Source organism: Ammospiza caudacuta, chromosome Z (assembly GCF_027887145.1).
Source record: "Ammospiza caudacuta isolate bAmmCau1 chromosome Z, bAmmCau1.pri, whole genome shotgun sequence".
Lineage (NCBI taxonomy): Eukaryota > Metazoa > Chordata > Aves > Passeriformes > Passerellidae > Ammospiza > Ammospiza caudacuta.
In genome coordinates, this window is record NC_080632.1 from 23,092,651 (window position 1) to 23,236,829 (window position 144,179).

At 42.5% G+C, this 144,179-nt stretch overlaps 1 protein-coding gene across 1 annotated transcript; it reads right to left on the bottom strand.

Annotated features, from left to right (window-relative positions):
* Positions 1 to 33,780: 33,780 nt before the first annotated feature.
* TRABD2A (TraB domain containing 2A) lies at positions 33,781 to 115,219 on the bottom strand. The gene is made up of 7 exons (XM_058824191.1): positions 115,088 to 115,219; positions 106,682 to 107,242; positions 60,233 to 60,379; positions 57,895 to 58,069; positions 44,620 to 44,710; positions 37,460 to 37,711; positions 33,781 to 33,976 (listed from the first exon to the last, which is right to left on the bottom strand). Exons 1-7 carry the CDS (start codon positions 115,217 to 115,219, stop codon positions 33,796 to 33,798), a joined length of 1,539 nt encoding a protein of 512 aa, XP_058680174.1. The 3' UTR covers positions 33,781 to 33,795.
* Between the last annotated feature and the right edge of the window lie 28,960 nt (positions 115,220 to 144,179).

Genomic DNA, 144,179 nt, shown 5'->3' on the forward strand with positions numbered 1-144,179 from the left:
GTGCAGAGTGAGAAAAATATTGGGAAATGTTGTGAGAACAGGATTTAAGCTGAAACCAATGGCTCTTTAATATGCATTTGTAGTCTTAGAACATGTAGCTCGGCAAGTTTTCTTTGCATGACTGAAGAAACATGAAGTTGTATCTACAACAATTGATAAAAAAGAAATTCCTGTCACTTTGAGATGAAGCTAAATAAAATGTATAACATTAGTAACAAGTAAACTACTGTTGGCTGTAGTGGAAAATGGGATAAATATTGGCTTACTGCAAAATCAGTAAAGGAACATTAATAGTATTTTTATTTAAAAACACTTCCAAAAATCAGGATGAAAAGACACTAACAATGGAGGCATATATATCCATGCGTCCACTCCCAGTCTATGACCTTATACTTCAGATATATAGTTTATTAACTGAACTGCTTGGAAACACAGGGACTACTTTTTCTTTTTGTGTTTTCCTCCTTTGCCTTCTAATTTTATAAGTTAGCTTTAAGTAGTAAACTTGTGCAGACTTTTCTGCAGAATCACAACTAATATGATTGATGAGATGCTTCATAGTAGATAAATAAACACTGCACTGATTTCTTTTGAGATAGTAACTATATAAAATCTGCAGAAAATACTATTACAATTGTGAAACTCTCCTTAAAGAGAAAATCCTAAATACATACCACAGGCAAAATAATTGTTTTAATAACTATCTCTTCCTGTGTGCTTCAGTACCTTCAGACATACCTGGCAAACAGCATCAGGGAAAAAAAAAAAAAGAAAAGCCCCACAAATGCAAAAAAATATTTTCCTCTGCATTTTTCAGAAGATATATTTTTAAAAAAATGTAGCTGTCATTTGTGTGAATGCTGGCCATCTGTCTGCATGAAGTCCTTTTGCAGATTCATTAGCTATAAGAATTAAAAGAAAAAACAGTAACTATATATTTAAATATTCTTTCCATTGTTTTATGGTGCTGTGAAGTTAACAGATGGGCTCTAGCAACATGGAAACTGGATTTCCATTTTCTGAATGAAATAGATTTATGTGCAATAGGTTTTAGCTTTAGTCAGATGAGCATGCTGATTACATAAAAAGTGGCATTAAAATTTTGCAACATTTGAATGTGGGAAAGAAGAGATTTAGAGCAGAAAAAGATGTAAAATAAATGGCCTTGCAGAGATGGGCATAACCATGCTATAAATTAGCTGAAAGTTGACTGAGTACATCTTTTTACAATTTAATGGCCTTGTTTAGCTATTATAATATCCCATTTTGAAGCAGCAGTTACCTTTCCTAACAGGCAGAAAGGATGGCCAGGCAGCTTGATCAATAAGATGAGGGTTGCAAAGGTAAGCAAGTTCAGGAAGTATGGAGAGAGAGTATAAAATCAGAGATATCATAGAATATTCATTTCTCAGAACCTCTTCTAGGTAACCTTGCTTTGTGGGGGGCTTATGCTTTCCTAATCTAGGAGTGTTTTCTTTCTCTTTAGATTTCATATAGTAGGATCTTTTTTTTTTATTTGCTAACTAATGGCTTAATTTGATGCCCATCCTCCTCTTTTAAAGTATACTGTTATTCCCCTTCTACACTCTTTTGATCTTAACATAAAGGTCTGTTATTTCTTTTTCATTAACTTCTTTTCCAGGATGAAGGTCACTAGTCTATTTAATTGTTCCACATAAAAAAAACCTAAAAAACATATTAAAACCCCCAAAGTTTTACATCTGTGATGATGCTTAATGCTCTTTTCTAACCTTTTTTTAAAATTTTTCTTTAAATTATTATTTATGTAGCTTTTGACAGGGGACCAGAATAGCACACTGGACTCAGTGGAATAAACACGGTTTTTACAGAGGTGTAGTACAGAACTGTGCTCCTCTCCATTACTTTCCTTCCACTTTTTTGCCCTTTCCTGATTGCTGCTCTTAGGTTTTCATGGGACTGTGTGCCAAATCTCCTCAGATTGTGTTGTAGGAAGAATTAGGGTTTTTTCCCACATGCATTATTTAAAGTTTATCTATACATCTGCCACTTTATTATTCATTTTACTGCATGAGATTCTTCAGCAGCTCTTCAGTTTGCTTTTGTTTTTACTTCTGTGTATATCTTCAATAATGCCACTCCACTGATCACCCCCACTTACAGGGCAGTTGCAGTCGTAATGGACACAAGTGATCTTAGCAAGGAAGTCCATGGGTTTTTACTAATTGCTTGCACTATTATGGATGCTATCTCCTCTGGGTTTGGTTTTTGTGTTTAAACAAGTACAGGCACTCCTACTCTTTCATTGGAGACTTTGCTGAGTACTTTGAATGCCAAGAGTGCTACCAGTATGAAAACTGGTTTGCACCTTTAATTCTTTCAAGGACCTGCAACTGATCCATGGGGCCTGACTTCACTTTACAAATGGAGCTCCCTGGCTGTGTGATGCTTCCCAAGAGTACTTCTTCATCCATTCTTAGGAAAAATGGGTGATGACATTCCTGAGAATAAATTGACTCATAGAATGAATCATAGAATGAGTAGTAAATTCTATGATTCTATGATTCATAATTTTTTCAAATTTTCTCAGTCTCAACAAAGAGTCTTGTGTGGCTTCCAAGAATGTTGCTTGAATCCTTTTTAAAAATTGCAGTCACATTTGCCACAAAGTGAACTGCAGATACTGAGGCAATTTGAACTGGTCTATTTACACTTGAGTGAGTAGTACATTTTTTTTATCCTTGCAAGGGTGAGGTCAATGCTACTCTGTTCTTGTTACTTGCAACTCTCAAATATATCAGGTGTTGTATCCACATCACTTCTGCCAATACTAACATTTAAGACAGAACAAAGAGGTTCTGATTGGGAATTACTTAAAGTTCATCCACCAGAATAGAAAATGCAAACTTCAATTTATGCTTTCTGTCATAATCATTCTGTTATTTGATAATTTATTTAACTGGAGATTTCCACTTCTGGTTTCTGCTATCATTGGAAAAGATCTATTTATGATCATTTATTTTGCGACTACCTCTCTGGAATTTTAAAACATCACATGTTTTTAAAAGCAAGGGAAGATTGGAATTTATTCTGTGCTTCCTCAGAACCTACATTTCCATTCCTGAGACTTGATATACATACTTGCTTAGTACTTGTATTTACATGTACCACATTATACATGAGGACTAAAATTGCAATATGTCATGACTTGTTGGAACTTGATATTCTTAAGTACCTCCAGTGATGACAGTTCATCCCATTTCATGTAGTCATAAATAAGGTGTGTCTTGAAACATAAAGGAAGATAACTAAAGACAAATCTATCAGTGTGTAAAACCAACATCCACAAATATATTTTTAAAAAAACAACATAAATATTTTATCTGAAAGATTCTATAAGGAAATGCTTTTTTATTTTGCTTTGTATTTTCATTGGCAATATCTGGCAGCACAGGGACCAAACAGGTTTTACAAAGCAGAGAGCTTAAATGGAAATGGAAGTTCACATGAGCAGAAATACCTGAAAAACAAGCAATTGTTGCAACTTAACCCCAGCTGTTAACTAAGCACCACACACAGCCACTCAGTCACTGTCCCCTTGGTGGGTTTGGGAGAGAGAATCAGAAGGTAAAAGCTGGAAAACTTGTGGGTTAAGATAAAGACAGTCTAATAGGGGAAACAAAAGCTACACACACAAGGAAGAAAAGCATGGAATTCATTCACCACTTCCCATGGGCAGGCCAGTGTCCAGCCACCTCCCGGACAGCAGGGCCCCATCACAAGTGATGGTGACTTGGATCGACCAACACCATCACACCAAATGTCCTCCCTCGCTCTGCCCCAGCTGAGCATGAGGCTGTGGGTTTTGGGACATCCCTTTGGTTAGCTGGGATCAGCTCTCCCGGCTGTGTCCCCTCACGATTCCTTGTGCACCCCAGCTCACATACAGTGGGATGGTGTGAGAGACAAAAAAGGCCTTGGCTCTGTGTAAGGGCTACTCAGCAGCAGTGAAAACATCTCTGTTGTCAGCACTGTTTCCAACACAAACCCAAAACACAGCCCATACTTGCTACTGTGACAAAAATTAACTGTTTCCCAACCAAAACCAGCACATGTGAACAGCCTGTTCTCTTGTTAACTTTGGCTTAACGCACTAATCCAATTTTTAAATAACATGGTGTTGCAAAACTAATTAAAATGAGTAATATTTGCTAATTCCTATATGTGTGATTTGGGGGACAAAAGAAACAATTTTCTAATTGCATTTAGGAAGTCTTCTTGGAATTGGGGAGTTTGGAATTGGTTGGAGGTTCAGAAGAATGAACAAAAGCACAAAACCTACAGAAAACTTACGGGAGATAACAGTTAAGAACTGAAATTAAAGGCAGAAGATAATTATTGAAAATTGGAAAGGCAGTAATTATGTGCTGTTTGTGCAACCATATAATCGTAAAAACAGTCTTTTTTGGCATACAGTTTTATCACCATGGCTTGAATACTGACATCCCTTTCAGAATCACTGCTATCTATTAAAAAAGTAGAAGACCAGTGAAATTATAACAAAGAAATCAGAGACTATGGATATCAAAGCAAAGTGAGAGCTGTAAGAATGAGCACCTGGTGGTGGTTGAAGAGTAGATGCAGCAAAAAATGATGGCTGGCCACATGTTATGTAGACCTTTCTATGATTCAGCTCTCAGGCTTTAAAACTGGCTAAGTGTACAGTTTTCCAGTGGATTGTCATTCATTCTTTCATAAAAGAACCACATCTATGTAATGGGGTACACCTCAAAAAGCCAGAAAATATGGGAGTGTCCTGAAGGCCACTATAATGTATGTTACATTTTACATAACAGTACAGCAAATAGTGACTTTTAAATCATAGAGCATCTTTCCATTTATCCTAAACTGTAAGTGAGAATTACAAGAGCACAGTTCTGATCTGACATTAACTTTGTGAAAACATGCTTCAATGAAAATTGCATACTTGGCTGGGTTAGACATTTTACAAGCTCTTTTAGAGCAAACTCCCATGAAAAGCTGACTTGGCAGTTTACCAGAAATATTCCATTTGTTTTATTGCATCCTACATCATGATTTTCTGCAACAGAGCCTTGGCTTTATCCCAGTGAAATTTACTCCAGCCTGCAATAATGCAAACGTTTTATGAGTGTTCATAGTAAGTACAATTATGTATCACTTTTGAAATAACTGAAGCTTTGGGATTTGCATTTCTAAAACTCTGGAGCTTAACTGTTGAAATCAGGGTTTTCAGTCTAATTTTCAGACCTAAAATGGAAATGACTTAATTTTCTGAAGAGTTAAACACCACCAAATCCGTGAGCACATCATTTTGGCAGTAGCGGCCTAAAAACCAGAAATCAAGGCATCATTAGGCATTTAGTTGTTCTGTATTACTTTAGACAGAAAACACCTGCTGCTGTTCTTATAAAGGTGAAAACTACATAATATACATAAAATATATAGAAAGAGATATCTACACTTACACTATGTGGATGAAATCTCAGCTTCTACTAAGGCAGCAGTAAAATCTTGTCAATTGTTACACAGCTTCATGCATGGCAATGTAGCAACAAGTATTATGACACGATATGGATACGTTTAAAGGAGACTGGCATTTTAAAAGGACCAAGTAGAGTTCTTTTCCAAATAAGTCTAAAAATATGATTTACTAAATATTACTAAAATATTTTGATATTGACATCTGCAAAAATCTGCCTGACAGCATGTGCAACCAAACAGTGTAATCGATGCATTTCTAAACATGTCTGCTTTTTGTGAAATTGCTCAGAAGCCTCAGTTGGGTCGGGACATGTGCTCAAGACAATCACCAATGCAGCTGAGGAAGATTTGTCTTTATGCAGAGGTCAAAATCCAGCCTGAAGATTCCCTGTGAATTGTTTTCCAAGATGCGCTGTTCCAAACTCGGCAGGTGCAGAGGTGATCAGAAGAAATCATGATACAGCTCTACATGAATGCAGAAAAGATCAGCAAAACAAACTGTACCTTAGCAGTAAATCCATTTCTTCTTCAACAATACCCGACAAAATCATATGTATCCTATTTTTTCATCGTTATACAAAAAAATTCAGAATTAAAAAAAAACTACAATCATCTGGGATACTAATTTAAAAATTTATCATGTCTAGAAACAACTGCTTCAGTATATCCACAAGCAAAAGAAAGAGCTCTCTTCAATCTATTAATTCAAATAATATTACCTGTAACTGTCAATGCTTCAAGAAATTGAGGTCAGCTTCTAGAAGCTGGACCTGGTCCATGTCACAGGGAGGAACTGCAAAAGAGCAGTGTCTCCAAGTAGTCTTACAGAAGCCACTGTTCCCACTACATTCACATGTATAGACTGTAAATGGCACTGTACAGCTGTAAAAAGCCTCTAAAAAGCAGGAAGAACAGACAGAAACTAAGAAACTACCTTTAAGATCTATGTTCCTCCGTAACAGCTACAAATCTACAAGCTAGTCTGGGTCTACCTTAAACCCAGCTTGAACTGGCTCGTAGAGACCCATGCCCTCACTCTCTCAGGACTCGCATTTCATTATTCCTTTCACAGAGAAGTATTGGAGTTTGGAACAAGTAGAATTCAAAAGGAACCATAACTTTTCTGAAATAAAGAACTTTACCACAAATAATTTCTAAAACCTGATCAGTCTTGAGTCTCAGGAAGCTTTTGTCACGTTTTTATTTCTTTCTTCCTCCTGTTGTTCCATAGGAAAAGGCTCCAAATCATCATGTCCCCATTCTGGATGAACATGAACTCCAAAGAACTTTACATATGGAACTACCATTTTCTATGCCATGATTGTCTAGTCCATACCATATCAATAATCTCATATCTAGGTCATAAATATGACACAGATAAAAGAAACAGATTTTTTATGCTTCTAAGATAAAAGCCCTTGGAACTTCAAAGTGAACACATATTTTATTACATTCACTGGGAACACACTACAAGGATTAAAACAGAATCAGAAGGCACAGACTGCATAAAAATCAGTAAATAATTATTTGGGTCTTCTCTGAGCAGGGGGATCGAGCTAGGTAATCTCTTGCATCTCGTCTAACTTCAGTGAATCTACGGCAACAAATAGATCATTTTCAGACTGACAGCCATGCCCATCCTACTGCTAGAGAAAGTTTTTTGTATGTGTGGAGTTTATTACAGCATGTCTCATCAAAACAATCAAACATCTCTCATGTGCCCTCATCAACAAGCGCACAAACACTGACACGGTCTGGGTTCGGGACAAGGAACAGGTAAGTGTGGGAAGAAGGGAGAAGTACTCCACATACTCTTTTGCATTGCTTCTGTGGAGGTGGAAGAGGAGGAGTTTTGAACTGCCCCATCGAGGCATAGGAAACAGAGAAATGGGCTTTAGAAAACTACTTACAGACAGAGCTGAGCTGGTGTCTTTGAAATTGTTCAAAAATACATCCAATAACAGGAGACTGTCACTATGAAAAATTTACTTTTAAAACAATGGGTTGAAAAACACAGAAGTATCTTTCAAATATATCCAGTTTCTTTTGTTACCTAATTTAATGAAGATAGGACTACCATTCCCATCCTTTTGAATTTCTTTCTGTACACTTCATATCAGTCATGCCACATAAATCACTCAGTGTCTCCAAGCCATGGCACATCCAGTTTAACAAGGCATTGCTCTTGGGTAGAGAGAATACTCTGTGAAAATCAAATAAAGAGAATTACAAATAAAAGTTTAGGAATTGCATCACTTTCAGTAGAGAAAACTTAACCCAAGCCTGTGGCAAGGTACCAAACCAAAGTCAGAAGGCCCCTGGAGGCAGAATTCCATTCCATATCTCTAAATCCTCCTCTTCGTTGTAGGGTTTCAAGGCACAGCACAAAGCTAGACAGGACTTGGTCAGAAGCTCAGAGAGACCTCAACAAACATGGGTGCACATTGTGTGGAGAGTCTGACTAAGCTGTCGTAGGAAGAGCCTATCCAGACTATCATTCCCTTCAAAAGTCTTGGCAGTTTAACTGAGTAGTTGAAAGAAGAACAGATTAGCTTTAGATGAGCTCAGTAACTTAATTACAGCCAAATCCTGGAGTAATTCACTAGACTATCTGAAAACATTACTCTTGATTTCATGTGCTAGATCACAGTTTAAACTAAAGATGTCATAGACCCTCAGTTCTCACTAGTGACTCCCTTATTTTTTCTCTAGAAGTGGCAGTGTATTAGATGCCAAACACATAAAAGAGCACTAGGGAGGCAAGATGACAAGAAAATTAGTTTAAAATGGGGACACCTGCAAGGCAGCATAGTCTTATTTTTGTTTTGATAGTGATAAACCAGAGAGGAAAAAAGTTAAATATTAGGGAAAACAAGAGTAGAAGAACCTGGTCCCTTTAAAGAGTTCTTATGTGACCTTGAAGAAAGTTATTTAGTCAAATGCTGCTTGATACTTAGTTTAAATTCATCTACCTCACAGTAAAAACAACCTGATTTCAAAAGATGATGAATAGCAATCAGCCATGGCAAAAGATAGTAAGAGGAACTTGCAGAATTTCTGTCAGTGGTTTGCTATAATCCCTTAAGCAAATGTTTGTAGAGAGAGACCTAGGCATCTCAAACCCAACTTTGGAACAGAAGGGGATGAGCACTCTTGGTCCAGGAGCATTTTGAAAGATTTATTTAAGCATCTTAACCTTAAAAGGAAGCTTACATACATGTATACCTGCACATGTTTATATATGCTTTGAAAGAGAAAGAAATTTTATTTGTCACCTAAACTAAGACTTAATACAGAATATGCACTGGAAGTAAAGCATGAACATTTTTACAACTTCAATGACCTCTTTAGTTTCTCATAATGTAAACACAAATAGAATGAATGCTTACCTGAGGTATGGAATAAAGAAGTCTGGCCTACATTGCAGGGTAAATTCATAAAGTCCACACTAATCCCATCTTCTAGGAAATATTTTCAACTTTTTTTTCTACAAACATTCCAGTTTCAAAGTGTGGAAATTTTAGTGCAATTTAATAAGATGCTGTCTTGGGGCATTTAAAACCTAGGTAATGCAAAATGCTATTTTCTTAAGAGATATTCTAAATAAATCTACTAAAAACACTTCAGAGAAAAACTGATACACAGGGTCTGTCTCTGGTAGAGTTGCCTCCTCAAAATGCATGACAGAGTGGTGACAACTGAGTATTTCTCATAAGTGGCAGTCATTTTCTGTAACATTTCTTCTGCCTCCTTCAGTCTTGTAGTAATGTAAAAGAAATACATTTTCCCACAATATTTTGTATGTTCTCCATAACTAGGAACTGAACACTGGAGGAAACTTTCTTCTCCCAAGGCTGAAGTGGTTACAGGGACAGCTTGTCAGAGCACATTTGGTATGTAAATGTTAAGTCATGCTGAAGGAGACCTGACTCCACTTAAATTTCTCTCTCTCTCTTCTGTTCACCAAAGGCAGGAACTCAGGACAAGGGATTATTTCTATATTGGGAACTGTGCACTTCTAAAATAATGAAGTAAACTTAAAACCCAGAGGACTCTGTAGCATTTGGTGGCTTTAGAACTGCAGAAGTTGATATCAAGGAAAGGTAGTAGCTAATATTTATTCTACAGGCACTGTGCCAGCAGATCATGTAAACTGACTACCTGATCAAAAATTCTGAAGAAGAAAAAATTATGTAACATGTTCTGAAGATTTTAAAAGTAGTCTGCTGATGACCTTTACTTCAACAAAGTAACTTCTCAGCTCTGCTTTCTGGGCAGGGTAGAGGTATCTAAGCTATTTTAAGCTGCAGAGGGACAGCCTACTCAAAATGTCAATTAAATTATGCCACACCATAGAAGCTGAGGAATGTCTTTTAAGCAGAAATCTACATGGAATATGTGCAAATAGAAGTTGCTCTGCGAGAAAGGGAAATGTACCCAATTCCTTAAGGCTCCCTATTTAAAGATTCATAGAATGGCCTAGGTTGGAAGGGACCTTAAGGCCCCCCAGATCCAAGCCCCTGCCACAGCCAGGAATACCTTCTGCTACATCAGCCCATCAAAGCTACATCCAACCCGGCCTTGGGAGGGCAGCTTCCAGGTACCCACGTCTTCTTTGGGCAACCTCTGCCAGTGACTCACCACCCTCACATGAAAGAATTTCTCCCTAGTGTCTAATCTATACTTATTCTGCCTCAGTTTAAAGCCATTTCCCTTCATCCTGATACCCCACTGGAGAAGGACATCCATTTGTCAGGCATTATCCACTTAGTGAAGGCATATTGCTGACTGGTCATCAACAATTACCTAACTATTTTTCTTGTGCACTTCCATATTTTCCAGGAGTATCTGACCAATGATGGGTCCAGAAACATAGGTGAGACTTACTGGCCTGTAGTTCCCCATTCCATCCTTACATACCCTTTTTAAAATGTGGGATATATTTTCCCTTTTCCAGGCAATGGGGACATCACCAAACTGCCACAACTTCTCAAATATCCTGACAGTGACATTGTCTTAGTTACTTCCTTTGTCATTTCTTTCAGGATCCATGGGTGAATCTCATCAAGTGCTATGGATTTGTGCACCTTCAGGTTTCTTAGATGGTCTCAGAACTGATCTTCTCCTATAGCAGGTGTTTCTCCAGTCCCTTTACTTTCTGTGACTTCTGCAATTTGGGCTGTGTGGCTGAAGCACTCACAGAGGAGACTGAGTCAAAAAATTCAAGTGCCTTATTCTTCTCTATATTTCTGGTAACCAGGTCTTCTGCTCCCTTCAAGAGAGGGCCCATATTATCTCTAGTCTTCTTTTAATCACCAGCGTACCTACAGTAAATTTTCCTGTTGCTCTTGATATCCTTGGCGAGTTTTAATTCTATCAGGACTTTAGCTTTCCTAACCTTATCCCTGGTTGCTCAGACAGGATCTTTGTATTTTTCCCAGACTGCTGTCCTTTCTTCCACCTCTGTGCACTTCCTTTTCATGTTTGAATTTGTCCAGGAGCTCTTCATTCATCCACACAGGCCTCTTGATATTTTTGCCTTACTTCCTCCTTACTGGGGTGCGTCGTTCCTGAGCTAGGAGAAGGTGATCCTCGAATATCAACCAGCTTTCTACGGCCTCTCATCCCTTCAGGGAGTTATCACATGGTACTCAACTAAGCAAATCCCTGAGGAGGCCAAAGTGTGCTCCTCTGAAATCCAGAGTAGTGAACTTGCTATGTGCCTTCCTCACTGCCCCGAAGATCTCAAATTCCACCACTTTGTGGTCACTGTAGTCCAGGCTGCCCTTGGGCTTTCCATTCCCCACTGACCTCTACTTCTGGTGAAAACAAGGTCCAGGATAACACCTTTCCCTGTTGGCTTCTCGGTCACTTGGAGAAGGAAATTGTCATTGTGTTCCAGGAATCTCCCAGATTGCTTATGTCCTGCTATATTCTCCCTTGAACTGCTCTCAGGGTGATTCAAGTCCCCTCTGTGGACCTGGCTTGTGAATGTGAGGCTGCTCCTGTGTGTCTACAGAGGGACTCATCTGCTCAATGTTCCTGGTCAGGCAGCCTGTAGTGAGCCCCTGCTACAATGTCACCTGTCTCTGCCCTGCCTTTAATCCAGATCCATGAGCTCAGCTGGTCCTCATCCATCCCAGGCAGAACTCCATCCACTTCAGCAAGTCCTTGACATGGAACAGAGAGCAACACTTCCTCTGTAGAAAATAACCCCATCCTGGAGACACACAAAACCAAAAATCATTGCATCAATAATTTATTCTGATTTCTGCCCAGGAACTGCAAGCATATCTCCTGCATTTGATTGCTGCAGTAGGTCAATGATTTCTTCATTGTCCAGAATGTTTCCATGAGAATCTTTCTGAGAGTTTTGTTCTCAATGGCCCAGATTTTTGTACTTTTTTTGGCAGCATTGGTTCTCACAGTGATTTGAATCCTTTGATCTTCAAGCTCTGATGTCCACAGATGTACATCATCACTAGGGAAGATTTGTATTTCTGTTGGTTGCCCTGACACTTGTGATCCTTGTTTTCCTTTCCTTCAGTTCAAGACTTCAGAAAGTCTCATTTTACCTCAACAAAACTAAAACAGATCCTTCTTTGTTTATTCACCCCTTAAGTGTCATAAAGGGATCACCATAGAGAGTCTCACACTTCTGCTTCATCCTGGTGTTGATGCAGGGCTCAAGTTCAGCCCAATTAGAGGCTTCATTTGACAGAGCTGTCAACTCCTGACAGCCAAAAAAGCACTGCACCCACTCCTTATTAGCAATTCTACAGACAGAGCAGGAGCCGTTCTCCTAATACCTGGACGTACAAACTTCCAACACTTGCCGCAATGGGAGTGTCCGTCTCTCACACCACACTCTACCTGTGCTGCCTTCAGTACACTTCTAAGTTCAAGTTCTTGAAGACAGAACCTTGGAAAAGACATGCTTAATCTTTTCTCCATCATCTCTGCTGCTGCACAGTCTGCGGACCTTTTCCTACAGCTTCTTCAGCTGGCAGCACCATTTCTCAGCACAGGCACACTCCCTGCAGCATAGGGAGCCTCAGCCCACTGCTCCATTCCCAGCCAGAGCCTTAGGCTCTCCTGGAAGGCAGCATGCACCCACCAGAGCTGTGACAGGGTAACAGCTCCAGGGCCACAGGGACAGGAGCCCCACAGCTGTTGAGGGCTGCTCTGTGCTGAGGACACATGTGCCTTCCTCAGCCAAGCTGCTGAGCCCCATTCTGTGCTGCCTGCTCTGCAAACTGCCGCCTTTCTTGGCTGCCTCTGAGCTCTTCCTCTGTTAGCTGGCCCCTCTTACCAAAGGACCTCAACTACAGAACAGCCTGGCAAACAGCATCCTTCACATGTATATAATAAATATGCCCATTGTGCTAAAAATGACACAGCATTAACTATAAAATTAAAAAGCAGTCACAATTCCATTTAAAAAATAAAAATACACAGCATTAACTATAAAATTAAGAAGCAGTCACAATTCCATTTAGAAAAATCAGAAATACACAGCATTGAGAATCAACCATAGCAGTGGCATAGAAACAACTAACAGGCAACAATTTTCAGGGTTAAAAATTAAGAAGTGTCTTATGGACTAGAGTTTGGCATAAATGGGCTATAAAATCTTCACATAGAATGGATTTCAGAGAGTAAACCTCATGATAGAAACTGCTTTCCAGTAGATTTTAATTTTCTGAGTAAAACAGATTTAAAGGAATAAATAGGAGATTATGGCACTCAGGTATTGAAATTACCTCATCAAACATTTTAGCATGGTTGACCTAGAACTCTTTTTTATGTTTCCAGAAGAGCAGAAACTATTCTTCTGAGGACTACTTGGATAGTAAAGACAAACCATCCTGGGTAGCTGTAACAAAGTATTCTTGTAATTATGGTTTTGAAGACTCTGGGCAATACTCTACATTTTTGACCCCAACAACACTTTGGGAGGAAGCACTTTTCTGCTATACTACTACCTGTTGAAATTATTAGATTAGGATTCTCATTTATACAATGTCAGTCTTAGTTCAAAGAGGATTTCTTTCTTTTTCCTGGCTGCTGTGATACAGGGAGAGGTCACACATTAGGCAGTCAAAAGTTCTGGTCACAAAACTGTTTTCATCTCTCCCCAGGGAAGAAGGTGAAGACAAAACATCCAAGAAGAAGTTTCTTAGCTATGGTTTACAGGAAGAAACTAGAATTTTGATGTGATTTGTGTCTTCTGAATGCCACCTGCTGGGTAGGCAGGAAAGTGTGAATTCTCTGTAGCCTGTCCAATAAACAACAACAGGAAAGGGGTGTCACTGTGTACAGTTTCTCTCCAGATATGTCAGTACACTTACTGCTTCCTCCAAAGCTTTTCTTGCTTTGGCTTTCGTAGATCTGCTTTCTGTAGTTTCTCTTCCTCTGCCTCTTTGTCCTTCTTAGAAGGCATCAAGAATCTTTGTCACCTTTTTCTCTCACTGTAGTCTTGTCTGTGGGGGTTTCCATCAATAATTAAAATCAAACAGCGCTGCTATGTTATCTTAAAATTAATGTCCTTCCACCAAGATGGTTTCCAGAATCACAGTCTTAAGTTCTGCTGTTTTCTCATTTTTCCCCATCATATGTATTTTTTTTTAATAATAAAGCATTTTATGTTCAGAAACCAGGAAATATGTCTTAGATTAACAGATTTACCCCTTGAGGTTATTAGGCAGAGATAATTATCATGAGTTTCTTGTTTCACATTACCTCACAAACTGAGAACTGCTCTCTAGGAAAAGCAGTTTTCGGGGGGGTTTTTCTCCTGCTTTTTTAGACAGCATCTCTGGTCTTGTTTGTTACACAAGGAGTGATTACTGTAGTTTGTCCCCCAAAGGGCAAAGCGCTCAAAAAGCCCATGAACTTTTCATTTGGTTAAGCTATTGACAGTAGCCAATAGTTTTGAAGAATTTGGTATGTATTTTTGAAGAATTTGGACTGTTTTAGGTATGAGGCCTGCTCGGTACCCTTGAAATATTAGGCCCTGAAAAAGAATCATTGGAAAAGTAAAACATTGATTATAGTACATCATTAAGGACGAAGATGATGTTGTTATTGCTCACTTAAAGGGTGGCTTATTTTGTCTGCACCTTCTTACAAAGTATTTGACTACATTTATATAGAAAAGCACTCAGAGATATATAAAAATGTATTTGATTTTAAGGACACTCCTTTGTCTTTTTTTTCCTCTTTAATTTTTCTCTTTTTGTATTGCCATGCGAAAAGATGCATATTTGGACCTTCCTATTCCTCTTTCTCCCTCATCTAAGAACACTGTTTCTACAAGGTAAAGCAAGTTAAATTGGCTGCAACATTAAACTTCAGCCTTTCCAACTGATTAGTAATCATTCCTCTGATGATGCTAGAAAATAATTCAGTTTTGACTATGAACTTAGGTCACCTTTCTGAAATACTTATTTACCTACTGACTTTCACTACAAGCAGGCTATCAATATTTTATCCTGACCTGACATATCACTGTATTAATCAGAAATCCTACACAGTGATTTTTTCAGTTATAGAGCAAATGTTATATCCTTCTCTGTTCAAATGAAATAAAAAAAAAGATTAATAAATGGTTCTGAGTAAAATTTCTCTTTTCCTTCTTTCAAAATACGTATCTTGATTTCCATGCAAAATGCTGTCTGTATATTTCAATCTGGTATTTCCACTTCTGTTTAAGTCTGATAGTTGCCTATCTAATCCTTCCTTTTCAAATATATTATAGGATTCCACAAACTACGTCATTCAAGAACTTCTGTATTGCAATCTACAGGTAAGACTGTACATGCATTCAATTACCACTTGCAACACTGAAAATTGACAAAGTGACCACAAAAATTTGAATTAATCGCATAAATACTCACATTATAAATCCTATGGGAGACAGAGAAAAAAATTTGAAAAGCATTGCAAACTATTAAAAAGGACCAAAAAAAAAATCCATGATCTCGCCTTCAAATCCACAAAAATTCCAAACACATTCTTCACAGTTTCCATTTTATGTCTCTAAGTCATAGACTCAGAAAGTCATAGCATCTTTGATACTATGTGGGTATGGTTCATGGATCACCTTCAACATGAAAAAGTCCTGATAGAAGCCAAAGACACAAAGGCATGAGAGCTTTCAAATGTCCATAAAAGGGAATTTAGACTGCAAATAAGGAGAGATTTGGAAACACTTGAATAGAAGGATGATCACTGAAACCCTTTTCATTGTAGAGAAGACCTGAGAAGCTGACAAAAACAACTGCTTTTGATATAAAAAATCACCATGGATAACGACTTCTCGTGAAGGGATTAATATGGACAGGTAGCCTCCTATGCTGGTTTTTGGTTTAGACAAAGCAGAGCTCCTGAGAAGGATGTGCTCTGTATTGTGTATCCAAGCCAGGGACAAAAAGCTATGCAGCATCCCTAGTTAGGCTGCAATCCCAAGGCAAGCCAACCCGTGACTGTCTGTCCAGCTGCTGGAGCTCCTGGTCCCAGCACTCAGTATGGGAGCATTCCCAGTAAATTACAACTGTCTCCTTCTGGTTTAGGTTACTACAGATTATCTTCAGTGTTAGGATTTACACAGTTTGTTTGTTGCCACATCAGCCAGATCTTCATGCAGCCTATCAGTTCCAAACTCAGTGTAAATTATCTGAAGAAAATAAAACTGGAAAAACTGGAAAACTATATAAAATACTATATAAAACTGGAATAAAACTGCAAAAACTATATAAAGTAGCACAGTTCTAAAACATCTTGAAGTCTACTGGTTCACATTTTCAAAATTAGAAATGCGGCAACTCACTTATATTTATTTTTATGTAAAAACCCCTGATTCTTAAAATCCATGCTTGATTTTTCCAGTGCACTCACACCCTTATCTCAATTTTCAGTTTAGTTTTTCAGCTCATTAAAAGCTCCACCCTCTCATCGTTCAATATAGGTTACGATTGGCAATCAACTTATTCTAATTACAATTAAATTATGTTTCATGCCTCATTTTCTGTCAAATCACTCTCACAATGCAAGTGGAATATTTCAGGTATTGTTATCTCTTATCTCATAAACATATCCTTACCTACTTGCATGCCAAATTAATTCTTCCTACCTCTACAATGAGATATCTTCTGGGACTATGTAGAAAGGAATTCCTAAAAAGTCCAAAGTTTCCTCTCACTGACTTTTTGTTGAAGTCAAACAAAACACAATAAAACCTTTGCTTGTCAGAGAAGAGTGGAAGTATCTTTGTGAAAGGTGGTTGCCTCTGAAACCTCTTCTGATAAAGAGTTAAATGATCTGCTCTTTTTGATGAAGACAATCTAGCTTAAATTCCTTTTCATTCCTTAAATTCCTTTTAAGCATAATTGTTTTGATGAAATTCATTGTTTTAAAAAAATTCAGGGCTGGAGTTTAGTGTAAAACAAATGGTGTCAGTGACAGATTCCTTTCCCCTTTGTTCCTTGGAGCCGAATGATCAAAATGTTGTGTGCGATTTACCCTCCCCTGGGACCTGCAAAGAGGCAGCAGAATAATTAGTGCTCCCTGTTATTGGTATCGTACATGTATATCTGCTAACTCTTGAACTACCATGGGACCTCACTTGTCTATCCAAGAAATCTCACTCAAGGGGGAATAAATTAATTTCAGCTGTTACAATTAATATGTAAACTGTGCCTTTGAAAGCAGGCTTAAAAAAAAATTATATTTCAATGGGTTTTTTTTTTATTGCTTTTGTTAGAAAGGGCTGAATGACCTTACTCCACAAACAGGTACTAAGGAAGACATTACATATATTAGAATAAGAAAGAGCTGACAGGAAGCTAGAATGTTTTCTGACAACATTGCTGCTGGAGAAGTTGTACTGTCAAATCCTTGCCAGCCATTGCAGCTACAATTGTTATTAACAGCTCCCAAACATTAGCAGCTTGCTCTGCTGAAAAACACATCAGCTACTTCTGTGACAAACAGATCAAACTTCCACTTATCTTTTTATTTTCAGAATTTTTAGCAGGTCCTCTTAAGTATTTAGACCTCAAAAGCTGCAGTCATTACAGTGTTATATGTAGTTCAGATTATTCACAAGGGGAAACTTGCTTTTTGACAGTCAGAGACCACAGCTGGACAGAACACTCTTTTATTAATATAGTAATTTCCAGTCATTTCATAATAAGTGATGAAAATTAATTTTCCTGCTAAATGTAAAGGCACATGGAGGACCAGGATGTGATTTGTGGCAGCCAGCATGGCTTCACTGAGGACAAGTCCTTCCTGGGCAGCCTACAGTGGCCTTCTCTGACAGAGTGGCTCCACCAGCGGACCAGCTGCAATTTATCTGAACCTCTGCAAAACCTTTGACACAGTCCCCCACACTATTCCTCTCTCTAAACTGCAGGGAGATGTATTTGATGAGCAGACTGAGAAAATGGTTGGATAATTGCATCCAGAGGGTGGTTGGTTAATGGCTTAGAGTCTCGATGGACATCAGTAATAAGTGGTGTCCCCCAGGGGCCCATATTGGGACCAGTGTTACTTGATGTCTTTATTAGTGACACAGATGAAGGGATTGAGTGCACCCCTAATGAATTTGCACATGACTCCAAGGTGGGTGGTACAGCTGACACTCCTGGAGGACTGGATACCATCCAGAGGGATTGGGATGCTGCAACTAGGTCACCCTGATGCATTCTCTTCTCAAGGCTGAATAATCCCAATTTTCTTAGCCTTTCCTCACAGAAGAGATGCTCCATCCTTCACCAGAGCAGAGCAGAGGGGCAGAATCCCCTCCCTGCCCTGCTGCCCACGCTGCTCTGGATGCAGCCCAGGACACGTTTGGCTCTCTGGGTTGGGAGTGCCCATGACTGGCTCATGTCCAGCCTCTCACCCACCAGCACCCCCAAGTCCTTCTCACAGGGCTGCTCTCCATCTGCTCATGCCCAGCCTGTGCTGATGCCCTAACACTAATGCAGCACCCTGAATTTGGCCTTATTAACCCCTCATGAGATTTCTACTGGCTCACTTCTCTTTACCTGGCAAATTCTCACATTTTTTGTCTCAAAAGCGTTCACTTGAAACAAGGAACACAAGCTTCATTGTTGTTTTGTTGTTTAATTTTGTGTAACCTCTGAGGTTTTCACTATGCAATAGGATATAGTGTTAGATCAAAGGAACACCATCCTACAGATCTAGTCATGCTGCAGACATCTGGATAATACTTTCTTTCGCATCTTCATGCTGTGAAACTTAAGAGAAAAGCCTGTTGAGTCAGTAAAAAAACAACCAATCAACCCCCCTCAAAAAAACTTCAAACAAACAAACAAACAATCCCCAAAACAAAACCAAAACCAACAAAACAAAAAGCCCCCAACAAACCAACTGAAAAAAAACCACCAAAAAAGTCCATCCCACAAAATCCACTAAGCATGAAAACAGAGTGGGTACTAAAGAAAGAGTAAGTGAGGACAGATAGGAAGGAAAAAATATTTTCATGGCATTTTGTATGGACTCTCAAAGAGCAGGTAAATACTTAAATCAGGCAAGTAATTTTTAACCATCACTCTAAATCATAGATAGTCCCAAGATGACCAAACTTCTACAGTATTCTTTATATTGCCTAGTTCAAGGTCTAAATTAATCAAGGCAAGAGATTTTACTATCTCAGACATGTTAACTGTCTTCTATGATCTAACAATGACAAATAAATCACACTTCAAAAAGACATTCAACTTTCAGGAAAGTCAAAAGTGGTAAAATTTTGAAAGGAAAACAAAAAATCATTCAAATAAACCTGTAGTGCTTCTTCACTGCCACAATTTAATATTTTGCCATTAGGGTTGACAAAAGAGAAAAATTACTTGGGGCAGGAGGAATTGCCAAATTTTGAGAAGCTCCCCAATGAGCAATTTTTATTAGTTCCATAAAGGCAGTTGTTGTCTGTTGCCATTTCTTTTTAGCTGTGTTCTTTGGGTTCCTCAAAATGTCATCTTCTGTTTATTTTATATCAACATGTTTTTATGGGTAGGTAACTGCTGTTTAGATTATGGAGTGAATATACTTTGTGAGAAAAAGGATGGTTGCATTGCAGGCAAAAATATTGATAATAAAAGCCAGTTTACAGCTCAGCAGAAGAGCCTGGATTTGTTCAGTTGAACTGTCAGGGCTAAGCCTAGATGTGAATTAAATGTGCATAGGTTTTCTTTCTATCACTGCTAGTAAGTTGCCTGAATGGTAATATACTACAAATATAAGCTAAAATAAATTGTAATGCCAGACTATATGGGTGTGATTGAGCATCACATTAGAAAAAATACTGGCAATAATTTTTAAAACTTTGCCATATAAGAGGTTACAAGGGAAAAAAAACTGAACTATGAGATACCTCAATTTTGTGGTCAGCTGTAAAAGTTTAAGGACCACATTTGTTAAAAGCAAAGTCACCATGGTGCTTAATATATAATTAGAATCATGAACAATAGCATCATGAAATATTTTAGGCCAAAAGAAACCTCCAGGATCTTGTATATGAACCTTCTGCTCAAAGTGGGACTAATCAAGTTAGGTCTCCTGTCCAGTAGAGCACTTCTCTGTACTTGTCCAGTAGAGTGTAAAGTATCTCCAAGGATGGAGACTTAAAAATCTCTGTGAGCAAACTATTCCAGTATTTTCTCACCCACACAGCAAAAAAAAGGACAAGGCAAAAAAACCCCGACCCCAAACAACTTAGAAGACTCCTTAGAGTCATGTCTAGGCAAATCAACAGACAAACCCTGTTCTCTCAGACATTGTTAGTGCTCTCTAAGACATTGTTAAAATGTCAGGTGTTAACAACCCCCTCACTACCTTGGTAGCGTTCCAGTGAAACTAACTCTAGGATATCAAAATCTGCAGCAGAAAGTATTTCAAAATGTTGATATTCAAATAAAGAAATAATTAGAAAAACAATTACCTCAAATGTATTTCTTCGTCTTTTCCAATTTGGATTCAATAATCTCTTGTGTACTTGATGCTGTTTGAACAGAGCAATTTAGATACATTGGCACATAGCCTGTTTATCTTGTATTAGTTGTAGCTACAGACATCAGAAAGAAAAAGAACCCTTTAGTAACAACTATAGCGCGTTTCCAGCTACAGGTGGAGTATATCCATGAGTATAGTTGAATGCCTCCATTTTATGCCTAGTTATGGAATACTACACATGATATAATTCAAAGTAATGGAAGATATGAAACAGATACAAGTCCTTCATTCACTTTTCCAGGTCACCTTGCAACAGGCTGCTGCACTGCTCCCCTCCACTTCGAGGGACACACAGCAGCACAAACCAATGTACCCAGGATATTGGACATCAGACCAATATCACTTGGTCTGCTCAGCCTGGAGGAAACTGAGAAGAGACCTCATTGCAGTTACAAGTTCCTGCGATGTCTGCTGCTTTGGAACAATGAATTACGATATTATCCCAGAAACTTTTTTCTACCAAAACTAGGTATTGCAGGGGAAATCTGCAATCTGCGAGGTGAACTGCACTGGCATCAAACTCTGGAGCAGTGGGTTGCATCAAGCACCACAGGGAGTTTTCCTAAACTGGCAAAAATTCAATCTCAGAGCAGAGAGAAGTTCTTAAGTAAGGACTGCTGGTACTCTGACAAGAGGCAGCTCCAATCCCATGCAGGCAAAACTGGGAGTGGCAGCAGCCAGATCCCTGCATGGATCCCTCTGCATGCACCACAAGGGATGTGGGGAACCTCGACAGAGCTCCCACAGATTCATGCATCCGTCTGGATGGCAGGGTGCGGGGAGGGCCAGAGCCTGTCACCGGTATTTGATGGCACTTGTGTGAGGTGCCCCTAGCTCAGCCAGCAGACAGGATGCTCAGTCTTGTGTCAGAGCTAAGAGAGGCTGCAGAATGGCTAAGAGGCATCAGGGACAAGGATGCTCTTCTGAAGAGGAGATTGACTGGTGGAGCCATGCTCAGCCACCCCTGAGATAAGCTCCCCAGCGGGCTGCGCCGCAGGAAGGGAAGGATCCTTCACCCTCTCAACCCCTGCAGAAGGAGAGGACCTAATAGATGGGGTGAGATGTAATCAGATTGCTTCTTGGGGTGGCAGGTGAATCCACTCCTGGCCAGCATAACCAGGGCAGCAATTCTCCCCTGTACTCAGCACTGGTGAGGCCACCGCTCAAGTTCCATGAGCAGCTCTGGGCCCCTCATGGCAAGAAGGACATTGAGGTGCTGAAGTGTGTCCAGAGAACGGCAGCAGAGCTGGGGAAGGGTCTGGAGCACAAGTTTTATGAGGAACAGCTGAAGGAGCTGGCATTGTTTAGCCTGGAGAAAAGAAGGCTCAGGATGACTTAATTGCTCTCTACAAATTCTGTAAAGGAGATTGTGGCCAGGGAAGTTTTAGCCTCTTTTTCCAGAGGAAGATTACTAGGAATTAATGCATCCAGTATACCTGCTGAAATGAAGAAATACATTATAGAGCCATTTTCTGATGGAGTGTATAATACAGCTTTCTTAGGATTATCCAAGTTTCAACAGATGCAGGGATTAAGAAACATTTGTTCAGTTCATGACTAAAAAATAAAACTTACACATTTCAAATATTAGTGAAATTTCCAGAGAATACTAAAACAAAGCTGCTTTTAATTTTCATTTATTTGATTGCTTCAAAGTACAGAAAAGTAAAACCTACACATTTAAATACAGTCCTAGGAAATGTATAATCACTCTAAGAAATAGGAGAAAACCAAACAGGCTATTACTACTCAAAGCATAATTCTGTAATAACTTCCTTATTAGGAATTAAATATTACACAGAGCTATACAAGAACAGATAACCTTAAACATCTGAGCACTTTTTTCCTTTTTTTTACACACATAATTTTACTAGCACTGCCCCAGAACAGTTTGTGTATAATTACATCTCCATAGGTGTGGCCTACCTGAAATTTGCAATGGTGTTTTTGAGCAATGTTGGGCATTAGTGGCATTGAACCAAATTTCAGGTTTATTATTATCTAGCTCTTCTTGGAAGACCAACTAAAGGAGGAAAAAATTGTGAGTTTCAGTGGAGTAAATGCAACTAGAGAAAAAGTCTATTTTTTAAACATTTATGTCATAATCTTTAATGCAACACAACATTAGGTAGTTCTGATTTTCCTGAAAAACAAGGAGAAACATTTGAAGAGTTGCTGTAGACTTTTCTGTGCCAGCTGGTGGTGGGTTGATCCTGGTGGGATGCCAGATGCCCACCAAAGCTGCTCTATCACTTCCACTCCTCTATGGAACAAGGGAAAAAAATATAACCAAAAGCTTACAGGCTGAGATAAGGACAGGGAGAGATCTTCCAGCAATTACCATCATGGAGGGAACAGACTTGGGAAAATAAGTTTAATATATTAAATCGGAGTAGGGTAATGAGAAATAAATCTTAAAACACATTCACTTCACCCTCCCCTTTTTTCCAGGCTCAGCTTTACTCACAAACTCTCCAGCTCATTTGCACCTCCCCAGTGGATCAGGGGAAGAGGGAATGGGAGCTGTGGTCTGTTCATCACATGTTGCTTCTGCTGCTCCTTCCCTCGTGGGAAGAACTCCTCACACTCTTCACCTGCTTCAGTTTGGAGTGTCTCCCAAGGGAGACAGTATTCCATGAACTTCTCCAATGAGGGTCTTTCCCAAAGGCTGTAGTTCTTCAGAAACTATTCCAACATCGATCTGTTCCCTGTGGTGTAGTCCATCAGGAAAAGGCTGCTCCAGGGCGAGTGCCTCCTGGGGTCACAAATCCACCAACAAACCTGCTCCAGCATGGGTTCTTCTCTCCAGGGAGCCACAGGTCCTGCCAGGAGCCTGCTTCAGCCTGGGCTTCCCCAGGGGCCACAGACTCCTCTGGGGGTCCACTGCCCTGTGGGGGCTCTCCACAAGGTGTAGGTGGATCTCTTCCAAAAACTCTTTCCAAGGTCCCTGGGTTCCAACAGACAGATTATCCCAGGATTCCAACCCTGTGCGGGTTCTCCACAAGGTGTAGGTGGATCTCTTCCAACAACTCTTTCCAAGGTCCCTGGATTCCAACAGACGGATTGTGATGCGAAGGCAGTAGTGCAACAAAGGAGCTAATGAAAACTCTAACATAACTAACAGAAAATGCCAGAGCTTTGAGCCAGTGGCATCCAATTACCTCCTCCAGCTGTCTGAGCTGCGAACTTCCAGGTTCCTCCAGGCTGCCATGTAACCTTTTCCAACATGACAAAGACACATGTCACTGAGTTTGTATTACATATTTTGAATGTTAAGCAGTGCTATCTACAAGGTCTGCCAGCCAATAAATACAATTTACCAAGACAAAGCTACATTTTAAGAAATGTGTATTTTTTAGAATAGGATGAAGGAGCTTTTGTTCAAATGTTTCCGAAGCTAATACAGTATATTCCCATCAGAGCATACCCCATATTATGTCTTTGTCCAAGGTAATACTACTTGTGGACATTTTCATTTGAAAACAGTTCAGCTGTTTTCAAGGACATATAAAGCTACCAAGAGTCTGGTTGAAAATGAATAGGGATGTATGTCTTCATATAAGCACATCCATAGAAACATTTGACAAAACATACTGCAAACACTATTACAAGGGTCTAAAGGGAGATGGAAAAAGTTTATGGAAGCAAAATCTGTAAGATGTTACTAAGTACACATCTAGCTTACAAAAGTGCCAAAGCCAAGAACTGTTGACAGTTGAGAAAATTTCCATACCCCGGCCTGTCCTGTGCATCTGTGTATTCATTGTCCTCACCATAAAAGCAATTTTGGGACTACTTGCCTAAGTTTTCCATGTTCCTGCACCACACAGTGCTGCCAAGAGCAGAACAGTCTGTTCTCTGTTCTTTCTACTTCTTACACAGAGCTTTGATGATGTTTTCACTTCACTACCGTATACACAGGCAGATGCTTCACCTTTCTGAATAGGCTTTTCTACCCACTCCTCAACCCCTGAATATGGACCAAAAAGCTTAACTTGTCAGTGGAAAGGAACAGACCCTGAAGGGGTCTATAATATTACAGACTTGAGATACATTCAATCAGTCATAATAATTTTCACAAGAAAAATAACATGCTCAGTTATTGAACAGACCTGTACTCCGGAGAATACTGTTTAAGAAACTGAGATTTCTAGTTCTGAACACTGCAACTGTAAACAGAATCACAAAATGGTTCAGGTCAGAAGGGATCACCATGGACCACCTGGTCTGACCACCTTGCTCAAGCATGGTCATCCTAGAGCACTTGGCAAAGGATTGTGATCCGGTGGTTCTTGAATATCTGCAGTGAGGGACACCGTGCACCTTCTCTGGGCAATCTGTTCCATGCACAGTCATCTGCACAGTAGCAAAGTTCTTCTTCAGTTCAGGTGGAACTTCCCGTGAGTCAGTTTCTTCCTCTTGCCCTGTTGCTGGGCACAAAGAACATGGTCTCATCCATGCTCCTGACACCCTCCCTTGAGATATTTATAGATATTGGTGAGGTCCCCTCTCAGTTATTTTTTCTTGAGGCTGAACAAGCCCAGCTGTCTCAGCCTTTCCTCATTAGAGAAATGCCCCTTTCTAACCTATGTTAGCAAGTAGAGATAAATTCCCAGTAGGCGGCACCAGGTCATCCTCACACAGACCATGACAGAGAATATTCCTCAAGAAAGTCAGTATCACAGTTTTGAAAGAACCATTTAGACAACATTTGCCCTAAATTTTTAAGTCTACAAATGAAGCAGATTCAAAAGCAGATCTTTAAAATATTATTATATGTTTCAACATTCAAAGGGTTCCACACTTACAGCTTGCTGTCCCTTCCTTGTTCTGTCTCGTAGTTCTGTGTTATGCACAAATCTCAAGGCACTTGGGTTTGTGTGTTTGGGAAACGCACAAACCAGACTTCCTCCTGGACTGCTGTTATTATTGACAGCACTCTAAGTAGCCTCTCATTTGAATATCTGTCAAATATGCTGTTTGCTCAAACAGAAGGATTAGACATCATAGTGAGAGAGAAAGCTTAGACATTATTACTTACAAATGAAACATGTATTATCTGTTAAAGAAAAATAACAAAGTTTTAGCAACTTCAAATATAAGACTTCAAATGCATAATTTCTTCCTCCATAGCTGTATTGGGTATTGCTCAATAATGTTAATTTTCTACATAGTAGCTTGTATGGTTCTATGTTTTGGATTGGTGCTGAAAATAGAGTGATATCCATGTGTTTTAGATACTGCTGAACAGTGCTTGAACAATGCAAGTCCTGCTCTGTTTCTCATGGTGCTTGGCCAGTGAGCAAGAGGGGAGTGCACAAAAGGTTGGGAAGGGACATAGCTGGACAGGTGACCCCAACTGACCAAAACAATATTCCATATTGTATGGCATCATGCTCAGCACATAAAGCTGGGGGGCAAAAAGGGAGAAAGGGTATGGGCACTTGGAGTTATGGTATTTATCTTCCCAAGCAATCATTACATGTGATGAAACCCTGCTTTCCCAGAGACAATTGAACAACTGCCTGCTGAAGCTTTGTTTGCACACACAGTTTTTGCTTTACCTATCAAACTGTCTTTGTCTCAACCCACAAGTTTTGTCACTTTTACCCTTCCAACTCTCTCTCCACACCACTGTGGGGGACTGAGCAAGTGGCTGTCTGGTTCAGCTGCCTGCCAGGACAAACTCACTACAGTAGTTCAGACACTCCTGCTGTCTAACTTTGCAGCAATTAAATGTCAAATCTTCTATTTTCTCTCTTCAAACAGATGAAGTCTGTGCTGTAGATCTTTCTAATTCAGTCTGACTACAGATAAGTCACTCACAGACCAGTGCAGAGAAAGAAGATTACCTGATGAGATTTCTCTATAAAGTCAGAAATCCTTGACAAATGCGTCATTGAGTTTCTCTTGCTAAGGACCTCTTTCTGTGTGCAAGGTGAATCAAAGTAGTAACCAGGAGAATATGCATTTGGTAGATATGTTGATAATATTTGCATGTTAATTGCCAGACATTCAGGTCTTGACCATGTCTGACAGAGTACATGGATTTATCATCCAGACAGTATGTGTTTGAAATGTTGTGTAACATCAAGAATTAAGGTGCAGCACCTTGATTCCATTGGGAGAATAACTGATATAAAAACCAAGAGTGATATATATCCCAAGAAGAGAAGTAAAACCAAAGAAACACAGATGATACTTTTTGTCACAGCACACCAGGAAGGAAAGGATTTTCTTCAAGAAAGGCAGAAGTACTGGGAGTGGGAGTGGCTTTCTCTCACAAGTATAGAGGCAGAAATAGAGCGGAGTCTCTCCTGCAGAAGGGTGATAGATATACAGCCAGCCTGATGTTTACTTATGGTCATTGAAAGGAATTTGGGGCTCTTGTGGTTTTATTTTCTGTGAAAGAGTCATGATTAAAGCACTGAGAAGGATTTGCATATGGCAAAGTCTTCAAGGTATGCCTCAAAAGAACAAGAGCTGTGGTCTGGCTGGAGTTCAGAGGAATTGGCTGCCAGGACTGTACGTACACTGGCCATTAATTCCTCTAATTCCTCCAAATACATGGCACTCTAGAGAGCTGAATATTGTGGGATTGACTTCTCATCTTTAATATAGGCAATGGTTTTATCTCTAAGTGTACTTTTCTCCCACATAATTTTATCAGTCGCATTCCAGCACTCAGATATATATTTAAGAATGTAATACTTCTATGTGGGGAGGGAGCACCCCTAGGGCCCTTCTTACGAAAAGAGACAGCAAGGCCCAAATAGAGCAAAACTACTAATCTAAAACAGGTAAATGATGCCTGGATGAGCAGGAATCTGATCAAAGTACTCCAATTTCCCACTTTAGTGTTTTAACCACATAACTTTTTTGTTCAAGAGAGAACAAGATGACAAACAGAACAAGACAGAGTACAAAGATAGAAAACAGTGAGGATGTACTGAAGGCTTAGTAACAACTTTGCCACATCCACTTAGAGTGTGCATATTTCCACCCTGGGTAGCACTGCTTCACAGTGAAAAAACAGCCGTGTTAAAAAAAAAATACAACAAAGGAAAAAAACAAAGGAAATTTTAAGAAGGCAGGCAAGAGTTTCCTTTCAAATCACCATTCAGTCAGGACTGGCCGGATATGAACAATGGTGAGAAGAATAAGAAGAAATAACAACCACTTAAAGTGAGGCAGAAATATATTTGTACTGCTGACTGAAATAATTCTGAAATAGGAAGCCCATAGCTATGTACCTAGGCTAGTATTCCTAAAGCCTCAAGCCTGTTTCGTTTTGCATGATGAGTATCAGGTTCTGAGGTACGTGAGCAACATCTAGTGTTAGCTGAGGCATACTGCACATCCGTGAATGGTTGAACATCGGATTATGGACAATCAATGACTATGCAAGAGTTTCCTTGAAAACTCTTGGCCAGGTCAAGAGGATACGTCCTAGAGATCAGACAAGTATTACCACAAAAGGCACACATCATGTGTTTGCTTCCCTTGTCTCAATGTCTGACTGCTGTAAGTGTTCTGTTCGGTTGGTGTCCATTTTAGACTTACTAATAAACACTTTGGACCCTGAGAAAGCAGGTTAAAGGTACAGTACCAATTCAGAAGTGATGTGTTTTAGGCCAACAAGTTTCTAATCCACAGGGTATCCCTGTATTTGCTCCGGGAGTCATCCAGCAGCCATGCTTCCTGCAAGCTATAGATCATTCACAAGCCACAAGTAAGCTAAAAAAAAAAGGATGCTGTCATTTTCTTCCACTGGGCTCAGTGCAAGGTGCTGGTGGCTGCTGCTGCACCATGAGGTCAGACAAGATATTAGATTGAGATGTCATGCTAGCCCTTTTAGCTGCATAACCTACAGTTTTTCTTTCAAAGATAGCAATATAATTAGGCTTCTTGGGTTTAGCAACATAGAGCTGGTTTCAGCAAAGGAAGCTTTAATATGAGTTTGATACTCTTTTTGCCCTGGCCTGTACTATTCTCAACTCAAATCCAAGTTGCCAACAATAAAAATCTCTTGTCTTTTTGTCATCCTACTGGGAAATATCTTGTGCTATAGGCATATGAAGGTAAGAGCATCTGTCCTTGATTAAGCTTAATCAAGGACCTATTCAGTGCAAAAGGGAAAATAAATGAGAGGGGAAGTGATAAGGAAGAACACTAAAAGACAGACCGGATAAACAACAGGTAAGAGAGATGATGCCAAGGATTAAAAGTTTCTAGTTACTAATTGATGGATGATTGAAAGAAACTCCCAGGCCCAGCTTTGGAGATGGCCACCTTCATAACTAATAAGAAAAGGGGAAAAAAAGAGGATTGTGAGGATTTGAGATGTTCAAGAGGAGAGGTGTAGTGACTAAGAAAGATTTACACAAGAATGTTTAGTGAAAGGGGACAGGGGAGAAACAAGGAAAGGGAGTAGACAGGAAGAGGTACAAAACAGCCTGGTTTGCTGGTCACTACACTTGTCTGAACACACCCTGTGCCTGATCAATAAAGTTGCTCCTATCTTCTTTTTTAAATCTTTCCTTAAATACAGTGGGTGGTGGTCTTGGCAACCAGCCACCATGACAAGAACAGTGGGCATCCTGAAAAACAGCAACTGTGAGGGAGAACAAAGCAGGTGAGGGGCTCAGCTCCAGCAGCTGCACTGACACCTCAAGCCGCAGGCACAGGTGCGTGGCACCATCTGCCATGGGGCACAAGAGGGTCTGTGTCTTCTGCCAAGCCACTGAGTGCAGATGTGGGGGGCAAAGCTCGGGCTGCAGCCGTCAGCAAGCAGAAGGTGCTGGGTCCAAGCAGAGGTACCAAGCAGGCAGAGGAGCAGGGCTGGTACCTGATGGCACCTGTGACTGTATGGGACCCATGAGATGAGCGCGTGAGTTCTGGATCTGTTAACTGTACAAAATGGTGAGTAGGAGCCTTGTGAAGCATGCAAAAGGAGTCAGGGTCCAGGCGGGAGTGGTGGATAGACAGACAGACGGGTGGGCCATGCCAGTACAAGCTGATTGTGTGCAGCAAGGCAGAGGTGCTACAGAGACCTCTAACGTGCTATGGTTTACCACATACAGAACAGACATAAACACCTCCAGTTGTACAGCACACTTACTCTGCATTAAAAAAAAAAAATCAGAACTGATGCATTAAGAAATGCAGTTGGCATATTGCAAACATGAAGAACTTTTAAAAGAAATCTGAGTTTTAATGAAATTAAGGTGCAAGAAATTCCATGTAAAGGCTGAACACATTAGTAGAGAAGGCAGACTAGACAAAGCAGATAAATTCAGTAAAGCACTGGGCATTTGAAGAATATTCAGCTTCTTTTTAGCAGTGGCCACTGAAATTTTGGAAAGGTTTTTTCGTCAATTTTTAGGCTGTAAACCAATCTCTGTACTGTACTTCATCATTGACATCCCAATTTCTAGGCAATTTATTTTGTATTCATTCACAGTGGTACACCTAAACACTTCATGGATTATCAGTTTCCATTCCTGCTGACTAGGTGATGAATTGTTAAGACATTATTTGCCAGCTCTTCTGCAAACTGTTCTACTTGCCTAATTTCCTTTATAGCTAATCAGTCCTTGGGCTCAAAAAAAAAGGCTTTTTCAGAATTCTGAAACCCAACTGCTTTTCCTCAAATATGAGTCTCACCATGGAAAACAACTCCAACATTACATCTTTACCTCCCAAGCAGACAATGGACAAGTATACCCACAATAATGAATAAATAAACAATACAGATAATTCTGCTGAGTGTAGTACTTTTAGTGTGTGTAAGCTTCCACACATCCAGACAATTTAGGCATCAAGCTTGAAAAAACTTGAACAAATTTGAAGAGGCTCTTCTGTCAGCCCAAGATCTTTGGCAAAATACGACTGCAACCTAGGCAATGTTTGGTGATTTCTATTGCAAAGACTATGTATTTTCTTTTATCACTGTTAATATGAACAAACTTCACTAGAGTGACAGTGGCCCCAGGTCACCTTCTAGAGAATAAGTTCCTTTGCCAAGTAGTACTTTGATTACTATGGTCTAGTTCCACGAGTAGAAGTGCAGCCTAACAACACTGCAAAAAGCCCCAGTAGCACTGTGTGGCATTTAAGGAGCTGGCACTCGTGTTGAGGGGAAAGCAGACTGTGTATGTGCACAGGAGCCGGGGTGTGGGATGTCTGTGTAGTGATGAACTTCCCCAGCATGGCTGGGGTGTTTGCACAGCAGCAAAGTGCTTGGAAACATTAAGTCCCCCAGGCAGAGAGAGGGATGCTGTACTTGTGTTGGACATATTTTTGCCTTCCGTTCCAGGGCAGGAGACTGATATTCAAGATTGTTGTTGCTTATAGCATTTCTTCTCCAGCATTTTTAATGGCCTTTGTCCATTTTATCTACTTAAGTGTGAGTTTATATCCTTGAAGCTATACTGGCAAATAATTTTCCAGTTTGCTGCAAAAGTCCAGCACAAAATTTCATGTGCCTTCCACATGTAACTGACACCCAAACCCACCATTGGAAGGTATCAGAGAACAGTTCTGCTTGCTACCAAGCTCGGGGAAGGGCCAAGTGAGTTTATACAACATTCCACTATGTTAAAACCAGACACCTGAAATCAGGCACCAAATAGCCAGGTGGAAAATCACAATAATATAATGTGTGACTACATGCAGCTGCATATCTGCTGCAATGCAACTTGAAAAGACAGTGTCCTATTTATTTTATGTCTAATCTGAACATAATTCAAATATCTGATTATTACCATTTCTTTAGAAAAGGCCACCTCCATACAGAGGATGTCCTCCTAACCAACTTTTCAGCAGCAGTTAAGAGGCCACCAGGAGGAGCTCTGGCTCCAAATCTCCTCTAGCAGAGAGCTGAAAACATGTCTTCACCAACATTTTAGTCTCAGAGCTACCTTAGAGCAAAAAGGTTCTGCTCCATTTTTTCTTGGGACTCCAGAAGCAGTTCCTCCACTGGGTGTCCATGTGTGGAAAGCTGGACTCTGACCTCCTGCTGGTACTACCCAGCTGCAACTGGGGTGGGGGGAGGCAGAGAGGACAACCAGAGGACTGGTCTGGAAGGAAAAGTAGGGACTGGAACCACTAGTTCAGTTCACAGATATCAACCCAAGTCCATAAGACCCTCAAAAACATCTTTATTTGATTACTTTGCAGAAAGAATCCCAGGATGCAGCGTCTGTAGGCACACTATCCATCACAGTTTAAGTACATTTCTATTTCTCTGACAGTCAGGCACTTGGAAACAGGCTACAAAATGAGTTACACCACCAGGACTGAATTATCCAGTGTTACTGCAGGTCTCTGTTATTTCAAAGTATTTTCAAACCATCTTTCCTCATGCCAACCTAAGAAAAACATTGATGGCTGTTTCACTCAACCCAGTTACCCCCATAGAGATGAAGGTCAGGAGCCACTCTGAAGGAGAAAACAAAGAGTAAAGGCAGCCTGGGGCTGTTTTACACAGCAGCCTTGTAATGGAAAAAAGAAATGAAAACTCTGCTTCAACCACTTTCTCCCAGTGCTTGCAGTGCTCTTTCAACCTGTGCCACAGGAATGAGACGAACTCCTAAGGTCCTTTCCAAAACAAACCAAAGCAAACCAAACCACCCAAACCAAACCATTCTATGATCCCATGTGCCCAGTTTGTCAGGCCTGCAGTGCATTTTTGTAAGTAACCTACACTTCATACAATCTGCTCCTTTCAGATCACATTCAGGTCAAGGAAAACAAGCTCCAGGCCTGTCCAGGCGTATGACCAGTGAAAGATCAACCAGAGGGAGAGAGAAGGGAGCCTGGCTGCTATGAAAGCCAAGGAAGACAGAATGCATTCAGGCGCTCAAAGTCTTGCAGTATTACGTGTGAGAAGGAATTCACAATGATGTGGTGCTGTCTTCTACTCTAGCCCAGACACATTTAATTCCCCACAATGCTGTTGCTCACTGTGACACTTAGCCTCTCCTTTCTGTTTTCCTCAGCAAACAGAAGCTGTGTTCAGGCTCAGCCCTTCTGGAAATGGACTGAAATTTTGAGATCAAGAGATGAAAAGCCTGTTAGGAAAGCTGGAACCTTTGTTGTTCCTCCTCTGATGTTCTATAGAAAGCTATGAAAAAGATCTACTTTTTCCAATCAATGGAAAAAGCAGTGAAGTAGGTGTAAAGGCATAGGGAAAGGAAACCTGAAGGTTTTTGTCTTACTGGGACAGATGATTACTATCTTTTCCAGTTACTAAGCTCCACACAGTGGCTCTAAGTTCACCCATGGGTGAAACTTCAGAGATCTTCCCAGGCAATGAAACCCTGCTAAGAGATAGGGGTGAAATATTGCTCACAAATTAAGTGTGATCACAAGAGAATGTCCTGTACAAATTGAGAAAATTCATCACCACTTCCAAGCTTCTTTACATTCAACAGTCAACAACACATCTACTTCACACAGACAGCAAAGGACTTAATTTGGAAAGTAATGAACTTAGTAGAAAACTTGAAAGGATTTTCTAGAATTAAGTCTTAATTGTGCAAATCACCTCTTGAGAACCTATTTTGGGAGACTCCAACATTATGATTTCTGAAGTTCCCACAGAATTGTTTTTTTCTTAAATGTACATTAGTTTGCACTTATGAGACTTGCCCAGCCACTAGAGGTTCAGGGGACCCATCTTAAATAGCACCAAACAGACAGCAGACATGTTCTGTTCAGAAGTGTTCACTGTTTTATTCTACTGTAGGTGTTGCCATGAACCTTTATATGTAATCTGGAGCCCTAACAAGCAAGAATTAAAAGCATTACCAGTAGAGACATAAAATACCAACTCTCTTTCCCAGCTGTGCTCATATGATCAAAATATTCTGTTCTAATAAACTAGTCAGTGGTGTGTAAATCTTTTTACAAGGCACTGAAGGTGAAAAATATGTACTTTCGTTGGGCTCAAACAGCTAAACAACAGCTATGATATAGCGGCATTATAATCTCCCCAAAGTATTATGGGATAACATGAAATAATTCTTCTGCAAGAGAAGGATAAATAACACTTTCATTAAAATATCTTCTCCTCTATTGGGAAGGTCAAACCAGTTAACAGAGTTAATGATCTGGACTCAAGAAAAGGAGGCAGTTTAAGAACACCCCAAAGAATAGGTGTCCCACTCATAGTCTTCTATTTCTTTTTTGCATAAACTTCTTTTTTTGATTTTTAAGGCAAGAGTCTTGCAGCTTGGATCCTCCTGTGTCTCAATGAAGCATTATCTTACACAAAGTCAAAGTCAGCAGTGGAAGGCAGAGGGAATGGGGAATCTGGTGAGCGCTGCTGGCGTCTGCGCGAGCGCGGCTGGGCCGCCCGTGGCCCCGGGGCTGGGGCTCGACCGTGATGTAGCCATTGATGATGCGGATCCGCGGAGGAGAATCAGTAGCACTGCAAGGCAAGAGAAGAACATCAGTCCTGACCCAGCCCACAGCTGCCCAACAGCCACCGAGCAGGAGGTGTTCAGCCTCTGTGACCCCCTGTCAGTTTTCTGGGTCCATCCGAATGGTCTCTTGTACAAGTTACACACTGACCAAAAGTCTGTGCCTCCTAAATGGCAGAGTGCTGTTTTGTCCCTTCCTCACACATGTGGACAGCTCCCACACCAGCCCACAAGGATGAGGTGCTACCCAGCCAAACTGTGAGGTAGACATGAGGGGGAACAGTGAAGAGACTGAGGAGGGTGATGACAGCACCAAAATACTGGCCCTGTCTCAAGTCTACCCAGCCTGCTCATCGGTCCCATACAGCCAGTCAGGTGGGTAAGTTGACCATATCCCTAACCTCTGTCAGCTAAGCAGAAAATAGATAAGAACAAAATAAGTGTTGTTGCAGAGGAGTGTCACTGCTGGGGCACTTGTTGAGCACAGCTGGAGTGAGGCACCTGTTTTCTGAGTACATCTTCCTCAGCCATGCTCCATGCACCACACTTCATAGGCGACCACCTTGTTCCTGTACTGTATGATCACTTCCACAGAGAGAGATCATACAGTACAGGAATTACAAAAAGATTTACATTACATACTTCAAGCAGAGAAGAATGGCTTCCAGAAACACATCCTAGATCACCACATTTCAGAGTATCTCCCAGTGGTAGAGAGTACTCTGACATCGTGATGAACAAGAACTGAATTAGAGCATACATAAGCTGAACTCCCATAGTGGTAATACATGATGGAGGAGAGAAATATGTATGCTCCAGGCTGCTAAGGCCAACAGAATCTGATCTGGGGGAGATCACACACCACAGCAGGCCAGGAGTCAGAAGGGTCAGACACTACACAGGTTGTAGTTCTCTTTGGCAATGGACTGAAAGCAATGCTTGACACCACAGCTGTGCGACTCACATACCCCCCAGGACTGCAGGGTGCTGTGTAGAACCTGAAGATAAATCTGGACAAAACTAAAAGCAAGTCCACATGGCAAATACAAACCCAAGTAATTTCTTCTGCAGCCAATCCCCAGGTGCTGTGCACCATTCTTATTTCAGTCCACTAAGCAAAAATGCTTTGGGAAATTAAAGGCAATTACTATCCTTTTTAAAAACACTCTACTCTTCCTTACTCAAAGATCTGAACAATGGCCAGAGAGAAGCCAGCTGGCAGCACATCAAGGAAATACAGCCAGCAGCTGATGCATACAGGGGCACGAACCAAGGCCATTCTGACAAGCGCACTGCAACACTACTAAATCACTTGAGCTGCACCTTTCACATTTTCAGGCTCACAGGAGGAATCATAGAATTATGTAGGTTGGAAATAACCTTTAAGGTCATCAAGCCCATCTGTAAACCTGAAAGCTGTGAATGGCCCATTTGTAAATAAACCCAGCAACTTTACTGGTGTCTGCACACCCTGAGCAATGTTTGGAGCGAGGGCTGAGACTCCCAGGCAGACAGGCCCTGGAGCCCAGGGGTGCTGGATTTCCCTGGGAAGGGATGATCAGCCCAGCCCGGCAGCGGCACGGGCGCTGTGGCAAAGCCCAGCAGACAGCCAGGGCTTTACAGGGGCCCAGTGCACGGGTGGGGCTCCTGCCTGAGGGACAGCTGCCTTCCCTCCCTCGGCACATGGGCACAGCAATCTCCCAGGCATCCTTTGTCTTTCTCAGCATTGCCATGCAACATCTCCATCTCCAGATGTTTAAGCTCCTCTCTGCTGCTAAGGAGTCACCCCTACAAGGCGTTTGTCATCTAGCACCAGGGTAAGCTTCTAGCACAGAGGACATCTTAAATAGTAGAGGAAGAAAGGAAACATAAAAAGAAGAAAAGAAAAGCAGCTTTTCCTGCTCCCATACTTATGCAAAAGTTTCCTAGACTGCCATCATTTGTTTTGCTTTTGCCTCACTACTGCCTGGCAGTACTTCAAATCTATGCAGCCCTAACATGCCTTCAATTTGGTCACAGTAGCACATCTTCTCATTTTCCCTCTTCTTCTAAAGGCTTGATACTGCAAGGGCACAGGTGTCTTAGAGTCACTGCCCTCTGACTTCCTGAGCTTTGTGGGAGCAACTGCATGTGAAACACTGAACATGGCACTGTGGAGGCACAGTGGGAGATTAAGACAGACATTTGTTAGCATTTTGACTAAACAGACTATCAACATAAACTCCAAAAATCCATTCACAATCAGCTAGTATAAACTACATTAACAGAAAGTAAATAGTACACTAAGAGACAAAATCAAGTGTGATCAGTATAGGATTTGTTATATTGGTGAATCTTGGACTGTGTGTAGGTCTGTCAGAGGACATGTTACATGAGCATTTGTCTCCCAAATAGCTAATATTAAGGCTGAAGGAAGGAGCAAAGAAGGGAATGTGGTCTAAAAGATCTGACAATGGCTGAATGCCTCAAAGAGAACAGCTGCTGCAGCCACTTGTGGCCAGCCTGAGCCATGTATCACTCATAGCAGTGGTACAATTAGGATACAGAGACATGAAAGGAAAAGCATGGAAAGGAGAACTCTGCTATACTGAATAATGTGGGGAGCAGGAAGAAGTATTCTTCAGAGGGGAAAAATCCCCAATAATGTACAGGCTTCATTTCAAGAACTGTCAGACTTTTTCCATTACCCCCACCTGTCTGGTTGTTTATGGTATCACAAAAATTTAATGCCTTCAAGCTGAGTATGGCAGAGATACAAACACATAAAGTACAAAAGAAAGCATATTCGGGCATGTGTGTTATCTAACAGGAGGGAAACATTAAGGTATACATTCAGCCATAGGCCTTATTATAGGTAATGAGAGAAATTGGCCTTTTTTGTTTTTCTGTGGATTGCTGTAGTTCTGGTAAGTAAGCTTTTCTGGATGAAAAGTAAGGGATATGTGTGCACATCTGCCCCACAACACACTCATTTTTTATATAAATTCTGCCATGCATTAGGCTGTCATGCTTTTTCAGACTGAAATAATACAGAAACTGAAAATACTGCATGAATATTGCCCAAGTACAAGGAGAACATATGTCAGGAATGATAATTTCCTCATATGCAGCAGCTTTTGTTTAATGGTCCAAGGCTTTGATCTGTACCATCTACCACCGGACCCAGCCTTCCATGAAAGAGAGGACTGCCATTTGCTCACAATCCCTCAAGCCCAAATGGAGAATGATCTAGACAAGACTTCCACTTGTTTTATGCCTAGTTTTCCACAAATCTAGCTATGCAAAGAAAAGAAAAGAAAGCTTTTGTTTTTGCCACTAAACGCACAAGAAACATCATGCAAATGCTTCAGAAAGAATCACAGCAGTGGAGAAGGTCAGATCCTGTCCACAGGACATATCTACCCCTGCAGAAGTTTGAGGGTCTGTATGAAACCATCTAAGGTAAAGTCCAGTTTGACAAGCCATCCTCCCCCTCCCCAGCCATTAGATACCTTTCTTCAAGGCGAACCCAGAGGTCGTTAAATTGTCGCAGTTTTTGCTTCTTCTGCTGCTTTTTCTTCTTCTTTTTGTACTTCCTGTCTACTTTCATGAGCACATCAATTCTGTCAGGGAAGAGCAGGTGAGGCAGGAACTCTCCCTCCTCCTCTTCCTCCTCCTTCTGGGGGTGTAGTGGGAGCTCATGGGACATGACATAGGGACTGTGTGATGATGAAAAGGCTAACAAGGTTTTGGGAGATTTTTGGCTGGAAGAAAGAGAGAACACATATAGCATTTAAAAGGGCTTTGAGGCAAAATCCTGTATCAAGGCACATACATACAAAATAGATGTTTCTGCCTGGATGCTCATGTCTCTGCTGTGTATTCCTGCTCTCTCTTCCTTAAGCCAATATTGATTTTATCATCAAAATAGTACTCTTTAGCAAAAATAAAAAAACCTTTGGAAAAGAGGCAGTCTGTGTCAGAGGAAAGAATGCAGTCTGGATAAGGGCGGAATAACTCTTGGTAATAAGCTTGCACATCTAGAGACAAATCCCTTTTAAGTCAGAGTCAAACCACACTCCTCTAATCTGGTTTGCTGCAGAACACAGACCAGATTATTTCTTTCAACATTCCTGCCCAGAACAAACTAACTTGGGAGACAAAGGGAAGGGCAAACAACACAACTAAAGCACACCAGCTGATGAAACCAGGTCTGGATCAGCACCTCTCACTGGTGGAGAAGGTAAGAAACAAGCTAGCTCACAGACCATGACCATGGCGACAGAAACACATCTTGAAAATTACCGCCTTTGAAGGGAAAGGCTTAGCATACCATTAACGTAACATGGCTGCATGCTGGACCCAGAGAAGGCTGAGGTTCTCAATGACCACTATGTGACAGTGCTCAATGGCAAGTGTTCCAGCCAAGCTGCGCAAGTCTGGAAAGGCAAATGAAGGCCCTAAGCACAATGTAGGAGAGAATCAGGTTTGAGACCATCTAAAGAGCCTGAATGTGCACAAGTGAGTGGGGCCTGATGAGATTCATCTGTGGGTTCTAAGGAAGCTGGCAGATAAGTTGCTAAGCTACTACTAAATACTTTCTGAAAACTTGTGGCACTCAGGTAAAATTCCCAACACCTAGGAAAAGGGAAAAATAACCCTCATTTTTGAAAAGGAGAAACTAAAAGTCTCACCTCTTGTGTGAGGCCAGATCATGGAGCAGATTCTCCTGAAGACTAAAACAAACATGGAAAACAAAGAGGTGATTGGAAGCAGCCAACATGGCTTTACCAAGGGCAAACAATGCCTGTTAAGTTTGATTATCTTCTCTGATGGGGCAGCAGCACTGATGGACATGGCAGAGCAACTGCCATTGTCTGCCTGGACATAGGCAAAGTGTTTGACTGTCTGATATGATATCCTTGTCTTCAAACTAGATAGACACAGATTTGATGGATGGATTGCTTGGTGGATAAAGAACTGGCCAGAAGGCCGCACACAAACAATTGTGGTCAACAGGTCCTTGTCCACATGGAAACCAGTGATGAGGGGTCTCCCTCCGGGGTCAGTCCTGGCACCACTGCTGTTCAAGATCAGCGCATGGACAGTGGGATCAAGGGCACCCTCAGCAAGTCTGGCATCAGCACCAAGATCTATGGAGCAGCTAACACACTTGGCAGGCAGCAATGCCATCCAGAGGGGCCTGGACAGGCTGGAGAGGTGTGTCTGTGCAAACCCCATGAAGTCCAACAAGGCAAAGTGCAGGGTCCTGTCCCTGGGTTGTGGCAATCCCAGACACAGCCACATGTTGAGTGGAGATTGAAAGCAGCGCTGAGGAGAACTTGGGGGTGATGACTGAAGAAAACTTTAACATGACCCAGCCATGAGCACTCACAGCCCAGGAAGGCAATGGGACCCTGGGCTGCATCCAGAGCAGCGTGGGCAGCAGGGGAGGGAGGGGATTCTGCCCCTCTGCTCTGGTGAGACCCCACTCAGAACCCTGCATCCAGCTCTGGGGTCCTCAGCATAAGAAGGTCATGGAACTGCTGGATCAAGTCCAGAGGAGGCCACAACATTGATAAGAGGACTGGAGCACCTCCCTGTGAAGACAGACTGAAGAAGTTGGGCCTGTTCATCCTGGAGAAGAGAAGGCTGTATGGAGACCTCGCAATTTCCCAGTATCTTGAAGGGTCCTACTGGGAAGCAGGAAAGGGACTCTGTCAGGAATTGTAGTGACAGGAGTAACAGACACTTCTGTCTGTTACTGAAGAAGGGATGCATTTAGGACAGGTATTGGGAAGAAATTCTTTACTATGAGGGTGGTGAAATACTGGAAGAGGTTGCCCAGGGAGCTTGTGGTGTCCCAACCCTGGCATTTTCCAAAGCCAGATTGCATAAGATCTTGCAAGCTGGTCTAGTGGGAAGTGTCCCTGCCCATGGCAGGGGGATTAGGACTAGATGATCTTTGAAGTCCTTTCCAATCCCTTAACATTCTATGATTCTATGATTAAGGAATCCTTTGGGCCATCTAGTCTGCATCAACTGAAAGCAGATTAATTTTGGCATCACCAAGTTCACTCTCTTCTCATTTTCTTTTTGACGAAGGCAGATAGTACAAAGCAGTGGATTCACAGCCTTTACAAAAGATCACATCAGAGAACATGTCTGACACATAAGAGACCAGAGCTCAGCACACAGTTGTGATACTGGCTTCTAGGGCTGAATGCAAAAGGGTGTAATGTTGTTCTGCCACCCAGATAAAGCACACCAAGGAGCATGAAATGGTGGTCTTAGTGGGTTTTATGGACAAGTATGGAGGTCTACATAAAGAAATTGCATCTCCCTCATAAACAGAGCTGAGCTTTGCACACATTTATAGGACGTAATGATGGAGTGGGAGTCAGACCTTAACCTCCCAGCTGCCCAGATCCTGCATTAGGCTGGTAGCATTATTGGGAATTTCAAAGGAGCTCCAGTGAGATATGTACTGAGACTTTGGGCATGTACAAACTGTCCTATACAAGACAAATCTTGGAAACCCCAAGCAGAGCTCCCAGAAAAAGCTCTCAGGGCTATGACTACTCAGCTTCCTGCAAAGATGATAAATTGAAAAAAAAAAAAACAATCAGCTTCACTATGATTACTGAAGCTGTTTCTCTATTTTTAGAGCAAGCAACATCTCATCTATATTCTAAGGCAGGCAGTCTGCAGTATCCTATTCATTCATGGCTTTGCTGGGCCATATTTCTCATTGTTTGGAACAAATTTCCCTCGTTACTTGTTTATGAGCATCTTGGACAAAACCACAAACTCAAACCACTCTGTGGGTACACAGAACCTAACAGGAATATCTGACTGATCTTCATGGCTACTTCATAAAGAGAAGAAATGCAATAGTCTTTTGTAACAAAAGTGCAGACTGGCTTGGGCTGAAATTCAGGAAAGTAACAGGAAACCACAGACCACCGAGCAGAAAGCTGCCTTTAATCAATGAAACTTCCCTAGAACTGTGTTCCTTTTTCAGCTTCCAATGACATGAAAAGGAGGTGGTCTGGAAGGAGGCATATTTCAGCATGGGTACACTTTTAAAGCTAGCCCATCACTGTATGCACACTTATTTGACAGCAAATACAGGGTAGCTCCTGGAGAAGGGGAAATAAAGTTGTGGACTAGAACATTGAGAGAGTACATGGAAAACAAAGATAATTTGTCCTATTTGCTGCAAGGAAAATCAGAGTGATCACGTTTTTTGAGAGAGTCTGCCGCAGAATGGACCCTAGCTATCAATCTCATTCAAAATCATTGCAGTGTCACACATTGTCACTGCCTCTGGACTGTCATCACCCTTCAGCTCTCCTCCTTAGCTGCTTCACATCATCCACTCTTTAAACAGATTAAATCAGGTTGCTAGAGAGAGCTAATGAGAGTTCATCCACCTTGCAGAGTGATGAACTCTCGTTAGCTCTCTCCAGCAAACTGATTTAATCTGTTTCAAGATCTTCTGCCCACGAGTCCCTTTTCCACCATTTCTCTTCACTGTTTTGTTCCTTAACTAAGTCATAGAGCGGGTAGGACCCCACCCCTGTGGATTAGAATGCCATGCTGCCTGCAGCCTTTCCTTTTGAGCCCATGGCCACACCATGCTGTAGCTCAGCACTGCTACAAGTAGAAGATGACCTGCATACTGCATGGCCAGACATTTATTCTGATAGATGCAACCTCAGACACGTCCATATTCCAAACCTCCTTTCCAACACTTCCTGCAGGCAATTCTTCTAGAGACCACTGGAAAAGGAACAGATTCAAAAGCCCATCCTTCTTCCCCCCAGGCCAATTTCCCATCACAGCAGCTAAGGGAGAGTCAGCAAGAACCTTAATTATGGCTGTGACTGTGCTGAATATTTTACAATATATTATTATATTCTAAAATCAGGAACAAGAGTTAAAGACCAAAGTGAGTCAGAAGGAGCTTGACTAAACTTGTGGTACTATTTAGAAACTGTTCTTTGCAATACTGCCTGCTTGGGGCACCTCTTTTGCCTCCCCTGCCTGGGAGAGACCAGGGAGAAGGAACCTTTCTGTCTCCATCTAGGGACATCCACCCCATTTGCTCTGCAGATGGAAAGTACACCTCAGGCAGTCCTCCCTACTACAGGAAAATGAGCATGACTATCCTGCATCCTTATTGGTTCCTACACACAGATATCTACAACATATCTCACAAGGAACTTTTTGTTTAGCCAGAGCACAGGAAGCAGCAGACTGTGCTGCTACAGCGAAACATCATGTTGCAGGGAAAGCAGATGACTGCAGCCTTCGCCCTCCTTGTATTTGAGGATATCTCAACTAATATACCTACTGAGTCTGACACCAGGGCAGTCATTTAAACTCTCTGTCTCAGTTCAACCACTTGCCTTTTTACCCTGTCTCAGTGATGAAGAGTGAAATAGTCCACAGGTACTGACTGGACTGCGCGCAGCACGACACAGGACAACAGGTGGATACAGCTTTACATTTACGTGAGCAGCGCTGGGTTTACTGTCTAGGCTGCTCTGCTATTTGCCCCTAGAACAAGCCCGGGATAGCAATTAAGTGAAATCTTCCTTCCAAGCCCTAGAACTCCGACAAACTCTTGCCACAGGTCCTTTCCCTCATCTTAAATGCTCTTTTCCTTTGAACCCACATTTTTCTTAAAATGCATTTAATAGTTTTAAATCTGTTTCCAAGTCATCCAGAAATGCTAACAGTGAAGTGCCATCTTGTTACTCAGGTTTAGTATCAAGCCTCCAGGGAAGATGATCTGTCCAATAGTCCTAATAAGAGGTTTAAGATGCAACTGATGCCAAACTGAGGGCTTTCAAAGGCACAAGAGGCTGAAAAATGAACTCCCACTATGTGGTTATGGAACTGGGTGCCCAGCTATTCCAAGTAACCTTGATACCTGCCCTCCTGATAAGTGAAAACCTACCCCTCCTTTATTCAGTTGTCTGCCCTTACATCTTTACAGAGCAGTATCAGATCTTGTTTATCCTCAGGTACCTGTTAAGCTATCTTTCTTTAAGCTTTAAGAAGCTGCTGTAGCTTTTTTAGGAATACGTAATCTAAGAATGACAAAAGCAACATGAAAATATCAGTGCAGGCTGTTTTGGGTTTTTCTTTGTTTGTTTGTTAGCTTTTAATCATCCTTACAAACACTGATTTTCTAGCAAAACTCCAGTGTCACAGAATCATTGTCTTGTGCTTAAGGACAGGTGCTTCTCCTTGTCAGACCACATGCACAATGGCAGAAACAGGGTTAGGGACTGGCATTCATATAATCATGGGCTAAGTCTTGAATCAGTTTTTTTCAGTGCATGTAGAGTTAATGATGTATGTCCATATTAAGAATCATTGCAGAAACATGACCTGCCAGAATTTCAATATCATGTTTTCAGACAACAGCAAAGGCAGTATAAAGAGGAAAATGAAGCAATCAGAGTATGAGAAAAACAACTGTTACTAACTTGCACCACACCTGTAGAGTCCTTGGCACAGACCAAGACCCAACACTGTGCCCTCTGCACAAATCCTATCAAAAGGCAGTAGTCCTGCCTGAGAGTCCCACATCAGAAATGGGGGGAAGGAGGGACAGAGATGCAAACAGGGACACTATGGCCAGCACAGAGGACAAAAGGAAAACAGTATTGTAATTGGGACCAATTTCCAGTTTTCTCCTTTGTGGTTTTTAGCAGTGAAGAGCGAGTATGTCTGACAGCTACATGTTTGGTAAGAGTGTGGAGAAGGGCAAAGCAAAGATTGCAGACCCTAAGCTGGTGGCAAGAATTCCAGGAAGAGGTGAGTCAAAGCACAAGTAATTCTCAGTAGAGAGTGGAGGAGGAGATTATCTGGCATTCTCTAGTTACTGAAACCATGGAGGTGGATAAAAGCATCCAGTGCAAGATAAAAAGAAGCAGGAAGGGTATATCCCAAAGGACAGCTGCAGGATGAACCAGAACAACAAGTACCTTAGCTTAAAAATGCCGAAGAAAAGAGGGGACATGAGAGCAATCAGTCATAGAGACAGCCTGCCAAGACTCTGGGCAATCAGATTCCAGACTGGGAGAGAGTAAACAGAAATAATAAAAAATAGCAGTATAAAAGAAGGGCATTATTAAAAGGCAGGGGAGTCAAACATATAAAAGAGAGGAAAGAGAAACCTGGGAGTCTGTATGATACAAGACAGCATCAAGATCTGATGAACCAAGCATGCATATTCTGTGGCTGTTCATTTAAGATTTAAAAACTTACAAGGGTAGAAATTTTATTAACAAGAACAATAAAAAACAAACAAAAAAAATACAACCCCCCCCCAAAAAAAAACCCACAAAAAAACCTCAAACCCACAAAAAACCCACAAAAAAACCAACAACAACAAACCAACAAACCAAAGAGCACCAACCCCAACAACAAAACCCCAAAACCAAACAAAACAAACAAACAAAACAGCCTCACCAAAACAAAACCAAATAAAATCCCCTTTCCAAACTAGCTCATGGAAGAGAAAAGCAAACTGCTTGGAAGGAGAGAAAAAGCCTAGCCCCCTCTTAGTTATAATTCCAGCTACCATTCCTACTTCATAATTGTTTACAAACTCCCACCAATGGCTGCTCAGCTAGGTAAAAGCATGCATTACTTGTTGATGGCTTGTCCAGCTGGAGTGTGTTCTACTTCATACCCTTCTCTCCTCAAAACATCAATCACTGTGTTGTTGCCCATGAAATGACCTGTAGTTAAAAGAAAAATGACATCAGAACTCACCAACCACATGGAATGAGGGAGAAAACAACAAAGTCCTTCCTCATCACAGGAGGTGTGCCACACTCAAGGCAGGCAGGGCTTTATCACTCCCCATCAACATGCACCAGAAACAGAGGATCTCTAATTAGTGATTGCTGAACTTTCCCAAGGTCACTCCAATTTCTACATTCTGCCTTTCCAAAATGCAGATGTGATTGCAATTACTCTGGTCCCACAGGTTGTTGCATAATGGGCTGCCCAGGGAGGTGGTGGAGTCACCATCCCTGGAAGTGTTTAAGGAAAGAGTGAATGCGTCACTTAGAGCCATGGTCTAGTTGGCATGGTGGTGGTTGGTCAAAGGTTGGATTTTATCATCTCAGACGTCTTTTTCAACCTAACTGACTCTGTGATTATCAGGCCATTGTGGATTACTTGAGGGAATAAGAGATGAGGTTGGGACAACCCTGTTCAAGAGCAGCAGTGAGTCTACTACTGATGGTGATGCAAAGAAGGTCAGAATCCTGCCAACACTCTCCACTCTGAAAGCCAATGACTTAGACCATCAAATGGACCAACTTCTTCATTATATGCCACTGGGGCCAGAAACTTGACCTCAGCCATACTGATGAAAGGACTCAGTTTTAGAAGGACTTAGATAGTTCTGCCCTCATTCTGTGATTTACATCTCTACTCCATTTTCAGACAGCTGTCATGGCTGGTAAGATTGTATTTTGGCATCATAGTGAATAAATGACTACTCAAAGACTGCAGGAGCTTTCCTGACTGTATGCTCTGCTCACAGAATAGCTTCCACCATCACTCTAATCTGTCATCAGGCCAGGCTGCTGAGAAGCAGAAGAAAGAGAGAACAAAGACAGAACAAAGACAGAACAAAGGCCTTGCACATGCCCTCATAGATCCAGATTTCATAAAACATTTCTTCATTTAACAGCCTACATAAATTAAAATTGGCCTTTAGCAAATTACTAATTGGAGTGATTCCTTGCTTCTGTAGATGTACACAGTGCTAAAACTGATGGGTAACTCTAGAAGAACTGTTTTCTGATAATACTGTTCTTTAATTCTGATAATACTGAATTTATGAACCATCTGTTCATAAATTCATGGCAATAGAACCAACAGAATTATTCTAGTAGCCAGGGAAAGCAAGAAGTTATAAAGAGAATTCTAATAGAGCTGAGACTATCAGGTTACTAAACATAAGGGATTAATGACTTTTCATTCCAAAAGGGGTTGAATGAACTGGAGTACTAAAATACCAGTTTGTCATGCCACAACAGCAAACTGCTTTTAATGTACCAGCTGAAGGCATGAGTTGGATGGTACCATTTGAGCACAAGATGAGCTTTCCCCCAGAGCCTAAAAGCATAAACCAATCTAGCTCAAATGAAACCTTTTAACTGAACACTGCAATGCACACCCATTGGGTACCATATTTTCTCACACAGTAAATGGATTTTGCCCCACCTCCTCAGATTAAATTTTGTCTTCAGAAGGAGCAAAGCTTATGTACTATTATGTTGACCTAACCTAGTACTGATGGTATCTGTTGCTTCAGGATGGCTCAGCTCCAGGTACAGCAAAGCAAGAATTCCACCATGTCAGCAAAAAAGACCAGGTGCAGCAGCGAACAGGAATGACAGCAATGAAATATTGTAATTGAGTAAAATTAGCTACTGTAAAACAAACATTAGGTATATAAGATGCCAGACCTAGCTTCTGTCTCTCACCTTCAACACAGAGGAGAGGTATGTGCAAAGGGAAGGGGAGAGGGATTCACTCCTCCTTCCCTACCTCTACACAGCAGATGAAGGGGTGTTTCCAAAGGGTGATGCATTCCTTTCAAATGACAGGCAGGTTGGTCAACTTGGACTTGTAGAGAAGTGCCCCTCAACTGACAAGGATAGGGGCAGTGTATATTCCAAGTTCAGATGAGGCATTCACCTCATGCAGGCAACAATGCATGAGCCAAATCTCATCTTCAGAAGTGAAAAGCAGGGCCAAGTCTCTGAACTCATATTTTCCTAATCCAAATCTTTCAGAAGAAAAGGGACAAGACATAAAGATAAGCAATCTATGGGGCAATGTATGGTCTTAAAATAATTTTCCTTGAGGCAGTTTAAGAGCTTACAGTTACATGGATTTCATGTGTGAGTGAGCTACTGAATAGCTGCTCATGCCACACCATTAAACATTCTACTCCTCCATCAATCTTCAGTCATCCTTGCTCAGAGCAGTGATTTAGACTGGAATGTAGGAAATCACTGTAGCACATGGATGAATCCCATTTCAATAAGTCGACTTGCTTGAGTGATTTTCTATAGCTGGGCTCTTTATTTTAAATTTAATTTAATGCAGTGATAATAATGTATTTTTTATCACAGTTATCTGTACATACTTCCACGGAGTGCCTTTGCCCACTGTTGCCAAGGCAATGAACTGCGTCTGCATGTGAGAGAAAAATGATGAGCTAATATTGTGCAAAAGAGAACAGACCAGTTGAATAAATGTGTGTGAAAGAGATGCACACAAATACAAACAGGCATGGGATATTAGATTTTTCACAAGACATGATTAATCAGGAGCCACTTAGGATAGGAACATAAAGGGTTGGCTGATGCAGTATTCACTATCCAAAAGGTGGGCCATTCACTTTTCATGAGACAGAGCTTGTTTGTGGCCCAGAGGATCTACAGGTTCAACTGAGTGAGATGCAAGATTTGAAAAGCAGCAGAAGGGTGAGGGTTTGAGGTACAGGACTCTATCAGGAGCCTCTCTAGGGTCAGAACTTTTGACTCATTACTGGGGACCATCACAAAAAGCACTCAGTGGTGTATGAGAGATCAGATTGTCAAAAACAGCAGTAAGAAACACAAGAGTCACTCCCCAAGGTTTAAGATGAAGCAGCTATTGCTGCAAGGGAGACTTAGATGGTAAGTCATGTGACAGGGTGCAGGCTTCTTTCACCTGTTTTCTATTTTAGCCTAACACACTTGAATGCTCCCCAAAAGAAAGGCCCTGGGCTCTGTCCTATCAGAAAGCTTGCTCTTTTCTTTCTGTACGTAGCCCTGCATTATCCTCACACCACTAGGTGAAGAGATGCCTCCAAGAGGTCAATTTACTCTGGCAGGGGGTGGGGAGTCATGAATCTTTATTCTTCGGTGTTCAAGCTCAAAGAGAAACTGAGAAGCTGTTGTGTGGACCAGCTCAGCCATGCGCTCTACTGGAGAGTAAATAAGACCCAGGCCTTTAATCTGCACTTAAAGGAGGTGGCATGCAGGGACCCCAACAGGCAATATGCTCAAAGAACAATGCAGTTGGACCAATGTGCACTTGCAGACTTGACCAGGCATTGTGTGCTTCTGACCTTCCTCAACAGCCATACCCAATCCTGCAGAGCACAGGCTCCTCCTGCCCTGAAACCTGTCTCCTGCTTGCAGCTTTTACTGTCAGCGCTTGCAGAGCTGCTTCTGTAACCGTGACAGTTTGGGGGTAAGTTTTATCTAGATGACTGGGTTTCAGCAGAGATTGTTGAACCCAAATTTGAGCCATTGTGAGTCTCAAATATTTCTGTGTCTAGCAAAAGGAGTTAGGAAATACTGCAAGACAAAGTTTCTGTTTCTGTTAATAAATTTTAATTTTTCACCAAAACCAAGCCTGTAAGACTAATGAAAACTATACTACTCTCTGAATTTCAATAAAATTGACTATTCCAAGCAGACAAATAAAGTTCTTTGACCTCTTAGAGTTGTGTAAAAGGAAACCCCCACATATACACAATTCTGTGTTTTCTTTAGTAGAAAGATGGCACTTCCCATCCGCCCCAAAAGCATGTCAAGACCTCACCATTTACAAACATCCCAAGACAATGAATCACTGGACATAGATGTAAAGACACCAAACTCTTTGTTAGGAAACCTGATCTTGACTGCTGACTTCCAAGATGTTGTGGGAGCAACTAAAGCACAGAATTATAGCACTGCAATCACAAAACAGCACAAATTAGTCCAGCCACTGGGGACATCATAAAGCTGGAAGTTTATTTGGACTACAAGCACACGAATAGACTTTTGGGGCCAGAGACTCTATGCATCACTGAAACAAATACTTTCAAGAAAGTTTCAGAGGTATGGATCTTCCAATTATTTAGAAACTTCCTGGAAATGCTTATGGTAATTATCATCTGCATTAATTCTTCATAACTTTGCCTTTAACATAAACACAGACTTCTTAAGTACACACTGGGATGCAGAACTTGGGAGTAATTTCAACCCAGCTAGTACAATTATGGAAGAAAAAAGCTATACAAAGTATTTTTTATGATCCAAAGCAAAGGAAGGAAATCAGGTGATGTGATCAATTAAATTACAAATCAGTTTCCTTCATACATATGCTTTCTGCACACACTTTTCAAGAGGAAGACACTCTTTTCAAGCATGAGTATGATACACCCAGGTGTAGCAAGCTCACACTTATCACTTCTCCCAGAATCAGGAGGAGGAAATTTTGCACAGTTGCATTAGATAATCCAAGCAACATATGGAAAACAGAGCCACCAGATAAGTGGCTGGAATTCCAAATCTGTCATTTAATGTATCAAATGCAAAACATGTAATACTAAATCCAGTAAATTCTTTCTTCTCACAGTATTTCCAAGTCCCGAAAAGCCCAGGTACCAGAACAGAAACCAAAGGACAAAGAGCTTGGTATTCTCACAAATACTGCAGGGAGAAGGAAATGACAAAGATTGAAAGGGATGAGGTGGCACCAGTGATGCTGTAAGTCAACTTAAAGAATCCCTGAATTCACATTAGGTGTAGCAGTATAAGGATGTTGCATTAAAACACTTCTGCAGGCTTGCAGGTCAAATCTCATACAAACAACCCTCCCATGGCTTCCAGTGTTTTTCAGACTGCACACCTCCAAACAAAATTCTTACTTTGATTACCTACAAGATGAAATATTAATGAAATACTACTCCATAAACTTCGAACCAAGGTTTTATCCTTTTAAGGCCATGATAAGTGTTTGTCCACAAAACCATGATTTTGTGGAAATCTTTTATTACTACAAAGTCTTAGTGGACCATACTTCACTACTCTTGAACGAAACAGGAAAATCTGGTGGGTACAATTGCGGAACAGTGGTGTCTCTGGGCTCAAGAAAGTACATTCCCTAGACATGGAAGGGCTTAAATCAAGCGCCTCAAACTTAAATTCACTCAGGAGGAAAAAATATAATCTTCCATTTCTTCAAAAGTGATGTGGTTTGCTAATCAACTCACCTACGTAACTTCTCAAAGTAGTAGATGTTGTGCAAGTGGCCTTGTACAACATGGCAAATACCATGGAAAAGAAGCATGTAGAGTTACAATTTGAATGAACCAAAATGAAGGCATTTTTCTTGAGAAAGATAAGAAGATATTAATCTACCTGTTTCTGTTGAAAATTAGGCCTCTTAAATGTAAGACGTGAGTATTTTTTACCTCAGGGATTCCCATTTTTACCCTTAGGCAAGTCAAACACCCTAACAATCCCCAAAACATAGTGAGAAAAAGCTTTTTCACCAATTATGAGACTGAATTTTTGGCTAAATTAACAGAGAAGAAAAGTTTACATGCCCATATTGCTTGTTTTGTAAAAAAAAAATAGTTAAGAGAAACAGTTTATATGCAGGCAGCCTTAGCTAGTGGGTATCCATTTACTGAGAGTTTTCCTTAGGTTATGAGACAAGAAGACCCTTACAGAGGTGCTATGCTAGCAGCCAGCGCTATGTTACCAGTAAGAGAAGGAATTACCAGTGTAATACCTGAGCTACACTAGTCACACGCACCTCTGCCACTGAACCTGCTCCCATTACACACCGCTCCTTCCTTTCCTGCAAAAAAGTTATCAAGGACCTGAAATTCCCCTAGCTCAAAACACACATTACATGATGAAAGTTTTCCCACCTTAGTTGCCCAGTAAAGGCAGCAATGGGCAAACCCAGCACTGATAAGAAGATTGTCAGTATCTGAGCAGAAACAGCACAGTATTTTGGCCAGGCTGATTTTGACAGCTGTTCTAATATATTAGAACAGAGGTTACTGCCTCTAATGGAGAAATGCAAAGCTTTCTTCATTTCGGTGTCAGAGATGTCAGGCGTAGTGCCCTTCATGTGAACCCTGCGGCGCTGGATGTGGGTCCTGCCTCCACACAACATTATCTTTCCCCTTCAGGGGTTGTTGTTCTAATAAACCCTGTCATTAGCATTCTGAAGACTCAAAGAGCCTGCTAAGGAAAACAGTCTCAAAGCTGCTTGTTGTTGTATCTGGCATTCTCAGATTACAGAGGTACAGGCACACCTTCAGGCACTCAGCCTTTCCTCCCATCCAAGGAAGTTAAAATGCTGCTGCATTCCAGAGACAGAAGCATGCAGGCAATCAGCAAGCCCTTTGAGCCCCGGGAGAAGTGAGGTGGCCCCACAGGACTCATTTAATCTGTTTTTAAAATCTATTTTATCATTTCATTGTCTTCCTGCTCCTCCCACCAGCTTTATTTTACCTCTTCCAGGTTCCACAAATATTCACCCTCTTACAGACTTTTCATGAACTTACTCATTAAACATTTCAAATCTTTAACATAAGGCATAGGTAAATCTACATTCCCTGTGGAGCCCATTTCTCCAATTCCAAATATACTGATGGCAGCTTCAAATTTTCCATGGTGGATTCTGAATTTCCACCAAATTTCAAAGTGATATCTCATTTCCCTGAGCAATGTTGTATTCCCATGGGAAGTTTTTGTTTGGTTTTGTTTTATGTGTATAAACACCCATAGAAGTTGGACAGACACATCCTGGACTTTTACATCATTGACTGCTTTTTACACTCACTGTTGACAGATCCTTTCTCCCATCTTTTTTTACCCAGAGACAAAAAATCTTGGTCTTCCTGCATAATTTCACATCTAAAGATTCCAGATGGAACAGAAAATGTCAAGAAGTAAGACTGAACAGCTCTACACAGAAACAGCACCACCTAACACATCACTCAGATTCAGCACACTTGCCCCTGGAATTTTTGTTTTGTTTTGGTTTTTTTGTTGTTGTTGTGGGGGGTTTTTTTGCGTTTTGTTTTGTTGGTTTTTTTGGGGTTTTTTTGTTCTTTTTTTCTTGTTGTTGTTACTGTTTTTGTTTCTTTGTTTGTTGTTTTGTTGTTTGGTTTTTTTTTCTTTTTATGACATAAGGATTGATGGAAAAGGGTTTAGACATGCCTATGTGGCACCTAAGGCTGACACAAAACTGACCTCTCCCATCACAAGGATTGCCTCAAAACCTGGAGAAGCTGAAGGAAGCCATTTGGTGGACTACAGCAGACTGGGATAACCGTTGGTGGTAACACATTCTGTCTGGAAAAAAAACCAGTCAGTCCCTGGAGATTTGACTCCATACAGTGACTAATGCCAAATAAACACATTTGTTATTTCCTTTAGAAATTAGAAGAAATGGTAGCTGAAGATATCAATATCCTTTTTTTATTTGTGTTAATGGTGGCTTACCAACATCCAATATACTTTAAAGCCTCAGAATGATGTTTTTTTCAGGAGCAAGGAAAAATAACTCTAAGAGAAAAAGGAATTTTCCAGTGTTCTCAAGATTAAGAGGACCAGCTTCTGTGGTTGTTAAATCAGCCAGCTTCTCTCACTGAAGTCAGTAATTTCTTCCATAGGGATATAAGGAATCTTAGATCCCTCTGTACTTCTTATTCATGAACTGACACTTTGGAGTTTCTCAACCATTCAAAGAGGCAGGAGAGACTAGAGGGAATTTAAAATTGGCTCCTAGAAACCTGGCTTCAGCAGAGGTCTTGTCTGTCAAAATAAAGTCAAGATCTCAAGCCATTAAGTATGCTTCCTCCTACAAAATAAAAACCCCAACACTTTTTTTTTTCTGTCTTATTCTTCAGCTCCTCCAAGAGAAACCATAAGTAAGCTAAATGAATAAAATGGAATAAAATTACCATGCTGAAGAAAAATCCATCCAGATTTGAATCTGGTTAAAAACATCAAGGGGAACATGGAATGCCTCTACTGGCACGTCAGCAGTAAACTGTAGACTAGATAAATAAAATCTAAGCACCGAAGGGGCAGAAGACCTGATGACAAAGAATGTGGAAAAGGCCAAGTACTAAATGTCTCTGTTACTTTATTTAGTGGTCAAACCTACCTTCAGGAATTTCAGGTTCCCATGACTGGGGTGAAAGTCTAGAGCAAAGAAGGTTCACTAGGGGTGGAGAAGGATCAGGTTATGGAATATTCAAATAGACCAGCCCCTATAGGATACAAGTCCCTGTAGGATACATCCAGAGAAACTCTGTTAGCTTGCTCAATGTCACTAGAGGCCACTCTCAATTACCTTCAAAAGGTCATGGCAAGTGGGGAAGATCCCTGAGGACTCAAAGAAAGCAAGGGTAACTCTTGTCTTCAAGAAGCACAGGAAGAAGGATCTGGGGAATTAAAAACTGCTCAGCAACACCTCTGCTCCTGCAGGAGGTGGTGGGGCAGATCAGCCTGCAAATTATTTCCAAATGTGTCAGCAATAAGCACATGGTTGGGAGGGGTCAGTATGGATTTATGATGAGAGAAAACTCAGTTCATAAAGTTCAGCAAATCAAGTTCTGCACCTGGGCAGGAATAGCTTCAGGCACCATGACAGGCTGAGCACCAGCTGGCTGAAGACTAGTTTGGCAGAAAAGGATGTGGTGTCTTGGTGGTCATCAAGCAGGACTTAAGACAGCAAGGTGTCCTTGTGGCAAAGGCAGCCAATGGCCCCCTGGGCTGTGTGAGGGGAAGTGCTGCCAGCAGATGAGGAGGGTGATCCTTTCCTGCTCCTCAGCCCTGGTAACACACAGCTGGGTCCATCCAGTGTCTAGATGGATGCTTCCCAGTACAAAAGAGATGAGGACATACTGGAGAGAGTGCTGCTAAGGGCCACAAAGTTAATGAAACAATTAGAACATAATTGTGTGTAATTCTAGGAGAGACTGAGACTATTCTGTCTGGACAAGAGAAGGCTGGGGGTCCATAACTTATGCATAAATACCTCATAGGAGGTTGCAAAACAGAGCAGAACTTTTTCCAGTAGTAATGTTCCATGAAAGGACAAGAGGCAATGGACAAAAAGTGATATTCAGGAAGTCCGACTTACACGTAAGAAAAAGCATCTTCAGTGCTTAAACACTAGAAGAGATTACTCAGAGAGATTCTGGAATGTTCATCCTTACCCATACTCCAGTCCTAGGAAAACTGTATGCTCTATATGATCCTGCTCAGAGCACAGGGATGAATCAGACAATTTCCAGAGCTCTCTGCCAGTATCAACTATCCCTTAACTCTGGGAAGGTTTAGCCAGCATGCAGCACCCTTGTAAAACTTGGACAAGTGGTAAAACTCTCCACAGTACAGCAGGACAATGCAGTTCTCACGTTGTCAGTGTTCCCTTCCTAGATAAACCAGAAACCTGCGGCATTACCTGGCTGGCATTACATGGAATCACACGTGCCATCACTCACATTCGCTTAGCATCCAGAGCCTGAACATGCCGCTCCAGAATGCAGTGAAATTAGAAATGCATTGGGAAGGAAGACTGCAGGTGAAAGATTATAGCTGGCTTGCTTGAAGAATTTGCTTCACAAGTTCTACCACTGGCAAAAGGGAGTAGGCCTGGCTTGTAACCCTGGTGCTGCCATACATAAAGGCCTGTCCACAATTAAGACAAATTTTTACTGAACATAGTGGAATGCTGCTGGCATTGCCAGCTCTCTCTTCCCATGCTTTCTTCTAATTCCCTCAAAGAGACTTACTTTGGCTTGAAACTTTCCTCGTTTGCACTCTGGCCAGAAGCAAAGTGTTTTGGATCTTTTCAGCAAAATCTGCTGGTTTTTAGTTCTCCGCTTTGGTGCAAATTACTTCCAAACAAAAATAGTTCCAGAAATGAGCTCTGACTGTGAAGTATTTTTGACCAAACATAGGGAGAGTCTGCCTCATTGTTTTTTAAAAAGGCATAAAATGTAATGAATCTAATGATCAAATTGATTATGGCCCAAATTACCACACATAATTCAATAACATAACATCTATAGTCATGCAGCTATATCAAGACCTGAAAAGGGAGAAGACTTCTTTTGCACAATGTGTTACACCTCTCTAAATCCTATCAATCCAGTGAGCATATAAAATAAATCAGTATTTTCTGATTTTCCTCTGTTTAAAATAAAAATATCAAGAGTACTTTAAATAACAAGAAAAAGTATATGTAATACCACAGTCACCCACAAACCATGATCTTGCTTGCATATAATTGATGATAAAAGTTGTTTTTTCAATGGTGTTTTGTTAATTAAAAGACTGAACTTTCCTTACAAAAAGCCTAGCTGCTTTTTTCACAGGGTGAAAAAAATCTGTAAAGAAAACAACTGAAAGTCTTCTCTGCTGGCTGGGAGACCCTTAAATATCCTACTACCATTTTAATACAACCTTGTCCTGCAGGTTATAAGCAACTGCTAGGAGATACTTTCTTCATTAGTGGTCAGAAGAGGGCAAGCCACCACGCCATCATGATTTATTTCCATTCCTATAGCCTTTTTTTCTGCTTCTCTTTTCCTACTACTCATTCTAACCTGCCTTGTATGAGGACTTTCCTGGAACCTTCTCACAGTAATTAACAGCAGTACAATTCCAAACAATGCTTAAAACTGATCACAAGATATTTGTTCATCTTCACTGCTTGCTGGCATAAAAATAACTCTTCCACATAATTATCTATCACATACAGCAATCTGCATAAGCAAACGGCTGAATTAGCTTGCTGGAAAACAATGAAAGACTGCATTCATAATTGCAATATGCACTCAGGAAACCTCAGAAATCTGTAAAAATTGATCTGTTTTCTGCAATATATCCTATGATGCTAATTCTCATTTAGATGCTTATAAGAAACAAATGAAACAAATAAACAAATGAACAAAAACCCACCAAAAAACCTCATGCAGTCAAACAAGGGTGTAATCAAGAATTGTGCTGCTAAATGTGGGAGGCTGGCACTATCCTTTGAACAGAACTATTTGGAAGAGCAGATGAGAACAGAGTACAGACTGGTATCAAAGCCAGAGAGTAATTAGAGACAATTACAAAATCAGTCCAAAGTCCCCAGAGAAGACAGGGAAGCTGTCTGGGTTCAAAAGTATGATGGAAAAGCATGAGAAGAGCACACCGGGTTCTTGGAGATCAAGCCATGTACACATAGCCAGAGATCGAGGGTGTTCATTTAGGCACAAGGCTCCTGGGAGTGCTGCAGTATAGAAATATTGGCAATCAGGACACAGAAAAGGGAACTGGGAAAATAACAGGAAAAAGAAAAGCAAGATTTCAGCAAGCCTGGGAAAGGATTTTAGTACTGCATGAATGCTGAGAACAAGAAAGCTGAGAAATTAAGAAGGACAGGTATCTGTCCTGCTCCTGCAGTGCTTCTGGGCTCTGAGGCAGTGCTGTGCACACCTGTGACATTGAAGACAGTCTGTGCAGAGGGGTAGGAACAGAAAGAAATTGATGGAAGGGGAAACAAATGACACAAAACCATCTAAAGACGAGATTTGCAGCTGCTGGGATTCAGAGAGTCTGCAGGGAGGGGAAGAAGCTCTCTCCTATCAAAGGATCTTGCTCTCGGGACATGTCAGAGCAACACATATGTCTGCTTACGTGGGCTGCTCATCACTCAAGCTGTGATGCACTAACCAAAGCCCAAATATCATCAACTGGCCTCCTGGCAGAAGAGTAGCCACCTGCAACAGATGCAACTTGGACCTGGGGCTGGTGCATGCTTTTGTCAGAAACATCAGTGCAGCAGGTTCAGATGTGGTGAGAACTTCAGCAATGGAGTGCAGCAATGCCCTGGTCTTAGCCTACAGAATATACACAACCAGGGCCTGCTTCATTGCTCCTTGTCACAGAAGTTCCACAGAGCAGTGATATTGCAGGAAGACTGCAAGTTACAATCTTCACACACATCTGAACAAACATCTCAGCTCTCACACATTTGGCCCTTGTTAGGGTAAATTTGTAACCACAACTCCCTGTTGCCAACACAGAAATTCTCACAGACTCTGAATACAAATGCCTTTAGTGTTTAAGTAAGTATTCTCCTTGCCTTGTCTAGATCTTTCATCCTCACCAAAGCAATATGCACTAAGACTAGAAAACCACACATGGATGCTGACACCAGTCTCAGTTTTCCCCCTTTCCCAAAGGCCATATGGTTCATGGTGGAGGGGATGTGATACTTCTCTGGGAATTAGCACCTACCTTTTTTAACGCTGATCCTAACATCTTCCTTTCCCTGGAGCTAGAGTAAAAGATGGGAGTCATGGCAAAACAATCGTGTAGTTCACACCCTCTACCCAGCCCTAGTCTGAAGCGTGGATGCTAGCCTTATTGAGTTGGATGTGCTGCTGGATGTGCCTGTAGAGTCCTGCTGACTGCTAAGAGGCATAAAATGGAGTAGGTTCTCCCCAGCTGAGCCTACTGTGCTGCTCCAAAATAGTAGCAGACAGAACTTCCTTGTGGAAACACAGTGAAAGAGGTAAGGAGGTGCAGGAAGAAGAGAAGGGCAAAATTTTGCCTTGCTTATTCCCTTGCATTTATTGAGTCCCTTAGATTCACACAATTTGGCATATTCATCTTTTGACCATGTCCTGAAAGGTTAATTCAAGCACTGGTGCAGCCTCAGGTATGCAGCCTTTCATCTCAGCTCCCTATTGCTCCCATCCTCTTGCATTGCCTGCCCAGACAATAAACACGCGTGTATTTTGATGACCTCCTGGGCATGCACTGCAGTTGATTCAGTATCTTTGCCTCCTCATACAACAAGTATGTCTGTAATTAAGAGATATTGCAGTAAGCACATGCACTGTGAGCTCTTTGCACACTGAAGAAAAACAGTCTCCTACACTGAAAAGGTTTTCCTACTAGGGTACAACTATTGGGGGAAAGCTGAGTTCTGTGTCCGCCACAGCAAAAATACTGACCTCTCTTTAAAGTGAGGCAAGCATTTGCAAAATGCTTTTGAATTATATGGGAAGGATGAGTTCAGGTTAACTGGCACCACAGTCACATACCAGCTCCAAATGCAAAGAAGAAACTCTTGTCTGGGTGCTCTTCCAGCAGGTCCTTCACCCTCCTGCCCATTCGCTCATTTCGTTTGTAGATGAGCTCCTGCCGGAAGTAGCTGTCTATTTCTTGGGCAGTAATGCGTTCATGGGCTGGAAGTGTAGCATTAATGAAATTTGGGACCTAAGGTAGAAAAAAAAAGTCTTCATGAAACAGGAATTTACTTCAGAGGCAGCCATTATGCACAGGCATTTTTGTTCCACACAGAGTGTAGCAACTGCCTCATCCCCCAAGGCACAGCCAGTAGGACAAAACCCAAAGCAAGCTAAAAAAATACTTAATAAACTTCTAATGATGCATGGTGCTTCATTTCTCTCAATGCATCATTTCATGAGCTAGCCAGATGGATTTTTTTAATTGAAAGTCAACAAATACTATCATTTTGCCACGTTGAAGACCCTAAACCCTGATTGTTCAGTTGAAGCAAGTAAGTATTTGCCCCTAACTGCCTTTAGCTACATACCTCTTTCTTAAATTGCCACAGGTATGACATAACTATAAAAATAATTATGCTCTTCTAAGAGAATTTGACTGGTATCAGAGCCCTCAGGCTGCCAAAGAATAACCGTGCAATTTGAAGTAGCTAAAAAAAAATCTCTAAACTTTAAGAGGGTAAGATTTTGTCAAGAAGGAACGCGTTACCACCTCCACTTGCCCTGTCCTGACGGTATCTTTTAAAATGCTGGCTTCCTCCCCTGGGGCCCCCAAGGACAGCTGTGGCTGCACACTACCCTGACCTCTTGCCATTGGAGCAAAAATGTGGGTCTGCTATTGTTGCAGCAATCCTGGCTTCCTGACAAGTAGCTTTAGGCATTCAGTTATGGGGATGGTTAACTAAGGGGCCTGCAAGCAGTGATTTCTGGAGAGCAGACCCACTAATAAGCCAGGTGCTTTCCCATGCAAGGCTGCAGCAGATGCAGAGACTTTGGATTCCTCCAGAAACTATTACAGAATCTCTCCAAAGGGTAGTTAGCCCAGATGTAGTCATCTACTGGGCAACATGGAGTCAAATACAACTTATGGAGAAGTTCTACTTCAAACATAAACTGTCAGTATGGCACATTATCAGTATTCAGCTCTGCTGCCAAGGAGAATGCCCTGAGGTGGAGCCACTCACATTAAATAAAGGACAGTTTTTCCCTTGGCAACATGCTGGTCTCAGAACTGCTCTCTCCAAGGACCTAGGGGCAATGTCTGCAGTCTGTAACATCGAAACAGGATAGTGGTGCAGCATCTGCATCCTCTTAAAATGCTGGTCTCCTCTGAGAAATGCTTTGAAACCTGTGCATGGAGTGCACGGTGTAAAAGCTAGGCAGCATTGAAGACCAGGATGCCTGCACCTGCAGGAGGGTGGGTGTGCAGGATGGGGAGGCAGCAGCACACACACAAAGCTCGGCACCAGAGAAGCAGGAGTTAGTATGGCTCTGCAGCTCTGCAGTTCTGCACTGTATGCCACAGCAAAATGGTTATTCAGCACAGAAAGCTCAGGTACCAACACCTATTCAGCACCCGAAGGACAGAGCCTGTGTTTTCACTGATGTGCATGAATTGCCAGGCAATATCTCACAAACAAGAACAGAGAGGCCCGATGTCTCAGCCTGAGGTTAGTTAATCTAACAGCCCAAATAGGCCAAATTAGTCCCTGCTGGGCATTTTCTCATGGTTTAAAGATCAGTGTTACATTCCATTGTGCTGCTTAGGAAACCATCTCCATAAACCCAAGTCTGTGAAGTCTCAGAAGGTCTCTTTTCCTACACATTCAGTCTAAATCTATCTTTTCTTTGTTTCACTCCATTTCTCTCCTTTGGGCCTTGTCCACAGCACACAATCATACTAATAGGGAACATTAAAAAGCTTGTAACTCACCCAGCCTTACAAAAGTGTCCAAGCCACAAGTGCATTTCTCTGTTCTTATTCACAGAAGAGAGCCTGCTGCTGCTTTCTGTTGGCATTAGGTTTGCTCATACCTAAACTAGCTTAATACCACAGGATCCTTAAGAAAGTAAATTATTAACTCACAGAGCTTTGATGCTAAAGCGAAAACAGCACTCATCCAAAAGGGAAAGCCAGGTGCACCTTTGCTGCTTGGGTGCAAACTCAAGCAAACTTTGCTTGAGGTGGTGCAAACTCCTGGAACAGAAGGCTCAGGAAAGCAGATGTGCCAGGGAGCCAGAAACATGCCCCTGGCCCTCACCCAGAAAGGAGTGAGAGACGAGCACACGTGTTACAGGGGTTAGCACTACAGGGAGATGTGTGTAGCACAAGGGCTGCAGCGGCAAGACTCACTTGAGAAGTGTCATGGTTGAAGATGATGGAGCTGAGGTCCCCACAGTTGTAATGCTTGATAAGGTCTTCTGTCGTATAGGGGATCTGGAAACTGCCTGCTCGGAGGCTCTCCTGCTGCAAGAGAGTCTGATTCAAAGCAAAGACCACCTGAGGGAGGGGGAGAAGGGAGGAAAAGACAGAGTTCCTGGTAAGTTCTCTTTTCATCCCATGAGAAGGTCACAGACACAGCCACTGGCTGAAGGCTCTCTGAAGCTGCTCCTGCTCTGAGCCTGCCAGTCTAGACATCACCAATCCATGCCTCCTACAGCGCCACAGCTACTCACACCTTGGATCCCGGCTGCTCAGGGGGAATGGACTCGCCACGTTTAACTCAATGGGGTTTTGCCTGTGACTTGATGAATACAAATGCTACAAATGGGCAGGCAGAAGCAGGGGCAACCTTGCTCCCTTAGATGACAGCTTGCCTGATCACCACAGAGCCCCAGGGCCTGACAGGCTCCTATCCTCATATCTCCTCAGCCACCTTCCTAAACAAAGCATGGCTTCTCCTTGTTTGCCCTTCCTTCCTCATTTGCAAGAACAGTCACAGGCTGTTGTTTCCTGCTTTGTGTCTCCTCTCAGACACCACACCTATTTCAGGCAGGAATGGCTCTCTGGAGCAGGCCAGGGAAGAGTGGTGGCTGCTGGGGCACACAGGAAGCTGCTCTCCCTGCAGCGGCTCAGCACTCAGTCTCTCCCAGCTGACTGCCTCCCCAGGCAGGGTGCTGACAGCATTCCCTCCTCCTCAGCCTTCTCCTGGGAATGCAAACATTCCCATCCCCTTGGCCTCAAGGAAAACTATCTGGCTGCCCAGGGACCTCTCTGTTGCCCAAAAAGAGAGACGATCAGACAAGATCACTCTCCAGATGTGGCTGCCTCCCCACCTCCAGCACAGCAGAGCTCTCCCAAGGGCTGACCCAGACACTGGCGGCTGATCCAAGTGTCTCCTGCCATGGGCACTGCACAGCCCATGAGGGTGGCAGCCACTAAAAGGGTACAAGAGAGCACTTTGGACCAACAGGGGTCTCTGAAGCCAAACAGATGCAAAATCTCTGTACCTCCAGCCACTGCAGACAGCACCCACCAAGCTCCAGAGAGGCAGGAAGCCAAGGAAAGACTTGGGGTGGAGCTCCCCAGGCTGAACATGGGATGCCTGTGGGCATCTTCGGTGAGGCATGGAGCTGCATACTCTCCTGTGCAGGGACCAGGCCTCTGTCACCACCTGGCAAGTAAAACACTACCATCTCTTGCGAGCACATCTCTTCATGCTTACACCAGGCTACCACTGGTTTTCACACCAAAACTGGACAACTGTAACAACCTTTCTGACTACCTACTGCTCTGTTATTTTTATTTTTAAAGGAAGTAAGCTCGGATATACTGCTTTGAATTTTTTCAAAAATTACCCATGAGAGTGTTATTTTGTAAGCTCTGTAAGCTCTCTGTGTAATTAACTCCTCCTGGACATTTGCCTCAAACACCATCAAAGGCACTCGAGAACTGAATGTATTTGCCAACACTATGAAACTCACACATGAGTAAGCATACTCACTGTACTGAGACTATGTGAACCAAATTTTGGGATTACAGAGCAGATGTAGAAACAAACAGGTGCAACTTCCCCACCACAATCATCTGTCTTCTACAGAAAGGTGCAAATTCCATCAGACTTGAAATCATGCTGTCCCCACTACAGCTAGACTTACTTCTTTGGATCCAAACCACTGCGTATGTAACCCAATATGAAAGCACAAAACAGAGCATTAATTCTGGGAGGGTGAATAGCAACATTCACTCACATCTCATTTGTGTAAAAAGGGAAAGAATTCACTTTATTGGTACAAACTGCACTCAACTAAAATAATAACTCCGTGTAGATGCTTGGGTAAGTTACATATAACTAAGCAGTGCCTATCTTGCAAAGGACCTCTGTTATATTTTAAAGTAAATTGAACAAAACCAAATTGAAACCACTTTACATTTGAACAAAGGTTTGCATGCAGGCTAGAGTTTATCAGACTCCAAAGTCATTATTTTCCATTTGTTTGGCTTCAGAGAACTCTTGGTGGATGCTGATGACCAGACAACGTTCACTGAGAGACAAACCAAACCCATCCTGAAAATATGGGACTTCTACAGCCATGACTGCTAGGTCATGCCAGGAAAATGTCACATGTACAATTTGGCTGGACAAAAATAGGCCATGAGAATAGCCTATTTTTAAGCAATTGGATACCACCTGCTTGATTATTTACCATTAAAGCAGTATGCCCTTTTTCAGACTTCGAAACAATGACCAGACAGTCCCTGTCCAGACAGCAGTCAGGAAATGCAGCAGCCTCCTGAGCTGGTCAGGTAGCACTGCCTCAGTGTAGACTAAGCACATCAAAGAGGCTTTGCAATCTTTACTGTTTGATTTTCATCCAAACACAAATCAGTAGAGGGTAACTTGCTTCTGGGGAGAAAACACCAGCCTGCTGGGTGAGACATGAGAAAAAGGACAATCTTGCTCTCTCTGTTGTACCCCTGCAGCCTGTACTACTGCTGTCACTTGCTCTGCACGCTACCCTCAGGTCCAAACAGACCTCTTCCCTTCTCCCTTGCAATGTGCCTCAGGTGAAATAGATTGTCTTGCCTCTACACAGACTGGGCCTGCACTGCAGCAGCCAGGCCAAGCCATACAGGCATCTTCCTTCCTGTGAGCACACAGTAGGCTGCAAAGAGCGACATCAATCTGCTCAAAAACACAGCATAAATTTCAATGATGACCTACAGTTATGAGGATGACAAATAGTCACAGGAACAGAGGCAACTCACCCCCTCGTCCTCCATATCTCTAATGCTACTGCTGACATGACAAACAACTGCCCCAGTGAGGCAGCTCTGGCAGCTCTGTGGCCTTTGCTAAGAGTCCACCTTTCTGGTTGGGGGTGTGAGAGTTGATACTGGACATATGAAGAAATTTCAGGACGGCAGCAGCTGAAGGGCTTGCCTGCCCAAATAGAAAAGCACAAAGGACCTTTTACAATGAGATTGTTCATGTTTCATCTCAAAGAACAAAGTGTCCCAGCACACTGCTCAAGACTCCAACATCCCACCCTAACCACAACTGCCTGGGACTCCATGGCCATATTGGTGGTTTGAGCAGCAGTGCATCATCTGCTTTTCTTCTTTTGTCATGGAGGATTACAGCTATTCCCTGACAGCTCAGGCTTTCCCACAAACAACATATTTCCCCACTTAGACCACCTGCATCCTATCACTGTACATAGTACATGAGGGGAGGTTCGCACAAGAACCACCTGAAGTCCCCCACATAGAGAGTGGACCTCCACCTTGGCGCTGTGAGGGACAGGGGTTGTCTCTGCTCCTTTGAGTACAGCAGCAGTAGCTCGTGTCTTTCTGCACCAGAAGCAAGAAAATCAAGACACAACAAAGAGGCAGAAATCAAGAGAGCATCAATGTCCTTGACAATCAGCCCTCCCTAATGAGTTACAGAAATTCATGCATCAGGCTTTGCACAGCTGGAGTACAGGAAATTCTGTTGTCAAAAATACTCTCCACATCAGCTGGTCTGAACAGAACGGTGGCATCTGCTGGAGAGGGGATGATGGCACACCTACTGAACAGCTACACAGGATTACAATTTGCCATCAGTGTAAGGGTACAGCCTCTCAAAGCAATTAGATAGTTCCTCTCAATTCCTCTATCACTCCTACCTTCTTGGGGGAATTGAAAGTCCTCAGCAGAAAGAGAGGGGTAAAGGGGCAGGATCTGTTTGCGATATCAGAGGTTGCTTAAATCTCTGCCCTAGTGAGAAGGTTATCTCCAGTAAACAGTAATGGATAAACTTTGTCAGGGTCTCAAAAAAAAAGGTCAAGATTCCTGAACCTACTGTCCTTGAAGGATTTAATTTTCTGAGATGGGTCTTGCTCAGAAGTTGATAACTCATTATCTGTCATTACTTCTCAAAGAAAACATTAGACTGGGTGCAAAGTGATGCTTAAAGAAGACCACAGCCATCAAACTCTGCAAACTGGACATCAGTCTTGTTTACCAGGTGTGAAAAACTGAAGAAAGTCAACAGAGCAGAAGCAGGTACCACATCAGCAGCTGGTCTGAAATTGCTATATTTGCTAGGCACAAATATTGCTTATCTTCTAAAATCCCCATCCAATCCTGCAGTCCTTTTATTGCTAGTAATTCCAAGCAGTTAAGAAAACAGCAAATATGGAAAGGTTAAAATGAAATTTTTGTTTTTTCTTAGAAATTAAACCTAAGAATTTGGGTAGATCTGAGCTTCTCCAGTAGGTGGTACAAAAAGTATTCTTCTGTTTTGCAGACATCTCTTGCATGACACTATTTTACTATTTTCAAGATCTTTCCTGTATTGGAATGCACAGAAATCACTCTACATTCATCCTCCTTGCAAGACTATTCTTCCTCATTTCACACACCCTCTCGAGCAACTCCATCCTACTCTGTTCCATTAAGTGTATTCATACTAGCATCAAAGCATCTTCTGAAAAGATGCATTTTGAGAACAAAAGTAACAAGTTTATTAGAAAGGGATTTTTTTTATCTCCCACATCCCATTTTCACTGTGATCCCTGTTTTCCCCCAACCCTCTCCCTTTTTGTACTGTGGAAAAAATCGATTAAGCTCTCCAGTATACATATTGCTGCAAACCTCATTCTCCTCCTGGAGATTTCTTCAGCTGTCAGGAGACACTTGTCCCCTTTGCCAGCATTGTTGGAGTGGCCTGCTAGGCTAAGGGGGTGGGGAAAGGGGAGTTAGAGCCTGGCAGATGCCTTTTTTGTCAAAGACAAAAGACCCCCTGCCATCCTCTCCACTTTTCAGTACTTTCATCCACATTGGATCAAAGTGCTACTCTGCATATGAAAGGAACCTGGCATTATTCGCCTCAAATTAGCCTATCGCCATCCCGCTAGCCTCCAAGTCTTCCCAACAAAAGCACTCACATCTGTTCCATCATTTGCCTCATCTTCGGGGTTTTTTTCCTTTCTGCTCTCAGTTTTTGAGGGCCATTCAACCCCTTGAATTATAGTCTGGGGAGCATCTTCCTTGCTCTGGGATCACTCAGCCGGACAATTTGCTTTTAATTGTCTTAAGGAATCATGGGCTGCTTTTGGGTCCTTCCCAGAGACAAACTGCATCCATTACAGCTTCCATTCAGCCTCTTCAGCCAATTCTTTCCCTTTTTCTCCTCCTTCTCAAAAGCACATTTCTCTGCTTGCTCTTCACCTGGAGGAGACCATTGCTTCTCTGGGCCAATGAACACTATTGCCCCAAATCAAACCAGGCCTTAAATCAAAAGCATCATGACTAAAAAGTCAATAATCCTCCTTTGTCATGGTAATGATCCAGGAGACCAAGTGTTGAGAAGAAAGCAGGATTTCTTGCTCCAGTGTGATGCAGCTCTTTAGAAGTCTGGTGAGCTTTCAACAGAAAGTTGGGACTGGCAATGCCAGTGCCTGAAGCCTGAACCCACCTACCGTGAGGAGCTCCTGCACACACAGGCGGGAGAAGCCTGATTTTGGCATGGGCTGAAAATGGCAAAAGGAGGTTTAACCCACCATTTGCAGCCTTCAGAGACATCTCAGTCACTTTCAGAACTGTTGCTTTAGTAATGAAGAGAGAAAAATGAGGCAAATTCTCAAACTTGAATCACTTCTGTGAGAAAGATTGGATTAAAGCCATTACCAGAGAGAGGTGGTATGAGGGACCTGTCCAGCCGACAAGAGACAAACAGTAGAAGTCAATGAAATAAAAGGAAATGGAAACTACTTTAGGATACTTATGAGTTACGCATTTCCCATGGGCTTCGTATTATTCATATTTGGGTTTTTTTCTCAATGCCAGCATTGCAAATAGAGGAAGCATCTTTTCTGTAGCAGCATCGTCCAAGTCACTTAGATGACATGCAGTTTGCCTCAAGTCAGACAAAAAAATGTAGACACAGGTAAAGGCAGTGAAGAATTTGATCTGTCTCTGCTGACAATAAACTCACACTAACACATCTTTTGCCAAATTTTTGAAGTGTGTCTTACCAGGACCAAACAGAAGACACTGAAAGTTTTAAGTTGTTGTCTGGAATTTAAACAGGAATACACAAACCAACCCGTTTTCAATGAGGAGCTATAAAAAACAAGGCTTTAGAAGCAATTAATGAATTTTTCCTTCTCTTCTTATTGCAGAAGGATGGTTGATAATGTTGAATCAAAGGAACACTACTTACAGCACTGCTGGAAGAACTGCAATGCATTTACTTTAACAGACTGCACTAATACATAGCCTTTTGTCTGAGTAATTTACAGTGATTTACAGTGTAAAATGTAATTTTTATGTTTCCATGGACTGCAGCAGAAATAAATGCCCCACAATGTGCTGAATGTGGGGTAAGACCAGCAGTAGAGTAGATTGTTCCCATTTCTCAGGATGGCTTGTAATTTACCACTGGACACCTCCAAGACCTCACAAGAACTTGCTCCCATTTTCTATAGGGTTAATTATGTGACTATGAGCCTGCAGCTGCACTCCTCCTGAGAAATCTCCATCTAAGCTTATTGGGATTCCTCCCTGTTCTGCAGGAATCTCCCAAGCTTTCATTCTATAGTGCATAGGAAGTGCATTCTTAGTACAGTGTAGAAAATCCTTGAACTGGTGATCCATATTTACACATTATTGGAGAAAGATTAATCTTTTTTTTTAATGCCATCTTTGTTAAAGATTTGGTAAATATTACCAAAGTTTGTTTCTAAAATCTTCACATATCAAATCTCCATCAGATACATTTTTACTTCAAGAAACAGACTAGCCCTTTGTCTAATTTCAGATTTCTATAGTCCTGAAGCAAAGTTTAAGGCAAAAAAATCCCCTTTATTTTCAACCTACTACACTTAGAATTCCTACCTGTCTCCTACTCAGCATTTCTTCAGTTAGCAATGTCCAGCTTCAAAATAATTTGGAACAATGACCAAAATGAAAAGAAATTACTAGCTGTCTTTATTTCTCTTAGAATATACTCACCTATCAATTTACAGACCTGTCTAACCAGTACACTAGTAGCAATCATTTCTTTCTTTTGTGCAATACTTACTTCACAAGGCACTTAACAGAACCATCTCAAGATTGTATTAAAAAATAAGCAAGTTGCAAGGCAAAAAACCTGAAACTAGGGTTTCCTGGGCTGAGACTAGATATTCTTTTAAAATTCAACATCGGCAACTGATGTTTTAGTTGGCATTTTGTTTGTTTGTTTTGAATAATCTTCTGCTAAAATAGTTGCTTTGATCCACTTCCTCTGCTTTCCTTTTCACTGGATAGTCTTAAATGCAGTTGAAACAAAATAAAAATCCTGAGGTTAACAGATTTTTTTTTACACTTTTTAACATCCACACAGGAAAATTATCTTAGAAAGGAAAAAAATTTGACTTTCCAACTGTAGAAAGCATTTAAAAAATGTAGAAATTATGACACTTCACTGTGTTTTTGACTGTAAGGAGTAAACTAGTAAAATTGCTGAAGACTACCTGTCTTTCACAGCTTAAGGACAACATTTAGAAGCACTTTCTATCTTCCTGATCCACAAATACAGACACTAAACAAACTTGGTATTAATGACATGGGGTTTAGCTGCCATGTTTTTTTCACTCAGTGCTCACAGATGCTCTTTGGAATGCTGCTAGATGAAAGAAAAAAAAATACCTTCAGTATTTTTTTAATTTGTCCTCTCTACCACAGGCCATGTATAGCTTAGGACTAAACAACAAAGATTGCTTCCTTAGAAATTTAGAATACCGAACATATTCTCACCAATATTTGTACACCTTTTTTTTGGTGGAATGAAAAAATTCAGAACACATATTTTTAATTGACTGGAATGCTTCCCCATCTTTCTGCAAAACTGATGTACATTACTTGCACAATTCCTCTATGTGTGAACAAATCAAGACTGCAAGGTTGCTGGAGTCAATAACCTAACCTTGCAGTGCCACAAACAGGCCCAGACAGTTATCATATGTCTTCTGGTAACCATGCAACAAGATCTTTGGGTTTTCTTTAAGTTCTGCCAGCTAGGAAAGCATGTTCTGTATAAAACATTCAGCACCGATAAAACATTTTTCCACTCAATAGAACAATTAGGCCAGGACTTTGGCTGCTGTTCCAAACAGAACAACAGTTTTGAACTGCTCTTTATGTTGTAGGCAACTATTAAGAGAAGGTTCTGGCTTCCCAAAGGAGCACAGCAGAGCTGAGATGACCTTTCCATCGGTACAGGGGTGAAAGGAAGATTTACATGATATTTCTATGTTGTTATATAATGTTACACTTGCAACAAAAAACTTCAAACAAGAACTGCTGGAATGGTCCCTAGCTGGTTTCAAGAGGATCAAAGGCTGGAAGTTCTCAATGCAAAAGTTTTCCAAGAGGAATGACTGACAAGATTTTCAAACAGTGAGACACAGACCTAAGTCTGTGTTCTTCATAGTACCTGTGAGCTCAGCCACACAACAAAAATAGCATGTCCCAAGGTAGGATGGGAATTTACAAGCCACCAGCTGTGCAGTAAGAACCTCCTAAGGTGATACCCTTAGAATGAGTCACATGGATCCACTGCCAGACGGCACCTCCACTCACCTCCCCGGCTGTCCACATTAGGACACGACCAGTTGTCCCGGTTCAGCCAATACACCAATCTGAAATATTTAGATTTTCAGACCCAGGAAAATCCATCTGCTGCCAATGCCATGAGGAAGCTGCTGTTTGGCACTTTGGAGCAAAAGGCTAGAAAGTATCTGGGTGGTTTTGTTACATTTTTGTTTCACTCTTGGAAAGAATTGTTTCATGCCAACAAGGATCCCTCAGGAATTTTAAATGGCTGTCTAAATTCAACTGATTTGCAACACATCTCCTATAAGGTAAACTGTTACTGGCAAAATATGGAAGATTTTAACCTGTGGTCTTCTGAACCAGTTTCAATGCATCCAAGCCAGAAGAAAAGAGTCTTATTTTCCTGTGCCAGCCCTGAGCAGTACTTGCTCACTGTACTACATGCCTTTATTATTCAAATTCCTCTGCTGCCTACATTTGAAAATAAAAGTGTTATATCATCAAAATGTAACTGCAGTCCATAAGGTAAGAAAGCAGAAGGATGCTAGCTCAAATTGGACAGCAGAAGCTTTATTAAAGGTCTCCTCCATCACTACCACTTGGAATGGTCAAAAAAAAAGGTACTGCAAGATTTTGTGGGGCAAAAAGCCATGAGAATATCTTTGAACTTAAACCTTTTAGACCAACTGAACAGAAATGTCTTAAACTTTTCAGTGAACAAGGTAGACAACTTTTCCAACTGCTAACCCTGTCTCCTTTAGCACTTTTGAGCCCTAGATAGTCAAATTATCTTTTTAAAGGCCAGGACAGGTCTCGTTCCCCACAGCAGTTCCAGCAAATGGTCACACACACTTACTGTCAGGGTAAGTGTTCTGGATAAACATTTGCTCAAAGATCCCTGAGAAAAGCAGAGCTCTCTGCCAAGAGCTCAGAAGTTTTGCTAAGTCACCGTGATTATGTAAGTCTGACTGGCAAGATTAAAATGGTCCAAGATAAGCAGGCAGGCTCTGAGGTGTGATGAAATGAACAGAAACAAGAACAAAGGATGTCAGGATTTATCTTATGGGCATGTTACACTTTGGCTTCAAAGTGAATTACTGGGTAGTTTTCCTGGGCTAGGCAGGGCAATGCTTTTCAGAAATTAGTGAAAAAGCCACAGTGTAACTGGTATCAACTCAACCAGCAACTCTCTGTATGAAAAAATGCAAGAATATATTGACTTATGGCCTGTAATATTCAGCACCAAAGCAAAATCTCTGGTGCAAAAGATTGTAAAGGATTCAAAAACATCAAGAGACTCAACTCCATTTTTTGAACAAAAAACCCTCAAGAAGGCCTGTACAGCATAAGCACGAGACTTGTACTACAAAAAGTCTACCCTTAAAATTTGGATTTGAATGAGAACACAATGTGTACAAAGTCCTGGGTTAAATTTCACTACTGTTATGCACCCCAAAGATCTGCTGAAGTACGCCTCCCTCGTGCATCATTACATTGTTAGTAGCGTGCACCTTCTTAGCGTCAGGCAACACCTACTGGAGCTCCTTATGCTTCTTTCTCTTCAGTCAAAATCTGAGATGCAGGCCCACAAGCCTTGTGTCTATGCAGTGTTGTGACACTGGATTAAGGATAAAAGAGTTCAGAGATTACTCTGGTATCGATCACTGATGCTATGAATTGTGACACAGAATAAGTAACATAAAGCACATAATCAGCCCTTGCAATATTCTACATATCCCACATCATATAGCTTCTATGGGGTTTTTTAAAATATTAATACACATTAAAGGATTAAAACACTCATCACAAACTCATATGCAAGGAAAATAAAGCTGGAATTGAAAAACTTGTGTCAAAATCCATCACACAGAAGAAAGAAACTCTCATAAACATGAACTTATACAAATTCTTCATTTGAGCATAGGAAAAATGCTGCCCTGTTGGTATTTTTGACTCATCTGTAAACTTTCTAACTAACAATTTCTGACACAAAGTTGCCTCCTAAGAACTGGACATGTGGTGTCTGAGAGCCAGAGAGGCGTCACTCCCAGGTGGGGAATCTTTTACCGGAGGCATTAACTGTGAGGGCCCCGATGGACTGGGTGGTACCGTGGCTCACAGGGAGCCCTTCCCAGCACTACCCTCACAGCATGCCCCAACACACAGTGCACCCTAACGCTGCAGCTCTTACACTGCATTCTCTCACGAGTCTGTTTCCAAAGCCGTGCTTGTTTGCTCTCCAAAGCAACCTTAGCTCCAAACCTCCCCTTCCTTTCTAGCAGCTGTTTTTTTCTGAGATGCACTAGCTTGCTTTCTACTCTTGGGAGTGGTTTTGCCTCCTTACACATGAGCAGGACAGGGATTCACTGACGACAGAGAAATGTCTGTATTACTTCTTGCCTAATTTTTTCAGACACAGCAGTATTTCATCAGGGAAGAAAAGCCCACAAGAGCCCTGCTAGTGTAGGAATCTTCCTAGACATTGCCCTAAGAACACATATCCAAAACCACCCCTCCACCAAAACCAGACTTGTGTTTCTCCCAGCCACACCAGTTTGTCAGGCTCTGCACCATTCAAGATTTAATAAAACTAAACAGAAACCTTACAGGACAACAGAGGTTCCTGTTCAGAACATGCCATATTTATTGTGTTGTTCAATGCACTTGGTTCTGAAAATTAAATTCACATCAAACATCTTGTATAGATCCAGCAAACCTTATATAGAATAAGATCTGTTTGTGACAGCTCAAACATGCTGTCACATGTTTGAGCTGTCACAAACAGATGTTTGTGACAAAACTGCATTTCAAACTCTTACATAAATCCCAGAAAGCTCAGAAACATGGTCACACTTCCAGAATCTGCTGAGAGGCTTGGAATTAATGTAAAAAGGAAATGAAAGTTTTTGAAGAGATTTCAGAAGCCACTGGATACCTTGCACATCACTGTGATCTCTGTGAGTCCAAAATGCAGTGAATGCACATGCAAATTTCAAGCACAGAGAACATTAAAGCCTTTTGTCATGTGCATGCACATCACTTTCCAAAAATTCAGCTCTAACCAGCTACATGCTTCCAGCTGAACAGTGCTGAAAATTAGGTGTAATACTTGCTAGTGTCTCACTTCATTGCTTCTACTCACCTTCTTGCATTCAAAAAAGGATTTCACACTCTATGAGTGCATTGAGCTGGTTGTGATACATGGGCTGAAGCCCTTCTTCTTGCTGCACAAACCAGAGCTCTATATAAATTCTCTTCCTTTTCCATTCCAAGCCCCCTCTTCCAGGCTTACTTGTGACCTGCTGGCATCCACTTTGACTGTGTGACTATGCAAATAGGCCACTCAGCCAATGAAAGTGCCATTGGTGGCATGGGGACCTGACAAGTCCAGTCAGAGCTCACTCAATTCAGTGCTCCCAGTTTTCTGCTGCTCCAAAGGAGGGAAGAAGGGTAGGGTCTGCTCCCGATGGTCACATGTTAAGTGCTGTCACATTTGCTTTTTATAATGAGGCTCTCCATACCTCCTGGATGCAGCAGCAAAGGGTGTCAATATTTCAGTATGACATTTGAGCTGCAAGGTGATGTATCAGATTTTCCTGACACAGCAGTATTGATTCTCTGCCTGATGACAAGAAGCACTGTGGAAGGAAGTGCTTCCACATGCACCCATAAATGGTGAGAATGAGACCACAGGGAAATAACTCACTCCCTTGGTATGTCCTCTGCTCATCATCAAAGCTTAGTGCCAAACCCAGAATCCCAATCCTCTGCAGCCTCTACTGCAATCCCTCCAGTACAATTCCATCCAGGAGACCTTTCAGATGAAGTGGACAGAACTGCTACCTGAGAACAGTCCTGCTTGTTTTGTTCACATCAGAACAGTGCAAGCTCGCAAACACAAAACAGCAGCACTACTGCTCAAAAAGTGCAAACCTGAGTCATACAGCAGGATCTCAGCATGTCCAACTGCATACACATTCCTGAACAGTATCAAATCAAGTAAAACAAAACTTAAAGCCTGTACACCCTGGCAAGTAACTACTTTATTCTCTATCCTTGGCTAGGGAAACAATCTATTCCAGCAACGGAATGTGGCATTTCTCTGAAGTCCTCTTTTTGCAAGAAGGATGGTCAGCTAAATGTCAATCCAAATGATGAATGTGTTCCCAGCCTGTCTGCTAGAGATCCACAGCCTCTGCTGGGAATATATCACTCCTCTGCAGAGGCCCTCAGAAAATATTTTAGCACATTTATTTTTTATCCAGGATGGAACATAGAGACAATTTTACTCACGTTTCAATTAATCCAGGCCCATGTTTTCAGTTTACTCAGCAATCACACAACTCTGCTCCAGAGGTCCTCAAAATTTTGTCAGGACAACCTTTTATCTTAAATTACTCCATGAAGCTCAAAAGCAACTGGGCCAACCCTCAGTACATTATGTCAAAGATGTGTTTGGTGCAGCACAGTGATGATTTAAATTTTGGTCAGACAGAGGAGTCATCCAGAGACACCCGGCGATTATACATGAAATGACTGCACATTTTGAAAAACTTCATCAAAAACCAAACCTAAGCAATTATGAAATAAAAATAATACATACTTTAAGCCTTTCATAGTTTTTTCTGTACTAATGGAATTGTTGCAACAGCACTACACAGAATGGTCTGAAATCTTCTGCCAGCAGAAAGGCTTAATTCAATTTCAAATCAAAAATAGCTGAAAAACTGTTTTTGATAGAAGTGCTGACATGTTTGACCTTCATTTGAAACATTTGAAAATTGTTTTAATTCATCTTTCTGCTTAATAATTTCCAGGGACAGGGCTTTTGTCTTGTTAAAGACTGTTACTACATTTGCCTAGCTTAGTTTCCTTGGATCTCATTTGTTTTCCATGAAAGTTCAAACAGACTGCCTAGCAGTTTGTAGTACCCTGTGCTAGTTCCTTTAGAAGCCTTGGCTGCATGTGCCCACTTCTGCGGGTTTTTAAATAGTTACTTTTACCAGGTATCTTCTCACCCTCCCCTCATCAGTAAGTTTCTGATGAAACCAGTATCAGTTCTATTCTTTTCCTGATGGTCCATAATAGCACTTTTTTAAAACAAAAATATTTGCTTACTTCAGCCTTTCTGCCATGCTCAGGTAGTCCAAGGCTGTTCTTTCAAGTCCTTCTCTCCTCTCCTCTCATCTTCCTCTCCTACCTCCACAGCTTCTGCTCCCCTGCTGCAAAATGGTGCAATGAATATTTGGGCATAACAAGGGCAGACCTGCTGGTGGACAGTGCTCAAAAAACTGGCCACCAGAAAAAATATTTTGTACATTACTTGCTTATGTCCATTCAATTTTTTTATCACACTCATTAGACTTCACAGCTTTATCTACCCTATAAGAAAACTCCTAATTTAACAAGTCAAAGAAAAGTATTAAATGACCACCAACCTGTAAGTCAATTTCCCTTATTTGGAAGGGAACCTAAATAACAAAGCATCAGCTGCATAAGTAACTGTTTTGGCTAAACCCAGACAGTCCTCTGAAACTTTTATCCTACTTTTGAAGGGCAGCTACACACTGACAGGTTACTAGATGGAGTGGGAGTGGTTGTAGAAAGGGAGTCCTGTGGTCGCTTTCTATAAAAAGTTTTTTTACAGTCTTTCAAATTCTTAACTGCTGACACAAGAAAATATGTCTGCTTTTGTCATAACGTTCTTAATCCTCACCCCTATTCTTTTCAAAAACAAAGCATGGGGTGTCTTTCAAAGGTGTTGGCAAGAATTACAGCTAACATACAAAAGCCTTGCAGAAAGCACACACTCTGGAGGGGAAAAACGCCCCACAGTTAACAAACAGTCCAAGTGCTACCACCAGGTTCCCTTTTCATAGGGTGACCAGATGGTTGCACCAAGCCTGTTGAAACAGCTCACCAGGAACTACCAGAAACTTGGAGCACGGGCTCACTGCTGTCACTAAAGCTTCCAACTGCAGAAGTCCTGCTCTGCAGATGTGAAATATCACAACCTCAGACACACTGCTAAAGCTCCCAAAACATTTGCTGCTTCTCTTTCCAAGCAATGCATACCAAACATGGACTTTAGCTAGAGCACACACAGTGCCCTGTGCTACGGGGCACAGCTGTACCACAGCTTACGAGTCTGCAGGCACACATGGCTTGGGACTCGTGCAGCACTGCAAAACACACTGCACTCAGGATCACTGCACAAACTGACACGGCTGAATGAACTAAAACACCACAATCCTTCCACATTCCATTTTATTCTTCGTATGTTCTGACATTATTTAATAAGTATTTGATATCAAATAAATGCTTATGGGATTTACTACATTAATGAAATAAATGTACAGTTACAATTAATTTGTAACATTTCTGACAAATTTGGGTTTCTAGCTTGTCATATCTCTTGAGCTTCCAAATCAAATGGGCACAGAAATCAAAGAACTTTTTAGACTTAGAAACAGGCAGTATGTTTAGGCAAGCTAATTTATGAGGTCTTCCCAGGACAGGGGCTCTCACTGCAAACTGAATGAGGCTTTCTGTAATAGGCTAAGGAGCTAAAAATAACAAAATTGATTGTGAACTCCTGGGTCTCTGTCTCAGTACGTGAAGATTTATTACAACAAATTTTGGTGGGGTTTTGGTTTGTTTTGGTTTCGCTTTTTCATTTTTGGTCAGATTGTTTTAATTCCAAGGTCAAAAAGGTCACTAGAACTTCCTCTTTGCAGATAGCACAGTATTTCACAACAGTTATGGTAAAATGTAAGGATAATCTCAGGTGGATCAAATCAAAATGTGGGAAGCAAAAATCAGGATCAATACAAAAATAAACATGAGGAATTATTGAGAAGGTAGTCATACCATCACAGGATCTGTGGGTGGCAAGGCATTAGAAAATTTGTGAATCAACAACATGATGTTTTTGCCAAAGCAGTTTCCAGTAGTGTAATACATAACAACTGGGAGGTAATTAAGCTGTCCTATCCAGTCCTGTCAAGGCCTCTGCCAGTCTCTTACATTCTGTTTTGTACACTACTGAGAAAGAAACAAGTTCAGAGTCCAGAGGAGAAAACGAAGACTGTTCAGAGGTTTGCAAACATAAGCTACCGGAAAGGATGAAGATACTGACTTAACCAATTCAGGACAAAAGAAGCCTGAGGAAAGAGACAGGCATCACCACTGTTCATCCTGCCTACACAAGACAGTTAACAAACGAAAAAGTCAGTAAATTATAGTCCACAAGAAGAAGACATCAGCTTGCAACAACAAATGTGTTGGGTATGAGGTGAAGCTAATATGGGAAGGAAAGAAGAGGAATGCATTTCCCTGGGTCACTGTACAGTTTCCAGCACTGCACTTAAGACACCATTAGCTTCATTTCCATGCATCATTTTTCTTTACTTTTACCTTGGGACAAGAAAATAAATTTAATTCAGGAAGTCTTTTTAACGGTCATAAGCAAATGCTCTCATGCTATAAAGTATATGCTTCCTCAGGCATGAAGACAGCAACTCTAGGCAAATAAACTGTTAGGAAAGGCTGAGTTGCAACATCCCTGTGATAGTTCTTCAGCCTTTGACACCTAATTCATCATGTCCTTACTAGTCTTGTGAAGCTGTACTCTTAAGGAAAGGAAGCTCAAAAAAAGGGCTCATTTCAGAAAGTAGAGTAAGTAGAATACTGTATATTACCTGCATTCAGACAAAAAAAAGGCAAAAAGGAAACAAGTTCTGTTCTTACAAGCCATACTAGAATTCATGGACAAAACCAAGAAAAGCGTCTCCAATTGTCATTTCCTACAATAGCAGTATCAATTGAATTGCCCAGGTCCATCTCCATTTTGAAGTGACGTAATACTTGGGGATTTTTGCTTTCTAAAAGGTTTGTTGCCTTATTTTCCCAGTTATCTCTGAAACATTCCTCATTTTCTAGGTCAGGCTACTTTGCCCAGAACTTTCCCGTTTCACATGGTACCAAAATACCAGATCTTAACAGCCCTGAAAAAGTGATTGCTGAAATGAAACCAACAGCTCTATTGACTGATAGGTTGCTCCAGCCTCTAGTCTTTTTTGCAAATTTGTTCCTCCCTATTAAAAAGGTTTCAGCTGCTGCTGTAACACTGTGCTGGTTTTGGATGGGGTAGAGTTAACTTTCTTCACAGTGTCAAGTATGGGCCTGTGTTTTGGGTTAGTGCTGCACACATGGTTAATAACATAGGGATGCTTTTGTTATTTCTGAGCAGAGCTTACATAGAGCCAATGCCTTTCCTGCTTTTTGTACTGCCAGGCTGGTGAGGAATTTGGGGGATGGCTGGAAGCATGGGAGGGGACACAGCCAGTAAAGGTAACCCAAACTGACCAAAGGGATATTCCAGACCATGAGACTTCTTGCTCAGTGTTTCAGGATGAGGAGAAGAAGGAGGAATGGGGAACATTTGGAGTGATGGAATTTGTACTCCCAAGCCACTGTGAGGCGTGAGGGGGCCCTGCTGTCCTGGAGATGCCAAACACTTGCCCGCCCATGGGAAGCAGGGAATGGGTATGGCTTTTGCTTTTCCTTTTAAAGTGTCTTTATCTGGGCTGACTATGAGTTTTCTACCTCTTATCGTTCCACTTCTCTCCCTGATCCCATTCATGTGGGAATAACCAAGCTGCTGCCTGGGGCTTGGTTGCTGGGTTGCTGGCTGGGATTAAACCACAACAACTACAAACCTGAAACTGTGTACCAAACATTGTACACACAATAATTAAGAACCATCTAGAGCAGTGAAAAGAAATGTATGCAGAGAGAAAGTCAGCAATCAAAATAATACGTTAGTCTTCCCAAAAATTAATATCTGAGAAGACAGACTATAAAAAGCATATGCTCCCTGGCAGTTTTGTTAAACTCCACAAATGTACAAGATATGAAATATTTCTGTTTGTTACATGACAAAACAAGTCATCTTAGAGATTATTTACATAGTGATGGTTATACCTATCTTGGAATCATGAGACCTGGTGATAAAAAATTCATCTACATCATATGAGCTCAGTAGCTGTCTGCAAAACAGCTTAGTCAGGAACTTTAATAACTGCCAACTGCAGGTCCTTAAATTTCAATTTTATTAAATTAAACCAGTCAGTTTATCTTATAAACCTACTTAATATACCAAGTGTCATTGTTGAATTAGCTGTTAATTTAGTTACTGAGGAGAAATTATTCATGGATACCCACAGCGCTCAGAAGCCACCCAACTGATTCTTACAGCACAGACATACTCTCAAGATATTTCTAGTAACCAGAAAAGGTTGCTGAAAGTGAGACTACAGCCAAGAGACTGCAGTAATCTCTGCTACAGATGACTCCCTTCTACAAGTCTTTATGCCAGAAGGCAAAAAAACCCCCAAAAATCCCACTGAAATAATAAGTCTCACAAAGAGAATTCTGATTTTCCCATACTCCAATCCTTCTTGACAAATCATGTTTCTACCAAACCCTATCTCTCAACTCCATGTCTTTCTCAGATCCCCTTCACATGTGTCACCTCCCATCACACTGCTGCTTCAGCTTAACACACTCATATGCACACACACACACACACTTGAACAGGAATGTGTGTCACAGAATCACAGAAATCACAGCGTCATCTAGGCTGGAAAATACCTTTGAGATCATAAATCCAATCTATGACCAAACACCACCTTGTCAAACAGGCCACAGCACCCAGCGCCACATCTAGTCTTTTCTTAAACAGCTCCAGGGATAGTGACTCCACCAGGCTGCTCCCTGGGCAGCGTGCTCCAATGTCTGTCCAGCGTTCCTGAGAGGAAAACTTCTCCTGATTCCAACCTAACAGAATTCACAGGTAGAGAGCTCTAGTCTTTCCCTACTGCCTTACACTGCCAGAAACTTGAAAGCCCATGAGAAATCTGCATGGAACAGCTGGATCTTTTAAAGACTGCCAAGATAGCAAGAAAACAGGCACTCTTGGAAATGCTGGGCAGAAGGAAATCAAAGCTATCAGAATTTCAGAACATGCACAAGAAGTCAGCACAATGCATATCCATCCAGCTTTCTGAAAATCAGAGTGATGTTTTTCAAAATGGGCTGTCCAAAGAGAATTAACCTATGATTTAATTCCTGTGTATAAGATGTTGCATTTCAGAAGTCCTGTGACTCTTTCAGCCCAATTCAAAATCACTGGCAGTCAGTAGGACTAAATAAAATTTAACTTTTACATGCAAATATAATGAGAATTAAAGTTTAAAAATTTAGAAATACAAAAATTTCAGAGCCCTTCCATGTTTCCTGTTGTCACAAAATTAAAGTCACACTGCAATTCAAAACAGGGAGATCTTACCGAAACCTAGAAAATTGTAGTGGAAAAATAAAGCCTTTCCCACACACTTTTACTTGCACCTTTGAAAGCCAGACCTAGAAAATATGATTCCTTGCCTTCTGGCTATGAACAATCCAGTCGGGAGGGAGAATAAGCATCAGCTACCAGGGTTGTGCTGAAAGACCCTTTAAGCTACAGAACTCAAAGGACATGGCTTGTATTCCCCAAGTCAGTCTTCCTCCTGATTTATTCCCTGTGATAATAGTGCTGTATCAATGCTAATAAAAAGTGTGAGTTGTATGTGTAAAAGGTTCAAATCTCCTTTGACCTGAGTTATATCACATTTCCAAAAACGTCACCACCTGAGATCACTGAAAGATGATTGTTTGTACCTGTCTTTGTCTATCCTGCCATCTTTGCTGTAAGCATAATCCATGGAAAAGATACTCAGCAAAGGAAAGTTAGCCACAACCTCCACTCTGCTCTAGGCCAGAAATTGTGCTGATGCTTTCCCTCAGCATCTCTGTTACATAGCAACACAGTTGAGAGCATGGCCAAACCAGCAAGAAACCGTCTTCTCACCTCCAGCAATCTGAGCTGTTACATTGCACTAACAGCTGGAAAATCACTTGTTCACAGTCCTTCTGCACTGATGTTGATGATGGGACTGTCACAACACAGGCAAAGTAATAGTGGGGAGATTCAGACCTAACATCTTTTAACAAACAGTCTCACTGAAAAGAAATAGGACTCTTTAAATAGCTCTTTCAAAAATCCAGAACTATGCCGACTTTGGGTTATCCCAGGAAAGATTTTTAGAGGCAGACTGGAATATAAGAGTTCAAATAATACTGAGACTACAAAGACTTGTTCTTGTAACCACCTAACTCTTTTCAAAATCTGCTTCAGCCAATACATATTTACTTATCTTGCAATTTGCTGGCAAACATAACATCCAGGAGCAAAGGGATGCTCTTCACACTGCAAGAAGCCTACAGGAAACTGTACATCACCCCCTGCACTAAACACAACCCCCTTAAGATGACACGTAGGCTTGAACTAAAACTTGCCATGACACAGCTTAACTCATTTAACCATGAGAAGAAAAAGCACTCAAGAGACAAAACTCTCAAGAACATTATCTTAGGCTGCAAAACAGCATCTGCCAACACACCCTCTTCCCCAGTTGAAAGGCACTTACCCTCCTGCTGTTTTCTTAACAGGCCCATTGGTGACAGAAATGTGAAATACTGTTCCAGTCTCCAAAATAATTCATTTACAATCACCAGAGCCCTGAAAATAGGGAAATCAGGAAACAACAGCTATCCTCCCCTCCACAAAAGTATGTAAAGTCACTGGTGCAACACTATCCTCTGAAGCACTTTTGTTTTAGAATATAATCTTTCCAAACATGAAAATATAATTCCTGCTAGAGAAACTGAGGTCTATTAAGAGGAAAAACACAAAACACCCAGCTACTGCTGGGTCTTTGCCATACTGGGCCACTGTCAATCTTAATAAAATTCATGGTAAAATTAAACCAACATAAATAAACAAATCCACATTCACTAAATCCTTTAATAGGAAACATCATAAAGAAAAGCAGTATCACCTGAGATTAAAAGACGTATTAACAGATCAGTGGAGAAAGTAAGCAAAATAACCCCATTCTGGTATTTGCTTTTGTTCTATGTAATTATTTGTCTGTTGCTTACAGGACAGATTTTGTACCCATCCAGGAAACTGTATGTATTGTAATCTTGATGCATTCTTTCTACTTTTTTACCAAAAATACATTCTTAGCTCTTGAAATAAAATATTTGAAATCTAATTTATTACCATATCTTCACAGCATGTGAAAAACCTAGACTTCTCAGGGAACTAAATCCACCTTCATTCAAAGCAGACAGACTACCTCCCATGTCACCTCAGCTTGCTTTGCAGTAACAACCGTGTTCTACCTCCCTAAAAGGCTACTGAAATGGCTTGTTACTAATAAGGGAGCTAGATTCTCAGGCTAGGAAAGGAACAAAGAAAATGAACCTAGAGTGTGAAAGCATGTGGCCAGGCTGTATTTGTTTAGGAAAGTCAACAGCAGAAGCAGCATGCTACCATCCTCTGTTCCTGTGGACTCTTTTGCTACTGCTATTTCCAGTAGCACAGCAGTATTCACTGCAACATCTCCCTGACAGCTCCACACAGCACTGTTAATCCTGATATTATACAAGGAACAGAAGGCACAGTACAGGCAGAAATGCAAGGGCAGGTCTCAGAATTAAAGCCAGGTCTTCCTATTATAATTTCTCAGCTGGGAAACACCAGGCTCTTTTTCCATCCCATATTATCCCAATAATAATCACAGTACAGCCTTTTTCAAACTATCATCAAGATTACATTAACAGGTTCATGGTTTTTTTTCAAACTTAGGCCTCTCTGGCTTTTTCACAAAACTTTTGGTAGAAAAGAGTTTCCCCCAGATCCTCAGAGCATCTCTAGTCAAAGCCCACTGCAGAACTGGCAATCAGGAATTGCAGGGCTGCCACAGAGCTGGCCGAGGACACAGAGCATAGGTGAGACATGGAGGGCACCACATCACCTGATCACCCTGGTCAAGATACACGGGAGCTTGCAGGAACACAACAGCAACAGCACACACTTCCCCTGCAGCACACAGTACCTGTTTGCAGAAATTTGCCTCCAGCCACCACTTGCAAGTAAGACTCTCCATCTCCTCCTCCTGAACACCAAAGCCTGCTCCTACTCTACAGCTTGTCTTGCAGGCTTTGCCTGGCATTCTTGAACACATCCTTTGGGCTCAGACTTCTTTCCTTTTCACTGAATGCCAAGTCTCTGGTATGTGTCAGAGCTGATCACTGCAGAGCACGATGGAGCAGGGGACTTGCAAAACCTACTACACTGCCATGCAGGGTCCAGACCAGCCTTGCTTATGTTGTGTGAACAAATAACATGGATATTTCAACACACTGTTCCTCTGAATCTATTACAGTGAGCTAATTATGCAATAGCATTTGTTGCAATCTGATTCACTCCTTTATGGAACCACATCTTGTTCAGCTCTCCCTCCTGGCTACAGCTGAATAAGAAGCTAGCCAGGCCTTGGAGGGATGCAACGTAAAAGCTAGGAAACCATGACCTCAGAGGATAAAAAACCTGGAAAACATTTAAGGCCAGCACTTACTAATTCAGCTGTCCTGATTACCATTCTTTGACCTGTTGGAACTGTGGGAAATAGTAAAGGTAAAAATATTTCCAGAAAGCTGTAAAAGCAAGCCTTAGAAACATAAAGAACAGAAAGCTTAGAATTAGTTTCAGCTGCAAAATCTGAAAGTAGAAAAAGTTACAATAGTAAAGCAAGCAAGGACATGAAGCAATAGCTTGAGTTTTAGTCTTGGCTAAGATAGACCTTAAGACTGCAGAAAAATATGCCTAGCAAGATAGTAGAAGGTATTAAGCTTAATAATGAAGTATTGTGTATTGTTAATAGGGAGCAGACAAGCAAGCACTATGCGAAGCAAGTGTATATGTGCTTTTAGTGATTGGCTGGAACAGTTGTCTGTAAGCTTTAGCAACATGCTATTGGCTAGAAAGCTTTTAAAATGCTCTTTAACAAAGAAATCTTTGGCTGCTGCTGGCAAGATGCGAGCTATTGCCATCTTTCTATTGTTTCAACTATGTAATGAGGATGATGCTTCAATAAAAGCTAAAGGAACATATCCAAGCAGTCCCATCCTGTTCATGAAAAAAACACCAACACAGGAACAAGTAAGACTGTTTATCAGAAGGTCCAAATCAGCAGACACACAAATCACATTACAAGGTAGATAGTTGAATGGAAAGTTCTCCTGTAGATCCAGTCCCAAACTAGTTCCTTTTCCTGTGCTCCCTTCCCATTTCTAGGGAAGTTATCTACTTCCACTTTGAAAGATCAGTGGAGACAACAGATAAATAAGTCTGTTAATGTGTCTCATTCTCCTGTAGAAGATACAATAATTTTTTTCTACAGTATACCATTGCTAAGAGAATATCTGGTTCCTCCTCTCATCCTCTCTAATTTCCTTGCTTCTAAATGCAATTTTCTGCATGTATTTTCCACCATCCTGTGCTGTGTCCAGTCATCACTGGACCCTTCTCTGGTCTGCAAGCCATTAAGTATATGTCTTCTATGTTTTCTGAATAATCCAATCTCTAGATTTTGTAATGACAAGCTAGAATCATAATTCCTAGTTTTTACAGATAAGCAGTGAATGCAAAATTGACATTAATGAGTCAGGCTGTGCTGCGATGGTGGGAACTGCTATGTTCAATCTCTGTCCAGGATTTTCATGTTTCACTGCTCACCGGAAAGAATGCGAGTGAATAAAAGATGTCTTCTTGTGCAATTTTCAGTTGTAAACTCTAGCTCAGGAGAGGATAACTGATCTACAAAGCATAACTGGAGTCCTTTTAATGTCTGATTAGATGGAGCACAGAAATGCAAATTAAATTCAGTAGAGCCTTCTATGTAGCAGGCTGCACATCAGGGGCAGATTTACTAGTCATGTCAGCACAAATCAAAAGATGAAAAGGTTAGAAATACTTTTGTCAACCACACAGGAAGAGGGCTCTCTGCTATCACAGACAGCACTAATAATTACCACTAATAATTACTGATGCAGTACTAGGCAATCTTTGGTACATTTCTGCAGACAACTTGCATTACAGAATTATAAGATTGCAGTCAAACAGAAACCATAATGGGCTACAATCCAATGGGCTCCATACCTGGTTTTCCACACTCCAACCTGTCTGCTCTTCCCAACACAAGCCTTTCTTGTGAGTCTACAAAGCCCTTGCCTAGCCCTTGCCTAGCCACAAATCAGCACAGGGATTCATGGCTGGCAAAGCCATGTGGAGTCCTCACTGTTTCACCAGGACAAATTGTGAGACTCTCCACAGGTCCTCAAATGACCTGGACATCTAAAACCTGAAGTGATATATGAAAAGTGATAGAGAATATCAAGAAATTCTCTCATGAGCTGTACCCCATGTCTTTAATTCTGCAGTTAAGCATTGCTTTATGTAGCTGCTACTCCATTTGCCACCTGAAGTGATGCACAATGAGTGACTCGCCCCTACATCTCAGGGGCAGAGCCTGGTGTAAGAATAACCACCTTGAAAAACCTTAGAGCCAAATTCTGCAAGGCTACACATTGCTTGAACATCAGAAAAACAGAGTAGGAGCAGATATGCATGGAATGTAAACACTCAAGAGCCACCAGATGTCTACAGGGCATGCAAAGTGCCTGCCACTGACATAGCTTGGAGAAGCAGAGGGGAAAGCAGTGATGCCAACACTAGGAGCTGTTCCTAGTGTTGTGCCACTTATCATGCGCTGTCACTTACTCAATGACTGCAGTATCTCAGACTTATAGTCTCTGTCCTTGAGAAATTTCACTTCAGCCCTCTTCGCTCCTGTACTAACCATTTCAAAACCCATTTTCCCACAGCTGCTCATGCTGGGCAGTTTTGAAGGCTAAACTAGCAATCCCTTTGCTGTTTGACTCATGCTGGGACAGAGCTGTTTCCTACCAGGGTTCTGCCACTCTAAAATAAGATGGTATGTGACTGATAATAAAATCATCTTCTAGGTAGGAGCTGAAGCTGAGAAATGGATTGGCTTCAGTCACCATTCTCTGAGACCTAGACACTTCACCAGATTTTCATTCCTGTCAGTCTTAGCAACAAGATAGTGCCTTAATTTTCTCCTGCCACTCATATTAGAGGTCATAGCAGAGATAAGGGATGACTGCTCCTACTCAAATCACAGTACAGTTTCTGCCTTCATTAAAATTAAATGCAGTACAGCTTTCAGAAAAGTGCTTTCCCAGCTGTATTAACTCTTAGCTATGAAAGCCCATCAATAAAATCCTCTGCTGGAACTGTCTGTGGCCAGGATAAAATTCTTGCTATCAGCTAACTCACCTCTAGGGACTGAAGGGGATGGAATAACATCTTGTCCTGGACAAATGTTATTAAAACCTGAGTAAGTTATCTACAGGATGCGAGAAAACCTATTGTAATACTTACAATACCTAATGTGAATACTCATACATTGGTGAATCTCCAGGTTTCCATTTTATGACATACAGCTAGACCTTGGATGATAAATTGACTAGTTTCTAGGATTGCCAGGCTGGATTAAAACATAGTGAGAGCAGAGAGCAAAGAAGACTTCAAGCAAACCAGCAGTGCCAATGCAAACACTTGAGCTCTGACACTGTACAGACAGGCATTTGCAAGCAGAGATCCTGGGACTGAAGAAGATCATGGTCAATTTGGTATGAGATCCCAGCTTCAAAGCAGATGTTCCTCCTAATTCAGCAGTACTGCACCTCTGCATGGCATAGGTGACTGGGAAAAAAATGAGGGGACAAAGAGGGGAAAGAAAAAGGCCCTGAACAGAAGCAGTGCACTGTGCTCTGGGACAGTGTGGCAACATGAAGAACCTCTGGTTCACTGAAAGTCCTTGAGAAAGGCAGGTGAGCATATAAAACCAGGAACCTCAGCTAGGGAGAAAATAACTGAGAAAATGAAGCAGCTCTAGAGCAAATGGCTTCTTGCCAGCCTTGAAACAAGTCACGTTTTTGTTCCCTCTGCCAGGCAGAAGATGACAAATGTCTGCACAGCTCTCACCACCAGACCCCGGGAAGCTCATTAACCTTCAGTGGAATGGGACTATGTGCTCTGGGAAACCCAGAGCATTAGCACATGCTCTGGCCTCCCCTTCCCAGCTGGAGGGAAGGAAGGGCATTCCTTTTTACTTCACAAGGGGCTGTCAGTGAGTGGAAACCTAATTCTTATCCCACCCCTCCCTGCACATCTGGCTGTGCAACCTGCAGAGCATGCAGATGTGCAAATCCAGCCAGGAATGCAGTCCTGCCTGAGGCTATTTTCAAGCAGTTTGTAGCACAAAGTCTTGGCAGTCAGACTGGCAGGAATCTGGGCTTCCTTCTTGGCCATCTCCTGGCACCAGCTGGTGCATGCACACTGAGTCCAGGAGCACAGTGGGGAGACCTGCTGCCCTGAGCCCTGCACCCATCTGCCAGGACATCACACATACTGCCTGCAATGCTGAAGGAACAAACATTCAGCAGACACCAGCTTCCAGGAGGCTTGCTGCCACTACAACAGAGAGTTCAAACAGCAATGCTTTTGCAGGGCTGATGCCTGTCACCCAAGAGTCAGGAAAGTTTGCTTAATGGTTGCCTTTGTCTTCAACCATGAAGTAAAAGTGCTTGCTTGATTACAGTCAGAGCTCAGCCACTCACTCCACTAGCTTGCATCAGACCTATCCAACTGTGAATAACAGTGTGTATTCCAGGAAAAATACTTGAAAGGAAAAAACCAAACCAAACCAACAAAACTCTGGCCAGAGGTTGGTTTTAAACTGTAAAAAGGAGCCAGGCAAGAAAGTTAAAACTCAGTTCTAGATCTGTCCCTTTGTGCTTATTCTAGAAAAGAGCAGGAGCCCAGAATTTGGCAAGGGGAAGGAAAAAAGAATTCTGCTCATCCTGAAGAGGAACAGAACCGAATTTCTGATGCCTGTGGGGTTCAGAGGCAGCAAAGAAAATTACAGCAGCAGGATTATATGGAGCATCATAGTACCAGGCAAACCAGATCTGACTTGATAGTTGCTATAAAACTAGGCCCTGGATGTGGGACAAAAGGAAGAATGACCATGTGAAGCAGAAAATGGGAGTAACTCAAATCCCTATGCTTTTACCTCTCCCTTTCTTCAGCTAGACACACACGCCTCAGAGTTTGTCATTGCTGCGAATACAACCATGTGAGCACCAAGTAACATTTCATTTAACTTCTGCAATCCACAGTGACATCTGCCCTAAACCTCACTGCTGTTAAGATAGGGAGAGAAGAGGAAAACACAGCTGAAGGGAAAGTAGAACTGAACCTGAGTGTTTCTATTAACACTGTGTCCAAAGCTCTTGACAGCTCTGTTTCCATACTGCATGGCAAATGCCCCAACTTGGTGAGGTCTAGCACCATGCAGCAATTCTACTGACCTGCTTGAACCAACAGGCTCTCAAGAGATCTCCAGCATCTATATTAGGAGCAAGAACAGAAAAGCGTACAGCACATGGGACCACAACTGTGTACACTAGGGAGATACTACTGAGTCACTCCATTACTCCACTGCACTGCCTGAGAACTTGCTTGATGCCAGCATGCAGTCCTGCACTCCCTGACAAGGCACAGCCACCAGCTCTGAGTTCAGCAAAGAGCCCAGAGGGTGGCTCCTTCCAGAGAGGTATCCCACAGGTAGGAGGATACATAGAAACAACAATTATGGATGAATATACATCTCCTAAAGACAATGGTATGTGGAAACACCTGTTTCTCCTGTCTCAGTCACACAGAATCACAGAAATAACTAGGTTGGAAAAGACCTTTGAGATCATCAAGTCCAACCTATGACCTAACATCAACCTTATCAACTAAACCGGACTCTAACTCATTTAGGTTCCTGAGCTAAGGACATAATTCCTCTAAATTTTAAATGTCTGCTTAGCTGCATGTGCATCATACATGGTAAATGGAACATGAAAGCAGTGCCACGTATTTCCCCCTGCAAGCCCGTGATCTCTGGAGGTTACAAAAACATTATGCTGCAACAACAGAGGCAACACATCTTCCCTAATCCACCACAACAGGGAGCAGATTCACTCATGACAGGTCTTCAAAACACGATAATAGCCTTGAAATGCTACCTGTCAGAAAATTACCTGAGCAAGGCAATGTCTTTGGCCAGGTTTCCAACACTCACTGAGCATGAGGAGGACAGAAGAGATACCCCCACCTAACTACAATGCTATCTCTAACAGTGACAACATAATGACATTTTGGAAGCAGATTTGTAATCATGGCAATGAGCTCCAACTATTCCTTTGGTAAGCTGGAAATGTTAACTTTTATTGTTAAACTGGACAAGCCTAAAATAGCAATCAGATTTTGGCCAAAAGCAGATTACTCCCAGGGAATTCATTATAGTGCCACTGTGTATACATGCTGCAACTTCCTCAGACAGTAGGAACCTCAGCTGGGGAGGAAATACTGAGAGTATGAACAAGCAGAGTGAATGAATTCAGGTACCTACCATCACCACTGCTGCCACAATTTCCCACCTCAATGCACCACCCTGACACTGCTGCTGTCCCAGTAACCTTCACGAAGCACTACTCTGGGGACCAGCTCAAGCATCTTAACAACAGCACACAGGAAAGTGTCTGGACAGCCTTGAATTAAGGGGACCTGGAAATACAGATGCTTTTTAAATCATTCCTGATCTGTCTGGTGCTCCCTATGCTCAGTGCCACACATCAATGACAAGCTGGGGCTGTTATCAATTACCAAAATCCCAGTCCCCCACTTAACAGCACCAGGTATGGGAAGGGCTTTTGTGGATATGAGGGGACTAGTGTCAGACCACATGCTCACAGGGGACACTGCCCACCTGCCATGCATCCCTGCACCTGTCACACTCTGTGCCAGACAGAAACAGGCCCTTTACAGTGTCCTGGAACAGAGGGAAACCATTAAGGTTAAGGCAGGGCCTTAGTGAGATGAAGGCCCTGTTGAATTCCAGTGGATCATTACTGACTAACCTGAGCAGGAATGTGGCTTCCAGGCAGCATTATGGCTCTAAGGTCCCACTTCATTCCTTGCTAAGCAGCTAAACAGAGTCCAGAAGAGATGATACCTGCTCCCTAGGGACCTTTCTCTGCAGGCACTGCAGCACTGCATGCAGACCCACAAGTCTTTTGGTTCCTGTCACACACACACACACACACACACACACACACAGAGCTGATGTCTGAGGGCATTTCTAACAAGGTAGCAAGGCCTCCAGTACCTCAAGACCCCCTCCTATCAACTTTCATTTAAATGTTTCTATAAGATCACCCCATTTGCAGAGGATGTGCAGCAAAGAGCACACAGCTTAGACCTGCAGATGCCACCCCATTCTTGCCTGCTTAAGTCACATTACTTCTGCTTTAGAAAACCTTATTGTCCTATGACTCATTGTAAGAAAAACGTCTGGTTTCACATTAGCATAAAGATAGTCCCTGGCCAGATAGATCAAAATGTGCATTGATACCTTGCACAAATCAGGAGATACCTAGAAACAGTTTCTGTTTCAGAGAAATATCTAGTGGCAACTTGAAGTCTAAATAATGGTAGCTCCACTAGGTCCAAAGGAAATTTGTTTAACTGGCTAATTGCCTTCAGTAGAGACCAACTACATTGAATCTGATAGTGTGTTTCCTCAACAACATCTAGGCCACTAGACATATAGCATTTCTTATATTATCCTGCTGCCTCAAATACCCAAGCAATTTTAAGGAATAATTTGTCTGTTTCTCTGGACACAACTTGTCGGATCAAGTCCAGTTTTTTGGGGTTTTTTAACTTTCCTGTTATAAAAGCATGGTCTTCAGTTCCCATAATTGTGTAGCTCTCTACTGGCCACTACCTAGCTCTTCAATGCTCTCTGAAGTGCTGACACCAGGACTAGGCAGCATTCCTGCACTAGGATCCTCAGAACATCTCTCCCCTCCTTCTGTCACTCACATGAGGACTGCAAGTTCCCTCGAAGCTGAACTACTAAGCTTGGGAGTAGTTAACTGATATCTTCCAAGCCTGTTGCACCACCAGGATATTCCAGACAAGGCCTCCAGTCTTGCTAGCTTGACATCTGTGCCTTGCTCTAGATGTACACTGCCACACAGCACAGCTGACCTGTTGTGTGCATCCTCTCCAATCGCAGCATTCCCGCACTTGTGCCAACGCTTACGCAGCATTTGTATCACTGGCACAGCTGCTGGGTAACACAGGACCAGGAACAGACACCTTCAGTACTTCTTTACCTTATTTTTTTAGCTTCCCTACTCGCGGGTGGAGGAGACTCCCCATCTGCAACAGTTTCATAAGAATGCGTTAATATTCTCGGCTATTTACAATAAGCCACTTTGATTTTGTCTGGCGTGTACTCCCATATCAGAGTATCACCAGGAATAAGGTAAAAAGCTTCCAAAGCTATGTGTAATTACTCCACCAATTATTCCAAAAATCATACTCATATGAAGAAGTTGTCTGACAAAGCCAGTTTCCCATTCAGGGAAAATTGGCTAGTACTATACTGTCTTCTCTCAATTCTCCACCAGCTGCAGAGCTTATCAGACTTTCTGTGCTCTGACCAAACTGAACTTTGGATAGTCTGGCAGGCTAGTCCTTCATTGTCCCAGAATAATGCTCTTACAGTAGTTTTTTTTCCCACTCCCCTGAATTTTTTCAAGTGCAGTTAAAGATTCAAAGAACTCCTTGGCTTAGTCTCTAAAAATTATGGACTGTAAGTTAACCATTGTTTTGAACATTAAAAACAATGACATTTAACATTTTTGCCAATTACTGGAAGCAATTTGTCAGCAGAGCAGAAAACATTCTCTTATGACCAAGCTAGGAATACAGCCTTCTCTTTTCCAAACATCACAAAATAAATAGTGATTATTTCCACCACTGTTTTTTTAGTATGCTTTTTCACTCCTGATTAGTATGTAGCCTAGAGCACTGCTAGCATTTCAGGAATCCCTGATACATTTAAAGAATTTATTGTTCAAATGTGCTGCCCAAAAGCTCTTGCCTGGTACCCTTCAGTTTCCCCATCAATTGTCTGTCCTTGCTTGCAGATTACTTATTTGTGTTGCTTGCTCCATTTTCTTTATTCACTGTATTTTGGAGTTTTTTTAATGCTTTAATCTCCTTTGGTAACGAAACCAGCTTTCTTCAAAACCAAAAATTTTGTCTTTGCAAATGCAGAAGAGTGGTTTATTGGGGACCTAATTAGTATTCTTGAACAACTCCCAATTATCTCTCCTATTTTTATGCCTAAATTCTTCCTTCTACTTTATTTGGCCTATAATTCTTTCCTGTTTCAAAAATCTGAACTCCCCTTAGAGCACCAATCATACATATTATTGGTTGGGACTATATATTCTCTTTCCACATAAAAATAAAGTTCAGTCATTATTATTTGTACCTAAGGAAGGATCCTTTTCAGTTCAGTGATTAATTCATTTTTTATTAACCTGGACGAGGTCTGAAATTGCATTACTCCAAGACAGCACCAATACTTCCTAGACACTGTTATTCACACACGTGTTTTAGGTAAATAGCTTTCTTGGAGTGCTGAAGTACCTAAATGGGAGTATAATTTTTCTCTTGTTCTTCTCTGGTGGAGTTTCAAGGAGCTGCTCACCCAGGAACTGTGAAATACTGGTAACAAGTACTTCCATCCCCTGCATTACTGCTGATCAACTAAAACCTTGAGCTTTCCATGTCTTCTTCTTTTGACTTACCAACAGCTTCAAAGCAAATAAAAACATATTCAGTGTTACCTTCTCTTCCTTCTCCATTTCATCCTTCCTAGAAAACATGTCTAGCTACTTGGTTTGTGAACATTACAAAAACGCAGCTTATGTCATGGGACTCTAGCTGTGACACTAGCTCATTTATCTTTATAAACAGGCCTTATAAATTCACACAGGTGTTAAACTTGTGATCAAATTGCCCTAGCATAACAAGTTACTGTACACTGGCTGAGCAACAGAGACTGTACAGGATCTCAGACTTAGGCTGCACAGTGCGATTTATTTCATCAGAAGCTTCCAACCACTCCTGACATGCCTGCATTTTACAGAGTCAAGACATATATACAGGCTGCTGTGAAACTGGAAATGAAGTGGCCAACACAAGCGTGAAAGGCACATTACCTATCTATATTAGTCACTCTGGTCTCAAGGAGAGTAAGGATACACCTCATCTCAGGATATCCACAAGTACTTGAGTACAGACATCTGAGCCTTAAAAACTTCCGGAGATCATTTTGCCAAATATATCAACAGTGACAGTTTAGTTCCTCTCTCAAAGAACTACTGAGGAGTTTGGTATGTTTGCACTTTGGGGGATACTCTGAAACTCCAGGGGCAGGAATTCTCTCAGGCATACATGGAAGCTGGGAGAGTTCTTACAAGATTATAGGCATTGGCTATCACAGGTGGCCCTACAGTTAGCTCATTTGGTTAGAGCATGGTACAAATAACACCAAGGCTGTGGTTCAACCCTGCATGAACCATTCACTTAAAAGCTGGACTTGATACTCTGAATATTCTGTAATCTGCTGCACATTCCCAGCAGAATGGGCTGTTATGGCCAGGATAAGGCAGGAGCTTGAAAACTGAGCTCAGAATACTAGCAAATCTGTCTGCCTAGCAGGGGCCAAGGGCATGTCTTTCCTGCTGAGACAGCTCTGGTCTTGGCTAGCAATCACAGAGTTGCCAGAGTCTTGATTGAGATGTCTAGGGAAAGACCTGGGAAAGTTAGCTTTGTGTTGATCCTGTGCAACCATGGAAAGATAAGCTGCTTTGGTTTTCTTTACTGATGGATTCTGACATAACTAACCTATCTTTCAGAAGACAGAGAGGTAAAAATCTGGGAAGAAATCAGTGGATTTTGAGCATTTGAGTGATTTAGCCAGCTCCCCTCTGCAAAGCAAGTCCAAATCAATACCTGATTTTTACCCACGTTCTTTAGATGTATGCAGGAGCCAGGACTCAAAGATTTGCAGTTGGAGAGGCTGGAAGATGTTTAGGACAATGTCTAGATGAAATTTTCTCAGCAGTTTGGATCTTTAAGAAGTTAATCCAGCATCCAAAACAAATGTAAAGCTTTTTCCTGAGAGAACTGAAAATTTGGCCTACACTCCTGAATCAGGCAAACTGCAGTGTCAGTACTAGAGTCCTCAACAGCACTTTGTGCTGGGATACCTCCAGCAGCACACCAGAGCAGGGCTGCAGCTCTCCTGCTAGTGTAGAGCATCTGACATTATTTATACAATATGTTCCTATGAGAAACACAAACACTTCCCCTGAGCTTGGAGGAAGCTCTTCAAAATGCCAAAAGATGATGGAAGAGCAAAGCCGAGCAACTGCATGATCCCATCCTGTGCTGACTCCTCTCAAGCAGAAGTGAAAAAAAGGCTTGTGCAGGCTCCCCACTCAGCCAAGTGAAGCACACCATGAAACTCGTGTCCTTGGTGGCAGCAGGATGGCTCAGCCTGTGTGACATCCCAATGAGCCCGCTGAAAGGCAGAGGGGCTAACACTACACGGGGCACTCTCAAGACAGCAACAGGGCATTATATTCTCCCCACAAACCATGTCTCAGTGGGGTCTCTCCCTACAGCTATTAGAAGTGGCCACTGTGACCATACCTGTCCACCAGACATACCCAGCAAAGGCAGCCAGAATCTCAGCTTTTATTTTGGAGAGAATAAGATAATGCTTGCTCTCTCCATCAAGTAGCACCTGGAAGAACTAATTTTTTTTGATTGAATTCAGCCAGATTTGATGCACAGTTGCAAACCCAGTTGAGGTTTGACAACCTGATGGTCCTAAAATATGCATAAATATTTTTCACATATGGTGCTATCTGGGTAATATGGAGGGAGTGGGATACACTGATGGTCCATATAGAAATGAAGGTTTGACTGCATAAGATGCAAATCAGTCTCTAACACTATGTGTTACTAATGAACACACTCAAAAAGCAGAACGGGTCACACAAAAACACATAAAATTTGCCATTAAAAAATTGAAATTTTATTTGCTACAGCAGTCTTGTAATGCATTTACCAGACCGGACTTTGTGGAAGTCAAGTGAGTGTATCTATTTTTGTCAAAGATTAATCTGAGTTCCAGCTGAAGCTAGCTATCCTGCTAATCTTGTTAGGAACAAAGAGATTTAGAAAGGCACAAGGCCACTTGCCTAAATCTTCCCTCAAACAGTAATAGAACAGGATTGACATCATAGTTAATTTCAGACTAAACACTGTTACACATTTGGTCTTAATTGACAGGACTGTTCTCAAGATCCATGGATAAACCTTCCGAAACCTCTCCCTGGCTTCAGAATTCAGTGAACTGCTCCCCACATACACAACTGTTCACATGTGACCTCTGCATGCTCAAGAGAGGTAAGTTTTGTGAAAAGGGAGAACATGTGGGCATCTGAATGCTTCAGCAGGGACACTGCCAAACTTACTGCAGCTGACCCATTCCATATCAGCTTCCAAGCCCGTCTCAGTTCCATATTGGGAACAAACTGTCCACATCTGCTCAGGAGTGCAGAAGCCCACAACCTCCAGGACAACTCCTCCACTCACACCTGCCCTCAATTCAAGCTTTCAGGAGCTGAGAGATGTCTTGAGCCAGAGACGGCACTTGGGACATGAATGAGTTTCCCTGGTGTGACTACCCTTCATCCATCGGTCTAATCCCTTTGAAACTGCTCACACATCTCAGTATCTGAGCATCTCTCATTCAGGCATGCTGTAAATGGATGATGTCTAGTGTGCATATAGCTGCTAAGCTTGCTGGATTATAAGAATTTTGTTGAAGAATCCAATATTTTCTCTATCATCAACAAAAAATGAAGAATTGTTCCTACTCTTTCCTTTATGCCTTAGGTCAGAAAAAGAAACAGTTATCTTAAAACTTATCTTATTTTCAGCCTCATCCTCTTACAATCAATCTTTCAAATTATCTAATAAAAGCCTTCATGAAGATTATTGCAAATAATTATAGGATATAAACACTTTAAGTCAATAAGTATAATGGAAATACCATACCCTTTCCAAAAACCTTGATAGTGTTTTGCAAGTTCTCTGCAGTAAGACAACAGAATCAATGAATAGTTTTCTCAAGAGACTGTATGGCAGTAGGAATTTAGAGAAATACAAAACACTTCAAATACTGAAGACATGGGGAACAGAAACAGTACTTAGAAGACCTAAAAATACAGATGAGAAAGAATATGTAAGTTGGCTTGCACACTCACCTTGACCAGGGACAGGGACAGGACCAACAACAACAGTAACACTTTTTCTTCCCTGGGAAGCAGTGTGAGTAAAAAGGACTTTGACAGTCCCAAGCATGAGTGCTCAGAAAACTGCTGTGCCTGAAAGAACCACAGCCAAACACAGATGCATAAACAAGGAAAGATGGGGACAGTGACAATACCACTGCACCCAGCACAAAAATGACTGCCATGTCATAAGAGAGATGCTGCTAGGCCTGGGAGTAGCTGAGTCAACAGTTAACAAATAGAAAATATGCTCTTCTGGAACAGGCTCAACAAATAGGACATTAAAGGACAAACTGGTTACAACTGAAATATTCACACAAGTACAGAAGACGCTCTTCAGTGGAACACAAACCCTTACAAAATCAAACAGATGAAAACTAAAGCTGGGCTTTATTTTTCATCTGAATTTGTTGATGAAAATTAAAAATCAGTCTTCAGAACAACTGCCATGAGTCATGTCAGCTGGGATGCAGAAGTTGACATGGATCCCCATGGATCTTGCCATCCAGTCTGGGCAAGGTTTCCCCTGGGCCCCTGCATGACTAAAAAAAACCCAGCTACCTCAGCAACTCCTCATAAGGCAAGTTTCCTAGGCCCTTCACAAGCCTTATTGCCCTGCACTGGCCACATTCCAGCACCTCAATATCCTTAATTCCAAATACCAACCTTGATATTTGGTATTAGGATATTGAGGCGCTGGAGTGTGTCCAGTGGTACCAGAAGTACCATCTCACCAGTACTGGACAGGAGGGTTAGCACTGGATAGGAGTGCAGTCCAGATCTCAGGTGTGAAAGGAAGCTGTCTTCCACAACTTCCACAGGCATGTGCCTTTAAGCTGTCTGGACCAGTTGTAACCCTTTTGTCAATGGAAAACTGGCAGCCAGTCCCATGCTTTGGGTTCTCTAATGGCAATTAGTGAGCTCTCGGGATCAGGCATCTGACAGAGCCATAGCATCAGACCACTGTAATTCTATCAGAACTTGAGAACATGCAGAACAAAGCTTCATGCAGGGGCACTCAACTCCTGAACAGCTGACTAAGCCAAGGCCATATCTCTGCCCTGCTCCACACTCCTCAGTTTTGCCTGAGCTGTGCCAAAAAGCATTCTGCTCTGTGTGCTAGCTTGAGTGGCCATGATGCCTGGCAGCCCTCAGCCTGCTGACAGGGCTGTGCTCCTCTGCAGCAACAGTGTCCTCACCCAAAGCTGGAGGATCTCCAGGGACACACAGTGCACCAGCCAACCAGCCCATCAGGTTAGCACTAATTGTCAGAGGACAGCAGGACAACCAGCCTAGTGCACTTGTCAGTAGTTAGCATGATAACCCAGGCACAAGAGCTCTCAGAGCAGTGCACAGATTTCATTGCCCTGCCCTTGCTCACTGAGTGAAAAGGAAAGTGCACTGACATGCTCACACTGTAAAACTGCCAGCCAGACACTCACAAGGAACCTCCTTGGAGCAGCAAGGGCAAGATAAGAAGAAGTCATGTTTGCCACCTGACATCTTCTGTTTCTGCTGTGTAATATGCTGAGCTAAGGGCATTTTTAATGGGAAAATCCAGCTAGCTGATAGGCATATGGAGTGCAAGTGCAAGGAGCAAAGTTTACAGTCTGGGATTTCAAAGGCCTACCACAGAGTCCTGGCTGTTTGAAACAAACTCCCCACCCTTTTGAATGCAGAGGGAGCATATCACCACTGAACACCACTTTCACTGGGAGATGAGCCCTAAAATCCCCAGACAGTTAAAAAGATCTCAATTAAACTGTAATTATTTCAATACACAGGCAAAGTGTTAGTTATTTTGGTTCCCACCAGCCAGCCCATTCCCCATCCCTGATGTCTAGACATGGAGTCTGCAGGTTTGTTTACACACAAACTGAAAACAAAAACAAATCTAGGTCACAGACTCCAGAAGCTAAAGATGCACACAGGATCAATTCATTTGTTCTAGCTCCAATTCATGTGCACAAAATCCTGATGTTCCCATCACTTGAGGAAAGAAGGCTGATCCTAACAAATAAATCTTGAAGTTACACCTGTGGGGCAGCAGATGCAACCAGGTTACTGCAAGCAGTGTCCCATCCAACAGGCTTAGCAATAAAATGCTCTGCTCCTCTGTCTGCTCCTTCATCAAGAAACTGCTCTTTGCCTTGCTCTGCTCCAAATCGCGACCTAAACCACAGAATCTAATTTATTCTTTGCAGATTTTGTACTGTGTGCCCTTCCTTGCTTTTTTCTTTCTTTGAGATTCTCCATCACTATTCTTGCCAAAGATGAGCTGAACCAAGGTTTTGTGAATGGAAACACTGCCAAATCTGGCCTCATCATTCCGCAAATTAAAGACAACTATTATAACTGGCCAATCAAGTACAGCAAGTACCCCCTTTATTCAAAATGAGAAGACTAGCACAAATCTCACCAATTTAATATTGTATATTTTGTGGCTAACTTCAAGGCATCACTTCTAACTCCCTAAGAACAGGAAAAAAATCCAACCAACAAATCATGTAACGCTTGTTAACAAAGCAATGGTGTCTTTACTTCCTACTTTTCCCATAAATACAGGCTTTTCCTACATAATAACTTAATACAATGGGTTATCAAGGGTGGCCCTTTCACCCAAGTGGGTACACAGATTAAACAGCAAAAATGATGTTGCTGTCATGTCAGAAGGGCTGTATTTGCTAAGCAGCAGTCTACAGTTCTCACAGTCATGTTAGTAATCCAGAACCTGGAAATGCCAGGAAAAGCAAGAATCTCTCAGCACTCTGTTGCTTGCAAAGGCTGTTTTTTTGAGTAGAAACATAAACAAATAATGTCCTAATTATACAAAATGATCAAAGTAGAAAATTTTGCTTCCTTTTCTATCTGCAATGAGCTATATGAGAGACTGGCTGGAAGATGGAAATGACAGGACTTTTAAGCCCTCAGTGCCAGAGTTGGAGCCTGAGGAGCTCCCAAGGCCCAGCCTGGCCAGTGAGCCAGCCTTAGCCGGGATCAAACCTAGGCCATGGGAAGCAACATCCTAAGTTCAGGGACATTGTTTCAAATTAGGGAGAGTTAAAGTTTGTTCAAAGAGGATCATGAGAATTACTTTGTTAGTATGGGTTTTGTGCCAGTTGTTATTGGTCAGAATGTTGCTAGAATGTTCTATGTTAGTGTACATAAGTTGGGCTCTCCCCTTGCTTCTGGTCTTAGTGTTTGGCTGTGTTCCAGAGTGCTCCTGTTACTGTGGCAGAAGAATAAAGGACTCTCAGATTTTTCCACCTAAGACCCGTGACCTGCTTTTCTTCCGCACCGACCTGTCACAACCATTTTCTGTCCTTGCAGGCGTGGACGGAGCGACGCGACAAGAGGTGCCTGAACAGGGACCTCTCCAGTTTCATAGAAGCTGTTTGGGAAATCAGCTATCGGGTGGCAGCGCCTAGCTGATTCAGTCGGCAAGGCCCCTGGGAATTCTGGAGTGCTGCAAGAAGCAGGCACTTGGAACGGCTGGAAGAAAAAGCATCCAGATCCAACTACTCATCTGCAGCGAGAGTGCAGGTGAGCCTGTGGGGAATTACCATAGGACAAGGAATGTTTGTGGAATAGGAGGGCATATATGGATGTTTTAAGGCACTTTCAATTGAGCATGGCAAACAATTGCCAAAGAGGGAAGAGGATAATGAAGTGGATCTTCCACAGTTTTCCCGATGGTATGACTTCAGTGACCGTTGCTGTTGATTTTTGGGATTCTGTGAGCATTAAACTTTATAATCTAGCTACTAGGAGAGACCCTGAAGCACCCCATATGCTGCCTGAGTTTCACCTTATTTTGGAAACCTTTAGTTAAGTTTAATGGCTCTGGTACTTCTGTTACCCCAATCCCACCCAAGGCAGCGCAGTTCTCTCTGCTCCTTGCCCTTTGGCCCCTGTGAGTAGGTTACAAGATGGAACCCGCCAAGAGGTGTGGATGAGATGCCATCCTTGTCTCCTCCTCCTCCAGCCCAAGATGGTGGTGGCCAAAACATCTTGGACCCTCCCCTTCCCGTTGCTCCACCTCTTCCTCTCTCCTCCTCTTCTTCCAGCCAGCATTTTCCTGCATCCCCCAAGCCACCATCTTGCCCCAGGGCCCCTGCCATTACTCTGCCCTCTCCATGGGCCACACCCCCTCTGTGGAATCAGAAACCAGAACTGGAACCTTGGCTCTGGAAGCCACCATCTTGTCACACAGCCTACCACTCTCCTCCACTACGGCTAAACATCACTGCCATAGCCTTTCTAAGAATAAAGCTACTTTTATTTTAAGTTATTTTTCCTTGGAAGAAGACCTGGACCCTCCTGGATCTGAGGAACTTCCACCACATCCCCCAGGTTCTTTTCCCACCATTGGGAAAAGATACAAAAAGCTGTGATTAAAGAAAGGAATGTAGAAGTGGCAGCAGTTTATTGTGGCACTGGGACAGTATGAAGCAAATCCACAATGGGAGCCACTGACTTAAGCGGAAAAAAAGGAACTACAGAAAGCATCTAAGGACTATGGGAGGGAATCACCATTTTTTAATAACTTATTTCATGCAACCGTCACAGCTGATGTTTAACCCCTTATGATATCAAGTATTTAATGACAATGCTGGTATCACCAATACAGTATACCTTATGGGAGTGAGGACTGAAAAGGCTATTAAATCAATTGTTGGTGGACTCCCTGGGTAATCAAGCTTTGGCAGCACTGACTACAGATCATCTTGCCAGTGAAGAAGCACACAAATAACCTGAGGATCAGCCAGCAAACCTCCTGAGGCAAGCCTTAGATGACATTAAAAATGCAGCAAGAAAGGCACTTAAGCAAGTGCCCAATGGCAATATGCCTACACTAGACTTTGCAGAAATAAAGCAAGGGCCTAATGAGCCCTACATTGATCACCAAAGGCAAGCCCTAGAGAGACAAGTTACACATAAAAGGGCAAGAGATTAATTGGTAAAGAAATTGGCTGTATCTAATGCAAATTCAGTGTAAAAAAGTATCACGTGCCCTTTCACCAGAGCCTGAACAATGCAAATGGTCAAGGGTTGTAATCACCTTGGGACATCAGAGCACTCTGTAGCTCTTCATGTACAAGCTGTAGGCCAAGGGCTTGCTGAAGCGTTAACAGCAATCCGAGCCATTCCAAAAGGGCTGCAGCACAAGGTCCTGGCCCATGTCATGGGTGTGGCAAGCAAGGGAACATTAAAACAGACTGTTATAAATCTAAAGCTCTTAATATATGCTCCAGATGTAAGAGAAGTAGTCATCACCCTAGCCAATGCTAGTCAAAATATGTTGTTGACAGCAAGCCACCACCAGGAAACCTCAAGGGGAGCACAGGGTGGCCCGTGCAAAAATGCCCCAGCTGCCTATGCCCACAACCACCAGAGGCCCAGCAGCCCAGAGCTTCAGTACCTTATCTCAGAGCTAGCAGCAGCCTTGGAACCTTAGGAGCTAGAGCTCCTTGGTTCAGTTAGAATGGAGTATTGTGTAAAGTTTAATTATTCAAGCTGGAGTTTAACAAAAGATCAGTCAGCTCTGTGAGATGTTTCCCCTTACCACCCTGTCTATAATAATGAAAACCTTTGATGCAATAATGCATCACCTACACCTTCATGATCCAGCAACAGACCCCTGCAGTTGCCTCTAGGAATATTAGGAATATTTTTCATTTATGGGGATAGGGCCTGGCCTGCCCTTACGTCACACATTAAAGATGGACCATGTAGCCTGGGTGGACTTACTCTACTAACACCCAACACCACACTAAATCACAATAGAGAAACTCAAGAAAAAAGATTCATCCATAATTTGAATCAGAATGTAAAGATGAGGTTATTTATTGGAACAAAGAAAAAAAAAAAAGAGTTGCAGCATCCATATTGACATCTTGGGTTAATGCAGCAAAAGCACTAAAACAATTGGATAGTTCGGGGTGTTGGCTTAGTAAGCGAACCAATGCTACATCTCTTGCACTAAGTGGTCTGTTAACAGATATCAGTAGTGTTAGGCATGCCACTCTATTTAACAGGGTTGCTTTCTACTATAAAAGGGGACTTTCTGCTGCTGGCATAAGGGCATGGTTGCCAAGACTTTGAAGGACTATGCTGCATGAATCTGTCTGATCATAGTGAGTTGATACACTGGAACATCCATTAAAGGAAGGAGTCAAGAAACTACAAGTGGAAAATGTTATAAACTGGTTAAACAGACTGTTTAAAGGTTGTGGCTTATCAGGTTGGTTGTTATCCCTGGTTAAGACACAATTGTTAGTTCTTGCAATAGTTGTTGTGTTGATGTTATTACCACATTTAGTGAGTCGTTTACAGAAGATTTTGCAAAAATCTTTGTAAGAAATTTTTATTAAATTCCCAACAGAAAGGGGGAGATGTGGAAGTTGGACTGGCAGGGACGGACCGTGAATTTGCTTAGGCTGACTATGCAGAAGGTATCAACCTAAAAACCATGGGACACAAAGTGCTGAAGAGAGAGAATGTCTAGACACAGTATGGAAAGTTGTGTGGGTACCATCAAGATCAATACTGTTGTTGAGTTAAAGAGCCTGCCAGTTTAGGCATGACATAATATTATAGGTTGATTAAATATACAGATGAATAAGCTAAGGTAAAGCTTAGTTATTTAAGCTAACTGTGTTATTTAAGTAGCTTGTTAAGGGGGTTTGCATAGAGGATTGTGGGATTGTTATGTTAATAAAGACTATGTTATAGTTTCATATAAGGTAACATTGTTAGTGATTGGTAAGCTATGCTTCCATATAAGGTTGTAAAATTGTTGATTAGTTGGATAGGACACAGAAGAACTATAGTCAAGGGTATATATTAGCATGTCTTCTGCATTATCTTGTCTTCTGCGGTTGCCCTTCCTAAATGCAATTATGTCTGATGCTCTAATAAATGAGCTTCTAATCAACCCTCAGTCGTTCCTGCCTCTTTCATTGCTGACAACAGTTGGTGTCCCCACAGACAGGCAATGTAAAGGGTTAATTGTCATGCCACGGCCGGAACAGGGTCAGCAGGAGCCAGAATTTCATGATCAGTCAGCCCTTAGTGGCTCCCGGCTTCCTACTGCATCCCAAGTAGCTCTGAAGACTGTGTCTGAATATGCAGCAATGTAATCAGATGCTCAAGTGCTCAGATAGGAAGAATGCTGTGACAAGGTATAACCACAGCAAAGTCATGTGGGGAAACAATTCTCAAATTAAGATCAGATACAAGAATCTTCTACCAAGGGTCCCAGTATTGAAAAAGCCAAACTGGCCAGGGTCGTGGCTAGGAAGTAGTGACGGCTGAACAGTGTTTATACTCTTAACCATGGGTCCACACAAAGAGCAGACATAAGGCCAACCTCCTTGTGTTCAAGCAGGGACAAGTTTGTGAGGAATACAGCCTGGACACCACCTTAGTGTACCAAAGCAAGTGCCTGGCACAGTACAAGGGCCAACACTTGCTCCTCTTGTGAGCCAGTACTAAGCTGGTGTTTGTGACACTACTGAAGCCAACAGCAAAGCTGTTTTGGGCTGGAGCACTAATGCCTGCAATATAGGAAACATGCATAACTGTAAAGGAAGAGTTGAGAGGGACTGACTCCATGCTGAAAGTCAGCAGTGGCAGATCATACATAGCTACAAAGCCCAGACACAGCTAGGAAGGAGACCCATGCAGGGTATTGCAACAAAAGAGGCACTACCCAGCAAAGATGATGGAGTGGGAGAACAAGTCTGTAAGACAAACTAGGATGGGAACAGCATGAAAGAGGAAAAATAAACGCCATGGCCCTGGCATGGAGACAAACTAATCTTTCCATACTCCTGAACTTGCACAGAACTTGGAACAAGAGAGAGAGATTGAGAAGGCAGTAAAGTATTTCACAGATTGTGTACACATCATTGTGTACTGAACAAAAATGATACTTTTATGATTTGGCAATATGGGCAGGCAGCCTGGGCTGAGCATGAACAGAGAGATTTGGCAGGTAAAATAAGAGAGTCATAAACCAAGAGTCTTTGGAACAAAAGCCCAAAGGAAAAGAGCCCCTTGACAGGCACTCTTGGCTGTTGTATGTGGGTTTTGTTTGGGTTTTTTTTTCATTTTTATTGTTTTCTCTTCACAAGGAGAAGAGAGTTGTTAATTTGGGTTTGTCCGCACTTTGCAGTTACTGAGCATTGTGCCCAGGGAGACAAGAATAAACTGTTCCAGACCTTCACCTGCAATAACATACACAATCAAGGTGTATGTTCTATTCTTACTCAATGGAATGGATCAAAACAGCGACCTAACTAGTAATAATATATAGTTTGGAAGTGGCTTGGGAGTCTGCCTTACCACCAGAAGAATAATTTTGGATGTGAAAGAAAAAGCAAACCCTATGCAGAAACAAACTGAAAACACTGAACTTGCTTTTCTGCTAAGTAAGTAATTTCTCTGTCATTCAGCTGTAAGAAAAAAAGCATCTCCCTAGATGACATCCAGAGAGACCTGGACAAATTTTACAAGTGGGTCCATGGGAATCTCATGCAGTTTAACAAGACTAAGTGCATGGTGCTAGATCTGGGCCAGGACCATCCCCAGAAGCAGCATGGCCTGGGCATGAGCAGATGGAGAGCAGCCCTGTGAGAAGGACTTGGGGGTGCTGGTGGGTGAGAGGCTGGACATGAGCCAGCCATGGGCACTCCCAGCCCAGAGAGCCAAACGTGTCCTGGGCTGCATCCAGAGCAGCGTGGGCAGCAGGGCAGGGAGGGGATTCTGCCCCTCTGCTCTGCTCTGGGGAGAGCCCACCTGGAACCTGCATCCAGCTCTGGGCTCCCAGCACCATGGATGTGTTGGAGTAGGTCCAGAGCAGGCCACCAAGATGGATTAGAAGAAAGGAGCACCTCTCCTATAGGAAAAGGCTGAGACAATTGGAATTGTTCAGCCTGGAAAAGGGAAGGCTTTGGAGTGACCTATAATGCACCTTCCAGTATGGGAAGGAAGCCTACAAGAAAGATTTTTTTACAAGGGACAAGGGGGAATGGTTTCAGAGTAAAAGAGAGTGGGTTCAGATTAGATATTAGGAAGAAATGCTTTACTGTGAGAGTGCTAAGGCACTGGCACAGATTGCCCAGAGAAGCCGGGGATGCCCCATCCCTGGAAGTGTTTGAGACCAAGTTGGATGGGGCTCTGAGCAACCTGGTCTTAGTGAAGGATGTCCCTGCCCATAGTGGAGGGGACGGAACTAAGTGATCTTTGAGGTCCCTTCCAAGTCAGACCATTCTGTGATTCTATATTTCTTGTACAGTGTTAGACTATTCCTTGTGGGTTTTGTTCCACTTTCCCCAACAGAAATTTCTAAGTTACGTCTGTGTGTTTGCACAGAAGTGGCCCAATACTGGGGTTGTCCAAACAGCAGCACACTAAAGAAAGTATTTTCCAAAGAGCCTACTTCAAACCCTTTGTTTGGTTTCTGTTAAACACGTAATTAACTCTACTGTCTGAACAAACTGACAAGAAAGCTCTGAAATCAAAGATTTACACAGTTGCCAACCATGAAAGTTCACAAGTCAGTTTCTGAAACAGCCATGAAATTGGCTGAGAAGCAATTTCAACAATCATCTGCCTCTGGTTTTCCTTTTCCTTGAGCTGCCTGTATTGGAAATCTAGTAGTGGGCAGCAGTGGAGGTATGAATTTGCAGTGTAGTAGCTGCTCCAGACCTGCTCCCTCAAGGGATAGTGTGCTCCTTCCCTGGGAAGTGAGCAGGGAGGGAAGGAGGTGCAGCTTTCATGATGCAAATGTACACCTCCACTCACCATGGGGCAACCAAGGGGTATGATTTTCCCAACTAGAGGCTAGATTCTTCTGCAAATTTTGTCTCTCTGGCCTTCTCAGAGGGCCATTCTGGATGTTGTGTCCCTTGCCCATGCAGCTTCTTGGATCACTTGGTATTTATCCTATCTGCTAAACAACACAAAACCACCTGCTCTTTGAAGAAAGCTGTGAAGGCCTAAGAGTCAATATTTACATGAGTTTAGCAGGAATATCATTTGCAGTCAATATATCTCAGTCTCCCTACTACTTTCTTACAAGGCAGTGGATAAAAATGCCCTTGCCTCAACTTCTATCAAGATAAACTATAGAGGCAATGCCAGCAAAAGAAAAACATGGGCAATAATGCTTATAAATCCTCAGCCAGATAAGAGCTGGAAAAGGAGGGACTTCCCAGCCTATTCCCAGGTTAGCTGGAAGGAAACAGCAACAGCATAAGGATTCAAAGCACTGTGTTAAGCAAAAGATGAGATGCAAATGAGGTTGCCCAGCTCCAGACAATGGAAAAGAGAAGTGCAGAAGGCCTTCCCGCAGTTAAGGACTGCTCAAGTCAACAGCCTGGGCTGTTGTGCACCATGGTCCCCACACCAATGCTGTCTGAGGTAGCAGCTCTTCAGACATTTGTCCTGAGCTGCTGCCCCTGCCCTTGCTGTGCTGCACTCACCTTCTGCTCTTTCCCTTCCAAAACATGCATCAGTGACAGCACAGGCTTCAGGATGCAGGGGAGGAAGGTCAGGCATCAAACTCCCCAGCCCTAAAGGTCCTCCCATCTTGTGCTACTAGGGCATATTGCAAAATGCAAGTCTTGATTATTCCTAAGCAAATGCCACTCAACTCCCCAAACTAGCACCACCCTGCAGCAAAGGTACCCCACATCAGAGAGCAGTGTTATGCCTGTGATCTCATTGGGCAGAGACAACAACAGACACCACAGCTTGGTGTATTTGGTTCAGAGAGGAGCACCTCATCCAACACATGGACAACACAGAGGTCATTCTCCTGCATGAAGAGCAGTGCTGAACTCCAACAGGTTTGCAAACACAAAGGCATTTGCACCAGGGCCTATACTAGTCTGTGCTGTGCTGACCCTCACCTGGTAACAAAGGAAAGGAAAAAAACCCCAAAAAACAAAAAATACTTTTCTCATTGCAAATAATTGGCCCCTGTTTCTGAGGGCATCAAAATATTCACTGTGATGCTTTCCAACCAGCAATTACTTCTCAGCACTACTCACAGCACACCCCTGCTTTCCCCAAGTAATCACTTCTTTCTTTTAAACTTGCTATTACTAAAACAAGTTTGGAGACTGAGCCCCAGCCTGTCCTGAGCTCCTGCAGGTCAGCCCAGTCAGAGTTAGAGAGCACACATCCAAAGGTCTGGTGTCTCTGAGAGTAGAACATGGCCAAAGAAGAGAGCAGGTTGCCCAAGGAAGAGAGTAGGCCAGGCCTGGATGAATTCAGCTCTGGCCTGATCCTCCTGAGGACACAGGCAAAGGCACGGGCTGCAGGGAGCAGACACAAGTCTCTGGGTAGAAAGCACTTGCCCCGCACCCCAGCCCATGCTGTTTCTGCTGCGATATCCAGCTCAGGAGCTAGCCTGGCACCCTGCACACCACTCCACCTCACCTGGGAGAAGTTCAGCCCATTGAGTGGGTGGCACTGCTCTTCTACTTTCTCCACAGCGCCCGTTTGCTTCCTCAGCCGCTCCGCTTCCTGGGCCAGGAACAGATCCAGGACAGGCACACCTCGTGACTTGATGTCTACCTCTGTCAGGGAGTTCACCATCAGCATCACCCACACTGGCCTCTTCTGCTCCCAGTTGCCAGCAATGGCATTGAAGAGGTAGTCTGCATAGAGCCCTTTGCCCCTTTGGTCTGGTGTCATCCAGGACGGCATCATGAGCTTGACATACTCCAGGTGCCGCTTCAGCCGGTGGTAGAGGTCTCGGGGCAGCACATCTTGGAGGTTCTTCCCCTGTGGCAGGAGTTGGCAGCTGGTGAGAGCTGAGATGGTGTAGGGGTCAGTGAGATCCAGCTCAAAGTACACAATGTGGCTCTGCTGGAAGGCTTTCTTGGAGTTCTCTGGGATAAAATCCCAGACACGCGTGTATGGGACATGGATGGTGCCAAAGAAATAAGATGGGGGATCTCTCTTGATTGTCCACAGGAAGGAGTTCAGCTCATTTTGCTGGGAGAGAGGGAGACACAGCTGAGTAAGTACACAGGTTTACGCCAGGCCACTGCAGCATAGGGCTTAAGGAAAACATGGTACCAAGCCAGCAGGTCACCTGGCTCAGCAGCTGGCCAGCATGGACTTTTCCTAAAGTGACTTTGCTCACATAAAGTCCTCTTTGACCATTGTTTTTCTCAGGTCCTGAGGTAAAAATTCCATTTTCATGAAATAAAAACATAAGAATATTGGCCTGGGCTTTCTCTTCCTGAAGGGTAACACTGCGTCTTCTCAACAGTAGGATCACCTGATACATCATCTGGGTATCTACCAAAAGCAGCAGCAGAGCACAGCCCTAGCACACCATGATTCAGGCACGACACTTACCCAACTTGTGCCTTTCATCAAGTCAAAAATTAGCACCACTTGCTGTAGCAAAGCAGGATAGCAGGATTTCTATCACTTTCACCTCTCACTTCAGCACAGCAAGGCACCTTTCATCAAACAAACTGCTGTGATGATTAGTCAGAAGGTGGTGCAGCATCATGGGTGAACTTCCCATTTGACTGTGCTGGTTTTGGTTGGGGTGGAGTTCATTTTCTTCACAGTGGCTGGTATGGGGCTGAGTTTTGGATTTGTGCTGAAAACAGTGCTGATATTATAGAGATGTTTTTGTTAGTGCTGAGCAGTGCTTGCACAGAGCCAAGACCTTTTCTCCCTGTCTCATGACTGTGAGCATGCATGCTGAGAGTGCACAAGATATTGGGAGGAGATATAGCCAGGACAGCTGACCCTAACTGACCAAAGCAATATTCCATACCATATGGCATCACACTCAGCACAAAAAGCCAGGGAGGTGGGGGAAGAGGAGAGAGGACATTCAGAATGATGGGGTTTGTCTTCTCAAGTCACTGCTATGTGTGATGGAGCCTGCTTTCCTGGGGATGGCTGAACACCTGCTTGCCCGGGGAAGTGGTGCATGAATGTCTTGTTTTGCTTTGCTTGTGTGCATGACTTTTGCTTTAGCTATTAAGTTGTCATTATCTGAACCAAACAATTCACCCTTCCAGCACTCTCCTGCAACCTCTCTTGCATGGAATGGGAATTTAATGAGTGTGGTGCTTGGTTGACAGCTGGGATTATAACACAACAGCAAGACACCAAGAAAATGAGTAACACAAAACACAGCTGGCAGGCAGACCTGCTGGAACAGGCAGAAATAAAATTTTGCTTATGGCAGACAGACACCCAGTAAAGACCCCTCATGGCCCAGTACTCTTTCTTGAGTAGCAGAGAAGAGCATGAAATACCTTGGAAAATAAATGAAAAAAAAATTCTGCAGGCCAAACTCGGCCCATGATTTCCCACTTGTAAACACAGAGGGATAAAAAAACCCCATCTTTTTTAAAATTAGCTTTTAAAACCTTTTAAAACTCACAGCCATCCGGAAGTCAGAATCAGATTTAAATTTGTTCTGTTGGAAAATACACCTCACAGCATCACCTGAGATACTCAATACAGGGTTGTAGTGTTCCCATGGGACAGAAGAGCAGATGGGACAAGCATCCTGCTTGAATTTGAATCCTTTCAATGCGCTTTACACCAGCAGCAGGCACACCCTTCATCACTGGTGCCACAGTACTCACTGGAACAATGGATACAAGTGGTGTCTGTCCGCACAGACAGGAAGAGGTAGCCTTTGCATGTCTAAGTAAGAGAACAGGCTTCCAGATGCACTCAAACATCTGGTCAGTCCTGAGCCAGCAGATTACTCTAACCTCAGCACTGGGGCTAAGTGTGCATGTGTGCTGACCTAAGAAGCCTGCCTGACTGCCAAAAGCAGAACAGGCTGCTTGCAGGAATTTACTGGAAGCACATTGCCTATAAACTTCTGACACTAAAGACTCAGGGTCAGAAAGGTTAATCTTAAAGACTGCTTTGCAATGGCTCATCCCAGACAACCTTCTCCAGCAGCTCTGTACATCAGAACTGGGCCACAGATCCAGCAGCACTTCAGCAAAGTGCTACCACCAGTCCTCTTCACCTGCATGGACTATGGAATACAGAATATCCTGAGCTGAAAGGGACACACAGGGATCGTTGAAGTCCAACTCCTGGAGCTGCATGGGAGAGCCCCAAGAACTGCATCATGTGCCCAAGAACACTGTACAAACCAAATATATTCCAAAGGGCTTTTCAGACTGTTCTGCAGCATATCAAGAGTCTGAAAGATACCTCAGAACCTGGCAACCCCATCCTACAACTCCAAATCCTACAGTCCTGGAATGCACACCTGAATTACAGAGCACAAAAACTCTCCTCAAGACCATAGGAAGAAGGGTTAAGAAATAGGAACAGCCCCAGGGGGTACAAAGATACAGCACAATGGGTAAATAAAAATCTAACATAGACCAGAGAAGAATACAGAAGAATGAATATGCAAATTAAAACAAAAGGGGAAATGAGAGAGGATTCTCCCTCAGTGTTGTCAGAAGGGGAAAATGAAAGGGCATGCCACTGGTGAGAAATGAACTGGAAGTTGTGGTCAGGCAGCAAGGAGGAAGGACCAGAAGTGCTGCTTTCCATCTACTGCAAGTATAAAGACAGAGGAGGCACCTGGGACAGGCATGAGGTTAGGAGGTCAGTACTTCTTCTCTTCACACAGGCCTGATTGTGTAGGTGGGAGTGCACAAAACCAGCCACAACTGCAAGGAATCGTACAGAACAAGCAGTCACCAGCCAGCTTTTCAGCTCCTCAATAAATCCAGCAAGAAGGCTCAAGCCCAGATAACTGGAACCAGACTTTAACACAATCATTAGCACTGCTCTGGACTACTGCACACAGCCCAGCTAGAAAGGCTTTTGGCATTATACTCTTTTTTTTTTTTCTTTGCTTATCCCCACAACTTTAATAATCGGATACTGAAAGCAGGGTAATACTGCCTGGTACCAGTTGTACCTCTGAAGAAAAACAGACCATGAGGCACAGAGTACATGAAGTCTTCCTTTAAAGAGCCTGTAGCACTGGCAGAAGGAGAGCAGGTTGAGACACAGCAAAAATTTTCACACAGTTCTCAAGAACCTGACATTACAAAGCAAAGCAGCTGAGCACTCTTGCTGGCACTTGCATGTCAAAATGAGTAGTCATGAACTTGAGACATCACCCTAAGCACCACTCAGATCTCCACAGAAAGCCTGGAGCCAGCATGAGAGGACAGAAAACCTCAGTGTCCCACCACTGATGGGAAGCTCCCTGGACCCTGCAGGATCAGTTTCTGGGCACCAGCAGTTGTTGTCATCACCAAGTGATGGTACACAGTGAGCTCCCAAAGCTCACTCTCCCTCTCAAAGGTGGCACTGCAGCTGCTCCAGACATGCTAGTGCCTCACACTCCTTTGGCATCTCCTTTTCCTTCCAAAGTGGAGACTGGGATCCCAGCAGTGCTCTGCCTCTGTGCCAGACCCCTGCAAACAGCCCCCTGTTACTGCTCTGTGCGAGTGGGCAAGGGGCAAAGCCCTCGGTGTGCCTGAGCAGACCTGTCTTCTTCCCCTGCTGTACCTTCAAGCACTCCCACCTCCCTGCAGACCTCGTGGAGCTCTTGCATGTCTCAATGCACCTTCAGAGAGGGAAAAGCAAGGGTATAATCTCACCCCAGCACCACAAAAGGGCAGCTGTTGAACAGTGCTCTACGTAGCCATGAAATAGCACAGGAGCTGTGCCCAGGCTTGCTCAGCATCACACCATACACCATCACCGCAGCACCTCGCCTCCCTGAGAGCATGCAGGAGACAAAAGTGCTACAGCCCAATTTTCATTTGCAGTAAGATCCTTTAACACAGCTGTTTAAAGCAACAAAAAAAGTTGCTTTAAAACAAACAAATTACAGTCAAAGTGATGTCCTGCAGGCTTATGGCAGCTGGGCTGTGCAGCTTGAGGAATTTCAGTTTCAGCAGCGTAACAACAAAAAGGTTCTTGAGTAGCTCAAGATGCTTAGATACATAATTCTGTCTCCACTCTACAATTTACAGGTGGTAGTCAATGCATTACTTGTCACAGGAAAAACCCTGAGCAAGGGGAAAGAGCGGCAGTCTCACAAGAGAACACAGGTCTCCCAACTTGCTGCCTCACAAAGGTCCAAGGAATCATCAGATCAAGGTATTTCTGAATGCTCAGCACTACAGCATGGTGCCTTCTCCTCTGCCTTACTTCCCCAGGTCAAAAAGCATACACAGTCACAGAGAACGCACTGGGACTTGTGGGATCCACTCCCTACCACAAGACTTGGAAAGCCTCCTTCCCAACCAAGGCTGCACAGGGGACGAACTCCACTGTCCACTGAGGTGCAATGGGGACACACAGGGACAGACAACACTTCCCCAACATGACAGGACAACAGTGTCAGTCACTACAAAAATTCTGCAAATGCATGGGTAGTTCCTTGGGAGCTGAGGTTCCTTCTTTTTGATTAAAAAACCCCAAGCCTCAGATTTTATTCATTTTAACTAGCACCAACAGCTTGCTTATTTAGAGAGCCATTATAGGATGCAACCTGTAGTCTTCAAATACACAAATACTACTGCATTTGTCAGATACCACACATCACTTCAAGCGAGGCAGCAATGATTCTTCTGGAAGAGAAATGCCAACGAAAATCAGAGAAAGTGTCTTTTTTTTTTCTCCCCTCACAGAAACTGTCTCAAATTGGGCTGAATTATATACTAACAAAAGTAAAAATGGCAAATATCCAGAAAACAATCCAGAAAAACAACAGGAAGAACAAAGAATTTATCTAGTGACAGCCCTCCAAACATCTAGAAAAGCATGACAGTATAAAAAACTAAACAGAAAAGCATAGACAGAAGGCTGTCTATGCAGGGAATGAAGACTCAGAGGGAAAGGAAAACAGTCTAGAGACTGAAGAATTGGATGAGAACTCCAGACATGGACAACCTGCACTTGGTCTGCTTCCTTCTACATGAACTGCTTCCTTCCATCTTCTATCTCATCTATGTAGACAATGCATTTCAAAGCACAAAGTGTATACCTCTCTGTGCAGGTTGGTGCCCTCTGTGGCTTCACTGTCTTTCAGGACCCCTAATATTCACCACGTGACTTCACAACCACACCTTCCAAACCTCAGCCTAGAACTGGCCTGTTTCTCAATCCACAATGTTCTCGTGCTAGCTTCAGAAGCCAAAGCACATGGCATGCAGTACTTCACCCAGGCAGGCAGCCCTATAACCCTACCTATTATGGCTTTCTCCCTCTCTCTTATCTATCCTGGCATCCTATCTTGTCATGTTCCTTCATCCCTAATAGGGGCAAAGATTTTACTCACCACATTACATGCCTATGCAACTATGGTAATGCACACAAAAATGTTAGCGCATTTTTAATAGTACTGATATTGAGCTTTTGCCCACCTGCATTACTGACACTCTCAAACTCAGCTTAAGACTGAAAGTAGAACTCACTCGAGGAATAAACACTGCACTGGGTACAGCTACTAATAGAACACATCCAAAGTCCCAGGAATGAAAAATAAAGTTTTTAACTAAAAAGCCACAGGTTAAGAACAGACATATGACTTGCTCTGCTGAAGGGCATGTATGGGGAAAAGCAGCCATATAAATTAATTGGCCCTCCGTCAGGAACAACACATCATAAAATGCTAACCAACTACAACTATTCCACAATTAATCTCTGATTTCTGGCTTTGATTTTTCCAATACACTCCAATGCTAAGCAAAAATAAAGCAGTACCAGACCACATTACTTAGTATTTGGATACAACCCAAAAGGATTCCAGCACACTTTATTTTAAATTAATTGTTTTCAATGTCTTTCTTTCAATTTTTTTTTTTGAGGGGGGGGGGGAGGATGATTAGGTTTGTAGCTCTAACTGTAATTTTGAGTAATGATGAGAAAGCCTTCTGAAATACTGTAGGTTCGTTCCTTAAAATAGAAGTTATTCAGGCAACAACGCACATACTCCTCTTATGGCAGAGACTGAGGCAACCTAACAAAAAGAACAAAGTTAGACCTGTCTAAAAGAGGTGAGAAAAGGAATCCTATAAAGAGCTAAAGTAAATTAAAAACTCATCCGTGGTGATGCAGGAACAAGACAGTATATTTCCCCTAAGGAGTTCATGTAAATATTCATAAGGATAAACTCAACAGTTTTGTGATTAAGGCAGACACTGCCATTCCTAGACAGTGTGGTTATTACCACTGTCCTAAATGACCCTCGGAAACGGCCTGCCGATTCTAGAACTACAGGTGGTCTCACATTTTAATGACAGAGTAATCAGCAGATAATTACCTACCATTAACACATTTCACCTCCAGTCTTGCTAGCAACTGGCAGAAGTCCAGTCAATTGTTTCTGAAAAAAAACTTCCTGCATGTCCCACCAATCTGTGAAGTTATCCATTTCCACAAGTATGACTTCTGCTCAGGAGCTATCCTCTTTGTACTTGCTCTCACTGGCTCCTTGCAGTAGTTTCATACCGGCCCACATCTTTTACACCTCATGCCCTCAAGGAGAAGGGGGTACCACTCCAAAGGGTTGACCTGGCTTTATGGCAGTGTCACAGCCAGCCACCTACAAATCCAGCTGACAGACTGGTTCCAAGCAAATTGAAAAGATACCATCCCACAAGGTAGGGCCAGGCTCAGTTTAACTCAAGCTCAGGCAGACACCTCCAGCGAAGCACATGTAGCTTGGCATACGGCTGATTCCATAATGCCCTAAATCCCAGGAGAAGACATTCTGGGGAACCAGCATGCCCACAGAGGCAGGAAGGCCCCCAGGAACAAGGACTACATGTAGGTGCAGGACTAGGTGACAGAGGGGAGTAAAGTCACAGAGCAGACCTTCTTCAGTTGCAGATTTTCTCATGCCTACCCTGCAGTGAGCCTGCTGCGGCCTTGGCACCTCCCCAGCACAGCAGCAGGTCTGCACCTACTTCTAAGGGCTTCCAGTTTCCTTAACACCTGCCTGGGAGGGAAGGTGAAGTGGCCGTACACATATCCCACAATCACATCAGGTCCAAGGAGATGCCAACAGACAGCACAGATGGCCTGTTAACACAAAGTAAATTCAAGAAGGCTTTTCCTACAAGATTTTTGGTAATTTTGTATCAGAAGCTTCAAGCTTCAATAAGAATGATTTTTTCTGATCTTTCATGGAAATGACAGACATCGCCTGCACCAGCTTCAGAGCAGCTGTAACATCAGCCCTAACTTGCAGCAGGGATCCTCTGCTGTGCTAACTACCCACTGGAGCTAAATCAGCACATGCTGCTCGTGGCTACTGCAGTCAAGCTGCTAACTTTAGGAGACAAGCAAAACCTAACATAACGTGTGACCGCGTTTTCACGCCAAATGGCCATTTGCTGGTCCGAACCTGTTCCAGCACGCTCGGCGTTCTGAAGCGGGACTAGGCGGTAACCCTGCGCGGGATGGTGTTAGCAAGTCACTCTCGGCCAGTCTGTCTTCTGGCGAGCAGCGCAGCTCGCCCTACTCGCTGCAGGCTAAAGATCTTGCTGGGGCTCACCCCCGGCTCCTCCTCCCCCATGCTCGCTCCCAGCCCCGTGTCCCGCAGTCCCGCCAAGCCGCGGAGCCGCTGCCCAGCGCCTGCCGCCCGAGCTGGGCGCAGCGCGCCCGCCTGGCAGAGGGGGCTCAGCCGCGGCCGGGGGCCCCGCACGCCGCCCCGTCCCGTCAATGCCGCCCGCAGCCCGAGGGGAGCAGACCCGCGTCCCCCGCGCTGCCGGGGCGGGCCGGGGCCGGGGCCGGACGGACGGCAGCGCCGCCGGGCAGGAGGGCATCCCAGGGCAGGAGGGCACCGCGGGCGGCGCTTACCTTTCTGCGGAGCGGGCAGGCGGCGGCGCGGCCGTGCGGGGCTGTGGCCAGCAGGAGGAGGGAGCCCTGCAGCAGCAGCAGCAGCAGCAGCAGCAGCAGCAGCGGGCGGCACAGCCCGCCGGGGCGCACCATCCCCGCGCTGCGCGCAGCCTGCGGACCGAGTCCCCCTGCGGTTCCTGTTTTGTCCCCCCACCTTTCCGTGCTTCCACACCTCCTGTTTTATTTATTTCTTTTCTTTCTTTCTTTTCTTTTTCTTTTCTTTTCGGACGTCTTTTGCGCCCCCCCCCCCCTCCTTTTTTTTTCTTCCTCCTCCCTGATAGTTTTCGGTTTTGGCCGTCCGATTCAATCCCAGAGCTCTCGCAGGAGCAGCCCCGTCCCCCGGCCAAGCCCTCCAGCCTCTGCCCCCTCCTCTTAAAAGGTCCCTGCGGGGCGGGGGGAGGAAGGGGAGGGCGCGGGGCCCGTGGCAGCGGAGGCGGGCGGGGGGGCGGCAGCGGGGGCGTCCCGCAGCCTCCGGCCGGGCCGTGCCACGCCGGGACCTCGGCGGGCCCCGTCCCGCAGCCCCGCGGCTCTGTCCGCCCTGGGCCGGCCCGCCCGTGTCCCTGCCCTTCCCACCGCGCTCCTAAGGAGAATGTAAAATGGAATATTGTGATTCTTCACAAGCTGCTGTATTGCCCGTTGGCTTGAACTATTTTGACTCATTCTTGTTTCATGGGCGGCCATTCCAAAGTTGTGCGTCCGGTGTGCTCTGCATAAGCAGTGTTCACAGCATCACCAGAATATTCTGAATATATATATATATATATATATATATATATATATATATATATATATATATATATATGTAATATTCAGAACATTCCAATTTTTCCGTGAATGGCCCATACAGGGATCGAGCCTGTGACCTTGGTATTTTTAGTACCGTAGTCCAAGTGTGATCCTTACATGATCAAAAATGCGCTGAAGAATTTATCAGTCTCTAATAGTGAAATTCAGCTGTCCCAGCCAAGGAGGCTAGTGTTTAAATCTTCAAAAAGCACACTTTGCTGCTAATGCAGTCTTAAAAATATTGAGAAAAGCCAGAAATGCACCAGATTTTAATCCAGTGCAAATTAAAAGAATGAGCTTTCGTAGCACTCAAAATATTCAGTAGACTCCTGATAATTTTATTCCAGCATGTGTAATAATTAATATATAGCAAAACTGTTACCACTTTTAAGGCTTAAACTGGGTAAACCTTTAAAGTTAAAATCCTAACAATCTGTGGCTCACTAAGGTGTGTGGCATTATTGTATGGAGCAATCCTTCTTGCTCATTCTTACTTGTTTAATTAAATGCTTCCCAACAACAAAGCCAAAATCTATTGAAGCCTTAAATAACAAGACAATAGAGGACAAATGAAAGGTAAAAGGCATGTCAGTCTATGAAGTAGTATATTTTTGTTTAAGTAGAAGAATAAGGTATTACTTTTATGCAGCTCATTCTCTATGATGAATTTTTGTATATTTTGTCAGCATAATTATATATAATTATATTAATTATATATAATTGTAATATATATTATAGTATAATTTTATTAGTAATATAATACTAATTATATTAGTAATATATGCTATTATATTTGCAATATATATAATATTAATATATTAGTCATATATACTATCCAGTAATTTTTACAATTTCTACCTTAGTAGTGACCACTATGCTCAGTGTCCTGAGGGGCTTTCTTCTGATTTGGTTTTTTCAGTTTTTTTTTAATTGCTGGTGGTCCTGACCTACCCTTGGGCTTAGTACACAGAGTAAATAAAGATGGTCTTAAAAGACCACTATAATTTCTTTATTAATGTGGGCCCTTCCTTCCAAAGCTGTGTATGTGAAAAAACAATGCACAAAGCAACACAAGAAAGCATTTCTGGCTGTTTGTGGACTCAGATAGTCACTGTCTCTTTAGCTTTCCTGTGTTCTTACTTCTAAGCACATCTTTTTCTACCCCCGAGATCCAGATATCTGTCCCAAGGTAAAATTCTGGTTTAGAGTTGATGACAAATTTCTCATCAGCTCAAAGAAAGAAAAGGTACCATTCTTTACTTTTGTCTGTTTTTTTTGGTGCAAATTAACTGCCGCCAGAAGAAAGTAGGCAGGGCCGAAACCCTTAATTGTTTTTCCTTCTGTTCTGTGCATTGCTACATATCTGAATCTTGTGGATTTTGATGGTGCAAATTTTTCTGGAGTAATACATGAAATGCATCTTCTTTTGTTAGGTCATGCCAACCATTCAGAGCAAAGAGTATTATATGGCCAAGGATATTTTAATTATTACTTTTTGTTTTTCTTTCAGCAGGGAAAAATACAACTAGCATTTTGCCAGCCATTCAGGTACTCCTGTAACCATCAGAGCAAGAAGTGCAGGTGGTACCTCTTTCTTTATCTGCCCTCCAAAAAAGAGCCGTGATTCAGCACTGGAGCATCAAATAGTGAGTTTTCCCACCAGTCAGAGATAGTCAACCATTCATACAATACCCTGATCAATCTAGAGAGAATAATTTTTTCATGGCAGAGACATGTGCTGGCAGACCAGTTAGGTATCTTCTGTGTGACCATTTGGTTTGCTTTTTGTTTTAAAGTAGCCAAATATGTAACAGTGCTTTCTGAAATACAGCACATGGCAATTGCAGGCTATGCAGATTAACATGCTGCTTGGCCTTATTTTCGAATTATTGGGAAATGCATTCTTTGTGGTGAATTGCTAATGAAAAGTAGGGAATGAGGAAAGACAAAGGCCGTGTCTTAAAAAGACTTCCAAAGTAATTTTTACTTGCACTGTGACATTTCAGTAGAAAGCCACACCCTAGCTCTATTATCAGAAATCTAAGAGATAAACACAACATTTTTATTTAACAAATTTCTCTCTGGAGAAATTGGATTTGTTTATCCCAGTCGCCTGCAAAATTATTTCAATAGGCCTTCAAAATGTCCTTACATCTAAGCATATGCTTATGAACATTGTACAGAAAAGGTAAACAAGCATGCACTTAAATGCTTTTCTGGATCAGGGCCTTAGACCACAGAGTGTCTGTGTCCTGAGTTGTCACTAGATGGTTCTTAATTCAAGGTAATTGGAGGAGCTGTGTCTGCTACAGCAGCACAGTTTGAGCAGCTAGTTGAAGCAGCTGGCATGCAAAAGCACTTTAGGTATGCCTGCTAGGTGGGGCCAGGAGATCACCTGGGCTGTGTGTGCAAAAACAGACTGTCTTTTTTTTTTGGTTTTTTTTGGTTTTTTTGTACCTCAGCTTACCTCAGCTGATGCCTAACTTCAGTTAGTTTCCCAGGCCATAAGAGCATTTATGTGGAAATGGCTGTCAGGCTGTCAGAGGCACAAGTCTCCCCAAGCAGGTGTTACTGGTGACAGATCTGCAGAGCATCACAGTCCAAAACTCCTGCACGTGCTAACTGGGATGGCGTGCATCCATGTGTACATGTGACACACGTGCTCGGGAGACCTCCCGATTATGCATGCGCCTTTGTTACCTAACATTAACCTGCAGAGGGAAAGAAAGCCACCCCGTACAGCCAAACACAGTAAACCTTGAGTGAAAGAAGCTGCCACAAAAGAGGTTTGCACAGAGTTCAGGACAGAATTATATTCACAGTCCTTTAACAGGCAGGTCAGCTCTGATTCACCCACTGTTGAACATGAATGCAAAGCTGATTTTAAAGACCATGAAATTTAAGCATGAGTATTTCTCACCATTTAAAATTATGAAACATATCATAAAGCACATATAAAAGGAGCAAAGGAGCTTTTTTCATTGAGTTGAGAAAAAGTACTCTATCTGCATTTGAAAGGAAGTTTGCTTAGAAGGATTGATGTGGATTTCAGAGATTCATGAACACAGAATCCCAATTATGCCTCCAGATAAAAAAAGGTTAGTGAACTTTGTAGTATGTTACTGTATGAAAGTGTTAGGTCAGCTGGAAGGGAAGTATGGGGAATATATTACAAAGTGAAGTGGTTACATGTAATTATCAGGCATAGTTAGTTAAAAGCCAAAAATAAACAGGAAAGAGTAAGAGAGCAGAATTCTGCTCTCCACATGCATCTTAATAATAGTAATCTCAATTTGAATGGAGATGGAAAACTAAACAAAAATAAATCTCTTCAACATTAAAAGGAGGTGAAGAGAAAGTACATGACCATAACAGGGAGCTCTGAGTTGTGCTAGACCCAAGCAATCTTGAAATTAAGGAGAGGATCATTTGAAGCCAGGCTGGAAGATGTTAAATGACAGTTTACAAACTGCTTTCCCCAGTCTGAAAGTATTTTTATAAGAGTGTAATAAAACCCAAACTATTTAAATGTGAGAATAAAGTTCTAACAAAATAGTAAAAAGTAGTGTAAGTCAGTTAGTATTTCATAATGTTGGAAGGAAAAATGCAAAGTATTGGAAAAAATGAATGTGATTAATGCATGATATTATTAAATTCCATAAATAGGGCTTTAGTCCCTCTCTCTTTGTGGGAACTGTAGCCCCACTGCTAGCCCATGTATAGTCCTCAGCCCTCCTGGCAGAAAAACAGGAGACCTGTTAGACCTTGGAAAGGAGGGGTGCAGCAGCCCCTCTTCTCTTTGCACTCCCTTCTCAAGCCCTTCACTGAGATGGGGAAGATACAAGAGAAATCAGTCCTGAAAACTCCAGCAAACCCTAGTGCTGTCCACATAAGCATCCATCTGGGAAGCAGCTGGAAAGACTGGGACCCTCCAGAAGGCTCCAAAATTTGTAAAATCTTTAGTTCACATAGGTATATTTGTGATGTCATCTAGAAAATACCAGGACAGCTTTGCTTTGGAACAACTGAAGGAAATTTAAACCACTTAGATATCGTTGAATTCAGTTTATCCATGAAATTAGCTTTTTTTTTTTCAGGATGTCTTTTGGGGAGAAAATATATCCTTATTTTTTAGCAACTGTAATTAAGGGTTTTCTACAAAGCAGAGAGAGGTTTTTCAAGAGATAAACTTATTTTCTCTCTGTTTTTGTAACTTGCTCTAAAAATATGAGCAAGCGTGTCAGAGTTGAAGACAATATGTAAGCAACAGTAACTTGTTACAAAATGTTGTCTTAACAGTATATAAGGTGCCTTTTTTTTTTTTTTTTAACCATATAAACACACTGTGAATGCTGCTTGCATTTACTGAGGCAGTGGGAGAGCCACAGAGTGCTTAATGGGAGTGCAGCTCCAGCACAAGGGAAAACAGTTTTGGTGTTTTTCAGGATACTGACTTCAGTGGGGTGGAATTTTTCTTTGGGGTGGTGAAGGTCAGATCAGTCATTTGTGGCACCAAAGAGTTGGCATGTGTTTTCCAACCCTTTCAGACCTGCCTTCTGAGATGCACTTGAATGTGTCCTTGCTCGGCAGCGAGCCACTGCTTATCCTGCTGGGTTATTTGCTCTGCAGGCTTGCACAGCTAATGGCCATCCCCACCTCAAAGCATTTAAAGCTCAGGTCTTGTGAAGAGTTACATAGACAGTTTGCTTCACTGACTGCAAAATGTCCCAGGAAAATTAAAGAAACAGCATACTGAGAAAGTTTCATGGAATTCTGGATTAGCCTTGAGCTCTTTCATAAGACCGCATAGCTGGATATGAGCCTGTCAGTGATTATCCTTTACTTGACTGTAAAGATTCTTGTTTCTTGTCAGCCCATCAAGTGTAGCAGAGCTGAAATTAAGTTTTTATTCTAGGTCTACTTTAATGGGTAATTTTCTTTTAGTCAGCACTTGCTTTGCTTTCTGTCAGTTGGGAATTTTCTTTCTCCTCACTAAATACTGAAGAAAATGCCTTCACTTCTTCCTCAGGATTAAAGAAGATAAATTTAAAAGAGCCAATAAATGTGCTTTCTACTTATTCCAAGAAATGGCACAACTCCAGCCTGACCATTCTAAATGCTGAATTTATTTGCTGAAACAGCATTTTTGGATGGGGAGGGGACTAATGTCTGCCTTTAGCTGCAGCTGTTGCATCTCACTTTGCCAAGCAGGTGATCTTGAAGAGCTGAAACATTGTCCAAACTTTTATCAGGCACGATGAACATTTCTACTGGAAATGCTGTGTAACTTTTTTAGCCAGTCTGGATCTGATTTTCACTCTCTCCACTGACAGCTCTGTCCAGGATTTCAGTGACCACAGGATTACTCCCTAAATCCTGTGTTAAAGATGTGCTACACAAACAGGCTAAATTACCTCCTCTGCGCCCACTATGATGACTTAAAGCAAATTATTTTCATCATTGTGATGTCTTTCAAGTGAGTGAGTTGCCAGGGACATGAAAGCAGCAGGACCATGTTCATCCAAACCAGGAGGGTTCTTGGAAGCACGCTTAACTTGATGCAGATGGACAGTACCACAGCTGAACTGGATCTCCACTTGATGCTGAAATCTGGTCAAATGCTCTGTTGTGCAGAAAACAAACCCAAAGCAGAACAATCAAAGAAATGCAACCCTCCACTGGTCTGTGTGTTTAGTAATGAATACTTGTAAAAACATTTAGGAGGGCAGTTCTCTCCTAAGGATATCTCCTCACCATGTGAAGATTAAAGAGCTGGTACTGAGCCATATGTGCCAAACCATTAGCAAGACAACCCATTCTTCCCTGATTCAGGCACATGCACAGTCTGGTAGTGGACAGCACTCCTACTTACTGTGACTATCTGCAACTATTTTAAACCAAAGTCTCATTTTTTAAGCTTTAGAGGCATTTGCTAGAATTAGCTTTGACATCTCATGAGGCCTGTAGCCTTTCTTCAGACAGACAGTGGCACCTAAGCCTGAATTTTCACTGGAAGTCCTGCTTTGGATCTTGAATTTTCTAGTGAAAATGCAAGATCCAAAACAGGACTTGTGTGAATCTCTCAGGTCACTTCATCTCCACACCTGAGAAGCAGTCAAGCCAGCTGCTTGGTATGTTCTCCTGAGGCCATGGGGTTAGCTTTTATCAGTAACAGAAGCTCATAGGCTCATCTCAGCTGCTTTTTTGAATCTGCACACAAAGGACCAGGGCTGCTTTCCCAGCCCAGACTGCACAGGATTGCAGACTGCACAGGATTGCAGCCCAAGTGCACACCCATTCACAGATGGGATCTGCACCAGATACTGTGCAGACAGGGTTTTGAGAGCGCTCATCATTGACTCCAATCTTTTTTCTCTGCAGATGAAGGGATTTGGGATGTATTGTTGTTTTCTTCTCCTCTTCTGGTCCACGAAGACATTCTGACCAGAAGATGGCATTATGATTTCTATGGATTCATCCTAAAGCATAGCACAGTACATTTCCTAGGATGCTCTCTTTCCCCTTACCCATCTTCTAGAGATTCTCCTCACTGTGGAAGGTTTCAGGCCTCAATACCTGTTAGACATTTTGAACCATCTGCCTTTGGGTCCTTCTGCTCAACAGCTGCCAACATCACAGCCCAAGGGCCGGGCAATGTCTAGACTCCACACAGAGAGTGCAGACTGGATGCTGCCAAGCATCCAGTCCCATTGCAAACCAGCACTCACAGCTCTGCATAGAAGTCAAGAGGACCATATGCTCGAATAAAATCATCTAGGTTCAGCACAGGAAACAACTTTGACTAGTTCTACTACAAGAAATAAGGGAGGTCCTATTTTTTTCTGTAATCTATCTTCTTGGTCCTATTTAACATTTTTAAATCCAGTTAAAGAAAGTTAGAATGTTTCTTTCCTCTGCTGTCTTCTTGATTGTGCCTCTTTCTATTATCAAGCAGTAGGACAATAAACTAAGAAAAATCAGTGTCTAGATGTGTCAGTCTGTCTTTGCACAGATGCAGCAGTGAGATGGAGTGGCAGTCAAACAACTGAAGTGGACAGAAAATGTTTTAACATCAACAATCCAGAGACTGTGTCCTAAAGATATGAAAATCTGGGGGAGAAGTGATATCAATGACAATAGCATTTCCTGTCTAAAAATGTATTAAAGCTTTGTCAGATGAATACTAAGTCTTATAGGATATATCCTGGTCACTGTCAGGTCAGAAGAATGGATAGATGTGGAAGTTGAGGCAGGAAGATATAGTGTTGTTTCTCAAAATGTTTGACAGTGAATTAATTGTTAAAATGGAACAAAATTTTCATTACTATTATTACTAGAACAAAATTTTCATTGTCATTGTGTATTTTGGGATTAGGGCACAAGAATTTTTCTTCTTGTCACAAAACCTGTGGTGCCAGAGCTTGGCTTTGTTCACCACCTGTTTTACCCCCAGAACACTGCACACCAGCTCAGCAGCCTTTCTGCATCTACTGCTCATTCAGTCTTTGCATTGCCTTTTTATCTTTTGCATCACCCATAAGATTGCTTTCCTGGCCTTGCCTAGGAAAGGAGAAGTTTTCTGCCTTTTTGCACTTAGCACATCCTCAAGGTGCTCTGCTAGTAGGGATTTCTTTTCCCCAACCTCTTGCTCCTTCATTCTGTTTGGCACTGCTGCCAGAATAACTTCAGACTTGGCTTGTGATTTTGGGCTCAGTGTCTTGGACACAGGCAAAATAACTAGTCCCAGGCATGGGGCCTCCTGAAGTGACTATGGCGTGGTAGGGCTTAGCTGCTGATAAATGAATAAATGGCTGAATGAATGGAAGGGGATACCAGAGCATCAGTTATGATATGATGAAATATGAAAGGGATTTTCTTTACAGTAAGCTTACATCAAACCAGCCTTTCCACCTGAGATAATCACTTTAAAAAATCATCATCACTTAAAGAATAGAACTCTGTGGTAACAATTCTGTGGCTGTGCAAAATGTCATCCTGGAAGAACACTCCCTCCAGCTGCTCATCAGGACCAGCTAATATGCCTATAGTGGAGACCATGATGAGATGCAGTGTGCCAGGACACTTTCTTCCTGTGCTGGCACAGGACATGTCCCTGTCAGTTCTAAAAGTGGCCTTCAGGCTGTAACCCTAAACGGAAGGAGGAGATTGCACTTCCTCAAAAAGTATGCCTCCAGATATCCATAAATTACAGAGATACTCCCAGTAAAGACTGAAGGATGGACTATTTTTTTCCTGGAGAGCCTGGGCCAGTGTTGATTCATGACACTTGCTCAGAAGTGCTCTTTCAGCACATTTGCATGAGACAGCAGCAGTGTGGGGGCCCTTACAGACACTGAAAGCACTGCAGGACCTCTCCTAGGCAAACAAAGGTGTTAAATTCTTGTCTAGACCCCAGTGGAGGAAACCAGATCATTTACACCTGACTTCCTGGGATTCTCCCCATCACTCCTGGACACACAATGAAAACTTGTCACTCCTTGCCTGGGATTCAAATCCTTTTGGCTTTAATGCACCCTTTTTGCTCACCAGCACATACCAAGAGGTCAGTTTATTGACAGATTCCAGCAGATTTCTATGAGATTGCTCTGATTCCCTTCAAGAAAATTTGCAATGGAGGGATGGAGACCTAGTGTGCGTTTGCCCCTTGTTTTCTAATTTTAAGGCAGTGTTTGTCACCCCAGAACAGGGTCTGGCCTCCAAAACATTTTCACAATAACTTTTCCTGCCTGTCTGTTCTCACACACCTCCATAGGCAGATCTTGTTGCATATATGGAAATGCTGGGAGAATTCATATTTGCAAACTGCCTGCTGTGTCAGAAGAATCTCTCTCCTGTGCTAGAAGAGTCTAACTTTTGGGATTGGTCACCTCACTCTAACGAATAGAAGACACCCTGTGAAAGAAAAGCTTATATTTTTACAGTTTGTATTTCAGAAAATTTGAGGAATACAGTTTGACAGCCAGGTGTTCAAGCTTGCTTGGAACTATATAGGGGTCAAAGCTCCTTGATAGACAGTGGGATGAATGTCAAATAAACACATAGTGTTGTGCTGAGATAACAAAGCTAGTTCAATGGCTGGTAGGGTTGCACAATTCTGTAGGGCAGCAATATGCAGGGGCCAGGCACCTGTTATAGTGGACATGGTCCTGGACCATCCTGAGTGAGGATGAAAAGTGTCCCAAAGGGAAACATTGTAGTCAAACCTCTGGATACATCTGTGGCAGCCAGCACTATCACGGTCATTATCTACTGCTGGTGTAAGCAAAACCAAGAGTTTATATTGTTGTCATCTTATTGTATTTCATATTTCTGGAGTCCCATCTTAAAGTCCATACCTTCTTGCTGGTCCTATTATGCAGCTCCTCTCTGCAGCACAGTTCCTCATGGCTTCCACAGGGGCTCATCCTGGGCTCTCGGCCCACCCCTTTTATCCCAGTTGCCTTCACAAGCCACAGCTGCTGCCCAACTAAGGACTTTGCAGCTGTAGCTCATTTAGAATAGCTGGGACCCACTTATCCAACACATAGATCTTACAGGGACTCTCTCCACAAGTTTAGAAAATACATTTTTAATAGAAAAAAATGGCTGATTAGATAACCACAACTCTATAACTCTAATATATAGTTATATGTGATATCTATAATAAGAAAAAGTTTTCAATCTCACAAAAAACTGTGGCTGCACCTTTGCTAGTGTGAATAGCACAGGTGAGTTCAGCAGATATCAATTGCCACAGAAGCCACTGGAAAATGGGACACTCATGCTGCAGTAGTATGCTGAGCAGTAAGAGGGCTTTTCTTCAAAGTCACCACACCAATCCATGAGCACATTTGCTTGTCTTCTAGCCATAAAACCTCTGCTAACTCTGAACACAGTTATATTAAAGGTACTCTGTAAGTAAGAACCAGTAAGAACATAGGTCCCAGTGTGTTATTATGCCACTGATTATGCACAGGCTAGGTTGATCCTGGCACCAGAATTCCAAACTAACTCTGCCATAATATCAGAAGGGCAAAGCCCCCTGCAAAATGGCATTGATATCTCACATAGCTGGTGCTCTGAGACAAAAAAAAACTTTTGTATCAGCTTCAGAAGCTTCATGTTTTAAATGCTTAACTATGTTTTTTCCCAGTGCTTGTGTTCTTCCTCAAGAGAAGATTATTGCTGTGGCAAAGATCCCAAAAATTCTCAGAGTCAAGGCTGATTTCTACAGACAGCAAACTATCTCAGCAGTAATGTTGCTCTTCTGCATTTCCAGTGCTGCATGCTCAGAACCATGGTTTAGGTCTTAAACCAGGCAGTCACTGGAAAATTTTCAATATATCTACCAGTACCTTCAGAGAATACATCACTCAACATTAGGGCTGATTTTGGTTCTTGTCTCTGAAAATTGCCCCAAAAGAAGCACAGTAAGAGGCATCTCTAAGGTCTGGATTACAGCATTCCATTTATTATTTCTACCTAGCCAGTCTGTGAACATTTTGTCACTATTTTTTCTTAAGATCAGTTAGAGGCATAATTTAAAAATCCATCGAGTCCATGACACTGCTGCTTGTTACCAATGGACTGCAAGCATCTTGAGCATATTTCCCCCACACAGTGGAAGAGAAATGTTCTTGCTGGCTTTTATTTAATTTATACCACAGAATTACTTAGTTCTGAAACAAAACTGACCAAATCTTTGCCTGTGTTTCAAGTTTAGTGGATTGTAAAATGTTTTGCGTCTGCTGATTATTCAGAGAAACTTCCAGTTCTGTTCCTCTTCTACTCTTATGTGGTTTATTAGATCTGAGCAGGGCACACTTGCTGCAAACTCACTTTTGTCAGTTACCAGTTAAATTGCCCCCATTGAGCATAATGGACAGAAGCAAAAGGAAATGTCACAGAGTTTTTGTAGGAGAAAAAGCTGGAATGCATTGCTTCTTTTATTCCCTAGGACAACATTGTGTAACCACCTCACACACTAACTGGTGTTGCCTAGTGCATTGGCCTCTGGATCTCTCTTACACCGAAACAACCCCGTATCAACTTTCCAGAGCCTCATTTTCCCATGGTTGTGAAATGTGGGTCCTTGTTAATGTGCTCTGTGTCTGCAACAGAGAGAAGCTGCACAAGAGGAAGCGCTGCTACTAACAGATGATCATGGCTAAGGCATTGCACTACCATGTGCCACTGAGCTGGTGGACTCCCGTTACCTGGGTGAAGACCATGCTCACATTAGACTAGTCTGAAGAGATGCCCTGACTCATTGTCACAGAATCACTCCCAAAGTCCAGCAAAGCCACTTAGAGCCAGTTGCTCAGGACTGAGTCCAGTTGACTTTTGAATATCTCAAGGACAGAGATCTACCACCTCTCTGGTCAATCTGCACCATTGCTTGGTCACCCTCACAGTAAAAAAATGTTTCCTGGTGTTCAGAGAAAACCTCTTGTGCCCATTGCCTCTGGTCCCATTGTCCAGCATCACTGAAAATAGAGTAGCTGAAACATGTTTGCAAACTTTTTCAGGTATTTACACGTTTATGAGATCTATGCTTTTCTCCCCATTTGTGATTTTCTGCTTGTTTCTTTTCATGCAGAAAGACCTTTCCTCCAGATGGCATGGTACAAATAAAACAGCTCATGAAGAACACCCAAGGCACAGTCTTCAAGGAGAAGATATCTTTTCTCGTGTAGACATCTGTAATCTCACACAGGGATGCCTACAGAAGAGGGGATTTTTCTGCTAGGCCAGTCAGCTGCTCAATGACTGCTCTGCTCCTACCAGGAATAAAATACATCTGCAAAGCACTTACCCAGGCATCACATCAAACTGGGAAGTTTGAACTACTGTGCTAACAAGCTACCCTTGAATGGCAGAGGGAAGATCATTTAACAGGCTGGCTGATGGCTGTGATTTTAAACGGTGAGGCAGATCCCCTCTGTCAGCTATAATAGTCACAGAGTCCCACAAGGCTGCTAAAGCGAGCCTTCATCTCTGCCTGTCTCAGAAATAGGGTTTTACCAGTACTGCCTGCACACAGACACTCTACACTCATTGCTCTGAGAGCAGCATAAAAAAACTAGAGCATGACATGATCTCAGCACAAGATTTGGTTGCTGGCTATCCAGATGTGGCACATCAACAGCAGTTAGAATCAGAAAGATGTCTGTAAAAAGGAGTCACTTTCTAACTCTGTACCTGCTGCCTGTATCATGTCTGTGTGGTCACATCTCCCTGCAAACCTCACAGCTTCATGCTGCTATCACTTCCCATGACAGTGCAATGTAGGGCTAAGTGAGACAGAGTTTCATTTTCTCCTCTCAGGCACTGTTCGGAGCCCTGCTACTCAAGTGATAGTTGCTGAATCCTTCACTAATTGCTGGAAGGGGAGTACAAGCCCCAGGTCTAGGCTGATTTTGCGGCACTGAGGGATATTGCATTTGCTGCAACAGATGCAGTCATAAACCAGGCCACATCCCCCTGCACACCACATTAAAAAACTAAAAATGAAACTCTTCTTAATCATCACCATGAATGTCTGCAGTTCCAGAAGTTAATAAAGAAGCAGACAGAAGAGCAAGAACTGCATGTCCATGTGCTATAGGAAGCGGGCAGTATGAAGCAATGAGGAATGGTGGTAGCAATCAGGGATTAGGAAGACAGGAAATAAGACTTCAGCTTTAAATAACAATCTCCAGTGTCACAACTGCATTTGAATACACCTGATTTAAAAACTAAAAGAGAAGACACCCAAAAATGTTAAAATCCCTGTAACAGAATCTGAATGCTACCCTCCGTATTCCCACTGAGATCCCAAAGCAGTTTCTGGAAGATTTCGTGATATTAATTTATGGTTTTGGTGATGGCTGTCACAGATAAAGTTATTTTTGCCAAGAACAGATGTGTTCCCACATTTTTGAGATGTGGGCTTTCATTCCCTTATCCATACTCAATCCAATAACTTCACTACGTAAGAAAAACAACTGCAAAGACATAAACAGTGGAACTATATAGAGTTGAAAAGAAGGAAGGGCAGGGGGAACAACTCTCACCGTGCCATGTAGTTTCTCTTTTCCTACTGCTTGGTTATCTAGCCCTATCAAGCTCAAATCAATCAACTGATGTCTGATGTGTTTTGCAGATGGATCAGCAATGATGCATATCTCATGCACAGATGTTTCAACTTGGATTTGCTAGCTATCCAGCAATCAGACAGAATCCTGATCATTCACAGATGTTGCAAAAAAAGGCAGAAACTCATCTGTCTGCTGTAAATAAATGTCTGCTGTAAATAAATGTATTAATTTATGCATTTTGCTTTTGGTCAGCCAGTGCAGCAGTTTCTTGAGAAAACCAAAGTGGGACTCTCGGCTAGGATGGTGAGATTTTGCAGTTGACTGCATTGTAGGTGTTGCTCCTATGAAAGGAAGATCTCTAAAGCCATTGCTTAAGCACATGAAACTGTTATAGCTGTTCAAAAGGCACTTTCGACTATTAGCCAATAGTGAGAGCTGTGTTTGAAATCAGAGTCACAGCTGCTTAACTGGCTTGTTCTTTCAGTGGGGAGGTTCGGCCAGCCTGTTGAGGAGCATGTCTGTGGGGCTATGTGGGCCGGCTACAGCTACAGCCAGGGATGTCGCTGGGGTGTGACAAACATCAGCAGTGATGAAGTCTTTAGCTCAGCACCAAAAATATCTGTGCCATCAATCTAGTTCCTGAGAAATCATGAAGTAGACCTGAAAATATCAAATAGAAAATAAATACAGGTGGAATTTGTTTTCTATGTTTTTTTAGCACTTGATGAATCAAGTTTTCACATTTTTCTTCATGATCACAACTCTTATCAGAGCCTGCTCTATGAAAACTGGTTGTCACCAAGAGTTCTGGACTTTTCACCTGTTACTTATTTACCTCCATAGGAGTTAAAAAATCCTGCACCAAAAAAACTTCCAAAGACAGAAAAAACTCCATCAAAACTATTTATCTGTGTCAGGCAACTGTGATACTAGCTACAGCAGCCCCAAAGAGCAAGTGTCCTACACCACATGCAGTATCCAAGTGCTAGGCTGATGGCCTTCGCCACACCCACAACACTCCCACAGCAGATGACAATGTAAATTCAACTCTTGCCCTTCCTGACTCATAAGGGTTGAAAGCAGACAGCACAGGTCCTCCCTGTGATGGCCAGTGTGTTACCCAGAGAAGTGATCTATCTTGCACTTTCCCCTTGAAACATGCAGTATATAGGTTTTAGACAGATATCTAAGACAAACCTGCCCTTCCTGACGCAACCAGGCATAGCCAAAGGTTACCACTGACAAAGTTATGCTAGTCTGCCCTGTACAACCATTCATGCCACCATGAAATAAAATATTGCAGAGAGCTTTCATCAAGGACCAAGTCATCTGATGTCTTTTTCCTGAACTTCTTCATAGTATTTGAACACTTTCTGATCATCAGAAACCACCTGTTCATCATAAAGATGCTCCAGACAATCAGCTAAAGTACTCAAATTCCTTCCTTAGAAAACACAATCAATGCATGATGTTGTGCAGCCAGGCCTCCAACACTGGTCCCTTCCATGCAATTCCTGCTTAGTGATTTGTGTTTAGAGCTGCCCCAGCTGCCAGGCTGATGATATGTCTCAGTCCTGAGTGTAGCTGCACCTCCACTACAAAGCCCCTTGGACATGCTCCCCAAGTCCTGGCTGTGACAATGTACCCACAGAGATAAAGATCACAAAAATGAGGAAGTGAAGGCACTTGGGGCCAGAGTGGACAGGGACTTAAAGAAGAGATCTCATAGTTCCAGTGGTTTCCATGCACACCTAGGGTGTCAGAGCAGGAGGTGAAAACACCAGAGCCATGCGTGCACTGTGTGGTGCTCTCAGCTTGACAAACTCATGACAGTGCATGCCTGCAGTGTTATCTCCTCCAGGTCCTTCCGTCTTATGCCACTTCTGCAGACCTCTACAGAAGTCACAAAGTAAGTTTTACTGTCTGATGAATGTTACCTCCACAGTAAGTGTTAAAATAGACCTGTTTCCAAGATGTTGTGCCTAGTAGCAAAAAGTTGATGGCATTAATGCATCTAACAGGCATGACACTGTCATCCCAGAAAGGGAAATGGACGCTATCCATCGTACTGGAAAGTACAGATAACCCCTTTGGCTTGATCTGGCCTTGCCCTCATTCCCTGCAGTCCTTAAATATACAGAGTAGCTAACAAGAGTTCTCACATGCTGAAAATCTAAAGATCTAGACATCTAGAAAATCTAGACATGGGCACCATTGCTTTGTTGAGGTGGAGCTGGAAGCCTAGCCCTCTGATACTGCAATCTCACATTACTGGGTTGCTCAGGACTCCTACAACCAATGTAGGCTTCTAAACCCCATAGGGAGAGCAAGGGAACAAGGGCAAGCACCTCTTTTGCCATGTTTAAGACACAGTGCACACAGGGAAACTCTTTCCCAGAAAATACAGATGCTGGTAGGTGCTAATAGCTGCAGGAAGGAGACATGGAACATGTCAGGGCCTGGGCCCCTCACAGCGCAATCAACACATTGGCAGCACACAGCTGGGTGTGCAGAGACATGCAGGCTACTCTCACGTCCAAAGAAAGAGTCTGGGAAAGACCCTTGGAAGCCATTTTGCAATTACAAAAGGAAGTTACTTCATCCTTACAGCTGCGTCTAGCTCCCCCTAGCCCCCAGTGACACTGGTGGACCACCAGCTGGCCTGAAGATGGGACAAGTGGCAGAGACATTGGTGCATAGGGAGAACGACCAGGATCAAGCACCTAGTGGAAGAGGAGAGGCTTCACGTGAAGGGGCAGTTTCATAGCTGGGCATCTTCACAGCTGAAGGAGACTATAAGCCTCTGCATTCAAAACACAGCTTGTTTGTCTCTTAAATACAATATTCACAAATGTGTCCTACAATGTTGCTAACCTGAATTCCAGTTTCAGTTCATTGATTTCTACCAGAAATCACATTCCATGGTCTCTAGAATACCCTGAGCATGGCCATCTGGAGAGTGGGCACCACTATGTGTGGCTACATCAAAAAGTATCATGTGCAGAAGAAGGGGCAGGGAAGGTTTTAGGCTGGGATCTCCCCACTTTCCTTTACATTATGCAAATATTTACTGTGCAAAGGTACTAGAAGTCAAAGCAAAATGTTCAGATACAACATGAAAATGTTGCTACTCTGACACAGCTTTACATAGGCTTGCTGAATGGTGTTTGGTGGTTACAGGAAACATTAAGGAGAACATTAAGGTGTTTCCTACTGGAGAAGGAAAGCAGATATATGTCAGCAGCCTCCCTACCCCTCTGCTGTGCCATATCCAGAAGAGTTACTCACCCCCTGAAAGCAGATCACTTCCGAGGAGTGTATTATGTTACTGCTCCTGTGATCCCTCAAGTCCTGCATGTCCTTTTCTGTGTGACTCAAATATAGCAGTCATGTTGTTGTTGTTGCTGTTGTACTCTCTCTGCATCACATGCTCCCCAGAGTTTTGCCAGCAGTAAGCCTGTTCCAGAGAAGCCTTGTCTGTCAAAGGGGGTACAGGCACCACTCAGAGTCATAAGCAGGAGGGATTGTGTGCAACCTGTGACATCATTTGCCATGACAAAGCACATTGTTGAAATAGAGGGTCATTCACTCACAGCTCTCCACTTGATAACACTTGTCCACCACGTGTGAAGGCCTCAGGGCCTCTTGGTGAATCCCATGCATGTTGGAGCAAACCTCACTCTTCAACAATGCCACCTTTAGCAAAATCCTTCTCGAAAGGACATGAGTCACATTTCAGGCAGAGCCAGGAGAGGTAAGGGAAATGAATACTGTGCTCCCAGAGCAGGCAGCACTAGTCTGTGAAGGCACATGGTCCACATGGCCACCAGAGAAACAGAGTTAATCATTCTCTGGAGTCAGGGCACAAGGTCTTTGTTAGCACATACTGATAACCAGGCTGTTGCTGAAAAGTGGTGTTGCCAGCTGTGCTGGCAGGGCTTCAGCACATGTGCACAATTCAGCCTGAACTGGGCTGGATTATATGCTTGTCCCAAACGCACTTCAAAGCAGTAGGAGTCTCTTCTTTGCTCCTAATATTCCCTACCATGTTTTTCAGAACAGATCCACTCCTGCCTAGCAATTTTTAGTAAAAGTTGTTCCTCACAGGGGCCAAGGAGATAACATTCCCCCTTGCCCCAAGCAAGTACTCCAGGGATGCATTGGAACAAATCAATATCAATATTACCACTGCCTCTGTGAGGCAGCTCAGACAAGACCTGCTCTACTCTCCTTGGATCACAAGAAGAGGAAAAAAAATCTAAACTGCTTATTCCATCTGGTGCTAGAGGAAAGTTTGACTTTCCCCTCCCAAAGCACTATTTCAAGGACTATTTATAAAGAAAGCTCCAAGGTTATAAATCTCCCTTGAGCCTCTCGCACTCATAGCCTTCATGTTAATGCACCATGACAATCTTTTTCCTTTCCTTTTAGCAAATGAAGGGTGAAGGTCTATAAACTGAAGTTTCTGAGGCCACTGGCTTACAGGGCAAGGGATGTGACATATGCTTTACACTGCTTTAAGCTCCAGCTCTGAAGTTTGTGGAGACATTTTTGTTCACCACTGGGTTTACTCCTGCTCCTCCCCTCTAAATCTTTTTACTGTTCTTTGGCTGGAATGCTGGACATGGGTGCAAATCAGGAGCAAAGCTGTTAGAGCCAGTGAAAGCATTTTCATGAATGTGAAAGCTGCGTAAACAAGAATGGCATCAGGCCTCAGAGTTTGAAAATAAACCTCTTCTAGCAGACAAAAAAACCCAACAACTTTTCTTTTTTTTTTTTTTTCTGAGACTGCTTCTCCTCTTGAAAGGAAGCACACATACTATTCAGACATGTTTTCACTTAAAATTCTATCTGAAGAGGATTTGTGACACAGAGATTAACATCATGGTTAAGCAGCAAATAATTTAAAGTGTCCTGTCCCCACTTGCCCTCCCCAGCCTTCTCAGCCTGTTAACTTTCACTCACCCCTGTTCCCTCTCTCTCTTACACATTACTTTCAGAAGAGCACTATATTTCCACTTACTAAGGCTGGTAGCATTATATTTCTCTCCCAAATAAAGATTTTTCCCAGCTCTTCCTTTTAAGGATACACTGAAACCCTCTCAAAGTCAAGGATTAAGAAATGGAGAACATTAAGGTGTTTGTCCACATGGAGCTGTGCATTTGGTTTCTTCCAAGAGGTAGGCTACAAGTCTCCCTTTCAGGATTTGAGGAAAACCAGTCTGAGGTATAAAAACCCTTGAAGCTCTCAGAACACCCTTGCAGCACAGTAATTGGGAGAATATTGCCATTCACATCAAACAGTAGCACAAGAGATCCAAAGGCAATTTCCCTACACATTCTTTTGACTTCTCCCAGGAATACAAGTACTTCAGGTTGGGATTTTGAGATTAGGGCTCTTGAAAGGGCTTTTCTCTCCCCTACACATTAAAAAGTTACAACACTGAAAGATTTACAGACCAGGGAGCTGCTCAGTTTTTATTGTGGTATATCTCCGATAGAATTAAAATCTCTTGGGATTTGGTTGTTTTTTGTTTTCCTACCCAAATACAAGACAGCCTCTATTCTGGGCACGTATTAGAGTATCAAGGGTAGAGTAGTTGGATTAAAAAAAAAATAAAAGCCTAGCAAATCCTGCAAAACAGAGAGGAGAAGGGTGGATGATCCATCTCTAAACAGGAGCCCATCAGCAAGGAAAGCCAGCTTCAAAGTCCTGTTCTGTTGCAGCCTGCCCATCCTAGCTCACAGCAGAGTACGTTGAAAAGGGCTGCTCTCAAGTACATCCACTAAGTGTGTTTCATTTAAAGAGAGATTTGCTAGATTAGGATTTGGAGTGAACCTTCATGCAGTCATCTGCCTTGCAGTCCAAGTCAGGATCCAAACCATGTGTTAACCTTTTTCTCTGAAAATGTCTCAGGTCTGCTTCTCAGGGCATTAAAGCATTGATTAATGTCTGTTCCTAGGCCAACATAATGAATTTCTGATTATTTTAGAAAGCAAAACAGGGGCCTGCAGCTCTAGTACAGTAAATAGGTCATCTGAAATAACTGCTGGATACAGCATTTAAAGTATTAGTACTTAATTGGCTTTTGCTTGTTAAACAATATATATTAGTAATAAATTGAGACAAGGAGGGAGGCTTCAAACATTACAAAAAGAAATTTGCACTTCAGAAGGGATTTTTCTGAGACAGAAATGATAATTTCCCTATAGAAACCAGAGATGAAACACCCACTGAATCAAATGTGGACAGTCTTAGGCCAGCAGCAAATGCTTATTGATGGTTTAGCTCTGCTTTGGGATGTGACAAAATGACACCACACCACAGCAAAACCTGACTCAGTGTTTGGCTATGACTACTATGAACAAGAAGGTGTTTTACTGAGCAGCAAAGAGAAACTGCTGCTCCAAATGACACAGGAGTTGCTGAGCAGTCTGAATCCCATGCTATTTCGTAATCAAAGCTCTGGCCAAATCCAGTAATACAAGTGTCTAGAAAAGGGGGCTGCAAAACATCTCTTCCCAGGCCCCAGAGTTCTCTGGTTCTTGGATACTTTAGGTACTGAGGCAAAGGTTAGCGACAAACTTATATCCTGTTTTATAAGGGTGTTCTATATAAATTTTTGGGAAACAGCTTTGGCAAAAGCAGAAGAGAGAATCTCTCCAAGACTCTTTTGAAAGCTCAATACTTTCCTCTCCTATGAGACCTCCAAGATAACCCATATCTGTCTGTCACAGCTGCAGGGCATTTAATCTCCACTTTACCACAACAGCATGAACATATTCTCCTCCCAGGTGCAAAAGCCAGGAGCAGTTTTCTTGGCCCTTCCATGTGCTCTTACACTAGTATTTTGTGGGAGGGAAGTGCCCCATAGAAATTTCTAAACAGACAGATTTGGATTCTGAGTTTCAGCCGTGCCAATGGGGTGTCCCTAAACATCATGCTGCAAAAGAATCAGATAAGCCTGGAGAGAGTCTAACTGATTGCATCAGATCAGTCCACGGTCTTGTCTGTAAAAATCTCAATTCCCAGTAGATGGCACCATCCGTTTCACTGATGTTTTTCTCCTGGTTCGTGCAACAGACTCTGAGCCTTCAGAGGGAGAGTTCAGTGATCCCAGAAACCAGCGTGAGAGCACAAGCCACCCGTGGTCAGCACAGGGACACCCCACCGCTGAAAGAATGAAGATGCAGCAGCTTTGAAGTCAGCACAGCCATGAAGGAGATGACAGCGAGTGGCGGCTGCTGTGCTCCGTGCGCCGCGGGGATCGCTGCGTTGGCAGGGCTCTGTCCGGCGCCCTCCAAACCCATTCCCTTCACATCTGTTCCTTGCCTGCGGGCACCGTGCGCTGGATCGCCCCTGCCTATGAGGGGATGACATTACAGCCCCAGGCAGCACAAGACGTCATCTCTCCTGCAAGGTGGTGGAGAAATGAGTGATGCCAGCAAGGCACTTGCAGTCCTGTTTCTCACTTCTGGAACTCCAGTGCCCATTCAGAGCTGCCACGTCTCATCTTCCCTGAGGAGGTGTTGAGTTAATAGTATGTAAAACACATAAAAACTGTAATGGTTATTTTTCATAAGGATTTAGAAGTTCAGCATAGTTGTTCCAGCAATTTATTCAAGAGATTTATAGTTGTCGAAACACACAGCAGGCTGAGAAATATGTATTTTCTCTCAGAGAATAAATTATTCCTTGATAATTAACTATAGGGGAATGGGAACGTGCCTTACTGTTTAAGCAGAGAAAAGCCAGGTTAAGGATGGCAGGAAGGCTGGTACTGTGGGGATGTGGTGTCCCAGGGGACTAGGGCACCATTTTCTGCTCAGACACACGTGTGACCTTGAGCAAAGCACACAGCCTCTCTGAGACTTCTGTCAGTGCCATTTTACAGCACAGGGGTCAGAAGTGGGGTACATGGCATGCCACAGCCTGTCTCTGCATGAGCTGATTCCCATATGCTGTGTATGGTGCCTCCCAAGCAGTTCCAACAGCCTGGCCTCAGCTTCCCTTTTCTTTAAGCAGGCCTAAAATTGTGAATGGCTGGAGACCATCTCCTTAACAGAACTGGGCAAAGTAATTATACATTGGCTCTTCTCTTGACACAAAATCCAAGTCAGAATCTCTGTCCCCCTACTTAAAATGCTCCTCAAAATTAATTTTTAAGAGACTAAAAAGCTCCCTACATCAGCCAGTTTGATCTGTGAAGGGGAAAGCCTAATTGTAACTGCTTAGTAGTGGAAATTTGTGACCAAAGTATGATGTGGCATGGAGGGAAAGAAGGCCCATCTGGAAGGAGGTGTTAATCTGACTGGAAGCAGGAATGACAGATTTTGTGAAGGCTGTGAAGTTTCCCTTCATGAAGTGATGAGAAAATCAACAGCCTCACCACTTTCTTGTAGCCATCCTAGAATGGGATCCAAGAGGAGCCCAAACTCAGGGAACGCCCATGGACAGCAGAACAAGGCTGGGGAATAGACTCACAGCTGGGCTGAGATGTCCCATGCTCTTGGGATCAGTGCTGCTGCGAGCATATGTAAAAAGTTTACTTGAGATGAAACTTTTCAGAGTCTATGCAGAACTTTTTGTTGCTGGAGGATTTTGCTCAGGGCACTGTTCATTAAGCTTTTCTTTTATCTTTAAAAAAATGTCTGTTTAATTTACCTCAAAATATACCTTAAAAATTCCCTATCATCTACCATGCTAATTCCTTTTCCAATAAATTTTGCAATCCTGGCTTACCAGAAATAAAAGGTAGCAAAACTGATGGCAAGTTCTGGACAAACATGCGAAACACACATTTTATGACTAAAAAGTCACCTTGATTGACTGGAAAGAATTAGTGTTTCATTTGGCTGTGGCAGAACAACTGTTGATTTCTGTAAGTACAGAAGTGTATCTTGTCAAGTCGAGCTCTTGTCTGACTTTCTCTCTCGAACTTGGAAACTTTAAAGCCTCTCTTAGGAAGCTCTAACAGGACAACATGACATGAAGTAATTCCCTTTCTCACCTGTGGTGATCACAGGACCTCCAAGCACGTGGTCAAGACTAGTGAGTACCATACTGGGCAGCAGATGTACACACGTGATTGTTCTATTTTATTGCTGTAAAAACCCAGAGGAGTTTCATTCAGCAACAGCATTTTTCTTAGAGGCTAGAATATAGCTGATTTATTTCAAGAACCGTGTAATCTCATTTTAATGCCCATGAGAGTTGATGAGTCCCAAACCTGCTCTGCTGTACTATTCAATTACCCTCACAGCCAGATGCCGCTGAGACCAGTGCCTGCTTCCTGTCTGCTGAGGAAAGGATCCTGACTGGGGAAAGACTTCTGGCAGAAATGTAATTTTCAGGAAACAAGTCAAAAACATATTTTTGAAAAATAACCTGGCTTTATTTGCATCATTTTTGCTGAAGTCATTGGAGCAGTGATTGGGCTCCCCCCACTTTCTTTCTAAAGGTGGAAGCTATATTGGTATCAACAGTCCACATTTGGGTTTATTGAATATTTGCAGATGTCTCTGTTGTACTCAGAATCCTTCTCATGTACCCAGCAGTTAATTCTCTATTTTCACAGCTTGTGTGGAGACAGATGAACGTTTGCTGGAGCTGAGACAGCAATTTATGCAGTGCTGGCTTCACAGAAAGTAAGACTGCTGTGCTTTTCCACCTGCTTTCCCCTGGTCCAGAAACAGTGAATTCAGTCCTTGTACTTTTAATTTTGTATTTATGCCTGCTCAGGGACTGGTGTCTTTTCCATTTACATTAGCTGGTGCCAATCCCCATGGTTACTCATATGCTTTTTAAAATATCCTTCCTTCAACTGGCAAGGCAGACTCCTTTTTGTAGGAGACACCATTGCTCTCTAGTGGAAATGCACCCATCTCATCTAGCTACCAACTGAGCATCAAAATTTTGACTTGGATGAACAATGATAGGCCTGAGCCCAAATCTCTGCTAAAGGAACATAGTCAGTCCCCAGATCCTATTTGATCTTAGGGTACATTCTGTAAACAGGACAGCTTTGACTGACTCAGCTCTGATGAGGAAAAAATGAGAGGCAAGAGGATGGTAAGAACATTTTGGTAAAAGCTGGGAATGAAATTGTTCCCAGCATCTTCTGTCTTCTAAACTTGTATATCCTCTCTGCAGCAGCTAGCAGAACCGGAGTTTTCCCAGACCTGTGTGTTTCAAGAGGCAGATTTAACCCCTTCCCTGTTATGGGAGTGGCCTACAATTTCCATCCTAATGCACCTCTGCCCCTTTGTATCACAGCTGTTTCAGACCAACCTTCACTAGCCATGCTCCATTTCGGGGTGATCTGTCCTTTTGTGTCCAGAAGGCCTGTATCACACCACCTAACAAGGGCTGTCTAAAGAGTGAACAGCAGACAGCCCTGTGGCAGCTGCTGAAGTTTGCTTGTTGCATGCTAGTTCCAGCAGACATTGCCATTTCTTGCTCCTCAGTTTATGCCTTGCTTTGCTAAGATTATGTCACTCTCATGGGCTTCATACTAAGGACTGGTTCTTTTCCTCCTCATTTACATCTTCCTTTCTCCTTCTGCCCCATGGTCATCTTCTACTTGATGACAGAGAGGATCTTTTCATGTCTGTTTAGTCTATACACTTATTATATCTTTCCTTCTGACTGCACAGTACCCACATGCTATCACTTCTACCCTTCCTAATTTTTAAACCCTCATGGAGTTCTGGGCTTGAGCTTGCTATAGCCCCATCACCACCAGGCAAAGCCTTACCTCCTCTGCAACTACAACAGGTCTAAGTGGCCAAGCCTGCTCTCACTAGAAAAGGAGAAAGGAAAATTCAGGGTAGCAAAGGGCCTTGTAAGCCCAGAAGTACAACCACAGTGGTAGAGAAGGACTGGGCTTCCTGGAAAAAGAAAAACTGGTCTGGTGCTTCTTTTTAGTTACACAAACTTTGTAAGTATATAATTCCACTGGGTTTAGCTATGAATTGTCTCAAGTGAGAGAAATAAGAGTCTTATCCATGCCCATGACTTCATCTCTCCAAAGATCAATTATGCTGTGCCACAAGCCTTCTGTCTCCTGATTTTGCTTAATGGGTATGCCCCAGATGACAAGACAGAGTCATCCCTTTCATTCCTTTTGATTATGTTTGATTACCTTCTCAGAAGATGAGGAAGTTACATGTACTCTGGAGGATAGGTCAGAGCTGAGATTGTATGGAACTTGGCTTCCAAAAGAAGAGGTCACTCCTTATGTTTTAATTATTAGTTCCAGCATTTAATGGGCCTTCTGTCGTGTGATGAGGATGCAGAAGGGAGGACAAATTTAATTCTTCCCAAAAATTGCTGCAGTAAAATATATAAGGGAAGGGGAAAATGAAATAATAAAAACTATCAAAAGAGTTCAGTTTTGGGGTGGGACATGCAGCAGTAAAATTGCAACAAAGAAAAGCAAACCTTTAGCATAAATTAAAAAAAAAAAAAAAAAAAAAAAAAAAAAAAAAAACCCAAAAAAACCAAAATCAGTCAAAATTGAGGCTCCCTTACTCATCAAAGGAATACAGCCCTCTTAGAATTGTTTCTTGCAGGGAATAAGGTTCCAGCAAAAGAGAGTCCAGCACCAACAAAAAAGAAAAAGAAGGGACATATGGAAATATGGAAAAATACTCTGTCAGGGAGTCTGCTGTCTAAAAGCTGAGGATCAATATGGGATTTTTATCTGTGTTTTGCAGACAAGAAACTGAAGCATTGAGGAACTATGTGATTGGACCAAGATGATGCAGGGAAAACATCTATGGTCATAAAATAAATCATTTAAATATTTAAATGTTCAAAATGCCGTTTTGAGATAAAGAGAAGGTTTGAGAATTGTGAAGCTATGCAAATGGAAACCATGAAAATAACTGCAAAACGCCAGCATGCAACTTGTGTCCTCACACTATTTTCAGCTAATGCAGATGTTAAGATCCCATTATTTCTTAATGTTAAGATAGTACAGGCTTATAGTGACACTTCCTTTCTCTGGAGAGGCTTTGAAATCACTAAGCCATCTGTCTGCTGCCATCTGTTGTTACTTTGGAAATGAATTTGTCAGGTCACTTGGAAACAGGTTTCAAATAAACCACTGCTCTGAAAGATAATGTACAATTTCTGTTGGTGGTGTCACCCTTCCATCACAGTGCATCTGACTCCCAGGAACTCCCAGCTGGTGCCTGTTTTGTCAGTGGGGAGGGCACTCTCCTTCTCCAGCAGAATCTCTGCTGCTTATGCACATCTTCTTGTGGTGGGGTTGCTTGGCACACGTGGGTGTGCTATGGGTGCCACCCACACACACCTCCACGTGGCCTTCTCCCCGCCATGGCACAGAGGTGACACTTGAGCACATCCTCACTCCAACCCTGTGTGCAAAGGCCAGGTCACTCCCTCCAGCTGCCCGTCAGACGACAGGCAGATATCCTTCCTGGCAGAGTGGAGTCTCCCAAGCTGAGGGAGATCAGAAAGGCAAACTGGAAAGCCAGAGCTGGCATGGGAGCTGCCTTTTTTCCTCAGTGTGTACAGCTGTGTACTTAGAGCAGAGTTACAGTGTCAGCTCTGCTCATGAGGGTGCCCTCAGGACAGGGATTCAGCCTGTGTGAGATAGTTTTGGGTGCATTATACCTCTGTTTATCAATGTAAATAAAGAACAGTATATTCAGATAACCTGGTGCTCACAGAGGACGTGAAAATCTGCTTGGGAAAATGTGTAGGCTGGAATGGGTTCCCTCAAGGCTTCACCAGACAGATCTCAGACCTCTGACCACAGCAGTCACACTACCTCAGGTATCACACAAATATAAGCCTGAAGACAAGCTCTGCACACCCTTGCTGTGTAAAACTGCCTGTACTATTCAAATTCCCTTGCTGTTGAGGGGCAGGACCAATTTGTTATCACAACAAGATAAGAAAGTTGGAATCATGTGTGAACTAAGCCTTGAGATATGAGCCCTTTATTGTATTTGCATGACCATACCAAATATTTCTTCTGTATATACAGACTTTTCAAGGGTGATCTGTCCCATAGCTATTGCAGCTTTTTTCATATGGCGGTTAGATTCACAAAAATGAGCAGCAGAAAAGGAAACTTTCTATATTTCTTCTGAGCACAGAACAGATTATACACAGAAAGTCTGAATTTAAAGGTAGCTTTAGGGAAATTTATAAACATACAGCAGCTGGTAAGCAGTCACTTCTTGGAAAATGGGTAATTACTGGTCCTTTCTTGTCTGTTGTATTGCTTCACTGTTCTGCAGCAAAAATCCAATGCACTTGACCTCTGCTACTCTGACAATTCAGGAATACAAAGAGGAGCCAAGCCACTCTCTGTGCCTCTGTCTGTGCCATCTCTTCCTCCCCACATGCAGCAAGGAGACAGGAATCTTCCCTATATAGCCTTTGCCTGGATGTGGGATCTGAGCATAAAAGACGGTGGGGCTGATCGGGGTGGGGACATGTTACTGTTTTGCACAGAAGCCAAGTCCTGTGCACAATCCCACCATGCCACAAAGGCCGAGGGGCTCTCATAGGTGATAATTTTAAAATTATTAACTGAGTATTTCCTGCAGAGGGTAACAGAATTAAGAAGATGATTCCTAATGAATAATGTGAGCAAAGTATTTTCTGGAACTACACATTACCTCAGCTGCAGCCTGCTTCCCCAGTACTGGCAGGCAACATTCCCAGGGGAGAGTCACTTTTCTACAGGAAAGTCTGGAAAGAAGACGCTATATTAAATGAAGAACTAGAACAACTTAAAACAGCAATTCTATGCCTTTATTTACCCTTATAGATCAAAATTCTTCACTTCTCTCCCCCAAGTGCACACCAAATACATGAGCTCCTTATTGGAAGAACAGGAATAGGACTGAGCAGTAACTAATGGACAAAGGCAGTGCTTGGTCAGAATCCCACTCACAGTGGAAATCCAGAGCAGCAAAAAGTGCCCAGGTATCTTTCAGGTCAGATTGTAATTCTCCCAGTGCTCTCTGCCTGCTGGTTCACACCTTCTGTTCTGCGGGACAGCCTCCAAAGCTTCCATACCTGCATATTGTGCTCTTTTCAAGAATTACATACGTGTTTGACTCAGTGCTGAAGAGCCAGAGATCATTATGCTCCTCCATTGTGTGACCTTGAAGTTTTTGGTAAAGAAAATTTATTTTATTTCTGAAAGAGGAGGTAAGCTAATTTTTAAAAGTTCCACTAGGTAGTAGTCATGCTTATGCTGCTGTTACCCAGAGGACAGTGAGTATTTATAAAGCAAAAATGGGAATGCTACCCAGTTGAAGCCATTTCTTGATACTGACAAAGAGCTCACTGATGAAGCTTTGTGAGAGCAAGTGCAACAGCACCAGTTTCACACCCACTGCCAACACAGTTAAGCACCTCTTTATCTCAAACTTTATTACTCGTCTCATTCTTCAAAAAAAAAAAAATCTTCTACCCCTGCAGAACACCCCTGCTCTCTTACTGAGTTGCCCTGTATCCTCTCTGGCTTGCCATGGCTCCTTCTTTGAACACATCACTCAGTTGCTTCCCTTTCTTTCTGGCTTCATTTGCTATCGACACAAGACGCCGATATTTCTTGATGCCTTGCCACTTCCAAACCACTGCTCTGCCATGCTAAGTATCGCTGAATGCCTTTCTTTTTCCTGGGTCTTTTGTTTGTATTCTTCCCCTGAGATGCCTCTTTAAAGCATCTTCTTTACAAGCCATTCCAAGTGTGGAAAATCTGTCTTCCAGAGAAAGGCTTAAGAAGCTCTTGTGGTTTAGCTTACACAAGAGAAGACAGAGTGACTCAGTTGCAGTCACAGGCAACATACTTAGGGACCAGACTCCTGGATCTGAGGTCTTGTTAATCCAACCTGCCCCCTACAAAGCCCCTCCCATCCCCAAACTCCAAACCACAAGTTCTCACAGCCTCTCTTTTCCCAGCCCCCCACGGTAATTTTGAATATGGATTCAGGGAAAATTCATAACTGCTGTGCCAAGCCATTAAAATGATGCCTCTCTGACATAGAAGAGACTGTTTCAATGATTTTAAGAAAAATTGGAGTTCAGAATTTCAATTTGCACCCAATCGGGCAGGAGATGAGGCCTTCCTCTGGGATTTCCAAGATGCACTTTTGTGACCTGCACAAGTCCAAGAGACAAAAAGATCAGTCCATTA

Excerpts from the sequence above, each read along its gene's own strand:
- TRABD2A (XM_058824191.1), bottom strand. The coding sequence starts at position 115,219 with ATGGTGCGCCCCGGCGGGCTGTGCCGCCCGCTGCTGCTGCTGCTGCTG. Across the intron at positions 107,243-115,087 it reads CCTGCCCGCTCCGCAGAAAG|CAAAATGAGCTGAACTCCTT; the intron begins GTAAGCGCCGCC and ends CCTCTCTCCCAG. Across the intron at positions 60,380-106,681 it reads ATGGGCTGAACTTCTCCCAG|GTGGTCTTTGCTTTGAATCA; the intron begins GTGAGGTGGAGT and ends CCCCTCCCTCAG.